Source organism: Salmo trutta, chromosome 4, assembly GCF_901001165.1.
Source record: "Salmo trutta chromosome 4, fSalTru1.1, whole genome shotgun sequence".
NCBI classification, from domain to species: domain Eukaryota; kingdom Metazoa; phylum Chordata; class Actinopteri; order Salmoniformes; family Salmonidae; genus Salmo; species Salmo trutta.
Genome location: NC_042960.1, coordinates 33405197 through 33549375, shown reverse-complemented (window position 1 = coordinate 33549375; position 144179 = coordinate 33405197). Strand labels below are relative to the sequence as shown.

General features: G+C 42.9%; 1 protein-coding gene and 1 long non-coding RNA gene across 3 annotated transcripts in view; one reads left to right on the top strand and one right to left on the bottom strand.

Moving 5' to 3' along the window:
- Positions 1-3448, top strand: part of LOC115192257 (uncharacterized) — a 14645-nt gene extending 11197 nt beyond the window's left edge. Inside the window, exon 2 of the long non-coding RNA XR_003877907.1 lies at positions 2481-3448. This is a non-coding gene — a long non-coding RNA (uncharacterized LOC115192257). The remainder of the gene's footprint in view (positions 1-2480) is intronic.
- A 44736-nt stretch (positions 3449-48184) lies between these two features.
- LOC115192256 (rho GTPase-activating protein SYDE2) lies at positions 48185-139247 on the bottom strand. Of its 2 annotated transcripts, none has more exons than XM_029750553.1 (7): positions 136684-139247; positions 115714-116454; positions 84859-86051; positions 81193-81319; positions 61614-61795; positions 60991-61222; positions 48185-50501 (listed from the first exon to the last, which is right to left on the bottom strand). In XM_029750553.1, exons 1-7 carry the CDS (start codon positions 138890-138892, stop codon positions 49759-49761), a joined length of 5427 nt encoding a protein of 1808 aa, XP_029606413.1. In that variant the 5' UTR covers positions 138893-139247; the 3' UTR covers positions 48185-49758. The 2 variants fall into 2 exon arrangements, with proteins under 2 accessions (XP_029606413.1, XP_029606414.1); XM_029750554.1 differs by having other exon boundaries at positions 138784-139244.
- Positions 139248-144179: the final 4932 nt, after the last annotated feature.

Genomic DNA, 144179 nt, shown 5'->3' with positions numbered 1-144179 from the left:
GCACTGTATTGTTTCTTATTGATGGTGGTTAAGATATCATTTAGGACCTTGAGCGTGGCTGAGGTGCACCCCTGACCAGCTCGGAAACCAGATTGCATAGCGGAGAAGGTGCGGTGGGATTCGAAATGGTCGGTTATCTGTTTGTTGACTTGGCTTTCGAAGACTTTAGAGAGGCAGGGTAGGATAGATATAGGTCTGTAGCAGTTTGGGTCAAGAGTGTCACCCCCTTTGAAGAGGGGGATGACCGCAGCTGCTTTCCAATCTTTGGTAATCTCAGACGACACGAAAGAGAGGTTGAACAGGCTAGTAATAGGAGTTGCAACAATTTCGGCAGATCATTTTAGAAGGAAAGGGTCCAGATTGTCTAGCCCGGCTGATTTGTAGGGGTCCAGATTTTGCAGCTCTTTCAGAACATCAGCTTACTGGATTCGGGAGAAGGAGAAATGGGGAAGGCTTGGGCGAGTTGCTGTGGGGGGTGCAGTGCTGTTGACCGGGGTAGCCAGGTGGAAAATGCTTATTGAAATTTTCAATTATAGTGGATTTATCGGTGGTGACAGAGTTTCCTATCCTCGGTGCAGTAAGCAGCTGGGAGAAGGTGCTCTTATTCTCCAAGGACGTTACAGTGTCCCAGAACTTTTTTTAGTTTGTGTTGCAGGAAGCAAATTTCTGCTTGAAAAAGCTAGCTTTGGCTTTTCTAACTGCCTGTGTATATTGGTTTCTAACTTCCCTGAAAAGTTGCATATCACGGGGGCTGTTCGATGCTAATGCAGAACGCCACAGGATGTTTTTGTGTTGGTTAAGGGCAGATGATAATGACAATGTCTTACCTAATTTAAATAAGTACTTCCAACATCTGAGAAGTACTGAAATGGAAATTAACCTTCATCAAGCATTGATGGTTTCCAGCCAATTGTATAGAAAATAGATGAACTACTCAAGGTTTTAAAAGTTTTAGTTCAGTTTATTCATTTTACCATTTTAAAAAACAAGCACACATAAAACTTAAAAAAGCCATACATGCACATGAATAAAATCATTGAGGATAACACACAAAGTCTGGGACTTATTTCCATTGTGGTCCTCTTGAGACAAGATGGCTAGACAAGATTGAACACAGTATGGCAGTGAAATAATAAAACAGAGAAGAAGAACATCTATCTCATCATTCCAGTTACATCATAGGGGTTATTCATATGGGCACAGAAGACATCAAACATATTTTTACTTCATTTTTAAAGCTGCCCAGAGAGGATGTTGTTTTTATGGGCAGAGACAACTCATTCCATTCTGAGGCTCCAGTATACACGAAAGTACTTTTCCCAGCATTACTCCTGAACCTGTATAAGCACACATCAGCAACACCTGATCTGGTGCTGTGATTGTGTGCATCCCTTACACGAGGAAAGTAATCACTTAGATATCTGGGCGCAGGACCATAAATACTCCTGTAAACCAAACCTAGTCTAATCTGGGACACCCTAGCCTCAACAGGCAGCCAGTTTAGTTCCTGGAAGCAGCTCCTGCCTATGTGAGTATGTGGACTCACCTTCAATACTACCCTGATCAGCTTATTCTGGGCTATCTGGAGCTTCCCCTTCATAAATTTAGATAAGCCCCCAAACCAGGAAGTACTAGCATAGTCAAAATGGCATTGAATGAGGGCACTGGCTAGCACTTTCACTCCTTATCCTTATCAAGCAGCTTGGACATTCTAGCCAAAAACTTAGTCCTGGCATTAACCTTCCCTAGCACCTTATTGGCCATGCTCACACCTTCCAAGCTTCCATCAAGGATACATCCCAAGTAGCTAACAGAGGTTTTAGTAGTCAGCACCTCACCCCCTAACTACACTCTGATTTCAGACAACCTACACAATTTAGGTCTGGATCCAAAAATAATTGCTTCAGTTTTCCCTAAGTGCAGAGATGGCTTACCAAGCCATTTGCGACACTATTTATCCAAGGCAAAGATACCTATATGTCTCTCCTTTCATCTGTGTCTGGTGTTAGCTAGTTACTGACTAGCTAGGTCTTCAGCCAGCATGGAACAAAAGGGGGGAAAGGGTCGTTTAAAACTCTGACGCAGTTGTCATGTCAACGCATCCATCATTGCGTCTGTGAACCGCTGAACAAGAGCCATGCCAAACGGGAAATGCATAAAAAAAAAAATTGTTATCATTGATGCAATGTTGCTTGAGGTGATTTTACTGCAACTATGCTCACCACATCCATTATTCTTGTCATAGGCATTTCAAAGAGCTGTCAGTCGAGGTGAGCTGATGAATATAAGGTCCCCACCCACTCAGCCTGTCTTTTCAAACTTCCTGGTAGTTAGCCATGAGAGAAAAATAAATGTTCTCATATGTTTTGACATTTTGCATGTGAATCAGAATGACTGTTTAAACTAAACTGAACATTTTTGTGTTCCTCTCTCTACACGCTTTTCTCTCTCTTTGATTTTATTTTCTTTCGACCGACTAGGGGACAGTGCTAGTAACAGTGACTTGACTGCGGCTGGTGCTGTTCCCCTAGTCCATGGACCTCTCCGACACCTGAAGGACTGGGGACGAAGGAAAGGTAACAGTCTAGTCCCCCCGGACCCTCTGAGCAGCCTTCACCACTCATATCACCCTCAATCCCTCCACCAAGACAGTTCAGGGGGCCACCAGGCAGTCAATGGTGAGGCATGCCAAGACCTGTGAACAGCCAAGAACCACCGAATAACATAAACTACCCGCCAGAAGCCCTCAACCCCAGTAACCCATCACCATGACCCTGAAAATACCATCAGAACAGAAAGACACACTCCAGATGGCTGTTCATGTTTACATCCCCACTAGGGAATCCATCCATAGACACCACAAGGTACGTAGAGAGAACTGCCCCCACGGATGCACTCACACTGAACACCCTTCCCACCTGTTTGTGAGTGCTCCGTGGCCAGGTGGGTCTAGGCCCTGTTTATTCCCTCTGTCCTCCAGCGTCCAGCCTTTGCACTTCCTCCAGCACCAGTCCCAGCATCAACTCAGTTCCCGGTTTCCAGTACCAGACCACGAAACGAGACACAGACCTTCACTTCACAGATTGTTCTTCCTCCCCTCTACAGACCCGGTACCCAGCCATGGTTACCAGCCCCTTCGTCAACCCTGGACACAGCATTGGCCACCACAACTGCTACCTCCACCCAGCCACTGAATATACATTTTTCTATGGTGTTCATCATTTTTTTCAGCATACCTTTTGATGAGCAGTTGATTAGATTTTGCTGCTATGATTTCATGACTTATTGATGTAATTCCTTATTATTTATTGAACTGTTTATTTACTGAATTATTGATTATCTTTTAACTTGATTGAAATGTGTACATGGTTTAACTTAATATACAGTATAATATAAATAATATTAACATTGCTGTTTACATATAGTAATAAAGTGGTAACACCTCCAACATTGGAATTTTCATAGGCTTTTGAGGAACACATACACCTCTATAAACATCACTGGAACTACAAATCTTTGTATCCAGCCTTAGCATGTACTTGACAGTACAACAAAACTGATGAACAGGAATTACATTTAATCTACTGGGTAGCCAAAAAAGATCTACAGTGCCTTGCAAAAGTATTCACCCCCTTGGTGATTTTCCTATTTTGGATTTTTATTTGGATTTCATGTAATGGACATACACAAAATAGTCCAAATTGGTGAAGTGAAATGAAAAAAAATTACTTTTTTTCAAAAAGATTATATAAAATAAAAAATGGAAAAGTAGTGCATGCATATGTATTCACCCCCTTTGCTATGAAGCCCCTAAATAAGATCTGGTGCAACCAATTACCTTCAGAAGTCACATAATTAGTTAAATAAAGTCCACCTGTGTGCAATCTAAGTGTCACATGATCTTAGTATACATACACCTGTTCTGAAAGGCCCCAGAGTCTGCAACACCACTAAGCAAGGGGCACCACTAAGCAAGAGGCACTATGAAGGCCAAGGAGCTATCCAAACAGGTCAGGGACAAAGTTGTGGAGAAGTACAGATCAGGGTTGGGTTATAAAAACTATCAGAAGCTTTGAACATCCCACAGAGCACCATTAATCCATTATTAAATAATGGAAAGAATATTGCACCACAACAAACCTGCCAATAGAGGGCCGCCCACCAAAACTCATGAACCAGGCAAGGAAGGCATTAATCAGAGAGGCAACAAAGAGACCAAAGATAACCCTGAAGAAGATGCAAAGCTCCACAGTGGAGATTGGAGTATCTGTCCATAGGACCACTTTAAGCCATACACTCCACAGAGCTGGGCTTTACGGAAGAGTGGCCAGAAAAAAATAAGCAAACATGTTTGGTGTTCACCAAAAGGTATGTGGGAGACTCCCCAAACATATGGAAGAAGATACTCTGGTTAGATGAGACTAAAATTTAGCTTTTTGGCCATCAAGGAAAAAACTCTGTCTGGCGCAAACCCAACACCTCTCATCACCCAGAGAACACCATCCCCACAGTGAAGCATGGTGGTGGCAGCATCATGCTGTGGGGGATGTTTTTAATCGGCAGGGACTGAGAAACTGGTCAGAATTGAAGGAATGATGGGTGGCGCTAAATACAGGGAAATTCTTGCGGGAAACCTGTTTCAGTCTTCCAGAGATTTGAGACTGGGACGGAGGTTCACCTTCCAGCAGGACAATGACCCTAAGCCTACTGCTAAAGCAACACTTGAGTGGTTTAAGGGGAAACATTTAAATGTCTTGGAATGGCCTAGTCAAAGCCCAGACCTCAATCCAATTGAGAATCTGTGGTATGACTTAAAGATTGCTGTACACCAGCAGAACCCATCCAACTTGAAGGAGCTGGAGCAGTTTTGAGTTGAAGAATGGGCAAAAATCCCAGCGGCTAGATGTGCCATGCTTATAGAGACATACCCCAAGAGACTTGCAGCTGTAATTGCTTCAAAAGGTGGCTCTACAAAGTATTGACTTTGGAGTGGTGAATAGTTATGCACGCTCAAGTTTTCAGTTTTTTGTCTTATTTCTTGTTTGTTTCACAATAAAACAATGAAACACCATTGATCAAGTGCTTTGAAGTACACTGCTCAGCGATTTCAACGCATGCATCTCAGCTCAGGAATCAAACTTAACAGCACTAGGATTTACACATCCTTTGCAAGCCAACATAATGTGACTTTTAGGCCTGATGTGTTTGGTAAACTATGAGCTTCAGGGCACTGTATCAGGGTAAAAAAAATGTGTCACTGGGCTACACACAATACCCCATAATGTCAAAGTGTAATTAAGGTTTTTTGAAATTTTTACAAATTAATAAATAATTAAAAGCTGAAATGTCTAAGTCAATAAGTATTCAGGAGTAAACATTTGCTTAACAAGTCACATAATAAGTTGTATATACTCATTCTGTATGCAATAATAGTGTTTCACATGATTTTTGAATGACTACCTTATTTCTGTACTCCACACGTATGTGTGGAGTACAGAGATAAGGATGGATCAACAATGTTGATAAGGATGGATCAACAATGTTGTGGTCCCGTGCGGCTCAGTTGGTTGGGCATGGCACTTGCAACGCCAGGGTTTAATTTCCCCCGGGGACCAGTACGAATGAAAATGTATGTACTCACTACCGTACGTCGCTCTGGATATGAGTCTGCTAAATGACTAAAATGTAAAATTCCACAATACTAACCTAAATGACAGAGTGAAAAGAAAGAAGTCTGTACAGAATAAAAACATTCCAAAACATGCATCCTGTTTTTCTAGAAGGCACTAAAGTAATACTACAAAAAAAATGGCAAAAGAATTAACTTTTTGTCCTGAATACAAAGTGTTCTGTTTGGGGCAAATCCAATAAAACACATTACCGAGTACCACTCTCCATATTTTCAAGCATAGTGGTGGCTGCATCATGTTATGGTTTTTCAGGATAAAAAAGAAACGGAATGGAGCTAATCACAGGCAAAATCCTAGAGGAAAACCTGGTTCAGTCTGCTTTCCACCAGACACTGGGAGATGAATTCACCTTTCAGCAGGACAATAACCAAAACCACTAGGCCAAATCTACACTGGAGTTGCTTACCAAGAAGGCAGTCAATGTTCCTGAGTGGCCGAGTTACAGTTTTGACTTAAATCTACTTGAAAGTGTACGGCAAAACCTGAAATGTGTTGCCTAGCAATGATCAACAACCAATTTGACAGAGCTTGAAGGATTTTGAAAAATATAATAAGCAAATGGGGGCGGCAGGGTAGCCTAGTGGTTAGAGCGTTGGACTAGTAAATGAAAGGTTGCAAGTTCAAATCCCTGTGCTGACAAGGTACAAATATGTTGTTCTGCCCCTAAACAAGGCAGTTAACCCACTGTTCCTAGGCTGTCAATGAAAATAAGAATTTGATCTTAACTGACTTGCCTAGTTAAATAAAGATAAAATAAAAATGTTGTGCAATCCAGGTGTGGAAAGCTCTTAGAGACTTACCCAGAAAGAATCACAGCTGTAATCACTACCAAAGGTGCTTCTGCAAAGTATTGACTCAGGGGTTTGAATACTTATGTAAATTAGATATTTCTGTATTTCATTTTCAATACATTTGTAAATATTTATAAAAACATGTTTTCACTTTGTCATTATAGGGCATTGTGTGTAGATGAGTGAGGGGAAAAAAATGATTTAACCCATTTTGAATTCAGGCTGCAACACAACAAAATGTGGAATAAGTCAAAGGGTATGAATACTTTCTGAAAACACTGTATGTATAGTGTTGGGGAAGCTACTTCATGATAAATGATATCTACATTTGAAATGCCATAGACTACTGATTGCAAGAACAGTTCACTCTAGAGTCAGACGTTAGCAGAATGTGTAATTTAGACTATTAACCACAAAAACTATGTTTTAGGTGATAATTAGGCAGGTCTAATGCCCCAAAAAAATTACATTCTTGCCCACTTTTAGCAAAAAGCGCTATAGTACATACTGCCAGTATTGAGCTACTCTGCTACATGGCAAAAAAGTAGTTAACTACTGAAAACACTACCAAGATTTTGTATTTAAATGTATTTAAATTACTAGCTGAACTACATATATTCACCTCGGATATCTCTTGGTGAAGGCCACAGGACTGAAAATAAATGCATGTAACCACCATAAGGCTAAAACCCTTCAGCAGGGCTATTCAATTCAATGCCTGCATCTTCTCTCCCTTCATTCACTGTGGCTCTGTTTGCTCCAGTCAACATCCAGTATTCAGAGTCAACAACACTCACACACACCACACTCCAGCTCTTAACTAAGCGTTGTATGTAGGCCCCTGATAGATCTGTTACAGCCGATACCACACACACATACACAAACACATGGCTGACATAAAACACACATCTGATTACATTTCCCCCTATGTGTTGACAGAACGAACAGTGTTAGTTCTATCAGCTAAAGGCCAATTAACGATGAGTGCTTTGAAATGTATGCTCTTACTAGCATCTGTTACTAACTTATCAAACATAGGGCACAGTATAGGGAATAGGGTGCCATTTGGGATGAATCCAGTGACATACATCAAGGCCCATCCAGTAGACATACAGTAATATATACAGCATCTCCAAGCATGCAGCTATACTGTTTAGTCTAGATCTCTTTCCAATAATCCAGTGATCTCAGCCCTCATGAGAAACAGAGCCAACGACTGTGGTCGCCAAAGTAAAAAGTTTAATCGCATGCTCTGCTTTAGGCAGTACGTACAGTAATATAAACCACGTTCTGGTTTAATTTACACTGTTAACAAAGCAACTAACTACAGTGTTTGATTTCTGTCTTTGGTGGAATATAATAGAATAGAAATGATCATTCTGTTACAATAAAGTATTTATAAATATCTATTCTAAAGAGAGAATTCAATACTGTACATTTAGTTGTTTTGTTACGAGTGGAAATTCAAACCAGAATGTGGCTTATATTATAGTTATAACTCTGTATCTTCCATAGTATTATTATGTTACGGAGACTATTGATTGACCTTTTCAGTGTGTATGACATCCTGCAGTTTGCTGTTTGTTCTCTGCTGTTTTGTATAACTACCACACTATAAAGCCCAAGGCATGTTTAACTCAAATACTTATAGTAAGTTGAACTCAAAGTCAATGAACAGTAATTATTACTTAAAATGTTTATATGGTACTGACTCAAAACTAAATGAGAAGTCCCATCAAGTACATTTTTTAAGTCAGGATAACAACATTTATTTTTATCCAGCATGCTCTACTGTAGGTTCATTTTTTTGGGAATAGTTTTTAATATCTGTGTTTTTGCAAGTACATTGAGTGATTGATTGAATAATCCTATGCTACACAAAGATAAATAACATACATTTTTCTAAACAGAGCCACTCGTTTTGTTGGATTTTTTGCACCCGTTACTGAAATGGTTGTTCTAGTTTTAATGGCTTAGCTAGTCTCCTCACACTGTCCCTGTCTCTGGCATTATGAAGATAAATTGCAGGTCAATAAAAATTCCAACTGTTGGATATCCTAACTCTGGCTGGTTTCCAATTGGAATTACATGGTTTCAATTATGTTTCTAGAGACAATATCTCTCTCATAATCACTAAATGCCTAGGTTTACCTCCTCTGTACTCACATCCCACCATACCTTTGTCTGTACATTATACCTTGAAGCTATTTTATCGGCCCCAGAAACCTGCTCCTTTTTCTCTCTATTCTGGACGTCACAGACGACCAATTCTTATCGCTTTTAGCCGTACCCTCATACTTATTCTTCTCTGCTCCTCTGGGGATGTAGAGGTGAATCCAGGCCCTGCAGTGCCTGGCTCCACTCCTACTCCCCAGGCGCTCTCTTTTGATGACTTCTGTAACCGTAATAACCTTGATTTCATGCATGTTAACATTAGAAGCCTCCTCCCTAAGTTTGTTTTATTCACTGCTTTAGCACACTCTGCCAACCCGGATGTCCTAGCTGTGTCTGAATCTTGGCTTAGGAAGTCCACCAAAAACTCTGAAATCTTCATCCCTAACTACAACGTTTTCAGACAAGATAGAACGACCAAAGGGGGCGGTGTTGCAATCTACTGCAGAGATAGCCTGCAGAGTTCTGTCCTGCTATCCAGGTCTGTACACAAACAATTTGAACTTCTACTTTTAAAAATCCACCTCTCCAAAAACAAGTCTCTCACCGTTGCCGCCTGCTATAGACCCCCCTCGGCCCCTAGCTGTGCTCTGGACACCATATGTGAACTGATTGCCCCCCATCTATCTTCAGAACTCGTGCTACTAGGTGACCTACACTGGGACATGCTTAACACCCCAGCCATCCTACAATCCAAGCTTGATGCCCTCAATCTCACACAAATTATTAATGAACCCACCAGGTACAACCCCAAAGCCGCAAACACTGGCACCCTCATAGATATCATCCTAACCAACGTGCCCTCTAAATACACCTCTGCTGTTTTCAACCAAGATCTCAGCGATCACTGCCTCATTGCCTGCACCCGTAATGGGTCAGCGATCAAACGACCTCCACTCATCACTGTCAAACGCTCCCTGAAACATTTCAACGAGCAAGCCTTTCTAATCGACCTGGCCCTGGTATCCTGGAAGGCTATTGACCTCATCCCGTCAGTAGAGGATGCCTGGTTATTTTTTTTAAATGCCTTCCTCACCATCTTAAATAAGCATGCCCCTTTCAAGAAATTTAGAACCAGGAACAGATATAGCCCTTGGTCCTCCCCAGACCTGACTGCCCTTAACCAACACAAAAATATCCTGTGGCGTTCTGCATTAGCATCGAACTGCCCCCGCGATATGCAACTTTTCAGGGAAGTTAGAAACCAATACACACAGGCAGTTAGAAACGCCAAGGCTAGCTTTTTCAAACAGAAATTTGCTTCCTGCAACTCAAACTCTAAAAAGTTCTGGGACATTGTAAAGTCCATGGAGAATAAGAACACCTCCTCCCAACTGCCCACTGCACTGAGGATAGGAAACTCTGTCACCACCGATAAGCCCACTATAATTGAGAATTTCAATAAGCATTTTTCTACGGCTGGCCATGCTTTCCACTTAACTACCCCTACTGCATTCAACAGCACTGCACCCCCCACAGCTACTCGCCCAAGCCTCTCCCATTTCTCCTTCTCCCAAATCCATTCAGCTGATGTTCTGAAAGAGCTGCAAAATCTGGACCCCTACAAATCAGCTGGGCTTGACAATCTGGACCCTTTCTTTCTAAAATTATCTGCCAAAATTATTGCAACCCCTATTACTAGCCTGTTCAATCTCTCTTTCGTGTCGTCTGAGATTCCCATAGATTGGAAAGCAGCTGCTGTAATCCCCCTCTTCAAAGGAGGTGACACTCTTGACCCAAATTGCTACAGACCTATATCCATCCTACCCTGCCTTTCTAAGGTCTTCGAAAGCCAAGTCAACAAACAGATTACCGACCATTTCGAATCCCACCGCACCCTCTCCGCTATGCAATCTGGTTTCCGAGCTGGTCATGGGTGCACCTCAGCCACGCTCAAGGTCCTAAACGACATCGTAACCGCCATCGATAAGAAACAATACTGTGCTGCCGTATTCATTGACCTGGCCAAAGCTTTTGACTCTGTTAATCACCACATCCTCATCGGCAGACTCAGTAGCCTTGGTTTCTCAAACGATTGCGTCACCTGGTTCACCAACTACTTCTCTGACAGAGTTCAGTGTGTCAAATCGGAGGGCCTGCTGTCCGGACCTCTGGCAGTCTCTATGGGGGTACCACAGGGTTCAATTCTTGGGCCAACTCTTTTCTCTGTATACATCAATGATGTCGCTCTTGCTGCTGGTGAATCTCTGATCCACCTCTACGCAGACGACACCATTCTGTATACTTCTGGCCCTTCTTTGGACACTGTGTTAACAACCCTCCAGACGAGCTTCAATGCCATTCAACTCTCCTTCCGTGGTCTCCAACTGCTCCTAAACACAAGTAAAACTAAATGCATGCTCTTCAACCGATCGCTGCCTGCACCTGCCCGCCTGTCCAGCATCACTTCTCTGGACGGTTCTAACTTAGAATTTGTGGACAACCACAAATACCTAGGTGTCTGGTTAGACTGTAAACTCTCCTTCCAGACTCACATCAATCATCTCCAATCCAAAGTTAAATCTAGAATTGGCTTCCTATTTCGCAACAAAGCATCCTTCACTCATGCTGCCAAACATACCCTCGTAAAACTGACCATCCTACCGATCCTCGACTTCGGCGATGTCATTTACAAAATAGCCTCCAATAGCCTACTCAACAAGCTGGATGCAGTCTATCACAGTGCCATCCGTTTTGTCACCAAAGCCCCATATACTACCCACCACTGCGACCTGTACGCTCTCGTTGGCTGGCCTTCGCTTCATAATCGTCGCCAAACACATTGGCTCCAGGTCATCTACAAGACCCTGCTAGGAAAAGTCCCCCCTTATCTCCGCTCACTGGTCACCATAGCAGCACCCACCTGTAGCACGCGCTCCAGCAGGTATATCTCTCTGGTCACCCCTAAAGCCAACTCCTCCTTTGGTCGTCTCTCCTTCCAGTTCTCTGCTGCCAATGACTGGAACGAACTACAAAAATCTCTGAAACTGGAAACACTTATCTCCCTCACTAGCTTTAAGCACCAGCTATCAGAGCAGCTCCCAGATCACTGCACCTGTACATAGCCCATCTATAATTTAGCCCAAACTACTACCTCTTCCCCTACTGTATTTATTTATTTTATTTATTTTGCTCCTTTGCACCATATTATTTATATTTGAACTTTGAACTTTCTTCAAACTACAAATCTACCATTCCAGTGTTTTACTTGCTATACTTTATTTACTTTGCCACCATGGCCTTTTTTGCCTTTACCTCCCTTATCTCATATAATTTGCTCACATTGTATATAGTCTTATTTTTTTCTACTGCATCATTGATTGTATGTTGTTTTACTCCATGTGTAACTCTGTGTTTTTGTATGTTGTGGAACTGCTTTGCTTTATCTTGGCCAGGTCGCAATTGTAAATGAGAACTTGTTCTCAACTTGCCTACCTGGTTAAATAAAGGTGAAATAAAAATAAATAAATAAAAAACATGTTCCTTTGCAAGCCAGCATAATATGACTTGCAGGTACAATTGTGGAATTCTGGTGAATTTCCCAGGTTTTCCATAAATACCTGATGGAAGATTAAAATCTGGGAATTTTGGTTAAAGTTACTGGAATTCTGCAACCCGACTTGCATGCTTAATGTGGCCTATGAACCAGAAATGTTATGGCACTGTACTAGAGTAAAGCTAGGCCTCAACAAGGCCTTACGAGTTATGTATTGTCATAAAGAGTTCAACGATAATTTTCACCTTGGATGAAGGCCACAGAACCATATCTCTGTCACTAACAAATACAGTCATGGGTAGTAACTCTACAATTCACTTGAAAAGGCAAGGCATACTGGGAAATTATATTGGAGCTGTGGCTTGGTGGGAGCGTTACATTTTTGTTGATACAACTCAAATTTGGACACCCTATAGGGTCACAGTGACTCTATCGGTTTGAGTAAAGAATACAAAATCACTTTAAGTAACTGTACTCAGATATATTAAGTACAACGGGTTTCCTCAAAAGTATTGAGTAATGACAGCCATTGTGGTTTACAGTTTGACAGGATGCTGCTTCCACTGTAGAATACAAATCTTCTATTAGATCATGTAAAAACATATATCATTTTTGTTGGTTCTTACCATGGGAAAAGACTAATGTCCTTTGAGCTTGGCTATTTGACTTAGATGTGTTTTTTTCTACTTCTAAATGAAACATTCTTGAAAGTTTTCCTGATTTCAAACTCACTCGGTTCCCACCTTATCAGATCTAAACACTTACACTAACAAAGTGCCCAAAATACCAGAGAATGGGAGAACTACTCAACTCAACACAAAGCCGACCCTTTAAAGCTTTCACCCCTAATTTACGCACTGATATTCAAACACTTACGTTAAAAGGGTCAACTAGGCCCTCTTACCGACCTAATGATTTCTGAGTCTAATTTTGGAATGATGAGACGGTATAAATTACAATCCAATCGGACTTAAAAGCACTTTGACCGTTATACAATTCATTTTAGCAGGATCTGAGATAGTGGATCAGTGAAAGCAGCTATAGCAGAGAAGGGCTATAGTAAGAGGTTTATAGGAGAGGTCAAGGGTGAATGTCACAATTGGCTTTTAGACATATTACTGTGGTCCATCTACATCAGGGGTCCTGTCAACACGAGCCTCCCTAACAGGTCAGAGCATATAATACCAGGTGACACATCTTCAAGTAACTTGTCATGATAACTTTATAGTGCTGTTGTCTAATGATATCACTAGCTACATGCCTTTCACACAGCTTCATTTACCAAGGAAGAGAAGAGGTGTTAGGCAAGATTTTGAAACACAATGTACTGTATGTGCATTAATAATAGCAATGGAGACTTACAAGGTAACCCTTTCTTCATGCTCTATGCTTGCATGGAGTGAACATTAGTTCATTAGGCAAGTATTTTCTACTACCTAATTAAGTGTGGCTCTTGTTTTGTGTTAAGTGTGTATGTGGTAAAACGCTTCATTAATATCCACGGACGCTCAGTGGTTTAAGTAAAACCAGGCAGTCATTAAAGTGTCCCTAGGGAACTAGCCCTATAAAAAGCACATAAGCAATAACATCTGAAAAATATGTGTATGCGACCAATAACATTTGATTTGATTTAAAACTATGGAGGGATGGATAGCATTACTCTAGAACAAAAATAGATCCACACACTATTCTATGCTCCCAAGTGCTCTGTTATTAGAACGATGATTCAACCCTAACTGAGAAAGCATTACTCACCATGACAAGGACTGAAATAGCTAATCTGTGCTGTGATGTAGTAGATATTTATTCATTTTCTTTCTCTCTGTGATAAGGTCTCCAGAATGGGGGTACCGATGGAGAACAATGATGGAATATATATTCAGAGGGTCAGTGGTGTATAGTACTTAAGTAATACAACTTTAAAGTACTACTTAAGTTGTTTTTTGTGGTATCTGTACTTTGCTTTACCATTTATATTTTTGCCAACTTTTACTTCACTACATTCCTAAAGATTCCTAAAGAAAATAATGTACATTTTACTCCATACATTTTCCCTGACACCCAAAAGTACTCGTTACATTTTGACAGGAAAATGGTCCAATTGACGCACGAGAGAACATCCCTGGTCATCCCTACTGCCTCTGATCTGGCGGACCCACTAAACACAAATGTAAATTATGTGTTGGAGTGTGCCCCTGGCTATCCGTCAATAAAAAAAGAAAGAAAATTGTGCTGTCTGGTTTGCCTTACCCAATTGGATTAATAAATATTGTAAGACTCCAACCATCTGCATCTGGGTCTCGCCTTGTGTCATGATAATGACTGGTACAGTATATGCTCAAAGTGACATAAGCATAAAATATCTGACTAAATACAATCATCCTATTTAAAATAAATACTGAATTACCCTCTGTCTGTCTCTGTCTGTGTCTGTGTCTCTCTGTCTGTCTCTCTGTCTCTCTCTGACACCAGCAGTGTGATGTTTTGGGACATCTGTGCTCCGAGGGTGGCGACCCAGACCATGGCCGACCAGAGGAAGGAAGAGGAGAAACCCCTGGAGAATCATCACAGAGTTCCCAACACCTTCAAACACCTCGACCTGGAAACCACTATTCAGGGTACAGCATAACATACTGTAGCATTACTGGTTTCTAACAAACCCTGTTGTTTAGTGGCAACACTCCTGGCACATATAATGTGAACCCAGAGACCAGGGTTCAATCCCCATGTTAACCATTCTTACCTTCTCATTTACCTTCCCCTCCACTTCTAATCTGTCTGAGTTACAAATACAGTAGAACATAATGAAAGATAGTAGTGTTTCACTCTTTTTTCAAATATATATGAAATAAGCCTGATTTAGTAATGTACTGTGTGTTTGACAGTTCTCTAAAGGTATTAGATAGATGTCAAAGCTATTCTCTCTGTTATGTCAGGTTTCCCTGCCTGAGATCAAAACCGACGCAGAGTACAACCCTTTGAAATTCAACCTGCGAGACAACACCTGTGACAACCATACAGGTAGAAATGCAGGTGAGCATCTCTCTTCCCTCTGTTTATTTCTCTTGCTGTTAGTCTTCTTTTCCTCTTCTCATGTCCACCCTTTTTTCTATCACCTTGAAGCAACATAGGTGAGCAGAACACGGAACTGTGAAGCCAAGAAGCCCCCCAAAAATCTGTCTTTAAATCAGGAATCTTAGGAGAAAGATATAAAAGATATAACAGATACGAGACTGGTTACTCTTTGTAATGGACCGTGCAGGGCACACACTATTTTGGGATTGTGTTTTCCAGTGTGTGTGAGTGTGTGTCTGTACATTGCGTATGACCTGCTTGTGTATGATGTGTGTGAGTGTGCACTGTCTCAGATTCTACTTTGGATCAGGGAGCGCCGTGATCAGTGGGGCATGGCCGCCCACACCGTCTCGGCTATCTCTTATCTGGTTTCACACTGTTTTTAACGATCCGTCACAGAACCAAACAAGGCTCTGATAGTGAAGGGGCAATAGCTTTGTTGACTGTCAGCTGTTTGCAATATGCTGCCAAGCCCCTGGGGCCAAAAGATGTTCCTTTGTCTTGGGTGATACATCAACAAGAAAACCAGCTTTGATGAAGGTTATGGAATTAATACACTTTAAGTTACTGAGCCCAAGGTCAGTTTACCTTGTGTTATTCCTTTGAATGACTTTCCTTTATCTGTCCAGCCCTTATATTTAGCCTCACAACACAGTGTTTTACCATTATATTTTCAGGACATCCAGGGCTACAAGTAGAACACAAACAATTTGACATAAACAGTTGCCTTCATGAGTTTTATTGACAAATGTCAGGTTGTCAATAAAACAAATAAGGTCTGCCAAAGCAAAAACCTGAGTAAAATGAATTTATATGAATACTGTACGTTCAGACATTGTTTGCTCAGTGGGAAATTAATTAAGAAAAGACAGAAAGAAATTAAGAAAAGACAGAAATGCCAAAGGTGGAGGTGTGGCTGTTTATATTCAGATCCACATTCCTGTAAAGCTTAGAGAGGATCTCATGTTAAATACTGTTGAATTAATATGGCTACAGGTTCATCTGCCTCACCTAAAGCCCATTCTGGTGGGAAGCTGCTACAGACCACCAAGTGCTAACAGTCAGTATCTGGATAACATGTGTGAAATACTTGACAATGTATGTGATATCAATGGAGAGGTATATTTTCTGGGTGATTGAAATATTGACCGGCTTTCATCAGGCTGCCCACTCAAGAAAAAGCTTCAAACTGTAACTAGTGCCTGCAACCTGGTTGTAAGGGGGTGCGTAACTGGTGGCAGGGAAGTCAGACGCAGGAGAGCAGAACTAGGTAATAGCCGGAGCAGTTCAATCGAAAAAAAACAACGGCATAAAGAATAACAAACATGGGTACAAAACCCGTCGCGCACCAGTAAGCATGTGCACAAGCACTTACAACAAACAATTCCACACAAAGACATGGGGGGGAACAGAGGGTTAAATTCACAACACTTAATGAGGGAAATAAGAACCAAGACAAAACAAATGGAAAATGAAAAGTGGATCGACGATGGCTAGAAGACCGGTGACGCCGACCACAGAACGCCGCCCGAACAAGGAGAGGAACCGACTTCGGTGGAAGTTGTGACACTGGTTCAGGTTATCAATCAACCTACCAGGGTAATTACAAACAGCACAGGAATGAAATCATCGACATGTATTGATCACATCTTTACTAATGCTGCAGAAATTTGTTTGAAAGCAGTATCCAAATCCATCGGACGTAGTGATCACAATATAGTAGCCATATACAGGAAAACCAAAGTTCCAAAGGCTGGGCCTAATATAGTGTATAAGACATCATATAAGAACTTTTGTAGAAATTCCTAAATTGTTGAGGTAAAGAATATTTGTTGGTCCGTGGTGTGTAATGAGGAGCAACCAGACGCTGCACTTGACACATTTATAAAATTGCTTATCCCAGTTACTAATAAGCATGCACCCATTAAGAAAATGACTGTAAAAACTGAAATCCCTGTGTATTGATGAGGAATTAAAAAATGGTATGGTTGAGAGGGATGAGGCAAAAGAAATGGAAAATAAAATACAATTGTATTTGTCACATGCGCAGAATACAACAGGTGTAGACCTTACAGTGAAATGCATACTTACAAGCCCTTAACCAACAATGCAGTTTTAACAAAAATACCAACAACAAAACATCTGAAATAAAAGTAACAAATAATTAAGAGCAGCAGTAAAATAACAATAGTGAGGCTATATACAAGGGGTACTGGTACAGAATCAATATGCTGCAAATTGAGAAATCCTGTGACTAAACTGAATAAAAAGAAGAAGAAACTACAATAAGAAACAAAGATAAATTACATAAAGAATGACAGTAAAAAGTTTTGGAGCACCTTAACCTTTTCACACATGAGTTTCAAATATCTCTAACGGTCACCCCAGCGTGAGTTATTTTATGCATGTGATATCAGAATGAACTCACTGTTCCAAAATGTGATTGTTATGCAACAGAACCGTTAACACTCGCTGCCTGCTAAATATCTATAGGCTATGTTTCAACTTGTCAATTTAAAATGATTTTTGAACAAGTTGTATTTTCAAACAACAGTTTGAATTGCGGTGTGTTCCGCTTCCTCATTAATTCACATAGAAGTAGCCAATTTCAGTGTCCCTTTTCAAGGAGAGCCCTTCCCCATTTTTTCTGCACATCACGTATGCAGACATTTGCGCAGTCTTGCAGGAACTGGCACATTTTCTGGCTGGCGCTAGCATTGTTGTTTTCCTTACAAATAATAACTTTGGACATGTGTGCGTTCCTATCAAAGTAAGTGCCTTATTTTCTGTATATCGTGTTGTCGTTTCTATTGTACCATACAGTAAGTATGTATGTATGGATCATAATGTATTTACAGTTTTATTCACATGTTTTCAAGTACCGGTGACAAATAATGCATTCCGATTATTGCATAGATTGCAATGGACACCTATGATTTGTGTAAAATATTTTTGGGGTATTTTGTTGTACTGATTATAATGAGCTAATGCTAAGCTATTTTCCAGCTATATGTGGCACCATGTTTGTTGGCATTATACAATGCATTCTGTGTGTCACGTAAATGTCTGTCAGACCAAAGATGTTATAATGAGGTGCAGGAATGGTTCACTTATTTTTCGAGTAAACCTCCAGAAGTGAATGAAGGGAAGCGAATGATTGTAGACGACACACCCCCTTCAACATGCATACTGCAAACAGACCAAACTCATCTTGTCTCCTCTTATTGTCTTTGGTTGACACGAAAAAACAAACATGGCAGTGCGCACAAACTACCCATCGTCATATTACTTTTGATTTCTAGAAATTGTTTTACTCAATTATTTCGATCAATGTTGAGCTCACCTGTGACGTGATGAATTAAAAAAATTAAAAAATAGTAATTGCTATTAGCTAATTCATATTGTGGTTTCTGTCAGCCGAGAGTTCTCTAAATATGACCGCTTGTGTTATGTCAATCTTTCCTTAGTTGGCGCTAGGACTAATGTAGCCTACATTTTTCGGTTTAGATGATTGTGTATACTGTTGCTACTTCTGTGAATGTCTGAACATTGCATCCAAAAATAAATTGGTCACATTTAGGACATACTTTGTAAGGACTGTGTTTGTGCAAAATGTTTGTGTGAAAAAAACAGTGTGGCTAGCTCAAATGCTGACTGTTGCGTCGATTGAAACTGGGCATTTTAAATAAGCATTCTAATCACACCGGTATGAACGTTCGCTGCAGGGACCACTGTAGAATGGTCGCACCTGTTTGTTGGTATGTGTGAAAAGGTTGAGGCAAACTCTGCTCCATCATTAATTGAATCAGATGGCTCATTCATCACAAAACCCACTGATATTGCCAACTACTTTAATACTTTTTTTCATTGGCAAGATTAGCAAACTTAGACATGACATACCAGCAACAGACGCTGACATTACACATCCAAGTGTATCTGACCAAATTATGAAAGACAAGCATTGTAATTTTTAACTCCATAAAGTATTTATTTTATTTTATTTAACCAAGTAAGTTGACTGAGAACACATTCTCATTTACAGAAAAGACCTGGGGAATAGTTACATGGGAGAGGAGGGGGGATGAATGAGCCAATTGTAAGCTGGGGATGATAAGGTGGCCATCAAATCCAATCAAACTTTATTTAACACATGCGCCGAATACAACAAGTGTAGACTTTACCGTAAAATGCGTATGTACAAGTCCTTATCCAACAGTGCAGTTCAAGAAGAAGAAAATATTTACCAAGTAGGCTAAAATAAAAAGTTAGAATAAAAAGTAACAGCATAAGAATAGCAATATGAGACTATATACAGGGGGCACTGGGACCGAGTCAGTGTGCAGGGGTACAGGCTAGTTGAGGTAATCGGTACATGTAGGTGGGGGAGAAGTGACTATGCATAGGTAACAAACAAACAGTGAGTAGCAGCAGTGTAAAAAAGGGGGAATTGTCTGGTGGCGATTTTTATGAATTGTTTAGCAGTCTTATGGCTTGGGGGTAGAATCCTTTTGGTCCTAGAAGGGTAGGAGCCTTTTGGTCCTAGACTTGGCGCCGCTTGCCGTGCGGTAGCAGATAAAACAGTCTATTACTTGGGTGACTGGAGTCTCTGACAATTTTATGGGCTTTCCTCTGACACCGCCTATTATATAGGTCCTGGACGGCAGGAAGCTTGACCCCAGTGATGTACTGGGCCATTCGCACTACCCTCTGTAGCGCCTTACAGTCAGATGCCGAGCAGTTGCCATACCAGGCGGTGATGCAACCGGTCAGGATGCTCTCGATGGTGCAGCTGTAGAACCTTTTCAGGATCTGGGGACCCATGCCAAATCTTTTCAGTCTCCTGAGGGGGAATAGGTTTTGTCGTGGTGTTTTCACGACTGTCTTGGTGTGTTTGGACCATGGTAGTTCGTTGGTGATGTGGACACCAAGGAACTTGAAACTCTCGACCTGCTCCACTACAGCCCGTCAATGTTAATGGGGGCCACAATCAGCTCCTTTGTCTTGCTCACATTGAGGGAGAGGTTGTTGTCCTGGCACCACACTGACAGTTCTTTGACCTCCTCCCTATAGGCCGTCTCATCACTGTCGGTTATCAGGCCTACCACTGTTGTGTCGTCAGCAAACTTAATGATGGTGTTGGAGTCGTGTTTGGCCACGCAGTCATGGGTGAACAAGGAATATAGGAGAGAACTAAGTACACACCCCTGTGGGTCCCCAGTGTTAAGGATCAGCGTGGCAGATGTGTTGTTGCCTAATCTTACCACCTGGGTCGGCCCGATCCAGTTGCAGAGGGAGGTGTTTCATCCCAGAGTCCTTAGCTTAGTGATGAGCTTTGTGGGCACTATGGTATTGAATGCTGAGCTGTAGTCAATGAACAGCATTCTCACATAGGTGTTCCTTTTGTCCAGGTGAGAAAGGGCAGTGTGGAGTGCGATTGAGATTGCGTCATCTGTGGATCTGTTGGGGCGGTATGCAAATTGGATTGGGTCTAGGGTGTCCGGGAGGATGCTGTTGATGTGAGCCATGACTAGCCTTTCAAAGCACTTCATGGCTACCGACGTGAGAGCCACGGGGCGGTAATCATTTAGGCAGGTTACCTTCGCTTCCTTGGGCACAGGAACTATGGTGGTCTGCTTAAAAGGCATTTAGCTCGTCTGGTAGGCTCGCGTCACTGAGCAGCTCGCTTCTGGGTTTCGAGCATCAGAACTGGTGTAGTAGGATTCAATCTTAATCCTGTATTGACACTTTGCTTGTTTGATGGTTCTTCTGAGGGCATAGCGGGATTTCTTATAAGCGTCCGGATTAGTCTCCCGCTCCTTGAAAGCAGCAGCTCTAGCCTTTGGTTGGTAGCAACCTTATTATATTAAACCTACAATGCAATGCTCTCTCTGGGCTGGCTGGTGAGCTAACTAGCAAACATAGCTATACACAATAATACAAAAGTCAATATCAGCATGTGAAGTAGCTAGTCAGCTGTGAAATCACCTAAACAAACTGCACTATCAATTTAGGAGTCTACAATCTCACCATGTTCAACCTGCAGATCGATGTGCCTCACAGAGTGGAGTCTGACATTGGCAACGGCCATGTAACGGCACCACGCAATGCACTCTGGACTGAAGAGGCAGACAAATAGGAGAAATGTGGTGGACCCTGTTAAATTATACATTTCTCCAGGTAGGAATATCGCAAAAATATGATCAATGGCTCATTCGAGAAGAGACAGTATTGAAATCTGACATGTATGATAGACGTTTTCGCAATCTCAAAGTCATATTCCTATTAACTTCCAGTGTAGTGAGAGCAGCTTTATCTCAATACTACATTATATCAGAACATTGTTTGCCTGCTTGAACAGAAATAGCTCAGATACACATGAAAACATGAAATGGCACCGGGAATCGATAGAACAGAACATCGCTCAGAAATGCACAAAAACAATACAACATTCAAAATGGGTGAATCTTTCCATTAACATTAACACCTTACTTTAGCTGTAAAAACACAGTAACTTGTTGTAGATTTATTGTATTTTTTACAGCAACTAGACAAAAACCTCCAGGAGACCATGACATAACGTTCTAAGAACATCCTAAAAATGTTATTGGGGACGTCCCAGGAACAAATCAGGAACTATTTCACATTAGATCATGTTTTCACATGTGCTCAAATGTTGTCTCGTGTAGTTTCATGGTATCACATGTTAACATTTTGCATCCCCATGTGTCACATTTATTTCACATTCGTTTCACGAGATCATGTTTTCACATGTGCTCACATGTTGTCACATTAACTTCACATGAAATCACATGTGAAATTCATGTTTTTTTCTGTAAGGGTTCTCTGTGGAGTCTCAAACAATACCTACAGTATCTCCTATTACTGTATCTTCCTAATCATACTGTAGTTTGTTTAAGCACAGGTGAGGTCAGTCAAGAAATAAAACAAGCCATAGACTGTCTTGGGAATAGATGGCTGCTATACAACAATAGTCTCACTACTAAAGTATTGAGCCATTCAGCAATTTATAGCCAATTACAGGAGATTGGTTCCCTCATCTCGTTTTGGCAGGGCACAGTAATGTGATTACTTAATAATAAATTGTGTCTCGTGTCACTATAGCTTCAGGGTCGACAGAGGTTATTTGTTTGTACATTAATGGAAATATGCTCCCTATACAGCACGTTGCTCTCAGCATGTTTAAATTATTAGTTAATAAAGATGACAATCTGCTTCACACTGTACGTCTTGCAAAAATATTTTCTCGACCCAAAGTCAGATGTGCTTAGCTACTCCAATTGTGCAAAGTCAAGCAGAGTGTGAGAGAAGCAGGAATCTGTTCTCTCTCACGACTAATTCATTGTTGGGTATTTCATTCTCAGTGGCAGCGAGCTGGAGAGATATACAGTGTGTAATATTGACATCCACCTAATAGTCTATCAGAGGGAGATTGATTGCTTTGGACTGAAGCAAAGCAGTGGTTTTCAGACCAAGGAAAGCAGTCCTTTCCAAACTAACTGGTTTCACATAGCCACCAGATACATTATCTGATGCTTGCGTGGGAAACTTTGAGAACTGTGCAAACTGAAAGGCAGGCAAATGGCTGTGATTTCAACAAAGGTCACTGGATAACATACATAGATTTCACCTTTTGTACCCGCAAAAAAGATCTTGCCAGTTTTTTAAACAACCTGTCTAGAGAGCATAGTTGTTGTTGAGCAACCTTTGCTGTTTGAGGTTTGTTATATTCCCCTGTAAATCACTCGTTCTCATTAAACAGTACTTAGTCTGTAACCATTTCAAATCAAATCAAAGTAGATTTTTTTCACCTACACAGATTAGCAGATGTTAAAGCATGTGCAGAGAAATGTTAGTGTTTCTAGCTCCAGCAGTGCAGTAAATGTCTACATTTCTTGTTTCTTCTTCTTTTTTGTTGTTGTGTATTACTATTGTACTGTTCAACTGCACTGCTGGAGCTAGGAACACAAGCATTTAAAATAGTAAGAAAAAAAAGAAGAAACATTTGACAGTGCATGTCAGAGCAAAAACCAAGCCATGAGGTCGAAGGAATTGTCCATTGTGTTGAGGCAAAGATCTGGGGAAGGGTACCATAAAAAATTCTGCAGCATTGAAGGTCCCCAAGAACACAGTGGCCTCCATCATTCTTAAATGGAAGATGTTTGGAACCACCAAGACTCTTCCTATAGCTGGCCTCCAAACTGAGCAATTGGGGGAGAAGGGCCTTGGTCAGAGAGGTAACCAAGAAACCAATGGTCACTCTGACAGAGCTCCAGAGGTTCTCTGTGGAGATGGGAGAATCTTCCAGAAGGACAACCATCTCTGCAGCACTCCACCAATCAGGCTTTTATGGTAGAGTGGAGAGATGGAAGCCTCTTGTCAGTAAAAGTCACATGACAGCTCGCTTGGACATTGCCAGAAGGCACCTAAAGACTCTCAGACCATGAGAAACAAGATTCTCTGCTCTGATGTAACCAAGATTGAACTCTTTGGCCTGAATGCAAAGCGTCACGTCTGGAGGAAATATGGCACCATCCCTACAGTGAAGCATGGTGGTGGCAGCATCATGCTGTAGGGATGTTTATCAGCGGCAGGGACTGGGAGACTAGTCAGGATCAACGGACAGATGAAAGGAGCAAAGTATAGAGAGATCCTTGATGAAAACCTGCTCCAGAGCGCTCAGGACCTCAAACTGGGGCGAAGGTTCACCTTCCAACAGGACAACGACCCTAAGCACACAGCCAAGACAACTCAGGAGTGGCTTTGGGACAAGTCTCTGAATGTTCTTGAGTGGCCCAGCCAGAGCACAGACTTCAACCCGATCGAACATCTCTGGAGAGACCTGAAAATAGCTGTGCAGTAACGCTCCCCATCCAACCTGACAGAGTTTGAGAGGATCTGCAGAGAAGAACGGGAGAAACACACTAAATACAGGTGTGCCAAGCTTTTAGTGTCATACACTAGAAAACTCGATGCTGCAACTGCTGCTTCAACAAAGTACTGACTAAAGGATCTGAATGCTTTTGTAAATTAGATTTTTCAGTTGAATTTTTTTTATACATTTGCAAAAATGTCTAAAAAACTGTTTTTTCTTTGTCATTATTGTGTATTGTGTGTAGATTGATGAGGGGAAAAAACGATTTAATCCATTTTAGAATAGGGCTGTAACGTAGCAAAATGTGGAAAAAGTCAAGGGCAGTGGACTGTATAAGTAGGAAAAAGGTATGTACAGTTGTAGCTATATAGGATTAGCTATTTCGAGAATACAGTATGTACATATAAAGTGAGTAATCAATAAGCTTAATTTCTCAGAAATAAAATACAATTTCAACAGAATAATGTTGCAGGAATGCTCATCTTATCTGTATCTAACTACAGAAACTATTTCAGAACAATAACCATTATGTAAACATTATTAACGCGACCAGTGTTAAATGACTCTGTGTACCTATGGCAACAGTCAGTCTCTAAGGCGCAGGGTAGCGTATCGGGTGATAGCCGGCTAGTGACAGTTTCTAAGGTTCAAGGCCAGCTAGTGATGGCTGTTTAACCAGGCAAGTGCCCGTGATACAAGTCAGTATTCGGCGTCCCTCCATGTCTGATGACGACGGGAGATTACGTGGAAACCGGCCACTAGGGGCAACAGTGATTGCTGTTACCTTCAAGTAGGTTTCGGTTTTGCTAGGGTGTTGTGGATGGCCGTAAAATGCTTGCAAGTTCAAGATTTTGTTTTAGGCCTGTCTCAAACCTTAACCCTTACCTTAGCCATTGAAAGTTAATGCCTAACCTTAAGAATTTAGAGTTAATGTCTAAACGTTACCCTAACCTTAAAAACTTGGAGTTAATGCTTAAACAAATCATAAACGCTTTGAGATTTGACGTTTGGAACAACTTCGAAATGTGATTTTTGAGAAACATGGATGAACGTCTAATTCTGACATGAGACTGTGAAATCTGGATGAGTTTAACAGCCTGATGGCCTAGAGATAGAACCTAAACTCATATGAAGGAACACAATTTAAATCATCCCCCAAATTGTACCTTAATGTATCTTTGCCACCCCAAAATGGAATGTCCGCTAATCTTAACCATATACCATTGTAGAGAAATAAGGGAAGATGACAGTGATTATGATTGAAACCTGCGTTTATCCTTTTTGTTCAGAAATTATACCGTATTTGGCTCAGAGATGATGTTCATTTATTCTCTTTCCTCTCAAATAGACAGAACGAAATGACTGTTATGGCATAAATGAATGTCAAGATGATCGAAGACTAGCTTAGGGCTAGAGAATATATTTATTTTCAATTCAAACAAATCTCTCTCATCCACCCATTGTTTTGCGCTCAGTTGGAGACACAACCACACAAATTAAATTCCGACTAGACCAAATACTTTTACGACTAGGCTACATAGACGCCAACCTCAAGAATGTAAAAACAAACACAGTAATTACTGTTTTCAGAAATGTGTTTAGATTTTCTTTCGTCTGTCCCTGATAAGATTGAAATTCAAAATGCTCTTTATTAAAAATAACTCTCTCACTTTCTCACTCACACCACACACTGAATTTGTACTTGCTAGTCCTGGCCTGTTGCTAAGGAGTATGTGGACTGGGATGTGGATATGAAACTAGAGTTAAGGTTAGGGTTGAACCGGGATGTGGGACATGAAGCTATGGTTTGGGCCAAGATTAGGCCTCTTGAAATTCAACCATAGCACTGTTGCGGTGTGAGAAAGAACAGTCTCTTGATGAAAGTATGTCCATGGCAACACTGTGGCATTATGTGACCTCCTGCTGTCCTCCTACCAGAACAGCACAGCGGTCTCCATCTGACTCTGCTTTCATCCGCTCCTATTTGCCTTCCTGTCATGTGAGGTTTCACGCTGCCGCTTTAGTGTTCACATCCACTTCAAGCAGGGGTGTGTGTGCGTGCATGTGTAAAAATAAACGTGTTAAGTGAGTGTATGTTCGTGTGTGAAGATAAACGCGTGTTTGTGTGTCTGGACGTGCAAGTGTTTGCGTTACGTGTGTGGGCTCTTGAAAACATTCTTTAGCCCCTGCAGCTGGGCCTAAGAGCTGAGATGAGCATGTGTGAAATGTGTGGAGTTCGCAGAGAGATTTAGACCTCCCTGTGCAACCCCCAACCCTCTACCCCCCACCCCCTCCCTACCCCTTCCCTGGACCCCCACACCCCCACTAAGAGCAGCTAGCAGCGAGGGCCAGGCCAGCACAATGTCCCAGCCAATGGCTTAATTTGACAGATCAGATTTACAGGCCTCCTGCCCAGCACCTGCTTGCGTTGTTTCCCAGGATTTGGAGGAGAAACCTCAAGAGGCGGCCAGCGGTGATAAAATAGGAATGCAACCCAGGCCAGGCAAGGAAAGCATCCCCCCGTAGTTTCTTCAGATGTCTCGCAGTTACAGATCTCTTATTTTTATGTTTGGGAAATCTCTGTGGCTTAGATGCTTAGATGAAGAAATCAACTGAGGAAAATCTGACAACATGAATACGCTCCTTCTCTGGAGGGGGGGGGGGAATTCTGGCGAGTTCAAAGGGTTTATGAGAGTTGTTGTTTACTGTTCTGTGAGGGCTACAGGGTGACCATCTTGATAGCAGCTACAGCATACTTTCTGTGTTTGACTGTAGGTTTAACAATGTAGTTTGACAATGCATACTTTCTAAAACTACAACCACCAACCCGTGTATGCTTGTATGTCATGCCTTAGTCAAGTATCCCCTCATGAGCTTCTCAAACTATAACTTATGAAACAGTGTCATAACTGCATTCATGCGGATTATAACTGTGTTACAACCACAGATATATGTATGTTGGATAACATTCAATAGCCAGCCTGGGAGTGCAGCAGTCAGATCAGGTCCCAGGGAGAGTTGGGGACAGAGTGGTGGGAATATGAGGGGTCCTTTGTCACCCTTCGCTTGTTGGTGCTCGGGGGACATATGGATGCCTGCCTGCCTGCCCCATCCCTCAGACTCCCCTACACCTGCCTCACTGACCCCTCCTCCTCCCTCTCACCCCTTCCACCTCCTCTCTCTGACAGGTCCGTGTGAGTAAGTCATGGAGAGTGAAGTCCCCTGTGTGGCGTTTCATCTGTCCGACATTCTATCCCTTACATTCTTTACCTTGGTGTTCTCCATGCTTTCTCTCATACTCTGTGTATTTATCTCTCCCTCTCCCTCTCCCTCTCCCTCTCCCTCTCCCTCTCCCTCTCCCTCTTTATGCTCGCTCAGAGATGGTATCGGACCCATGGCGTGACAACCTGGCAAAAGCTAGCTGCCTCCGCATTTTGCAGTATCCCCTCCCCTAATCCATCCATTGCTCTCCCTCCCTCCCTCCCTCCCTCCCTCCCTCCAGTCTCTTTCATGGTAACCACCGCCTGTCACTGGTGACTATGGAGCTGTTTACCCATCTCGACCTCAAATGTAACCCTGTCCCTCTCTTTTCAGTTTCCCTATTTCACCCCCCAGGGAAGAGTGCCCCCATAACAAACCAGACCAAACTCACCCCATTTATTCCCAAAAGCATCACTGTCAATCTCAAACCCAGCCCCTGCATAGGGTAAATTCATAAAAAGTTCAAGCAATTATATATATATTTTTTTGTCCCAAGCTACAGATGGCTATATCGGTCCGCTAATACAGGACTAGTAAAGGCCCAGTGCACTAATTTTGTGAAATACTTTTTATTTATTTATTCTGCATCACCCTCAGCACCCCTAATTCCCGTGGCTATGCAGACATGTGTGTATGTGTGAAAAACTCACTCATTATTTATGAGGAAGCTCTCTCTTCACTGCATGTACCTGCAAGCAAACCAAGATTCACACAGTTTTCTGAACAATTTAATGAAAACAAATCCAGATTTCAATAGTGTACATAGAAAACATAGAGTGTAACAAATGACATTTTCAATCGAATAGACACTTTGTGGCACTGTGTTAAATGAGTGGTGTGGGTGGTGGGCCACTGGTCTCAGAAAGCATCAGATTTCAGACTGAACACTGGACACCAGGATTGGGATCAATTCCATTTCAATTCAGCAAGTAAGCTGAAATTCCAATTAAATGAACTGAAATGGAGTTGACCCCAACCCTGCTGGTCACAGGGTGTCTTATAAGGTGTCAGACTGAACAGTGGGTTAGGGTAGGATGTCAGATGTCAGACCCATGTCCCTCAGTATGACTTTCTCCAAGGACAAGTATTCCTGATAAAAAAGCCCCTGCAGCTGGGCTTAAGAGCTGAGATGAACATGTGTGAAATGTGTGGAGTGACCTTTTGCAGAGAGATTTAGACCTCCCTGTGCAACCCCCATAGCTTTATGTCCCACATCCCGGTTCAACCATAACCTTAACTCTAGTTTCATATCCACATCCCAGTCCACATCTTAGGGTTAGGGTTTGGGTTGTGGTTGGTTAGGGTTGAACCAGGAGGTGGACATTAAGCTAGGGTTAGGGTTGAGGATAGGGTTAGATGTACACCAGGATGTGGGCATGATGATAGGGTTAGGGTTAGGATTTGGGTTGTGGTTAAGGTTAGGCTTAGGGTTGAACCAGGACGTGGAAATCCTAACCCTGGCTTCATGTCCACATCCCGGTTCAACCCTGACGTTAGCCTCAACCACAACCATAACTCTAGTTTAATGTTGACATCCTGGTTCAACTCTAGCCCTAGCGTCAACCACAACCCTAACCCTAACCCTAACTCTACCTTCATGTCCACATCCTGGTTAAACCCTAGCCCTCAGCCAACACTGGTTACATTGTACTGTAATTACACAGTAATAACAACACTGTAATGTAAAGTGTTTAACACTTAAGTTGATTTTACAGACTGATCATGAATCTGCTGCCACACACATAAATCACTCACGTTTCCTCTATAGTCCCCTCAGGGATGGGAGGTAAATTTCATTAGTTGACCTTTGAACCCATAAGAGATCAGGTGGCCAAGGTATTGGAATGGAATGTTACCTCTTGGCTCCTTTCATTTTCTCTTTTCTAAAGTCTAGGCCTACTCTATCCACCATAAAGCTGACAGCTGAGGCACACAATGGGAGGGATTTGAAGGTGTGTGTGTGTGTGTGTGTGTGTGTGTGTGTGTGTGTGTGTGTGTGTGTGTGTGTGTGTGTGTGTGTGTGTGTGTGTGTGTGTGTGTGTGTGTGTGTGTGTGTGTGTGTGTGTGTGTGCGCGCGCCTGCCTTACAGTCCCAGTGCGCTCCGGGAAATCTGATCTGAGACGATTTAAGCAGAACTTTGAGAGGAGACTGGGTGGTGTCATCTAGGCATTCTGGAATAGCAATACCACTGCACTTCCTCCTCTGAGGCTTGAATCATCACCACAACCAATATTGTATCAATCAGGCCAGGGTGAAATGTATGAGAAAGGAATGAAGCCAGAATTTGTGGTGAATAAGTTGGACGCTAGTTGAGATGTTCCGCTTGCAAATTCTAGGGGTCCAAATCTCGATGACAAAGACCAACGCAGCTGTCAAGGGATATTTTAAAGCTTACCGTTCACTTTGCTTTCTCCTTCATCCCCACCGAAGCCAACGCTGATCCTCATCCTGTTCTCACACTGAAAGGAGATTGCTTTCCTGAAGAAGGGAGCGAGGGAGAGAGAGTAAGAGAGGGAGGGGGAGAGAGAGGGAGAGAGAGACATAGAGAGAGATAGGAGGAAAGAAAAATAGAGAGGGATAGAGAGAGGTGATTCCTCTAAGAGGAATTATTAGCCTTATTAAAATGAAATTTTACCCCCTCAGAGGCTAGGGGATAGTTGAGGGGCCAGTTTGGAGACAGCGAGCAGGGCTACTCTATGTTGTGAGGCACCGACCACAGGATCAGAAGCGCAGCTTCTCTGTTTTTTCCTCTCTCCCTTTCCTCTTGTCCTCATCGTCTCCCCATATAACCCTGTCTCCTCTCATCCTTTCTTCTCCCTCTCATCACACCCCTTCTCTGTTCTCCCCTCTCTCCATTCTTCACTTTCAACTCTTTATCTCCTATCTTCTTCATCTTCTCTAATTATACCCCCTCTCCACTCCTCCTCTCTTCCTCCTCTCATCTCACCACCCTGCTCCTGAACACAGCTAGCTACCAGAGGAATCTGTCAGTGATTTATCAGAGATATGCTCTACAGGCTTCAGATGAGCTTCCAAGTAACAGGGCTGCCGCCGGCAGGAAGAAAAGACCAGCAAAAAACATCAGAAGGAAGCAGGACTTTGGGTAAAATGTGATTAATAGGCGTCCTATTGAAGGACACCATGTATGGAATGTCTATCCTGGCTGCAGTTTTTCTAGAATGTTAAGGTTCACATGGAGGCTTAACTCCAACTAGTACATTTTATTCCCTGGCCATGTTCATTACAAAGACATATATTAATTAGTTTGGAACATATTAGCCTGAATCAACAAACAGTAAACTTCTCTGAACAGTGACCAGTGATTATAATATGGTGTTTTTTCTTTGTAATGAATGCAACGATGAATACAATGATGAGACAGCCTATAGGGAGGAGATCAGAGAACTGGCAGTGTGGTGCCAGGACAACAACCTCTCCCTTAATGTGAGCAAGACAAAGGAGCTGATCGTGGACTACAGGAAAAGTCAGGCTGAACAGGTCCCCATTAACATCGATGGGGCTGTAGTGGAGCGGGTCGAGAGTTTCAAGTTCCTTGGTGTCCACATTACCAGCGAACTATCATGGTCCAAACACACCAAGACAGTTGTGAAGACGGCACGACAAAACCTTTTCCCCCCATCAGGAGACTGAAAAGATTTGGCATGGGTCCCCAGATCGTCAAAAAGTACTACAGCTGCACCATCGAGAGCATCCTGACCGGTTGCATCACCGCCTGGTATGGCAACTGCTCGACATCTGACCATAAGGCGCTACAGAGGGTAGTGCGTACTGCCCAGTACATCACTGGTGCCAAGCTTCCTGCCATCCAGGACTTATATAATAGGCGGTGTCAGAGGAAAGCCCATTAAATTGTCAGAGACTCCAGTCACCCAAGTTATAGACTGTTTTCTCTGCTACAGTACGGCAAGCGGTACCGGAGCACCAAATCTAGAACCAAAAGGCTCATTAACAGCTTCTACCCCCAAGCCATAAGACTGCTGAAGAATTAATCAAATGGCCACCGGACTATTTACATTGACACCCCCTCCCACCACCCTCCTACATTTGTTTTATACACTGCTGCTACTCGCTGTTAATTATCTATGCATTGTCACTTCACCCCTACAAATGACCTCAACTAACCTGTACCCCTGCACGCTAACCTGTACCCCGGCACACTGACTCGGTACCGGTACCCCTTGTATATAGCCTCATTATTGTTATTTTATTGTGTTACTTTTTATTATTTTTTACTTTAGTTTATTTTGTAAATATTTTCTTAACTCTTCTTGAACTGCACTGTTGGTTAAGGGCATTTCACGGTAAGGTCTACACTTGTTGTATTCGGTGTATGTGACAAATAAAGTTTGATTCTAAGTTTGATTTAATTTAATACAGCAGATGGGGCCATGGTGGAGAGCATCAGAAGCTTCAAGTTCTTCAGCGTGCGCATTACCAAGGACCTGAAATGGTCCCTTCACACCGACAGCATGGTGAAGTAGGCGCTACAGTGCCTCTTCAACCTCAGGAGGCTGAAGAAGTTTGGCCCCTAAGACCCTCACAATTTTCTACAGATGCACCATTGAGAGGATTCTGCCGGGCTGTATCATCACATGGTATGGGAACTGGTACAGCCCAATGCATCATCGGGGGCACACTGTCTGCCCTCCAGGACTTCGACAGCACCCGGTGTCACAGGAAAGCCAAGAAAATCATCAAGGACCTCAGCCACCTGAGCCACGGTCTGTTCGACCCGCTACCATCTAGAAGGCGGAGACAGTACAGGTGCATCAAAGCTTGGACAGAGAGACTGACAAACAGCTTCTGTCTCCAGACCATCAGACTGATAAACAGTCGTCACTAGCCAGCCTCCGCCCAGTACCCTGCCCTGAACCTTAGACACTTCTGTCACTAACCAGCTACCACCTGGTACACTACACTGAACCTTAGAGACTGCTGCCCTATGGTCATAGAGCCATTGAACACTGGTCACTTTAACAATGTTTACATACTGTTTTACCCACTTAATTTGTACTGTATATATACTGCAATGTGCTGTCATTACTCAAAACTTTTGAGGAAACCTGTTCCACTTAATATATCTGAGTACAATTACTTAAAGTGATTTTGTTGTCTTTACTCAAACCGATAGAGTCACTGTAACCCAGTAGGGGGTCCAGATTTGAGTTGTATAAGCTACACTATCAATATAATTTCCCAGTGAGCCTTGCCTTTTTGAGTGAATTGTAGAATTACCACCCATGTCTGTATTCGTTAGTGATTGAGAGATGGTTGTTGAATAAAAAAAATTCAGTCCTGTGGCCTTCAAGTGAGTTTCTAGGTGCATTTGTTATTGTTTTGATAGTACATTACATTGATAGTACATTACATTGATATTGTTTTGATAGTACATTACATATCTCATACGTCCTTATTTTGACGCCTAATACAGTGGGCTGAAAATCATGGTTTACAGGCCACATCTGGCCTGCAAGTAGTGTTGCAAAATTCTGTTAACTTTCCCAAAACATCCTGCTTGAAGGAGTTCTGGAAAACCGGGGAAATGTACCTCAATTATGCAATTCCACCTGCAAGTCACATTTTAACTGCTTATTCACCTGCAATCTGCATTCATAATGACTGCCAGGGTTGTGAATAGTGTGAGGAGACTACAAAAGCCATTTCAACTAGAGGAACCATTTCTGTATTTATATTTGTGTAGCATAAGATGAATCAATCAACAACTCAATTTACATGCAAAACGCAGATATTAAAAACAATTTTAAAAAATCGACCTGCAGTAGAGCATGCTGGGTAATTTTTTTTTATCATAACTTAAAAAAATAGAGTAGACGTGACTTCATCTTTAGGTTTGAGTCAGTACCACATAAACATTTTAAGTAATGCAAACTTCTCATTGACTTTGTGGTCAACATGCTAGTAACATAAACATTTTGCTGCACACGCTATAGCATCTGCTAAACTGTGTTCGCGACCAATGAACTTTGATTTGATTTAATGCAATCCTATTCTAGACTTCTAAGAATAGACTGAGGTGATCACTGACCGACTTTTGGTAAGCCGAACTGGAACTGCGGGATCACCAGTTCTGCATCTCTGAGCAGTGACCGGTGACAGAGAGGGATTTTAATATGTAAATCATTTTCTTTGTAAATAATACTTTTTTTCTTTGTAAATAATACTTAATGCAATGTATAATAAGCATATTCTAGACTTCTGAGAATATACTTAACTGATCACTGACCCTGTAAATAAAAGTGGCTTGGAGCCGGGCATGGGATGCGAGCCACCTAGCGGGCACTGGCGTACAGTACCGTACACTCCCGCAGCTCTGGGGGATCATGTGCCTGTCATCCGTCTATTTTTTTCAATTGAATAAATCGTTTTGACAGTAACCCTCCAAAACGTCATTCATAAACTTTTTGTACTAGGAAGATACGAGTTTGTTTCTTGGGCTTCAGGAATGTGACAAAAGAAATATGGAACTGATTGAAAGTAAGAGGTTATCGGTGAACAAACGCCGTGGTCAAGACTACGACGGCGGCGCCAGTGTAATGAGTGGAGCTTACTCAGGTCTTCAAAAGTGCATATCAGACCAAGAGCCTAATGCTTCCTAGGTAGTTCTTTAGGAGTTTTATTTTAGGAAATGACAGTTACAGGGATGGTAAAAACACCTTGATTGCCGTAGCAACATCAGGGAAACTGGGCAGAAGGGAGTGGTGCTTTAAATACAGCAGTTCTGTAACATCTTTAGTTGAGCCTGTCATTCTCCTTAATTGACGGCCTCAACACATTATGGAAAGAGATTAACTGTAGGCCTATAGGAAGCTCTGGGGACAGGTCGTCTGGATACTGGACAGCCAATAAACTGGCAGATGCAAACAGCTTATCATCTTTAGTGGACAATTTTGCAATTTTGTTCATATTGGTGAATCGGTGTTTGAGTTGTGTCGTTGCAATATCAACAATCCCTCTGCTATATCTTGACATGCATCATTCAAGACTAAGTTTAAATTGTGTGCAGCGCAATGGACATATAATACACAATGTCTCAGGAAAGACTGTCTAGGTTGTCAATGATCAGTACAGAAAACAGTATGGAAAACAGTAGGGCCCGCAACCTGCACTCTTAAAAAATATTTGTTATTTTTTAACACATCTGTGTATCTAGTTAGGGATGACACTTATTGTGTTACTTTTAACACAACCACTGCATTGGCACAACATGATTTGTGTAAATGTTTTGTGTCAATTCCTGCAATTAATGTGTTAAAAGCTGAATACACCCTAGATGTGTTAGATTATCGACCAATCACATTGCGGATCCGAAGTCTATATGCATCTATGCTGCGGCCCCACACCCTCGCCTTCACGCTCTGAAAAGTGAAGTGACAACTGACAGCCTGGAGTGAGTCTCAGCCAGCCAGCAGGCGGAATACGAAACAAGGTAGATTTACTCGTTATCTGAATGAGGTAACCATTTGAAGCTAATGCGGAGCGGACACGGCAAATTTTTGCCCTGGTTTATAAAAAATATGTCGCAAGAAGACAGGCTGGTTTTACAAGGCACAATTTTACAATAATCATTATAATTTTCACATTTCCCAGCATGCTCTACTGCAGGCAGATTTTGATATATATATATATATATTTTTTTTTTTTTGGGGGTAGATCAGCTTCAATATTGCAGATAGATTGTAGCTTCCAGCAATGTTACTGTCTGCATCATGTCCAATCCCCCATTTATTTTTTGTAAATATATACATTGAGGAAAAAAAGTACTTGATCCCCTGCTCATTTTGTATGTTTGCCCACTGACAAAGAAATTATCAGTCTATAATTTTAATGGTAGGTTTATTTGAACAGTGAGAGACAGAATAACAACAAAAAAATCCAGAAAAACGGATCAAATACTTTTTTCCCTCACTGTACATACATACATACATACATACATACAGTGCATTCAGAAAGGATTCAGACCCCTTGATTTTTTGTTACATTACAGCCTTACTCTAAAATTGATTAAATAGTTTTCCCCCTCATCAATCTACACACAATACTCCATAATGACAAAGCAAAAACACCTTTTACGTACAGTTGAAGTCGGAAGTTTACATACACCTTAGCCAAATACATTTAAACTCAGTTTTTCACAATATTGACATTTAATCCTAGTAAAAATTCCCTGCATGTCACGGTTGTCGTCAGTTAAGGAGGACCAAAACGCAGCAGGTATGTGCAGGCTCATCTTGACTTTTATTAACTACAAAAATGAACGTACAAAAAATAACAAAACACGAACGATCAACAAAAACAGTCTGGTAAGGCACAAGGCGAAACACAGAACAATCACCCACAAATAACAACCACAAACACACCCTAATATATGGGACTCTCAATCAAACGCAGATAGACAACACCTGCCTTCAACTGAGAGTCCCAACCCCAATCAACACAACATAGAAACACACTCACCAGACTACACATAGAAATACATAAACATAGACCATCAACCAAAAACCCGGAAATACTAAATCAAACACCCTTTAAACAAACACACCACCCTGAACCACATAAAACAAATACCCTCTGCCACGTCCTGACCAAACTACAATACTAATTAACCCTTATACTGGCCAGGACGTGACACTGCATTAGGTCAGTTTGGATGACCACTTTATTTTAAGAATGTGAAATGTCAGAATAATAGTAGAGAGAATGATTTATTTCAGCTTTGATTTCTTTCATCACATTCCCAGTGGGTCAGAAGTTTACATACACTCAATTAGTATTTGGTAGCATTGCCTTTAAGTTGGGTGAATTTTGGCCCATCCCTCCTGACAGAGCTGGTGTAACTTAGTCAGGTTTGTAGGCCTCCTTGCTCGCATGCACATTTTCAGTTCTGCCCACACATTTTCTTTAGGTTTGAGGTCAGGGCTTTGTGATGGCCACTCCAATACCTTGACTTTGTTGCCCTTAAGCCATTTTGCCACAAATTTGAAAGTATGCTTGGGGTCATTGTCCATTTGGAAGACCCATTTGCAACCAAGCTTTAACTTCCTGACTGATGTTTTGAGATGTTGCTTCAATATATCCACATCAGTTTCCATCCTCATGATGCCATCTATTTTGTGAAGTGCACCAGTCCCTCATGCAGCAAAGCACCCCCACAACATGATGCTGCCACCCCTGTGCTTCACTGTTGGGATGGTGTTTTTGCAAGCCTCCCCATTTTTCCTCCAAACATAACGAAGGTCCTTATGGCCAAACAGTTTTGTTTTTGTTTCATCATCTTTGTCCCCATGTGCAGTTGCAAACCGTATTCTGTCTTTTTGATGGCGGTATTGGAGTAGTGGCTTCTACCTTGCTGAGAAGCCTTTCAGGTTATTACGATATAAAACTGTGTTTTTACTGTGGATATAGATACTTTTGTACCTGTTTCCTCCAGCATCTTCACAAGGTAATTTGCTGTTGTTCTGGGATTGATTTGCACTTTTCACTCCAAAGTACGTTAATCTATATCTAGGAGACAGAACGCGTCTACTTTCTGAGCGGTATGATGGCTGCGTGGTCCCATGGTGTTTATACTTTCGTTATATTGTTTGTACAGATGAACGTAGTACCTTCAGGTGTTTGGGAATTGCCCTCAAGGATGAACCAGACTTGTGGAGGTCTAGAATTTTTTTCTAAGGTCTTGGCTGATTTCTTTTGATTTTCCCATGATGTCAAGCAAAGAGGCACTGAGTTTGAAGGTAGGCCTTGAAATACATCCACAGGTACACCTCCAATGGACTCAAATGATGTCAATTAGCCTATCAGAAGCTTCTAAGCCATGACATCATTTTCTGGAATTTTCCAAGCTGTTTAAAGGCACAGTCAACTTAGTGTATGTAAACTTCTGACCCACTGGAATTGTGATACAGCGAATTATAAGTGAAATATTCTGTCTGTAGACAATTGTTGGAAAAATTACTTGTGTCACCACAAAGTAGATGTCCTAACCGACTTGCCAAACCTATAGTTTGTTAACAAGAAATTTGTGGAGTGGTTGAAGAACGAATTTTAATGACTCCAACCTAAGTGTATGTAAACTGCCGACTTCAACTGTAGGTATTCAGAACCTTTACTCAGTACTTTGTTGAAGCACCTTTGGCAGTGATTACAGCCTCAAGTCTTCTTGGGTATGACGCTATTAGCGTGGCACGCCTGTATTTGGGGAGTTTCTCCCATTCTTCTCTGCAGATCCTCTCAAGCTCTGTCAGGTTGGATGAGGAGCATCACTACACAGCTATTTTGCGGTCTCCCCAAGTCAGGGCTTGGGCTACTCAAGGACATTCAGAGACTTTTCCACTCCTGCGTTGTCTTGGCTGTGTGTGTCTTGGCTGTGTGCTTAGGGTTGTTGTGCTGTTGGAAGGTGAACCTTCACCCCAATCTGAGGTCCTGAGAGCTCTGGAGCAGGTTTTAATCAAGGATCTCTCTGTACTTAGCTCTGTTCGTCTTTCCCTAAATCCTGACTAGTCTCCCAGTCCTTGCCACTGAAAAACATCCCCACAGCATGATGCTGCCACCACCGTGCTTCACCCTAGGGATGGTGCCAGGTTTCCTCCAGACGTGATGCTCGGCATTCTCGGTGTCAACAGACTAGTGAATCTTGTTTCTCGTGGTCTGAGAGTCCTTTAGGCGCCTTTTGGAAGCTCCAAGCGGGTTATCATGTGCCTTTTACTGAGGAGTGGCTTCCATCTGGCCACTCTACAATAAAGGCCTGATTGGTGAAGTGCTGCAAAGATGTTTGTCCTTCTGGAAGGTTCTCCCATCTCCACAGAGGAACTCCGGAGCTCTGTCAGAGTGACCATCGGGTTCTGGGTTACCTCCCTGCCCAAGGATCTTCTCCCCCGATTGGTCAGTTTGGCTGGGCGGCCAGCTCTAGGAAGAGTCTTGGTGGTTCCAAACTTCTTCCATTTAAGAGTGATTGAGGCCACTGTGTTCTTGGGGACCTTCAATGCTGCAGATTTGCTTTGGTACCATTCCCCAGATCTGTGCCTCAACACAATCCTGTATCGGTGCTCTAGGGACAATTCCTTCAACCTCATGGCATGGTTTTTGCTCTGACATGCACTCTCAACTGTTGGTCGTTATATGGACAGGTGTGTGCCTTTCCAAATCATGTCCAATGAATTGCATTTACCCAGGTGGAGTCCAATCAAGTTGTAGAAACATCTCAAGGATGACCAATGGGAACAGGATGCTTTGTCATTATGGGGTATTGTGTGTAGATTGATGAGGAAATGTAATCCATTTCGAAATAAGGCTGTAACGTAACAACATGTGGAAAAAGGGAAGGCGTCTGAATACTTTTCAAATGCACTGTACATACATACATACATACATACATACATACATACATACATACATACAGTACCAGTCAAACATTTGGACACACCTACTCATTCCATGGTTTTTCTTTATTTTTTACTATTTTCTACATTGTAGAATAATAATGAAGACTTCAACACTATGAAATAACCCAAGTAAAAGTGTTATTTGATATTTAATATTCTTAAAAGTTGTCAACCTTTGCCTTCATGACAGCTTTGCACACTCTTGGCATTCTCTCAACCAGCTTCCACCACCTGGAATGCATTTCAATTAACAGGTGTGCCTTGTTGAAAGTTAATTTGTGGAATTTCTTTCCTTCTTAATTCATTTGAGCCAATCAGTTGTGTTGTGACAAGGTAGGGATGGTATACAGAAAATAGCCCTATTTGGTAAAAGACCAAGTCCATATTATGGCAAGAACAGCTCAAACAAGCAAAGAGAAACGACAGCCCATCATTACTTTAAGATGTGAGGATCAGTCAATCCGGAAAATTTAAAGAACTTTCAAAGTTTCTTCAAGTACAGTCGCTAAAACCATCAAGCACTATGATGGGACTGGCTCTTACGAGGACTGCCACAGGAAAGGAAGAACCATTGTTACTTCTGCTGCAGAGGATAAGTTCATCAGAGTTAACTGCACCTCAGATTGCAGCCCAAATAAATGCGTGAATCAGGTCTTCATGGTCGAATTGCTGCAAAGAAACCTCTACTAAAGGACACCAATAATAAGAAGATACTTGCTTGGGCCAAGAAACAGGAGCAATGGACATTAGACCGGTGGAAACCTGTCCTTTGGTCTAATCAGTCCAAATTTGAGATTTCTGGTACTAACCGCCGTGTCTTTGTGAGACGCAGAGCAGGTAAACGGATGATCTCTGCATGTGTGGTTTTCACCGTGTGTGGTTCTCACCGTTTGTGATTTATTTAGAATTCAAGGCACACTGATCCAGCATGGCTACCAGAGCATTCTGCAGCGATACGCCATCCCATCTGGTTTGCGCTTAGTGGGACTATCATTTGCTTTTCAACAGGACAATGACCCAACACACCTCCAGGCTGTGTAAGGGCTATTTGACCAAGAAGGAAAGTGATGGAGTGCTGCATCAGATGACCTGCCTTCTAACAATCACTCGACCTTAACCCAATTGAGATGGTTTGGGATGAGTTGGACCGCAGAGTGAAGGAAAAGCAGCCAACAAGAACTCCTACACGACTGTTGGAAAAGCATTCCATGTGAAGCTGGTTGAGAGAATGCCAAAAGTGTGCAAAACTGTCATCAAGGCAAAGGGTGTCTACTTTGAAAAATCTGAAATATAAAATATATTTTGATTTGTTTAACACTTTTTTTTGGTTACTACATGATTCCATATGTGTTATTTCATAGTTTTGATGTCTTCACTATTATTGTACAATGTAGAAAATAGTACAAATAAAGAAAAACTGATTAGAGTAGGTGTGTCCAAACTTCTGACTTGTACTGTACATACACATATATACATAAATATACATACATATACACATACATGTACATACATGCATATAAATACACATACATATATATATATATACATATATTTTTCAAATATATTTTCCTTTATTATTTTCCACTAACCATATCATCCCTTCCCTAATTGGAGTAATCTAATGAACAACAACACTTAGGCTTCTACTTCCAGCTTATACATACTATTTCCATTTTACGGACACATTCTATTTTACAATAGTTATATTTTGCTTGTTTTTAGTCCTGTCTTTCCTCTACCCTCAATCTCTCCCATCTATTTCTGATGTCCATCCAGTTTGATTTCTGTATGCCACATATTTTTAACTGTGCTGTTTCACAAACATTCTGAACCTATAGACATTTTACAGACACAGTATATTTTACATTAGTTATCTTGTTATTGGTCCCACCTTCCAGCTCCATTCAACCCCTCCCATCTATCTCTTAACACCATCCATATTGGATTTCTATTTGCCATATATTTGTCAACTGTGCTGTGATGTTTCACAAAAGTTCTAAACCTTTCTATTCTCATAGTTTCTACAGATTGTAAATTAAAGATAAATATTTTTGCTAAAAGTATTATTATATTATTGATCGATTGACTATGACTTTTCAAATCACCCGGTAGTGCTCTCTGCAGAGTTAGCTCCAGATAAATCTTGCTATTCGTCAGGTATTCCTGGACATGTTGCCAAAAATAAGCTACATATGGACAGTACCAAAATAAATGATCTAATAACTCTGTCTCTTCGCAGCAAAATCTGCAGAACTGGGAAGGTTGTATCCCTCAGATATTTAACATTATATTGGTTGCAATAATTTTGAATAATAATTCAAAGTTTTGAATCCAGCATCGTTTTGCGTGTCAATTCATAAACCATGTGCCATGGAATTAGTGCATCAAGACATTATAGTTCTTCCTCTGTAATTTGGCCTTCACATGAGTCTTTCCCCACTATTCCACCAACTAAAACCCCTCCCCATTCCAAGTTCGGTTGTCATCCCAGACCACCCACATCCCCCCGGATCCCAGGGCCCCCAATAAACTGGGTCCCATCCTTCGAAAAGAGCACACAGTGCCATTCACAGAACAGAAGCAGATCAATCGCCCTCACCTTGATTTGCATTATATATGGGTCATTCTTGGGCTCGGGTAATATTTCAGTCCCTTTTTATATTATATTTCAAGTTTTGGGTCACCAAAATGAAATGTTAAAAGATTTTATATATAAATTGAAATGTCCAGTATAATGAATTGAAATAGATATAGCATTAATTTAAACTTTATTATAAAAAAATCCATTTTTTAACCGACACTAAGAATTGTGTCATGTCCCCCAGGCCTTTCACTTAATTTTTACTTGGGGAATTAATATTAAAATGTACACATAATTCATAACTTTTTCCATTAATGCAAACATATGTTTGTGTTCTTTTGTTGAGAAAGTATTTTTATCAAATAAATGCATGATTATTGATTAAAATCACACAATTTAGCTCTGTCCCTTTTTTAAGTTCATTAACTGTCCTTTTCAATCTTATTGACTGTCCCTTAAGGCTTGTTTGTTTCTTTGAGGTTTGCCTTCAACTCCTTTATATCTTTACTGACTACTGTAATTTCCGGACTATAAGCCGCTACTTTTTTCCCACGCTTTGAACCTCGCGGCTTAAACAATGAGGCGGCTAATATATGGATTTTTCCCGCTTTCAAATAAATTTTTTTTTTAAAAAACACATTCTGTGACGTGCTCAGTTTTTTGGCGGCATGAAGCTTTCATTAGACCAATGAAATTGCCGAACGGGTTAAGGTCAAACAACTTTTTTGTTTACTGTTTAGATTAAATCGAGCACGCTCAAACTTCATCATTCTGATTACGGTAGTCATTTTGTCACCCTCATCATGGCAAAGACACGGAGAAATGCATATGATGCAGCTTTCAAGTTGAAGGCTATTGATCTGGCTGTTGGAAAAGGAAATAGAGCTGCTGCACGGGAGCTTGGTCTGGAGCAATGACTTTCTTGGTAGGCTACTGTTTACTGCAAATTTTTTATTTTTTGTTACAAGCCGTGTTTCGTTAAAGCCTATTTATTTTTGTTACAAGCCGTGTTTCGTTAAAGCCTATTTATTTTTGTTACAAGCCGTGTTTCGTTAAAGTCTATTTATTTTTGTTACAAGCCGTGTTTCGTTAAAGCCTGTGTAAAGTTAATTTGTTTCAATGTACCGGTAGACACCTGCGGCTTATAGAAATGTGCGGCTTATTTATGTTCAAAATAATATTTTTTTTAAAATTCAGTGGGTGCGGATTATATTCAGGTGCGCTTAATAGTCCGGAAATTACGGTAATTCAAGGATGCCCCGTTTGTCATTTATCAATTTTAACAGATCTTTTTCCACCATTACCATTCCCGATGGTGAAAGCATACATTGTCTGTGTTCATCGAGGAGTAGGGTTTTCTTTTGGAGATTGGTTCTCCTTGTTTACTCTCCGTCATGTTTGGGTATTACTTGTTTTCGTAATATTTGTTGATACATTTTTATAGCCTTGTGTGTGTTGTTATCCATATTGAAATGTTATTACCCATGAGTGTGTAAAGTGCTAATATTTCTGCACCGCTGTGTTCAATCCACCATCTTACCTATCTTGGGGGTACTGTTTGTTACTTCACACCTATGTCATTAGGTCACCTCAACTCATCCTCTTCAGTCTGTGCTTTTGCAAGTACATTGATTGATTGATTTATTAATATTATGCTACACAAAGATAAATAACATACATGTATCTAAACTAATCCAATCAGTCAGATTTCTTGAACCTGTTACTGAAATGGTTGCCCTGTTTAAATGGCTTAAGTAGTTTCCTCACAATTTTCCAAACCCCGACAGTCATTCTGAATGCAGGTTGCGTTTGAATAAAAATGTACTGTTGGATATCATAACACTGGCTGGATTCTAATAGGAATTACACTTCACTTCACTTTGCAAGCCAGCAAAATGTGACTTGCAGGTATGGTTGCAAAATGTTAATATGTTTTCCAAATTTCCTAGGATTTCCAGAAATCCCAATTGGAAGGGAATAAGCAGGAAATCTGGGAAAGTCACACGATGTGATGTGGCCTGTAACTCTACAATTCACTCGACAAAGGCAAGGCACACTGGGTGATTATATTGGAGGTGTGGCTTAGTGGATTTCAGTTAGTTAATTTTGGCCACCCATGAGTGGAATTGTTGTTCCAGTTTAACTGGTCTATGATAGAGGCGCATTATATTTGAGGCATGGCTTAAATATAATATAATATAGTCACTATTTGAGGCATGGCCTTAGTGGGAGGGTGGCTTTCAGTACTTATTTTTGGCCACCCATGAGTAGAAGTGTTGTTCCATTTTAAATGGTCTATGGTAGACATACAATTTTACCTCTGACAAGGAATAATTAGCTAGCCTATCCAACGACAGTCCGTTCTCCTGTATCAAAGGTACAACATTGTCTGAGTTGGTTATCTAGCTAGCACTAACGTGTATGTAATCTTTCAACAGTAATATTTTCCATGTACAGAATTTGTTTCATGTAAGATTTTGTATATGGAGCACTGTATTAAAGGTCCTGAACAGTCATTCTGATTCCCATGTAAAATAGCTGTTTGAGTGACTGAAATATCACCCATAATGTTTTGGGAGAATTATTTTGGGGCATCGGGCGACGATATGGTATGTGCTCCTCCCACTACGACTTGGGAAACCATGCAGTTTATTAGGCTACAGATGAAATAAGTTACGCTGAACTTCAAAGGATGGTGAAAGTGCACAGTATGAGCTTGATGCTCCTTTCCAATAAATGTTGAGGGTCTTATTGTGGTGACATGATGATCGATGCTTGACTGCCATTTGAAAAATGTAAATATTCCATAATAATGTCATCATGTAGACTAACCTACCCGCACTGTATCTACGAGCTGTTGGCTAGAGTACGTGTCAAGACCAGACTAGGCACATTTACTATTTAACACAACAGTTTTTGTGACAAAACTATCAGTAGAGTTGAAAAAGCGATGGAACATTATTAGACTTTTATTCGGTACATGAAAACTTAAGCAAAAAAGTTCTACGTCATCACTTACTGATTATTATTAGTTATGTGGATTATAGAACATTCACATGAAAATCTGTCACCATTTGGATGGAAACATAGCTATTGATATCAATTTTTTTTATACATCTCCCGTTTGGCATGTCTCTAGTGATGCATTTTACATCATCACTGACGGATGTGTTGACATGACAACTGTGTCAGAGTTTTGAATGATCTTTTCCCCCTTTTGTTCCATGCTGGCTGAAGACCTAGCTAGCCCGTAACTAGCTAACACCAGACAAAGATCAAAGGGAGAGCATAGAAGTGTTTGCCATATATGAATAGTGTAAACTTTTATTTGCTGACACCCACAGTCAAATTTTGGCACCAGTAGAGTAGCTATCTAGCTATATAAACCATGCCCCTCCTCAAACATGGCTTCTCCGATGTTGGTTACAAGGCTGTACTTGTTTAAATTAGGTAAGAGAATATCATGTTACCATTGGTGTATTAAAATGAGAGAGGGTGATGTCACCCTATCCCCTTAATAATCCCGCCTCCTGAATGCAAGTATTTGACATGGGGGAAGGGACTAGTAACTTTATGATCAAACTTTATCAACGGAGAAGCAAAAAAAAAAAAATCATACTTTGGTCATCATACTTTGATCTGGTTTCATCCAAATATCATCACATTTCATGAAAATGTTTTTCATGAAATTGGATGATATTTTAGGGAGGCAAACTTTGTCCTTTTGGCGGTCCAGAGAAACTACGTTATGCCGCTGCTAGTAGGCCACTTTTGGTAAGCAGAACTGTTGCTGGGGTTCATCCCCACTGTTCATCCCGCAGCGCCAGTTCTGCTTCTCTGAACGGTGACCAGAGAGATTTTTTTATGCTGTGTTTTTTTTCTAATTAATACTTGATGTAATGTATAATAATCCTATTCTAGACTTCTGAGAATATACTTAACTGAAGTTAATGTGTTTTTTTCTCTCCTCTCCTCCTTGAGAGAGAGGGTTGCTTAAGCAACACACGCAGAGGCTGAGTTTACACAGGCAGCACAATTCTGATCTTAAAGTCAGTAATTGGTCTTTTGATAAACCAGATCAGCTCTGAAAAAGATCTGCCGTGGAAAGAGTTGAAGTAAAAAAGACTAATTAGTGGAAAACATATCAGAATTGGGCTGCCTATCTAAATGTAGCCACTGATGCTTATCTAAGGAGGGTTTAGGGAGGTTGAGGGACACGGATGGAGTAGGTCTAGTTTCAAAGAGACCTATATCGCTCTCTCTCCCTCTCCCTCCAGAAAATGATCAAAAGATAGATGAGTTCACTCCAACAGACGGGCTGATATCAAGTGACGGCTGCGGCCCTCACTGACAAAACAAACTAGAGTTATGTCTACCTGGTCTTTGTCTCCTCATATGGAGTTTCAATTTGCTTATTTCATTAAGATGACAGAGAAAACTACTTCAAAGGGGAAGCGATCAAACGTTATAAGTTTAGGAAATAGTTTTAAAATAGAATTTTGATGTTTGATTATGGGTCTGCCAACTGTAGCCTACTGTACCTAAATAAAAGTGGAAGATATCAGTAAATTGTTCTGTGTACAGGACAGTGTCAGCCAGGTCAACCGTGATACAAGTCCGTATTCAACATCCATCTATGTCTGAGGACGTCAGGAGATGACATGGAAAGTGGCCCCTATGGGCAACAATGAGCATTGTTACTTTCAAGTAGGTCTTGCATCTGCCTCCGATTCCAAAGGTTGCAAGTTCAAATCCAGTGATAGAAAGTCATTTTTGATATTTTAGTTTTAAGCCTATCCCAAACCTTAACACTTACCTTAACCATTCTGAGTTAATGTCTAACCTTAAGAATTTGGAGTTAATGCCTGAACTTAATCCAAACCTTAAAAATGTTGAGGTAATGCCTAAATTTAACCTTAAACATTTTTAAATTTGACGTTTCAGAAACATGGATGAACATCAAATTCTGATGTGAGACTGTGAGAGCTGGTAGACAGTGTACCTTTACAATACTTTATAACACTTACCTGCTTATTCATATGGGTTACATCATAGTTTTATATCTTGAAATAACAGCTTTAAAACTTTCTTAAGGGCATGGAGACAAACTGTTGTCTACTTGACACTCTCAGACAAGCACGTAATACAGTATAACCTGAAATGATATACAACTTGAAATTCTCTATGAAAACTTTGGCTTGCTCTAAAATGTCAATCTAGATTTAGACTGAATCAAAAGCGCTGGGAGAATTATAGATTTTTTTCACAGGGTGATAAAAAGCATACCCACAGGCTACAGTAGTACTACAGTCACCAGAAGTACTGGTGTGGTAAACTCTGTACCCTGAAGCTTCACTGTAATGAACCTACTAGTTCATAACAAAAATGCCACACGAACGCCCATCACATCAAAAAAGTTACAAAACCATTTACAGCTCAAATTTCACTGGATCATCTGGAATTCTATGTTCACTCACTGCTGAAGGTGTTTATAATTGTAATGTTACCACTTGGGATGGGCCACTCAACAGGGCTACTATGATGAGGGCTGTCTTTTGGGAATGTCCCCGAAGCAGTGCTGTGCACCGGGAGATTCCCACAGAGTACAGGGGCAATTCCCAAAATCATTTGGAAGAAGCCAGGAACTTTTCTCTTCTTTCTTGTGATTTACTGCTTTGCTCCAACTGTTAGCGAAAATAGATTAACCAAAATTCCTGCAGAACTCAACATCTAAATCACTAATTAAAATAAAACAGGAAATCACAATAGATTTCCGGGAAGCAACACAGTAGAAACTAAAATGCAATATTTACTGTTGTTTTAGTGTTATGACATTGTAATAAATGGTCAAAAGTGAATAGCAAAATGGCGTATAACAGACACATGCATCTCAAAATGGAATGCTTCACTGTTTTACTTGGGACGTTTCACTTTACTCTCAACAGGGCAATCATTTGGCCTCAGAAAATGATTGATATCAAATGGAATAAATGTTGTAACCAGAAAGACGCAAAGACACGTGAAATATATAATTTAATATGACCATACATTTCTCACGATTAGTACAAAGTAATATTCTGTTTAGTGACGCTTTCATCATAGCTCTCTATTTCCAAGAGACAGACAGGACAAAGATGAAACAAGAAGAGTACAGTACACACAGACGATTATGTATGTGTGCACTTTGCATGTGGACATCTGGTACAAGATCGAGAGAGGAAGGAATGCATTGATAGAGACGGAGAAAAGGAAGCTCATAGAGAGTGAAAAGAGACAGAGATGATACTTGACTAGCTTAGTCGCCTGTGACTGTGTGTGTGTGTCTTCCCTGTGAGTGTGTGTGTGTCTTCCCTGTGAGTGATAAACAGCTGTTAGACTCTACTGGCACTCTGCTGAACCTTTCAAACTGAACCTCCAGTCTACACGCCATCCATGCCTGGAGGTAAGGAACCAGTGCCAGACCAGAATTTCAACCAGAAAAACATACTTATGTAATGGCATGTAGGGCTTTGTTCAAAAGTAGTGCACTATGTAGGGAATATGGTGTCATTTCGGACACAGACACAGCTTGACACTGGATAGTTTTCCCATAACCATCAGAAACAACTGCACTGCACTGCCATAGCCTCAGGGATTAGCTAGCTAACTGAATGATTTTCCTTTGTTTTATTATTTGAATTTAATGTCAGTTTGAACAACCTTGTTGTTAGTATGTGTGCTCGAGCAGCTGCCAAAGGGATGACAAAAGAGTGTGATAGGAACACATTTTAAATAATAATGTACACAAAAATATGATACGATAATCTCAGGAGATGGGAAATATACTTGTTTATGTCAGTTTAAAGCTTTTGACCATGCAACAATGCTCATCAGTACCTTTAAAACACAAATATGTACACAGCTCAGACTAACCAGCGACAAAAACAGATGGCAAATATGTACAAAAAAATATAACAAAAATAGCAATATCTCTTATCCTGCAAGAACATATTTCTATCTAATTTATTTTACAGCTTAAAATTGTACCATTAGTCCAGCACGTTTAAGATGTGTACAGGTAGCTTGAGGGGGAGGAAACAAAGCAACGCAACATATAGTCTGAGACAGTTACTATCTATAGATCCATACTACAAGGTAATGGAGAGCATTTAAATATGCCTGTATGGAAATATATATTAGCTGTAAAAAAAAGAATATACTCCAAAAACATTGATATATACATATATTTGTTAAATACTGGTCATTCTAAATCCCTGGATTGCTGAGAACTTGCTTATATCTATGTATTTAGGTAGAGGACTCTCATAGCCCTCGCTGTAGCCCTCTTCAAACTAACTGTTTCTATGAAACATGGGAACTGCTGTTCTTCAGGCAGTACGTACCGAAACATAAGTTTCCCATATTTGGCTTTTACCTCTTTAACCCCGCAAGTGATCACTGTCTGTTTCTAGATCATGTAGGAGGTTGGGGAGAAGGTAATGAAAGAAAAACAGACAGCAATGGTTTTCATCAATGTCATCATATTCACAGATAATTTTTTTCAAATACATTAAATCATTTTTCTATCTGTCTTTTATTTGCTTTAGATTAGCTACTCTGCGTGTTCCAGCGAGTAGAGAGAAACACTTAACACCTGTATCTCCTAATTTATATGTGTATCTCCATCGTATTCAAGCAGCTATGTCTGTGACTTTGTATATGATGGAGCCTGGGATAGACCCACAGACCCTATCTGCCCATTCGACAGAGCCCAGCAGCGTTGTCCTTGTGCCCCAGGAGGAGGGTTCAGTGGGCTAGCCGCTAGCTGGTGGCTTTTCTCCCAGTACATAGCCAGCCATACTGCATGTATCATATACTGTACCTAAACCTCATCTACTATACAATAAAGCCTGCCTCATAAGTGCATTGTTGTACATCATAATCGTACCTCAATAGAAAAGCTGTCCCCTGCCTTAAAGTCCAACCTTCACACAATTAAGGCACTGTTTACACCCCTGGGGGTCAATGGGTTCTTCTAATAAGAAGAGAAGCAACAACAACAACAAACACACAACCGGACAAGAACAAACAGAAACAAGTCAACAAAAACAAAACATTAATGAAACATCCCGTAATGTATTGCGAGTAGGTGCTAAATGAAGTGTCCAGCCAATCACACACCAGAGTTCTAAACACCAGAGTTCTGCAGGAACGCACAATACTGTTGGTGCACATGCCACTGCGTCGTCATGGATTCACCACGGCAACCCTGGGGCCCAATTCCTGAACCTCAACAACTCAAGTCTTGAGCTCCTAGAATAGTTAAGCCCCCCCCCCCCCCCCCCGCCATTGGAGGCGCGTGTTTGAGTCAGTAGCCTGTTGAGCTGTGTGTGTGTTGAGTCAGTAGCCGACGTTGAGCTTGTTCTTGTTGAGTTCTCTCTCCAGGTTGCCTATAAGCGTGTCGATGCTCTCCTGCAGGTCTCGCAGGTTGACCTTGTTGCTGAGCACGGGGCTGATGTCCTGGATCTTCATGTAGGCCTGGTACGTGTGCTCTTTGGGGAGATGGAGGGGCAGGATGCGCTTATCATCATCATCATCATCACACACCCTGTCGTCTGACGGTTGACTGCCACTGGAGCCATCGCTCTCCTCCACTCTCTTCTCTGCTTCGCTCTCCTCCTCTGCTTCCCTCTCCTCTGTCTCCACGTCTACAGGTCCTTCCATCACCTCCTCGGGTAGCGGGGGCTCCTGTTCGACTGTGGCTGGCTCTGCCTGTCCCCTGTCCAGTAACCATTCATGTCTCTGCTCCTCTCCTCCTTCCTGTCCCTTGTCCTCTACCCCCTCCAGTTCCTCTTCAGTGACCTCCATATCCTCAGAAGGAACATCAGCATAGTCATTCTCCTCCCGGGACAGAGGAGGGGGGAAGTAGCTCTCTCCACAGCGGCTCCAGTCCCCGGCGTAACGGTTGCTAGGGCTGTCCAGTCGGCCCGGCCTGGGCCGCAGCACCCCGGCCATCTCTGCATTGCTCAAGTTCAGCACCTGGGGGCGGTCCTTCCTCCGACGCAGGGGGGGAATGGCCGGCTGGTCGGCTGGGCCGGGGGGCTCCAGGATGGGGGACGAGGTCTTGTCATGTGGGTCCACCACTGGAAGGAGAGATAGAAAGACAGGGAGAAAGAGTTAAAGAGTAAACTGGAAGCTATTCAGTCAGTGCCATAGTCCTAGCTGTGTTAACTCCTTGTGTATGGCACATGCTCTTCAAGCAATGTTGGTGTAAACCAATTACTGAAATCCAATATTCTTATTTAAAATGTTTACTTGTAAAAAATGTATATGCCCCAATTTTGTAGTATCCAATTGGTAGTTACAGTCTTGTCTCATCTCTGCAACTCCCATATGGACTCAGGGGAGGCAAAGGTTGAGAGCCATGCGTCCCCCGAAACACGACCCAACCAAGCCACACTGCTTCTTGACACAATGCCTGCTTAACCCGGAAAACACCAATGTGTCCCTGAAAACACCGTAAACCTGGCGACCGTGTATGCGCTCGGTCCGCCACAGGAGTCGCTAGAGCGTGATGGGACAAGGACATCCCTGCCGGCCGAACCCTCCCCTAACGAAGCTGGGCATATTGGGCGCCGCCCCATTGGTCTCCCGGTCGCGGCCGGCTGTCGACGGAGCTTGGACTCGAACCAGGATCTCTAGTGGCACAGCTAGCACTGCGATGTAGTTCCTTAGACCACTGCGCCACTCGGGAGGCCCTCATTTGAAATGTTTTAAGCACACTGTACACACAAGGTCCTCCTGGAGTTAAATTCAGGATCTAAAAGTGGTATTTCCGACATCAACCCATGCCATGTTGCAACGACATGCTAAATCCATTCCAACACACTCTACTACTTCACTTCTACATCTAGTACCTTTTAACTTAGTCTTCAAATACTAGGTACAAATCACGTCTAACTTAACACACATCCCTGCTTTGGGGTGAAGAAGGAGGGTGAGGGGGGGGGAAATCACATGATATGAGCATGTCTGATCTAAGGAGAAGAACACTAAGCACTCCAACCACCACTTCCCAGTTACCTGTCCTCCTGTAGGTCTCTCTGTGTACCTAGTACACTGTGTCCCCGACAGTACATCTTTAGATACCTCCTACAGTCAGTGGCGGAATAAAACAAAAAAACAAAAAAAAACATTTCAGAGGTAAAACAGACAATGTCCACTCACTGCAACAACAGCAACCTGTCAGTCAGACAGTTTACAGGAAAACACCTTTGCATTTGACTTGACTTTTACATCTCCTTTATGCTGAAGGAGGAAGAAAGTAAAGTACACAAACCCCACAGTGGTACAGTAGAGCCAACCGTTGGTTCTGATATCATACCGTATGAATAATACTTTGAATCATTGTAAACCCACTGAGAAACTGTTGATGGACAAATAATGCTTGTGCATCTCCCATTGATCCAAAGATAAGGAAATAACCCTGAACTCCCCTCCATCCCATCCTGCCACACACCTTCCTGGATACTTCCACATCCAGGGCTGCTCCCACTGTACTGGGATCAGCTAAAAAAGATCCAGAGCCTCAGACACCCTTCCTCTCTCCTCCCTCTCCTACTCCCTCCCCTACACGCCACTACTCTGCCATAGCGTGATCTCTCTCTGACCACAAAATAAACACCACAGCATGCACCAAAGCCAATGAGTCACACGCACATTTTCACCTCCTCATGAAATACACCAAAACCAAGGCCCGGCAATCACATACAGTAATACACATAAACATATCAGCCCACACGCACACACGCATACTCTGGCAACCCATCATTCAGGGCAGGTGGCGCAGGTCATTGACAACAGATAAAATGACGTCAAATCACGTTATATCTACAGTAGCTTTGATTGGACTGATTATGTCAACCTGTTTTGAGTCCCACCTTTTAAGCTAAGGTGTGGCGCCTGTTTCACATGTTATTTTGACATTAATACGTGTCACATATCAGTTTGCAAGCAATGTAAAAAAAATAATCATTGAGTTAATAAAGCTGCATACAAACTTGGTCTATTTTTGCTTTCTTGAGTAAGGCAGCTCCAAAATGCAGGTGTTTCAGCCTAGCGCTTTCTGTGGTGGTGGGGCAGCCAGCAAAAATACGGAGCGTAGGGGTTGGTAATATTCTCTAGCTGTGCCGTGATTGGCTCAGTGCTCTGTCACTCATGGGGACACTACGTCACCGCCAAATCTAAGGGTAGAGCTTGAAAATTCAAGCCCCTTGGGTGCTGCCATAGAGTTTCATAAGAAGTGCCCATCCAAGAAGGCTCAAGGTCATTGACAACAGATAAAATGACGTCAAATCACGTTATATCTACAGTAGCTTTGATTGGACTGATCATGTCAACGTCATACTTTCAAAATCTTAGCTAATAAGCTAGCAGTCATCATTTATCAAGTCGACAATCTACTGGTAAATGCTTTTTAATCCTTGTCATATGAAGATAAAGAATTAAGAGAAATTATAGATAAAACGTATCGGTGCTCATAGGCCATTGGACATAAACATTACACAACAAGTTGGAAATCGCAAATTCAACAATGAGTGGTTTGGAAGGAATTGGTGGCTAACGGCAAGCATTGCAAAGCACTCACTAGCCTTCTATTCAGTGGAGTTGGTGTGTGGTTCCAATTCTGGGTTTAAGGGTCTCTTTCCAAGTTTAAAAGGATAAACATTCAACATTGACAATGCTGTCAATCCAGCATGACTTCTGCCGCACTCAAAACAAATGGAAACTCAGAACTGGGAAATCTGAATCCTGTGAGTTCAAGACAACTGGGAACTCTGAAAAAATGAGCTCTGACTGGGAAAATACGTTTTGAACGGTCATCCAACTCGGAATTGCAAGTCGGAAACTTGGGTCTCATTCTCGAGCTCCGAACTGAAGATCACTGATGTCATCATGATTCGACCTTGTTTTTTTCCGAGTTCCCAGTTGTCTTGAAAGCACCGTAAATCCAGAGAATGCCAGACTTTGATTACAAATTTTGTCCACGAAGGACCGCTGCACCACCTTCCTGTTCAAGTGAGCACAGCACAACAAGGTGAGTCCAAAAATGTATTGTATGCTGCTGCATAAATTATTTATTTTTTATTTCACCTTTATTTAACCAGGTAGGCCAGTTGAGAACATGTTTTCATTTACAACTGCGACCTGGCCAAGATAAAGCAAAGCAGTGCGACACAAACAACAACACAGAGTTACACATGGAATAAACAAACATACAGTTAATAACACAATAGAAAAATCTATATACAGTGTGTGCTAATGAGGTAAGAAAAGGGAGGTAAGGCAATAAATAGGCCATAGTGGCGAAATAATTACAATTTAGCAATTAAACACTGGAGTGATAGATGTGCAGAAGATGAATGTACAAGTAGAGATACTGGGGTGCAAGAGAACAAAAAAATAAATAACAGTATGGGGATGAGGTAGTTGGATGGGCAGTTTACAGATGGGCTATGTACAGGTGCAGTGATCTGTGAGCTGCTCTGACAGCTGGTGCTTAAAGTTAGAGAGGGAGATATGAGTCTCCAGCTTCAGTGATTTTTGCAATTCGTGATGCTGGACGGACAGGCAGGTTGTGGGCAGCGATCGGTTGAAGAGCATGCATTTAGTTTTACTTGCATTTAAGAGCAGTTTGAGGTCACGGAAGGAGAGTTGTATGGCATTGAAGCTCATCTGAAGGTTAGTTAGCACAGTGTCCAAAGAAGGGCCAGAAGTATACAGAATGGTGTCGTCTGCGTAGAGGTGGATTAGAGAATCACCAGCAGCAAGAGCGACATCATTGATGTATACAGAGAAAAGAGTCGGCCCGAGAATTGAACACTGTGGCACCCCCATAGAGACTCCCAGAGGTCCGGGCAACAGGCCCTCTGATTTGACACACTGAACTCTGTCTGAGAAGTAGTTGGTGAACCAGGCGAGGCAGTCATTTGAGAAACCAAGGCTGTTGAGTCTACTGATAAGAATGTGGTGATTGACAGAGTCGAAAGCCTTGGCCAGGTCAATGAATACAGCTGCACAGTATTGTCTCTTATCGATGGCGGTTATGATATAATTTAGGACCTTGAGCGTGGCTGAGGTGCACCCATGACCAGCTCGGAAATCAGATTGCATAGCGGAGAAGGTACAGTGGGATTCAAAATGGTTGGTGATCTGTTTGTTAACTTGGCTTTCGAAGACCTTAGAAAGGCAGGGTAGGATAGATATAGGTCTGTAACAGTTTGGGTCTAGAGTGTCTCCCCCTTTGAAGAAGGGGATGACCGCGGCAGCTTTCCAATCTTTGGGGATCTCAGATGATACGAAAGAGGTTGAACAGGTTAGTAATAGAGGTTGCAACAATTGCGGCGGATAATTTTAGAAAGAGAGGCTACAGATTGTCTAGCCCGGTTGATTTGTAGGGGTCCAGATTTTGCAGCTCTTTAAGAACATCGGCTATCTGGATTTGAGTGAAGGAAAAATGGGGGAGGCTTGGGCAAGTTGCTGAGGGGGGTGCAGGGCTGTTGACCGGGGTAGGGGTAGCCAGGTGGAAAGCATGGCCTGCTGTAGAAAATTGCTTATTAAAATTCTCAATTATCGTGGATTTATCGGTGGTGACAGTGTTTCCTAGCCTCAGTGCAGTGGGCAGATGGGAGGAGGTGCTCTTATTCTCCATGGACTTTAAAGTGTCCCAGAACTTTTTGGAGTTTGTGCTACAGGATGCGAATTTCTGTTTGAAAAAGCTAGCCTTTGCTTTCCTAACTGCCTGTGTATATTGGTTCCTAACTTCCCTGAAAAGTTGCATATCGCGGGGGCTATTCGATGCTAATGCAGTAAGCCACAGGATGTTTTTGTGCTGGTCAAGGGCAGTCAGGTCTGGAGTGAACCAAGGGCTATATCTGTTCCTGGTTCTACATTTTTTGAATGGGGCATGCTTATTTAAGATGGTGAGGAAAGCACTTTTAAAGAATAACCAGGCATCCTCTACTGATGGAATAAGGTCAATATCCTTACAGGATACCCGGGCCAGGTCGATTAGAAAGGCCTGCTCGCTGAAGTGTTTTAGGGAGCGTTTGACAGTGAGAAGGGGTGGTCGTTTGACCGCAGACCTATTACGGACGAAGGCAATGAGGCAGTGATCGCTGAGATCCTGTTTGAAGACAGCAGAGGTGTATTTGGAGGGCAGGTTGGTTAGGATGATATCTATGAGGGTGCCCGTGTTTACAGATTTGGGGTTGTACCTGGTAGGTTCATTGATCATTTGTGTGAGATTGAGGGCATCTAGCTTAGATTGTAGGACGGCCAGGGTATTAAGCATGTCCCAGTTTAGGTCACCTAACAGTATGAACTCTGCCGATAGATGGGGGGCAATCAATTCACATATGATGTCCAAGGCACACCTGGGGGCAAGCGGCAACCGTGAGAGACTTGTTTCTGGAAAGGTGAATATTTAAAAGTAGAAGCTCAAATTGTTTTGGCACAGACCTGGATAGTACGACAGGGAGATATGTATACCGTAGCTAAGAAAGTAATACTAAGTGTATGTTGTGTAGTAAGCTGTTAATAGCCCATGTGTCTCACCCTAATAATTTGGTCCCTTTTCCCCTCTTAATTTCGACTACTGTTATGACTTGGTGGTGCACATGTAGCCTCGCCTGTTTTAGAGAAATGTAATCGAATATTGTAAGATCTTTCATTGTCTGCTTATATGCCCCCTTTATTTATCATATGGTTCTGACTTGGTGTACAGGGAGAATACTGTAAGAACGACCCATGTTCTGAATTATATTTCAAAAGTGCTGAACAAATAGTTATATTGACTACGTCCATCCTAGCTCGCTCATTTATGTCTAAAACGAAATGATGGATTTTCTCTTATCAGCTCGTCGTCCCCTTATGTCATAGTTTGTACATCTCAATTGTCAATAGAAACCACATTTGTTTAAGCAAGTCAGCCATATCAGCTATGTTTTTTAAAAAGGGCAGTAAATGAGGCTGAATTAACTGTTTCGCTGCCAGACAAGGCTCAGCTGATAGCCAGGTGTAGCAGTGGTAAGGTGTTGTGACTGCTGTTGGGACTCTGCTGTTGGGACAGCTTTACTTTTGTCACCGTCATAGTGCAATTCATGTATTGTTTAGTTTTGTGTTGTGTAGTGGCTCTGCTGGCATGCATCAACAAAAAAAAATTGTTTGCCCCACAAGATTTACATGCTAAAATTGCCACTGCACACACATACAGTACATTAACACTCTCCTCCCCGACACAAAACAAAGCACGTACAGAGGCCAAGCCAAGCATTCTCCCACTCATACACTCCCAGACACACACTCCAGGCCTATGCAACAATGCATTGGAAGGTGTGGACCTTGTGAAGAAGCTGAAAATATCCTATAATGGTTTTTAAATGTTAGAGTAAAGCTGGGAGAGCTATGGGCTAAGGTTAGGACTGGAATGTCCTTAATTATAGACTGGCCACATTACACACTGAGCTGAGGAAGTGGGCATAAAGGACAGGAGGTATATATATGTGTGTGTGTGTGTGTGTGTGTGTGTGTGTGTGTGTGTGTGTGTGTGCGCGTGTGTGTGTGTGTGTGTGTGCGTGTATAAACATAGGGTTGCAGGCCAGCCAAGACTTAAATTTCAGCTTGGTCAAGGTTAGAGTTACTCACTCAGGACACACCTCTAGGCTCTAGCCAGGGATGGAAACTACACTGTGACCCCCAAATATTTTTTACTCAAATACTTCTAGTAAGTTGAACTCAAAGTAAATGAAAAGTGATTATTACTTAAAATGTTTATATGGTACTGACCCAAACTAAATGAGAAGTCGCATATACTACATTTTTTAAAAGTTATGATAACAAATAAACTTTTTACCCAGCATGCTCTACTTCAGGTAGATTTTTTGGAATTGTTTTTAATATCTGTGTTTTTGCATGTACATTGAGTGATTGGTTGATTCATATTATGCTACACAAAGATAAATAACATACAATTTCCTAAACTGATCCAATCATTTGTTAGATTTTTGGCACCCATACTGAAATGGTTGTTCCAGTTTTAATTAATGGCTTAGATAGTATCTGCACATTATTCCTAATCCCGGCAGTCATTATGAAATAAGGTTGCGGGTGAATAAAAATGCCAACTGTTGGATTTCCAAACTCCAATTCCAACAAAAATTACACTTTGCAAGCCAGCATAATGTGATTTACAAGCTTCCAGAAATCCCAGATGGAAGATTAAAATCTGGGAATTTGGGGAAAGTTACTGGAATTTTGCAACCCTACTAACAGGCCTGACGTGGCCCGTAAACCATGAGTTTCAGGCCACTGTATTAGGGTAATGCTAGGCCTCAAAATAAGGCCTTATGAGATATGTAATGTATCATCATAAAGAGCTTAATTATAATGATAATATTAGCCAAGGAACTCACTTGAAGGCCACAGGTTCAAAAATGTATGAATTAAAGAACCATGTCTCTGTCACTAACAAATACATTCATGGGGGGTAAGTCTACAATTCGCTCGAAAAAGGCAAGGCACACTGAGAAATTATATTGGCGGCATGGCTTAATGTTGGCGAGGCTTCCAATTTATTATTTTTGGCCACCCGTGAGTAGAAGTGTTGTAACTGGTCTATGGTAGAGGTACATTATATTAGAGGTGTGGATTACTGGGGGTGTGCTTTCAGTTAGTTATTTTTGGCAACCCGTGAGTGGAAGTGTTGTACCAGTTTAACTGGTCTATGGTAGAGGTAGATCTTTGCAGCTGACAAATTAATGGGTACAATATTCAACAGCAGTCTGTTCTCTCAGGTACAAAATTATCTGAGATGGTTTCCTTGGATTGAATATCTAACTAGCACTAACATGTTTACAATCTTTAAATAAGGATATTTTCCATGTACAGAATTTGTTTCATGTAAGATTTTGTATATGGAGCACTGAAAGTATTCATACCCTTTGACTTATTCCACATTTTGTTGTGTAACAGCCTGACTTCAAAATGGATTCAATAGATTTTTTTCTCACCCATCCACACACAATACCCCATATTGACAAAGTGAAAACATTATGTGACTTGTTAAGCAAATGTTTTACTCCTGTACTTATGTAGGCTTGCCATAACAAAGGGGGTGAATACTTATTGACTCAAGACATTTCAGCTTTCATTTTTTATTAATTGGTAAAAATGTTGAAAAACATAATTCCACTTTAACATGATCAGGTATTGTGTGTAAGCCAGTGACAAAAAAAGTCAAGGGGTGTAAATACTTTCTAAAGGCACTGTATACAGTTGAAGTCGGCAGTTTACATACATTTAGGTTGGAGTCAATTAAACTCGTTTTTCAACCACTCCACAAATTTCTTGTTAACAAACTATAGTTTTGGCAAGTTGGTTAGGACATCTACTTTGTGCATGACACAAGGCATTTTTCCAACAATTGTTTATAGGCAGATTACTTCACTTATAATTCACTGTATCGCAATTCCAGTGGGTCAGAAGTTTACATACACTAAGTTGACTGTGCCTTTAAACAGCTTGGAAAATTCCAGAAAATGATGTCATGGCTTCAGAAGCTTCTGATAGGCTAATTGACATAATTTGAGTAAATTGGAGGTGTACCTGTGGATGTATTTCAAGGCCTACCTCAGTGCCTCTTTGCTTGACATCATGGGAAAAATCAAAAGAAATCAGCCAAGACCTCAGAAAAAAAATTGTAGACCTCCACAAGTCTGGTTCATCCTTGTGAGCAATTTCCAAACGCCTGAAGGTACCACGTTCATCTGTACAAACAATAGTACGCAAGTATAAACACTATGGGACCACGCAGCTGTCATACCGCTCAGGAAGGAGACGCGTTCTGTCTCCTAGAGATTAATGTACTTTGGTGTGAAAAGTGCAAATCAATCCCAGAACAACAGCAAAGGACCTTGTGAAGATGCTGGAGGAAACAGGTACAAAAGTATCTATATCCTCAGTAAAACAAGTCCTATATCGACATAACCTGAAAGGTCGCTCAGCAAGGAAGAAGCCACTGCTCCAAAACCGCCACAAAAAAGCCAGACTACGGGCTAACACAACAAAATGTGGAATACGTCAAAGGGTATGAATACTTTCAGTGCTCCATATACAAAATCTTACATGAAACAAATTCTGTACATGGAAAGGAGGAATGGGCCAAAATTCACCCAACTTATTGTGGGAAGCTTGTGGAAGGCTACCCAAAACGTTTGACCCAAGTTAAACAATTTAAAGGCAATGCTACCAAATACTAATTGAGTGTATGTAAACTTCTGACCCACTGGGAATGTGACGAAAGAAATAAAAGCTTAAATAAATCATTCTCTCTACTATTATTCCGACATTTCACATTCTTAAAATTAAGTGGTGATCCTAACTGACCTAAGACAGGGAATTTTTTTACCAGGATTAAATGTCAGGAACAGTGAAAAACTGAGTTTAAATATATTTGGCTAAGGTGTATGTAAACTTCCGACTTCAACTGTATACACAACACTATGAAGTTAAATTGGTTAGAGAGAATGTTAGAGATCTGAGGGGATTAGACAGTTACTGTATAGTCTTACAGTATTCTCTTCCCCATCCTCCTTAAGAGGCAGCACATCCATCGGCACAGGATTTGACAACCAAACCCCCTAGCAACCCTACGCTCATCTTTCTTTCATATCCCTATATCCCAGTTATACTCAACAGTCTGTCTCTCGTATCACCGTGCACACAAAGAAGACAGCTGCTGAGAGCAGAACAGAGACACATTACCAACCATAGAGCCACAGTTGGTCCAGGATGTCTTCGGATGCATCCCAAATGGCACCCTATTCGCTTTTACAGTGCACTTCTTTTGACCAGGTCCCATAGGGCTCTGAACAAAAGTAGTGCACTATATAAGGAATAGGGTGCCATTTTAGACACATACTTCTCTGGACGGTGATTTATATAAAAGCGTCCCTTTTCCCCCTTGCTTGGTTTACAGTAAGGCTTTGGCCCTCCCGTCATGATGAAGCACTCTGTGGAGCATTTAATCTACGATGAATGAACAGATGTGGCGAATGGCTATCTGCTGGGGTGTGTGTGTGTGCGTGCGTGCGTGCGTATGTATGTGTCAGCCAAAGCGCCATCCCAGCCTTTTAAAGTCATGTTTGGAACAGAACCACAGCACAGTGCTGGGAACAATTTGCACTAGAAAGCATCCAGGGGAACATAGTGTCCTTCTAAGAAATGGCTTGTCTGATTTTGGGTGAATGCTTAAGTCTGTTATTACTTGCTTATTAAGTTGTTGGTTTAGTAATTCAGAATGCCGATGTGCTGTAGACACACTACTCAACGGCCTGATCTAAAAGGCTGATACATTCACTGCAGGAGTAATGAGCCAGTAATTAAGATAGTCATTTAGTAAATATAAAAGTCCTCTAGATCCAGTGGTACTGCATGGTACTACACCATGAAGTATACTGGTTTAGAATGTATCCCTGACCAAGATGGCTGCCATTATCACCTCATTCTAGAGTTATGAAGGTTAATTTCAAACACCACTCTAGTATTGTAGTGTATATCTATGGTGGAGGTTACCTGGCCATAGCTGCAGCAGGTAGTGTAGCACTTCAATATGTTTCTTGAAGTGCAGGGCGCTGGCCAGCTCCTCCGAGTCGATGAAGACCCGGTTGCTATGACAGCTGGCCTCCTGGCGTTGGCTGAGCAGCACGGGGCCGAAGCATACCGCTAGGTTCTGACACGTCATCTTGTTGACCTCATGGTGTGACGCCACCAGCTTCAGATGGTCCAGCAGCCTCCGCAGGGTCAACTGGGGTAACAGAGACAGAGAGCATGCTGGGTAAGGGTGGATTAACACTGACCAATGACACGGCTCATTTTAGAAGCACAAACACACTAAGGGAAAGGGAATACCTAGTCGGTTGCACAAAAATGCATTCAACCGAAATGTGTCGGTTATTGGGTCTTTATTTATGTTATTGTTATTTCCCTCAGCTACTGTTATTTCCCAACATCAAGAGGGTTTGAAACTGTGCACTGTGAACGCTGCACAGTACTAATGAACATTACTGAAGGAACTTGGTGAATGTAGAGAACCAAGAGCACTGTGAACCCAAAAAGGCAACTGCAAAAGCACTTTGTGACAAATGTTGATTCATGAATAAACTTGATTGATCGATTGAAGACGAACTGTCCCTTACCCTCTCCACCTCTGGCAGGTTCTCCAGGAGACTGACGGTGTGTTCTGTGTCTGCCGGGTCATTTTCACATCCTCCTGCTCCGATACGCAGAGGTCTCTGAGCCATAGAGTCCAACACAGTCTCATACAAGTGCTTAGTGATAAGGGGGTAGGGCAACTCACGCAGGTAGTCCTTCAGAACACCTGGAGAGAGAGAGAGAGAGAGAGAGGAGAGAGGAATAGGGAGAGAGGGCAAGAGAAGGGTGAATGAGAGGGAGTGGGAGAGAGAGAGGGAGGAGATGGCGAGAGAAGAAGTAGGGGAAGGGAGGAGAGAGAGAGTATGAGAAACCCTTCAGTGAGTTAACAGAAAAATAATCTCTGATCATAACAACTCTGATAATGATGATGACAGCTGCCAGATGTTACTTAAGAGGACAGCAAAGATTTTCACCAGAAAGAAGACAATGAACAACACCACTGTCTGTTTGTGCTCTGTGGACCTAATCAGCTGGGCTTCATACATTGTTTTTTTTGTTGTTTTTTTTACACGGCTCAATGAAGTGAAATACCTCTTATGTACTACTTCACAAGACAGCTTAAAATACCTGACAAATCCTTAACAATATTAGCTTTTCTCAATAACGACTCTTCATAAAGATAAGTGTTTTCTTCTCCCCTTTTATTACAGCAGGCCAGACCTGGCACACACTGCTGGCTGCCAAGGCTTTTAAGACTCTTTGTTGTGGTGGGCTCTGTTCTGATTGAAATCGGGTGTGACATGGCTGCCTCAGAATGTCGGAGAAGGTGGTGGGGCGAAGAGGGTGGGGGGGGGGACTCGGTTCTGTGATGGCGTGGGCGTTCACACCTGTAACTCCAGCCACATTCAGCCTTCACCAGGCTCAGACAAAAGAGACGAACAAACATAAAGCCCACACTGTCTATATACACTAAGCCCCTTGCCTTTTCTTTTCATGAAGGGGGAGGACAAAAAATTACAGACAAATACAGAAATAAAGAAAGAAGAAAAAAGTATTGACAGCGTGTCAATTCTTTGAGGTGGACTGGATTATTTTCTTTCTTTTGTGCCTAAGTACCCAGCTAGCACATTTGGTTCATTGGAAGTTGTGGGAATGTATAATCTTTTGTGTTTACGTTCTGAGAACAAATGTTCTGGGAATGTTATTCTACCCCTAAGACATAAGACTGCTAAATATTTAGTAAAAAAAATTGAGAACAAACTTTGAGGGCGTTCTTCTACTCCCTAGCCAGAAGACTGCTAAATAGTTAACCAATTAGATACCCGGACTATCTGCATTGACCCTTTTTGCGCTAACTTTTTTAAACTCATCACATATGCTGCTGCTACTGTTTATTATCGGTCACTTTATTCCTAGTTATATGTACATATGTAACTCAATTACTCTGTACCCCTGCACATTGACTCGGTACTGGTACCCCGTGTATATATCGTTACTCATTGTGTATTTATTATTACGTGTTTTACTTTAGTATTATTTCTACAGTTGAAGTCGGAAGTTTACATACACTTAGGTTAGAGTCATTCAAACTCGTTTTTCAACCACTCCACAAATTTCTTGTTAACAAACTATAGTTTTGGCAAGTTGGTTAGGACATCTACTTTGTGCATGACACAAGTCATTTTTCCAACAATTGTTTACAGACAGATTATTTCACTTATAATTCCCTGTATCACAATTCCAGTGGGTCAGAAGTTTACATACACTAAGTTGACTGTGCCTTTAAACAGCTTGGAAAATTCCAGAAAATGATGTCATGGCTTTAGAAACTTCTGATAGGCTAATTGACATCATTTGAGTCAATTGGAGGTGTACCTGGGGATGTATTTCAAGGCCTACCTTCAAACTCAGTGCCTCTTCGCTTGACATCATGGGAAAATCAAAAGAAATCAGCCAAGACATCATAAAAATAATTGTAGACCTCCACAAGTCTGGTTCCTCCTTGGGAGCAATTTCCAAACGCCTGAAGGTACCACGTTCATCTGTACAAACAATAGTACACAGGTATAAACACCATGGGACCACGCAGTCGTCATACCGCTCAGGAAGGAGACGCGTTCTGTCTCCTAGAGATGAACGTACTTTGGTGCAAAAAGTGCAAATCAATCCCAGAACAACAGCAAAGGACCTTGTGAGGATGCTGGAGGAAACAGGTACAAAAGTATCTATATCCACAGTAAAACGAGTCCTATATCAACATCGACGCTCAGCAAGGAAGAAGCCACTGCTCCAAAACCGCCATAAAAAACTTTCACTGAATGTTTTACTAAGACGTTTAATTACATTGCTAGCTTATTTGGGGTTAACTTTTTTGAAATCCAAGCACAGATAGGACACATAGAAATTCATTACCTTAGGCATTAATCGTGCAAACACATTTCTTTTTTATTGTGACATTGGGGAAAAAACTATTTAATCAATTCTAGAATATGGCTGTAACGTAACAAAATGTGGAAATAATCAAGGGGTCTGAATACTGAATCAAAATGTTCTATCTTATAACAATAAGCATTTGTGCCAATTTGAATTAAAAATGGTTCAGTGGGTTCTGACGGAACACAGGGCTGAGGGAACATAGGGCATAGGGAACATAGGAAGAGTTTAATGTACATTTTTACCAATATTTTATTTCTAACATTCTACATTACAACTCACCGTCTAGTAGTTTCATAGTGACAATGTTCCCTAACAGATTTAGAGGAGCAAAGAGAGCAGGAATCAATCTTCACTTTGTAATCCTGTCCATTCCCATTGTCCACATAAGGAAGAGAATCATTAACTTAATGCTGTCCCGTCTATTTCAGACTGCCTGGCATAATCACCATCCCTGCTACCCACTAATCCAGCCAGAGACAGGAAACAAAGAGCAGATTGACCATTAAGTGGGAATCTGGGATTAGGCTGCTTTTTAGTGGTGGAATAAACAGCATTTCCTCCCCAGAGATGGAATAATAAAGTACTGTTCCATTCTATTCTCATTCCAGTGCATGAAGTCTGGCAGGAATGCAGTAGGTGGACTCCTGTTGACATAGTGATGTACAGTGCATTCAGAAAGTATTTAGACCTCGACTTTTTCCACATTTTGTTACGTTACAGCCTTATTCTAAAATTGATTAAATAATAAACAAATCCTCATCAATCTACACACAATACACCATAATGACAAAGTGAAAACATTTTTTGTATACATTTTAGCAAATGTTTCAAAATAAAAAACAGAAATAACTTATTTACATAAGTATTCAGAACCTTTGCTATGAGACTCAATATTGAGCTCAGGTGCATCCTGTTTCCATTAATCATCCTTGAGATGTTTCTACAACTTCATTTGAGTCCATCTGTGGTAAATACAATTGATTGGATATGATTTGGAAAGACAGACATGTTTATATAAGGTCCCACAGTTGAAAGTGTATGGCAGAGCAAAAACCAAGCCATGAGGTCGAAGGAATTGTCCGTAGAGCTCCGAGACAGGATTGTGTCGAGGCACAGATCTGGAGAATGGTACCAAAACATTTCTGCAGCATTAAAGGTCCCCAAAAACACAGTGGCCTCCATCATTCTTAAATGGAAGAAGAATAGAACTGCCAAGACTCTTCCTTGAGCTGTCTGCCCAGCCAAACTGAGCAATCTGGGAGAAGGGCCTTGGTCAGGGAAGTCACCAAGAACCTGATGGTCACTCTGACAGAGCTCTAGTGGTCCTCTGTGGAGATGGGAGAACCTTTCAGAAGGACAACCATCTCTGCACACTCCACCTATCAGGCCTTTATGGTAGAGTGGCCAGATGGAAACCACTCTTCAGTAAAAGGCCCATGACAGCCCGCTTGGAGTTTGCCAAAAGGCACCTAAAGGACTCTCAGACCATAAGAAACAAGATTCTCTTGTCTGCTGAAACCAAGATTGAACTCTTTGGCCTGAATGCCAAGCGTCACATTTGGAGGAAACCTGGCACTATCCCTACGGTGAAGAATGGTGGTGGCAGCATCATGCTGTGGAAATGTTTTTCAGCGGCAGGGACTGGGAGACTAGTCAGGATCGAGGGAAAGATGAACGGAGCAAAGTACAGAGTGATCCTTGATGAAAACCTTCTCCAGAGCGCTCAGGACCTCAGACTGGGGCGAAGGATCCCCTTCCAACAGGACAAGGACCCTAAGCACACAGCCAAGACAATGCAGGAATGGCTTCGGGACAAGTCTCTGAATGTCCTTGAGTGGCCCAGCCAGAGTCCGGACTTGAATCCGAACGAACATCTCTGGAGAGACCTGAAAATAGCTGTGCAGCGACGCTCCCCAATCCAACATGACAGAGCTTGAGAGGATCTGCAGAGAAGAATGGGAGAAACCTCCCAAATAAAGGTACGTCAAGCTTGTAGCATCATACCAAACAAGACTCAATGCTGTAATCACTGTCAAAGGTGCTTCAACAAAGTACTGAGTAAAGGGTCTGAATATTTACTGTACCAGTCAACATTTGACACCGCTACTCATTCAAGGGTTTTTCTTAATTTTTTACTATTTTCTACATTGTTGAATAATATTCATGTAGGAACCAAAAAAGTGTTAAACATCTAAATATATTTTATATTTGAGATTCTTCAAAGTAGCCACCCTTTGCCTTGATGATAGCTTTGCACACTCTTTTCCAACAGTCCAATTTGCTTACCGCCCCAATAGGTCCACAGACGACGGAATCGCAATCACACTGCCCTAACCCATCTGGACAAGAGGAATACCTATGTGAGAATGCTGTTCATCGACTACAGCTCAGCATTTAACACCATAGTACCCTCAAATCGTCATCAAGCTCGAGACCCTGGGTCTCGACCCCACCCTGTGCAACTGGGTCCTGGACTTCCTGACGGGCCTTTCCCAGGTGGTGAAGGTAGGTAACAACATCTCCACCCCGCTGATCCTCAACACTGGGGCCCCACAAGGGTGCGTTCTCAGCCTTCTCCTGTACTCCCTGTTCACCCACGACTGTGTGGCCATGCACGCCTCCAACTCAATCATCAAGTTTGCAGACTACACTACAGTGGTAGGCTTGATTATCAACAACGACGAGACGGCCTACCGGGAGGAGGTGAGGGCCCTCGGAGTGTGGTGTCAGGAAAATAACCTCACCCTCAACGTCAACAAAACAAAGGAGATGATGGTGGACTTCAGGAAACAGCAGAGGGAGCAGCCCCCTATCCACATTGACGGGACAGTAGCGGAGAGGGTAGAAAGTTTTAAGTTCCTCGGCGTACACATCACGGACAAACTGAAATGGTCCAACCACACAGACAGCGTGGTGAAGAAGGCGCAGCAGTCCCTCTTCAACCTCAGGAGGCTGAAGAAATTCGGCTTGTCACCAAAAACACTCACAAACTTTTACATATGCACAATCGAGAGCATCCTGTTGGGCTGTATCACCGCCTGGTATGGCAACTGCTCCGCCCACAACCTTAAGGCTCTCCAGAGGGTAGTGAGATCTGCACAACGCATCACCGGGGGCAAACTACCTGCCCTCCAGGACACCTACACCACCCGAGCCACTGCCTGTTCACCCCGCTATCATCCAGATGGCAAGGTCAGTACAGGTGCATCAAAGCGGGGACCGAGAGAATGAAAAACAGCTTCTATCTCAAGGCCATCAGACTGTTAAACAGCCATCACTAACATTGAGTGGCTGCTGCCAACATACTGACTCAACTCCAGCCATTTTAATAATGGAAAAATTGATGTAATAAATGTATCACTAGCCACTTTAAACAATGCCACTTCATATAATGTTTACATACCCTACATTACTCATCTCATATGTATACACTGTACTCTATACCATCCACTGCATCTTGCCTATGCCGTTCTATACCATCACTCATTCATAAACACTGCTCAAAAAAATAAAGGGAACACTTAAACAACACATCCTATATCTGAATGAAAGAAATAATCTTATTAAATACTTTTTTCTTTACATAGTTAAATGTGCTGACAACAAAATCACACAAAAATAATCAATGGAAATCCAATTTATCAACCCATGGAGGTCTGGATATGGAGTCACACTCAAAATTAAAGTGGAAAACCACACTACAGGCTGATCCAACTTTGATGTAATGTCCTTAAAACAAGTCAAAATGAGGCTCAGTAGTGTGTGTGGCCTCCACGTGCCTGTATGACCTCCCTACAACGCCTGGGCATGCTCCTGATGAGGTGGCGGATGGTCTCCTGAGGGATCTCCTCCCAGACCTGGACTAAAGCATCCGCCAACTCCTGGACAGTCTGTGGTGCAACTTGGCGTTGGTGGATGGAGCGAGACATGATGTCAACGAAACGACTTGATTAGTTTAGTGTTAGTTAGCTAGCTACATAGCTGTCTTTGCTGTCTTTGTATCTAAGATAATTGTGTAGTTTAGAGTAATTATCGAGATTAGCTAGCCAGCCGCGACGCGACGCCGTTGTCCGTTGTCCAGACTCCAGACTTAGTCATCATCAAACCCACTGCTAGCTAGCCAACCGCTACCGACTAGCAGCGCTGTAGATACTAATACATTACAACGGAACGATTTGACTAGTGCCGTGTTAGTTAGCTAGCTACATAGCTGTCTTTGCTGTCTTTGTATCTAAGATAATTGTGTAGTTTAGAGTAATTATCGAGGTTAGCTAGCCAGCCGCGACGCCGTTGTCCGTTGTCCAGACTCCAGACCTAGTCATCATCAAACCCACTGCTAGCTAGCCAACCGCTACCGACTAGCAGCGCTGTAGATACTAATACATTACAATGGAACGATTTGACTAGTGCAGTGTTAGCTAGCTAGCTACATAGCTGTCTTTGTCATAGCTTGATAATTGTGTAGTTTAGTAATTATCGAGGTTAGCTAGCCAGCTATTTCCGTCCCCCGCGACGCCATTTTTCCAAAAGTAGCCAACTATTACCGACGAGCAGCACTGTAGAAACTAAATACATTACAAAGGAACGTCTTGATTAGTGTTATGTTAGCTAGCTACAAAGTTGCTTTTGTATCATGACAAGGTGTAGTACTGAAACTATCGAGGTTACCTAGCCAGCTACACGTTCAAAGTCAACAACGCAGCCACTGCTAGCTAGCCTACTCCACCAGCCAGCAGTACTGTATCATTTTCGTCATTTTAGTCAATAAGATTTTTGCAACGTAAGCTTAACTTTCTGAACATTCGAGACGTGTAGTCCACTTGTCATTCCAATCTCCTTTGCATTAGCGTAGCCTCTTCTGTAGCTTGTCAACTATGTGTCTGTCTATCCCTGTTCTCTCCCCTCTGCACAGGCCATACAAACGCTTCACACCGCGTGGCCGCTGCCACTCTAACCTGGTGGTCCCAGCGCGCACGACCCACGTGGAGTTCCAGGTCTCCGGCAGCCTCTGGAACTGCCGGTCTGCGGCCAACAAGGCTGAGTTCATCTCAGCCTATGCTACCCTCCAGTCCCTAGACTTCCTGGCGCTGACGGAAACATGGATTACCACAGATAACACTGCTACTCCTACTGCTCTCTCCTCGTCTGCCCACGTGTTCTCGCATACCCCTAGAGCATCGAGCCAGCGGGGTGGTGGCACTGGAATCCTCATCTCTCCCAAGTGGACATTCTCTCTTTCTCCCCTGACCCATCTGTCTATCGCCTCCTTTGAATTCCATGCTGTCACAGTTACCAGCCCTTTCAAGCTTAACATCCTTATCATTTATCGCCCTCCAGGTTCCCTTGGAGAGTTCATCAATGAGCTTGACATGTTCCTTTCCTGAGGATGGCTCACCTCTCACAGTTCTGGGTGACTTTAACCTCCCCACGTCTACCTTTGACTCATTCCTCTCTGCCTCCTTCTTTCCACTCCTCTCCTCTTTTGACCTCACCCTCTCACCTTCCCCCCCTACTCACAAGGCAGGCAATACGCTTGACCTCATCTTTACTAGATGCTGTTCTTCCACTAATCTCATTGCAACTCCCCTCCAAGTCTCCGACCACTACCTTGTATCCTTTTCCCTCTCGCTCTCATCCAACACTTCTCACTCTGCCCCTACTCGGATGGGCCGTCCCAACCTTCGCTCTCTCTCTCCCGCTACTCTCTCCTCTTCCATCCTATCTCTTCCCTCTGCTCAAACCTTCTCCAACCTATCTCCTGATTCTGCCTCCTCAACCCTCCTCTCCTCCCTTTCTGCATCCTTTGATTTTCTCTGTCCCCTATCCTCCAGGCCGGCTCGGTCCTCCCCTCCTGCTCCGTGGCTCGACGACTCACTGCGAGCTCACAGAACAGGGCTCCAGGCAGCCGTGCGGAAATGGAGGAAAACTCGCCTCCCTGCGGACCTGGCATCCTTTCAATCCCTCCTCTCTACATTCTCCTCTTCTGTCTCTGCTGCTAAAGCCACTTTCTACCACTCTAAATTCCAAGCATCTGCCTCTAACCCTAGGAAGCTCTTTGCTACCTTCTCCTCCCTCCTGAATCCTCCTCCCCCTCCCCCCCCTCCTTCCTCTCTGCAGATAACTTCGTCACCCATTTTGAAAAGAAGGTTGACGATATCCGATCCTCGTTTGCTAAGTCAAACGACACCGCTGGTCCTGCTCACACTGCCCTACCCTGTGCTTTGACCTCTTTCTCCCCTCTCTCTCCAGATGAAATCTCGCGTCTTGTGACGGCCGGCCGCCCAACAACCTGCCCACTTGACCCTATCCCCTCCTCTCTTCTCCAGACCATTTCCGGAGACCTTCTCCCCTACCTCACCTCGCTCATCAACTCATCCTTGACCGCTGGCTACGTCCCTTCCGTCTTCAAGAGAGCGAGAGTTGCACCCCTTCTGAAAAAACCTACACTCGATCCCTCCCATGTCAACAACTACAGACCAGTATCCCTTCTTTCTTTTCTCTCCAAAACTCTTGAACGTGCCGTCCTTGGCCAGCTCTCCTGCTATCTCTCTCAGAATTACCTTCTTGATCCTAATCAGTCAGGTTTCAAGACTGGGCATTCAACTGAGACTGCTCTTCTCTGTGTGTCACGCTCTCCGCACTGCTAAAGCTAACTCTCTCTCCTCTGCTCTCATCCTTCTAGACCTATCTGCTGCCTTTGATACTGTGAACCATCAGATCCTCCTCTCCACCCTCTCCGAGTTGGGCATCTCCGGCGCGGCCCACGCTTGGATTGCGTCCTACCTGACAGGTCGCTCCTTCCAGGTGGCGTGGCGAGAATCTGTCTCCGCACCACGCGCTCTCACCACTGGTGTCCCCCAGGGCTCTGTTCTAGGCCCTCTCCTATTCTCGCTATACACCAAGTCACTTGGCTCTGTCATATCCTCACATGGTCTCTCCTATCATTGCTATGCAGACGACACACAATTAATCTTCTCCTTTCCCCCTTCTGATAACCAGGCGGCGAATCGCATCTCTGCATGTCTGGCAGACATATCAGTGTGGATGACGGATCACCACCTCAAGCTGAACCTCGGCAAGACGGAGCTGCTCTTCCTCCCGGGGAAGGACTGCCCGTTCCATGATCTCGCCATCACGGTTGACAACTCCCTTGTGTCCTCCTTCCAGAGTGCTAAGAAGCTTGGCGTGATCCTGGACAACACCCTGTCGTTCTCCACTAACATCAAGGCGGTGACCCGATCCTGTAGGTTCATGCTCTACAACATTCGCAGAGTACGACCCTGCCTCACACAGGAAGCGGCGCAGGTCCTAATCCAGGCACTTGTCATCTCCCGTTTGGACTACTGCAACTCGCTGTTGGCTGGGCTCCCTGCCTGTGCCATTAAACCCCTACAACTCATCCAGAACGCCGCAGCCCGTCTGGTGTTCAACCTTCCCAAGTTCTCTCACGTCACCCCGCTCCTCCGCTCTCTCCACTGGCTTCCAGTTGAAGCTCGCATCCGCTACAATGGCATTATTTTCAATTAATTCTGCAACTCTTCCAACTACTGACTTTTACTCACAACTGCCACCAGATTGGCGTCAATATTTACAACAAAGACATTGACATTATGTATTTTACAAAGTGTGTAAAAAATATATAAAGGACATTACATGCTGAAACACTTATATTAAACACCAATGGTATTCACTAAGTTGACGGTATATATTTAGGGGTCCCTGCTCATCTGCGTGAACGTGCCTTAGGCATACTGCAAGGAGGCATGAGGACTGTAGATGTGGCCAGGGCAATAAATTGCAATGTCCGTACTGTGAGAGGCCGAAGACAGCGCTACAGGGAGACAGGACGGACAGCTGATCGTCCTCGCAGTGGCAGACCACGTGTAACACCTGCACAGGATCGGTACATCCGAACATCACACCTGCGGAACAGGTACAGGATGGCAACAACAACTGCCCGAGATACACCAGGAACGCACAATGCCTCCATCAGTGCTCAGACTGTCCGCAATAGGCTGAGAGAGGCTGGACTGAGGGCTTGTAGGCCTGTTGTAAGGCAAGTCCTCACCAGACATCACCGGCAACAACGTCGCCTTTGGGCACAAACCCACCATCGTTGGACCAGAAGGACTGGCAAAATGTTCTCTTCACTGAAGAGTTGCGGTTTTGTCTCACCAGGGGTGATGGTCGGATTCGCGTTTATCGTCAAAGGAGTGAGCGTTACACCGAGGCCTGTATTCTGGAGCAGGATCAATTTGGAGGTGGAGGGTCCGTCATGGTCTGGGGTGGGGTGTCACAGCATCATCGGACTGAGCTTGTTGTCATTGCAGGCAATCTCAACGCTGTGCGTTACAGGGAAGACATCCTCCTCCCTCATGTGGTACCCATCCTGCAGGCTCATCCTGACATGACCCTCCTGCATGACAATGCCACCAGTCATACTGCTCGTTCTGTGCAGGATTCCCTGCAAGACAGGAATGTCAGTGTTCTGCCATGGCCAGCGAAGAACCCGGATCTCAATCCCATTGAGCACGTCTGGGACCTGTTGGATCAGAGGGTGAGGGCTAGGGCCATTCCCCCCCAGAAATGTCTGGGAATTTGCAGGTGCCTTGGTGGGAGAGTGGGGTAACATCTCACAGCAAGAACTGACAAATCTGGTGCAGTCCATGAGAAGGAGATGGACTGAAGTACTTAATGCAGCTGGTGGCCACACCAGATACTGACTGCTACTTTTGATTTTGCCCCCCCCTTTTGTTCAGGGACATATTATTCAATTTCTGTTAGTCACATGTCTGTGGAACTTGTTCCGTTTATGTCGCAGTTGTTGAATCTAATGTTCATACAAATATTTACACGTTAAGTTTTCTGAAAATAAACGCAGTTGACAGTGAGAGGACCTTTCTTTTTTTGCTGAGTTTATAAGACCACACAGAGGCCCAAAGATAATTACAGACACCTGTGATAATCTCAAGTACCCAAAAAGGCCACTAGATGTCATGTGATAAAATCCTTGAAAGTTACCCAAATTCTGGTAGTTTACAGGTAAACATAGAATGTTAGCAGTAATATAATACCCTCCCTTTGCAACCCTATAACAAACTAACAAGTGAAAAAGGAGTCTCCACTTTCGGTTTCTTCTTTGGAGCAACTGGCACCCCAAAACACTGGCCTACCTTTCACTGTTCTGTTCATTTTAGAACACATCACTGAGGCTTCTTGTTAGCTTCCTGCCAAGCAGAAAGTTGCTTGAAAGGGCTGATAGGGCTATCCTCTCAGATAACTGTCAAATGTCCTTGCATTAGCTACCAGGTGGAGCAACAACATCAGTTAACCCTTGTGTGGTGTTCGGGTCTGTAAGGACCCATATTCAATGTTTACTAAAATAAAAATGATACAATGATTGAACCTGAGACTCATTGGCCTTGGCTCATTTTCTGTGAAGAACATGTAAAATAACACATTTTCATTGAGTGCGTAAAATAACACATTTTCATTGAGTGCACACTGCACCCCCCTACACATGTATATTACATATGTGGTGTTTCGGTCCACTTGAACCGAGGGTAATAATAGTGTGGAAAAGTGTGTGTGTGTGTGTATATGTGTAGGTGAAAACAAGTACAAATTAAACAAAAAGGTTTGCTGTGTGCCTTCACTCTGTCCTCCTCCTCCCTGGCCTAGCACCAAGAACCTGTCTGTCTGTCTCCCTGCCTGTCTCCTGCTTTTCTCGCACTCTTTACCCTTTGTAGTGTGTGAAGATGAAGAATTTTCAGAATATGAAGACCATATCTCTGTCAATTCGGTGTCTGACAGGGAGTTGGAAGAAGAGGATGAGATTGACCCCCAGCCAGTCCCAGGACCAGCCCGTCAGCAGCCAGCTCATCAGCAGCTTGAAGGAGGAGAAATATGGATGTCATTTTTTTTTTATTGAGCGGTCTTCTTGCCCAAGGAATGAGCCACCCCGCATGGCTGCCAATGTGATAAGGATGCAACCAGGGCCGACGCAGATGGCGGTTACTCATGTGCAGGACATAAAGTCTTCTTTTGAACTGTTCATCCCAGACACCATTCAGAAAATTATTCTGGACTGCACTAATTTGGAGGGAAGGTGTGTTTTTGGAGAAAGACGGAAGGAGATGGACCAAACTCATTGACATGCATACTTTGGGGTTCTTATCCTTGCTGGTGTTTTCAGATCCAAATGGGGAATCCACAGAATCCTTGTGGGATGCAGAAACTGGCAGACAACGTTTCTGTGCAACAATGTATCTGGAAAACTTCCACATTATTTCCAGGATTATCCACTCCGATAACCGAGACACCAGACCAGTTCGGCGGCAGAGAGACAAGCTAGCTGCAATCAGGTCAGTGTGTGGGACAAGTGGGTGGACCGCCTTCCCCTGTTTTACAACCCTGGGCCCAACGTTACTGTTGATGAGCAGCTTTTACCATTTAGGTGCTGCTGCCCCTTCAGGCAGTACATATCATCTTAACCCGCAAAATATGGAATCAAGATCTGGGCTGACTGCGATGCTGCTTCATCATATGTGTGGAACTTGCAAGTGTATACGGGGGCACTAGGGGAGGAGCCCCTGAGAAGAACCAAGGGATACAGGTTGTCTTGGACGTGACAGGGACTCCGTGGCCGCAACATCACATGTGATAAGTAAAACAGCGCCGGAGAAAAAGGCAGTTTTATGTGCCCCCAACCGATTGCGTTTTTTTGTTCGTAACTTATTTTTTTACTTATTTTGTACATAATGTTGCCGCTACCGTCTCTTATGACCGGAAATAACTTCTGGACATCAGGACTGCGATTACTCACCACGGACTAGCAGAATCCTTTTTTCTTTTGACGAGTCTGACGAGCCCGACGCGAACGATATACTGCTTTCTCGGGAACAGGCCCAGATCTGCCTTATGAGAATTCGTAGGCGATCGAATAAACCCCCACTTCCTTCCATTCAGCTAGCAAACGTGCATTCTTTGGAGAATAAAATACCTTCGCGGAAGATTAAACTACCAACGGGACATTCAAAACAGTAATATCTTATGCTTCACAGAGTCGTGGCTGAACGACGACACTATCAACATACAGCTGGTTGGTTATACGTTGCACCGGCAGGATAGAACAGCAGCGTCTGGTAAGACAAGGGGCAACGGACAAAGTGTTTTTGTAAATAACCGCTGGTGCACGATATCTAAGGGAGTCTCGAGCTATTGCTCGTCTGAGGTAGAGTATCTCAGGATAAGCTGTAGACCACACTATCTACCCAGAGAGTTTTCATCTCTATTTTTCGTAGCTGTTTACATAGCACCACAGTCAGAGGCTGGCACTAAGACAGCACTGAATGAGCTGTATTCCGCTATAAGCAAACAAGAAAATGCTCACCCAGAGGCGGCCCTCCTAGTAGCCATGGACTTTAATGCAGGGAAACTTAAATCCATTTTACCAAATTTCTATCAGCATGTTAAATGTGCAACCAGAGGGGAAAAAACTCTGGACCACCTTTACTCCACACACAGAGACACATACAAAGCTCTCCCTCGCCCTCCATTTCGCAAATCTGACCATAATTCTATTCTCCTGATTCCTGCTTACAAGCTCAAATTAAAGCAGGAAGCACCAGTGACTAGATCAATAAAAAAGTAGTCAGATGAAGCAGATGCTAAGCTACAGGACTCTTTTGCTAGCACAGACTGGAATATGTTACGGGATTCCTCCGATGGCATTGAGGAGTACACCACATCAGTCATTGGCTTCATCAATAAGTGCGTCGATGACATCATCCCCACAGTGTCTTCACTGACATTTTCAACCTCTCCCTGTCCGAGTCTGTAAAACCAATATGTTTCAAGCAGACCACCATAGTGCCTGTGCCCAAGAACTCTAAATTGACCTGCCTAAATGACTACCGACCCATAGCACTCATCTGTAGCCATGAAGTGCTTTGAAAGGCTGGTCATGGCTCAACACCCAACCCTAGACCCACTTGAATTTGTATACCGCCCCAACAGATCCCCAGATGATGCAATCTCTATTGCACTCCACACTTCCCTTTCCAACCTGGACAAAAGGAACACCTATGTGAGAATGCTATTCATTGACTACAGCTCAGCGTTCAATACCATAGTGCCCTCAAAGCAAATCAATAAGCTAAGGACCCTGGGACTAAACACCTGCCTCTGCAACTGGATCCTGGACTTCCGACGGGCCGCACCCAGGTGGTAAGGGTAGGTAATAACACATTCGCCACGCTGATCCTCAACTCAGGGGCCCCTCAGGGGAGCGTGCTCAGTCCCCTCCTGTACCCCTGTTCACTCATGACTGCACGGCCAGTCACGACTCCAACACCATCATTAAGTTTGCTAATGACACAACAGTGGTAGGCCTGATCACCGACAAGACAGCCTATAGGGAGGAGGTCCGAGACCTGGCCGTGTGGTGCCTTGACAACATCCTCTCCCTCAATGTGATCAAGACAAAGGAGATGATTGTGAACTGCAGGAAAAAGAGGACCGAGCACACCCCATTCTCATCGACGGGGCTGCAGTGGAGCAGGTTGAGAGCTTCAAGTTCCTTGGTGTCCACATCACCAACAAACTAACATGGTCCAAACACACCAAGACAGTCGTGAAGAGGGCACGATAAAACCTATTCCCCCTCAGGAGACTGAAAAGATTTGGCATGGGTCCTCAGATCCTCAAAAGTTTCTACAACTGCACCATCAAGAGCATCCTGACTGGTTGCATCACTGCCTGGTATGGCAACTGCTCGGCCTCCGACTGCAAGGCATTACAGAGCGTAGTGCGAACGGCCCAGTACATCACTGGGGCCAAGCCTTCTGCCATCCAGGACCTCTATACCAGGTGGTGACAGAGGAAAGACTCCTGAACACCTAATCAAATGGCTACCCAGACTATTTGCATTGCCCCCCCCCCTTTTACACCGCTGCTACTCTCTGTTGTTATCATCTATGCATAGTCACTTTAATAACTCTACCTACATGTACATATTACCACCTCAACTAACCGGTGCCCCCGCACATCGACTCTGTATCATTTACATTTACATTTAAGTCATTTAGCAGACGCTCTTATCCAGAGCGACTTACAAATTGGTGCATTCACCTTATGATATCCAGTGGAACAACCACTTTACAATAGTGCATCTAAATCTTTTGGGGGGGGGGGGGGGGGTTAGAAGGATTACTTTATCCTATCCCAGGTATTCCTTAAAGAGGTGGGGTTTCAGGTGTCTCCGGAAGGTGGTGATTGACTCCGCTGTCCTGGCGTCGTGAGGGAGCTTGTTCCACCATTGGGGTGCCAGAGCAGCGAACAGTTTTGACTGGGCTGAGCGGGAACTGTGCTTCCTCAGAGGTAGGGAGGCGAGCAGGCCAGAGGTGGATGAACGCAGTGCCCTTGTTTGGGTGTAGGGCCTGATCAGAGCCTGAAGGTACGGAGGTGCCGTTCCCCTCACAGCTCCGTAGGCAAGCACCAAGGACTTGTAGCGGATGCGAGCTTCAACTGGAAGCCAGTGGAGAGAGCGGAGGAGCGGGGTGACGTGAGAGAACTTGGGAAGGTTGAACACCAGACGGGCTGCGGCGTTCTGGATGAGTTGTAGGGGTTTAATGGCACAGGCAGGGAGCCCAGCCAACAGCGAGTTGCAGTAATCCAGACGGGAGATGACAAGTGCCTGGACTAGGACCTGCGCCGCTTCCTGTATCGGTACCCCCCTGTATATAGTCTCGCTATTGTTATTTACTGCTGCTCTTTAATGACTTTTATTTCTTATCTTATCTTATCTGTATTTCTTTTTAAACTGCATTGTTGGTTAGGGGCTCGTAAGTAAGCATTTCACTGTAAGGTCTACTACACCTGTTGTATTCGGCGCATGTGACTAATACAATTTGATTTGATAAGCTGGGACAGGAGCTCCTCAAGAGGAAGCTGACGATGGTAAGAACAGTACGAAAAAACAAGCCAGAGCTCCCACGTCAGCTGTCAAATACAGGGAACAGGCCTATTAATTCCTCTGAGTTTGTGTTCACGGCTGACACGTCCCTAGTGTACTATGTGCCAAAGAAAGGCAAAAATGTGGTACTCATGAGTACGCTGCATAGGGATGGGCGAGTCTGTGTGGCCGGGAAACCAGAAATCATAATGGATTACAATGCCACAAAAGGAGGGGTGGACAATTTAGACAAGCTGGTGACTGGCTACAGCTGCAAAAGAAGAACCCTACGCTGGCCACTTGTGATATTCTTCAACATCTTGGACATCTCAGCTTACAACGCGGTTGTCATCTGAATGGCGTTGAACACAGATTGGAACAGAGGGAAGCTCCAGAGGAGACGGCTCTTTGTCGAGGAGCTGGGCAAGTCATTGGTACGACCTCAAATCCAGAGGAGGCAACATATCCCAAGGACCCCAGCTTCTGCAGCCATAGTGAGGAGGATTCAGGAGGAGGATGCTGGTGTGAGTGATGTTGTGTGTGTGAGTGAGAGACTCTCCTACCTTGACCTGCTGTAACTATATATGTGAGTGAGATGTTAATAAAATTCCTGAACTCTGTGTTTTCATCATTGTAGATTGCAGCCGGTAGCAACAAGAAGAAGCGCTGCGGTGTGTTGGGACCCAAGAAGGACAGGAAGACAGTACACATGCATCAAGTGCAAGAAATACATTTGCAACCACACACAGTAAAACTCTGTCCCTCTTGTGGTGTGTAGACCAGCCTTAATTTGTGTTCAATGGGGCTCATTTATCATTTCCATAAAATAGCGTATGTAAAATTTGTCCTTCCAATTTGTTCAGCTCCAAGCAATAAACATCAATAGTGATGAAAACCTTGTTTCATTTATATTTGTTCAAGATAAACATGATTTATTCCACCCATGTTTTGATTATATTCAAAAAAACAGCGCTTTTATTGATAAATGTGATCTAGCAGAGGTAAATGGCAAATATGAACCATGTATGCTGTCTATACTGCTTGTAATTGATATAGGTCAACATCTAAGTATTAAGTATTTTTTACGTAAATTGTTATGGCCGTATTGGGTCCATCAGACCTGTGAACATTGGGCGAATAACAAAAACATGAACACCACACAAGGGATCCTTGTATAGGCTCCTAGCTATGTTACATGGGCTAAAAATAAATGATACTTCAAGAAGAACTGTTACTGACCCTGTTACTGACCCAGTAGGCCTCTCAACTGCCTCCCTTGGTTAAGCATTACGGATTCTACAAGCAGGACCAGAGGAGTCCGAGGTAATCTCTGCCCGGTGGACTGAAACACACAACCGTGACTAAAAGTAAATCGAGTAGCTTGTCCCTCCATCTGTGCTCCTGTCTAAAGGGGCTGTGGGACTGGAGGGCTGTGGGACTGGAGGGCTGTGGGACTGGAGGGCTGTGGGACTGGAGGGCTGTGGGACTGGAGGGCTGTGGGACTGGAGGGCTGTGGGACTGGAGGGCTGTGGGACTGGAGGGCTGGGGGACTGGAGGGTGGCTCTGTGGACACTGGATCCTGGGGGAATGTCCCCTAGTCAAAGGGGGCTGAGAGAGAGAGAGAGAGAGAGAGCGCTTCTGGCCCCCTCCACCTCCCTCCCTGATTTAAGCCACATCCCAGCTGTTAACACAGACTCTGATTCAATTACAGTACAGATCTGCAAAGTCTAGACTCCTGCTGTCTGTCTACTGACTCCGTGTTAACCTACAATAAAACGTCTGAATGTACATAGCAAAAACTTTATGGGGTTAAACTGAAAGTGCAAGGAAAATCTAACCCCAGAAAATCTGCTGATACAAAAACAGAGTTAGCTAAATAAATTCAGTTCATTTATGTCAGCTACTGTTCTGTAATCAGAGCATGACAACCATGATGAGGCTGTTTAGTGAAGTTGGTAACTTTGTCTGGGATCAAGGTTTGAAACAAAGGAAGGCCAGGCAGTGCACATGTTTTGCAAGCTTTGGATTGAACTTTGACTTGGTCTTCCTTTTCACTACCTCTGCCTTTTAAATTAGCCGTGTGACAAGCCAGCGCTCACCGACTCCTCTTAGCTCATACGTTTGGCATGCTTATTAGCTAGCCTCTCTCTCTCTCTCTCTGGCTGGCCTGACTCCACTTAAACCACCAACCCCCATACCCCCATACCCCAAGCCCTTCTATCTACCACCGCTCTCTACCCAGCCTAACCCAGCCCTGCCCAGCCCAGGACAACCACCCTTCCTCTCTTTCTTTCTCTCTCTCCCTCACTCCACTTCATCAGCCCATCTGTAACAGCCGCATGCTCGGCAGAGCAAATTTAGGCAGCAAGCAAAAAACAACAATCCACACTGGTGTTGGCCCTTTTTTTATTACCCGTTCAACTATTAACTGTGTTCTTTGCTCTGCCATGCAAATGCATTCAGATCAAAGCAGGCATCATACGAGGACACCTATATGGGCCTCTTCCCAATCCCACAATGCAGAGGGCTTCCATGGTCTTCCTCTTTTTTTGGTGTGAGAAATCCATGAGCAAGTATTTTTCTATTAACTGTCTATTCCCGGAATCTGTATTCATTGGTTGACTGAAGGTGACATGGCAGGCAGACTCTAGAAGTGAACAGATAATTGGTGTTTGTTAATTCAGCCATTTTGATCAGGCTAATATCCTTCTGCAGGGGAAAGGGGAAAATTGGACATTCACGCCAGTCCCCACATGTTCAGGCAGAACAAATAATATTTAGTCAATGAAATAGTTTGTCCTAGTTTGTCACTGACACTGATAGAAACCAGTGAGGAATTACAGTACTTTAAGCAGAGTGAAACTGGGATATTGTCTCCTCTTGTGTAGATAATGGCAAAACTGTGTGTGTGTGTGTGTGTGTGTGTGTGTGGGCGTGTTCCGGAGGTGGTCAGAGAGAGTGGTGTGTCAGAACCAGGAAGAGAGGAATGAAGGATTGACCTAAATGCACATTGGCCTGGATGGTTGGCTGGTTCGTGTGAGGACTCTCCCCTCAGGCACACTCACATACCGGTGGTATGCTGACTGGAATGCTTTTACTATAAAACACGCACGCACGCACGCACAAGCACACACACAGACTCGTATGCCATGTGTATACGTCACACACACAGCAAGGGTTTTAATATATGTTAGGGGACAGAGGTTGTGATGCGGTTGGCAGTGTAATGTTACCTGTGATGACGTTGATGTCAGGGTAGGTGTTTTCACAGAGCTCCACTCCTAGGCTGTCCCTCTCAAAGGCCTCCCGCAGCTCCTTCTTTACTGATGCTGAGCCACACAGACGGTAGAGGCCCACAACCTGCAGAAACACACACAACCAGGTTGAATACACACACACAACTTGCAAAAACACACACCAATGTTAAATATTTTCCCAAATATAACCAGGTCATTCACAACCCATTCACCCACATACACAACCCAGTCTCAATTGGTTCAAGGCTTAAAAATTCTCCTTTAACTTGTCTCCTCCCCTTCATATATATTGATTGAAGTGGATTTAACAAATGACATCAATAAGGGAGCATAGCTTTCACCTGGATTCATCTGGTCAGTCTATGTTATGGAAAGAGCAGGTGTGGAGCAATGTTTTGTGTATATTCAGCATGACATTCATGTGAGCATTATAATATCACTACAACCCAAAATGAATGTGAAATGCACTCATAACTTAGCTATGACAGCAATTTATTTAGACTACTTTGCATTTGTCTGGGCTTGCTATCAGTAGCCAGCCATCAGCCGTGGGTGGAGCATTGCACTCTGGGAGTTGAAATGCTCTCTGGGAATCGTAGTATGCTGTGTAAAATCCATTGTATTTCTATGGTGTGTAGACTATATTGCAATATAGAAGCTTCAGAAATGAGCTTAAAAGTGTTTTTTTATGTCATTTTGGATGCTCTGAGTCTCATATGGTTTTGCATAAGGAAAATGTATGTTTTATTTTTTGAAAGAAATTGAATATAGAAGATATTCTACTTGTTATTTTAGTTCTACCGGTTATTAACATATTGTTTAATGTTTAAAAAAAGAAAGCCCAGTGGTTACTCTGGGACTTTAGCTAATCAGTTTTTTTTTGGTTTGCTGTGGTATCGCTTCGGTATCGAGTATCGTTTTGGTATTGAGTAATGTTTCAGTATCGACTATTGTGATACTAAACCTGGTATCGAAGTCAAAATTCTGGTATCGTGACAACACTAAGCTGGACACAATATCTATAGTTTTTACAGACCTACAGGCTCCAACCACATGTCTATACAGGCTACTAGCCACACTGTTTGTGCCTGAGATGTCTCAGTTCTGTATAGCATTTCTAAACATCCCTCCCTCACACGAGAGGGAGAAAAATGGGCAGATTAGGCAAGGATTTAGCTTTGTGCAAAAGTAAACAGAAGTCACTGGGCACAATGAGCAAGTCCATTGAGAGAAAGCTCTACCTTTAGTTTAGGGTCAGTAGAAGCTCTGCTGAGCAACATACACACACACACACACACACACACACACACACACACACACACACACACACACACACACACACACACACACACACACACACACACACACACACACACACACACACACACACAAATAAATAGGAAATACTGGTCTGTCCTCATCTTAATTAAAAACAACAGAATGGTTTACTGTGGTGAGTCAAGGACTTTCTGATTGAACCCTGAATGAGCGAGCATACACACACACAGGTTGGACCCCTAACTAAGCCAATCAGTAGGGAGTGGAGCTTCACAGTGTCACGTCATGACCAGTGAAAGAGGTCATTTGCCATAGTAGTATGGTCAGGGCGTGGCAGGGGGGTTTGTTTTGTATGTATTTTGGGTTTTCTGTTTCTATGTGGGTTTGTTCTAGTTGTCTATTTCTATGTGTTGATTTTCATGTTCGGCCGGGTATGGTTTCCAATCAGAGGCAGGTGTCTTTCGTTGTCTCTGATTGGAAGCCATACTTAGGCAGCCTGTTTTTCCTTTGGGGTTGTGGGTAGTTGTTTTCCGTTCTAGTCTGAGTACCTGACGGGACTGTGTTGGTCGTTTTGTTATTTTGTCAAGTGTCGTCATTAAAATATTGAAAATGAGCACTATCCACGCTGTGTCTTGGTCTCAATTTCACGACCCCTGTGACACACAGGTTGAAAAAAGATGGTTGCACCTGCACCATTTACAGACTTCTGACCCCTCATAGCTTCTAGCAAAACAATGCAAGCGCTACAATTCACCAAATCGTATTTTATACTTGGTCAAATGACTTTTTACTTGAGAGAACACAACTAGCGCAGCTGATATCAGCTGGCTATTTTTCTCAATATGTCTGGTAGAGAGATACTGTACTTTCTTAAAGAAATCTGACACTACCAAACACAAAAAAACACGCATTACAGCATCCACACACATTACTCGCTTCTGTGACACCAATCTGCAGTCTTTTCAGAACAGCCACAATCATCCCCCAAGTGCCTTAAAAGCTTCAGAGCCCCTCGGGCCATGCATTGGTGGAGACACTGAAACGAGAGTAGTCTCCATCTAGGGATACACATAATTATGTCTAAAGACATGCTACGCTGTGTGTCTGGCTCTCTCTGCCTGCCTCAGTGACACGTCCTATAAATTCCTGTGTAATCTGGTGTAGATCCCCTCCTAACCCCTCTCAGCATGGGCCCCTGGGGGAACCACGGGGTAAAGATAGCTCCAAACTGCATCTAGTGATACATAGTCATATCCCCTTACATAAGCTCTACTATGTCTCTGACATATGTGTGTCTCTTTAAACAACAGAGAAAGAGAACAGGAGAGAGAAATGGAGAGAGCATGCAGAGAGTGAGAAGGGGAGAGAGAAATAAATGGAGGAGTACAAAGAAAACACAGGTAATAAATGAACTTGGCCAGTGGCTAAAACCATTAGCACAAAACTGATTGGCCCAAATGCATAGCCACCCCAGTTAGGGACCGGCCCATGGCATGCTCAGAATCTAGGCCAGACAGCCCCTTCAGAGTAACACTGATAAATGTCCTCTATAAGAACCTGAAGGAAGGTCTGCCTATGAGCCTGCTGGTAGCCATAGTCCCCGTCCCCTACTGAGGGCGAGCCCATGTAGAGCAGCCAGCCAGAGGACTGATATATGAGCTGTGTGGAGAGGCCTGGAGAAAGGCCCTGGAGAATGGCCCGATGGAGGTTGCCCCACCAAGGACCAGCCACTCAGGGCACCTGCTGCCCGTAGCATCCTCCCTAAGATGGATGGATTTTCTACGGTAGCAGCCAGACACTTTTACGGCTGGATGGCATCCCAACTAATTAGAAGAAACCAGTGCCAAAGGAGAGAGACTAATTAGAGAGTCTCTCTCCTTTGGCACTGGGCTTCAAAGAAGAAGACGGGAAGAAGAGTTATAGGGCAGTTCTCATATGGCACATCTGCAGCCAGCCTCCCAATACCCCTGCTGCCTGTCTCGCTCTGTTCCATCTCTCTCTCTCTCTTTCTGTATCACTTAAAAGGCCACTTGCAACATGAAAACCATGAAAACAAGAAGGCCTGTTATGTGATGCATGGTCTAATGTCTGCCACTCAACCAGAATCATCCAGAACTCGCCTCTGGACATGTTCCTCTCGCACCGAATGCTGAGTAACCAGGCCACTCACTCAGCTTGCTGGCTGTCGCAATATAAAAGCACTGTACCGGCTATTCCTTGCCAAAATCGGTAGTTGGCTAACTAAGAAAGTCCAAGGTCTAAATAAGGGTTCTCTGAAAGTCCAAGGCCCGTGGGCCAAATTTTCATTGTTGGACATAAAAGGCTGTAAAAACATTAAACATTAACACCATGAACTGAACTCACCTGGCAGCCTCTCGTCTCGATCTCCGTGATGCACTTCTCGATGAGCAGGGGCAGCATGAGTCCCGTGTTTTCCCTCACCACCACCCTCCAGGCCTCCACCCCAAACATCTGTGGCTCCCGGTCCCCATTGTAGCCTCCATCCAGGGAGTTCTGCCACTGCTCCATCAGGTTCAGCTTCACGTAGATCAGGCCTCGAGGCTCCAGCTTCACCGCCAGCTGATGACTCCTGCTCACCCTGAAGAGTGCCGGTAACACCACTGTGCCGTAACAGCACACCCGGTTCTTCTTGGATGTGGGGTCCCAGCTGAACACCACTAGCTTCAGGTGCTGGGCGTTCTCCAGCTCAATGTTGAAGGTGTGGTCCATGTCTAGGAAGGTGGTTCGACAGGTGAGCAGGGCAGTGCGCGCCTTGTTGACCGAGTCCACCTGGATGGCACAGTAGACGTCTCGGGAGTCGAAGCGTGGTGGCTTGAGGTCCTCGGCGCCGTAGAAGTGCAGGCTCATCAGGCCCGAGATGTATTGGGTGCACTTAGGCTGTTCTGTGAAGGCGTAGTGGCGGAACGCGTCAATGTCTAGTTCTGTGCCGTGCAGCTTGGGGCTGCCACTTCCTCTGGTTACTCCTCCAGCTCCTGTTTTCTCTCCTCCTCCAGTGGCTGGGTCTTTCTCCTTCCCATTGCCTCCCTTGGCCTCTGAGGACCCGTGCTTCCCAGACTTGGCCACCAGTTCTGGGGAGTCCCCGTCACTGAGGTAGCCCCCCTTGCTAGCCGACTTGGAGGTCCCGCTGCTCTTCTTCTTGCTGTAGCTTTGTTGCGTCGACACACTGCTGTCCAGGTGATACCTCGAGATCACATTATGGCTAGCCGCCGCCCCCTGTCCACCCCTTGGGGACAACCTGGGAGGAGCCGGGCCTGGTTCTGAACCGTAATTGGTTTTGGGATACTGGGTCCTTGTCTCTAAGTTGCTGCTCGCTCTGGCTCCGTTGCAGCTACTGTTGTTGTTGTTGCTAGGGGTCCCTTTTACGCTGAGCTTGCGGCTGAGTTCCGGAAGCTTCTTCATCTTCATTGAGAGTTTCCTGACAGTGCGTGGGGACTTGATCTTGTCCGGGAATGACCAGTTGAGGGAGCTTCCCTTTTTGGCAGGGTTGAGGCTGGAGGGCGGCGGGAAGCCAGAGATGGCCAGGTCAGGGGCTTCTGCTGCAGGGAAACAACCAGGACAGAGAGAGGGGTAGACATCATTTTAAACTGTGAAAATACACCAAGATAATAGATTACCAAGATAATAAACCAAGATAACACTCAACCTCGTGGCACTAAAGAAGGGCACAGGAAAGATTTCTTAAATGCATTTTTTGCCATGTACTTACTGTATACAGTTGAAGTCAGAAGTTTACATACACTTAGGTTGGAGTCAATAAAACTCGTTTTTCAACAACTCCACAAATATCTTGTTAACAAACTATAGTTTTGGCAAGTCGGTTAGGACATCTACTTTGTGCATGACACAAGTAATTGTCCAACAATTGTTTACAGAGAGATTATTTCACTTATAATTCACTGTATCACAATTCCAGTCGGTCAGAAGTTTACATACACTAAGTTAACTGTGCCTTTAAACAGCTTGGAAAATTCCAGAAAATGATGTCATGGCTTTAGAAGCTTCTGATAGGCTAATTGACATAATTTGAGTAAATTGGAGGTGCACCTGTGGATGTATTTCAAGGCCTACCTTCCAACTTAGTGCCTCTTTGCTTGACATCATGGGAAAATCAAAAGAAATCAGGCAAAAATTGTAGACCTCCACAAGTCTGGTTCATCCTTGGGAGCAATTTCCAAACGCCTGAAGGTACCACGTTCATCTGTACAAACAATTGTACGTAAGTATAAACACCATGGGACGACACAGCCGTCATACCGCTCAGGAAGGAGACGTGTTCTGTCTCTTAGAAATGAACGTACTTTGGTGCGAAATGTGCAAATCAATCCCAGAACAACATCAAAGGACCTTGTGAAGATGCTGGAGGAAAGAGGTACAAAAGTATCTATATCCACAATAAAACGACTCCTAATATTGACATAACCTGAAAGGCCGCTCAGCAAGGAAGTAGCCACTGCTCCAAAACCACCATAAAAAAGCCAGACTACGGTTTGCAACTGCACATGAGGACAAATATCCTACTTTTTGGAGAAATGTTCTCTGGTCTGATGAAACAAAAATAGAACTGTTTGGCCATAATGACCGTCGTTATGTTTGGAGGAAAAAGGGGTAGGCTTGCAAGCCGAAGAACACCATCCCAACCATGAAGCACAGGGTTGGAAGCATCATGTTGTGGGGGTGTTTTGCTGCAGGAGGGACTGGTGCACTTCACAAAATAGATGGCATCATGAGGGAGGTAAATTATGTGGATATATTGAAGCAACATCTCAAGATATCAGTCACGAAGTTAAAGCTTGGTCGCAAATGGGTCTTCCAAATGGACAATGACCCCAAGCATACTTCCAAAGTTGTGGCAAAATGGCTTAAAGACAACAAAGTCAAGGTATTGGAGTGGCCATCACAAAGCCCTGACCTCAATCCCATAGAACATTTGTGGGCAGAACTGAAAAAGCATGTGTGAGCAAGGAGGCCTACAAACCTGACTCAGTTACACCAGCTCTGTCAGGAGGAATGGGCCAAAATTCACCCAACTTATTGTGGGAATCTTGTGGAAGGCTACCCAAAACGTTTGACCCAAGTTAAACAATTTAAAGGCAATGCTACCAAATACTAATTGAGTGTATGTAAACTTCTGACCCACTGGGAATGTGATGAAAGAAATAAAAGCTGAAATAAATCACTCTACTATTATTCTGACATTTCACATTCTTAAAATAAAGTGGTGATCCTAGCTGACCTAAGACAGGGAATTTTAACTAGGATTAAATGTCAGGAATTGTGAAAAACTGAGTTTAAATGTATTTGGCTAAGGTGTATGTAAACTTCCGACTTCAACTGTATGTCAGTGTTTAGCTTATCACTTTGTGCCAAGATTAGACGTCTGACAGTTGGACAGGGGTTGAAATTAGACTAATATGGGACTAAATTCCATTGCTTTACACTGTTGGCAACCACTTACATGCCAGGTCAGACCATGACAAACTTCACCATTGGAAAAAAATAGGTCAGCCCTTAGCTAATAATTCATTCTAGTGTTGTGTTTAATTGAATTAAATGCTGGGGAAATTCAAATTAGATTACGCCAGATCTTATTAGCAAAGGTGCAAGCAAGCCACATCTGAAACAAACTGCTTTACAAAGAGGAATGCTTCACGGTGCAAGGCTAACATTACTGAAGGCAGTCTGTTACTCTAGGTATAGATACTGTATGTCTGGTATGCATCTACAACTTGCCTAACAGGGATATGAACTTGCATTCAGGAATGTTAGTCAGAGACAGAAGCTCTGTGGCCAGAGTGAGAGTCTAGTGGGAAGCGTCTGAAGTAGGACTGTCACTGGCCTTCAGCGGCCTCAGCCTGCTTCCTACAAACCATCCAGGCATACAAACTCTTTCTACGACAACAACAACCCCTCTTGTGCAATGCAATTCTATTATTTTGTTTCAGGAGAAGTTTGTCAGGTTAAAATAATCTCTGGTCCAGCAGCCAGCCAGCGCTGAGCAGGGTGTACAGCGAGGACATGGACCGGGAAATCCTCATCCCTCAGCCTCATGCCAGGCTAGCTACAGCTTAGATCAGGGATGGGCAACTTTGGAGCTAGTTTGCTGCAATTCTACACATTTTGCAATGGGGCGGAGAGAAATGTTTGCAGTTTTAATTATCATATCAGAGTGAGACTGACTTACAAAATCAATGGGAGCCGCCCGGCCGGTAATTTGACCATGATAACAAGTTTAGATAGCTGGCTGATGATCTAATTTAGCAATCTAAAAATGTTGACTGACATAACAAAAGAGAAAAACTGCTGATGCACAACCACATTTCGAAATGGCACCTTGTGTATTCTACTATTCTTCTATGTTATATTGGCGATCACACAATTTCAATGTGCATCCTGCCACCTACTATACGAGATAGAAACAGGATTCCCCAATAAATGGAAATATTTTTTTAAAAACGTACAAAAAATAAATAAATCAAACAACTTTCTGTTAAAAATAAATAAAACAGATCTGATCCCTACACAAGCTCAAGAGGAACCTGGGAGGGCGGGTCTTCTGGCGCCAGTACCCCCTGCAAGTCTTTCATTGAGTCCCAAAAACTTTTCTGCTGCAGCCACAATGATGTCTAGTATCTTTTGTCTGGCAGCAAACAAACTACAGGCTGTGGTGTATTAAATTCTACTATTATAACTCGCAACAGTAAGTTCAGACCCTGACTGAGTTCAAAACAATTGGGGGGGGATTGATCGGAGGTCCTTCAAAAGTGGGGTCGCGGGCCGCATGCCGGCAGTTGCCCATTCCTGGACCGGATGCTTGAGCCCGTTTCAAACGTAAAACAGTGCTTTTCCATTCGCTTTCTTAATAGGATTTCTTCCCTTTTCAATCCTTTCCCTTTCCACACACTACAGGGAAAATACCATCAGCTTCAAGGGAGAAGATGCCCAAAACATGTAACATGGCTGACGTAACTCATTTATACAGTGCCTTCGGAAAGTATTCAGACCCTTTGACTTTTTCCACATTTTGTTAGCCTTATTCTAAAATGGATTAAACAAAACAAAATCTTCAGTAATCTACACACAATACCCCATAATGACAAAATGAACAGGTTTTTATACATTTTTGCAAATGTATTAAAAATAAAAAACAGAAATACCTTATTTACATAACTATTCAGACCCTTCGCTATGAGACTCGAAATTGAGCTCACGTGCATTCTGTTTCCATTGATCATCCTTGAGATGTTTCAACAACTTGGAGTCCACCTGTGGTAAATTCAATTGATTGGACATGATTTGAAAAGGAACACCCCTGTCTGTATAAGGTCCCACAGTTGATGTCAAAGCAAAAACCAAGCCATGAGGTCGAAGGAATTGTCCGTAGAGGTCCGAGACAGGAGTGTCGAGGCACAGATCTGGGGAAGTGTACAAAAAAAAAAATCTGCAGCATTGAAGGTCCCCAAGAACAGTGGCCTCCATCATTCTTAAATGGATAACGTTTGGAACCACCAAGACTCTTCCTAGACCTGGCCTCCCTGCCAAACTGAGCAATCTTGGGAGAAGGGCCTTGGTCAGGGATGTGACCAAGAACCCGATGGTCACTCTGACAGAGCTCTAGAGTTCCTCTGTGAAGATGGGAGAACCTTCCAGAAGGACAACCATCTCTACAGCACTCCACCAATCAGGCCTTTATGGTAAAGTGGTCCGATGGAAGCCACTCCTCAGTAAAAGGCACATGACAGCCCGCTTGGAGTTTGCCAAAAAACACCTAAAAACTCTCAGACCATGAGAAACAAGATTCTCTGGTCTAATGAAACTACGATTGAACTCTTTGGCATGATTGCCAAGCGTCACGCCTGGAGTAAACCTGGCACCATACCACAGCATCATGTTGTGGGGATGTTTTTCGGCAGCAGGGACTGGGAGACTAGTCAGGATGGAGGGAAAGATGAACGGAGCAAAGTATAGAGAGATCCTAGATGAAAACCTGCACCAGAGTGCTCAGGACCTCAGACTGGGGTGAAGGTTCATCTTCCAACAGGACAACGACCCTAAGCACAGAGCCAAGACAACGCAGGAGTGGCTTCGGGACAAGTCTCTGAATGTCCTTGAGTGGCCCAGCGAGAGCCCGGCTTCATTACCCTCTTCCCTAGAACCCGATCGAACATCTAAACCTGACAGAGCTTAAGAGGATCTGCAGAAAAGAATGGAAGAAACTCCCCAAATAAGGTTGTGCCAAGATTGTAGCGTCATACCCAAGAAGACTCAATGCTGTAATTGCTGCCAAATGTGCTTCAACAAAGTACTGAGAAAGGGTCTGAATACTTATGTAAATGTGATATTTCAGTTTTTATAAATTAGCAACATTTCTAAAACCTGTTTTTGCTTTGTCATTACAGGGTATTGTGTGTAGATTGATGAGGGAAAAAACTATTTAAAACATTTTAGAATAAAGCTGTAAAGTAACAAAATGTGAAAAAAGTCAAGGTATCTGAATACTTTCCGAAGGCAATGTATATTGTACAGAACCTAAAACACTCACCAGTGTATGATTTGGTGCACTGCAGTACTAGTATCTACATTCATGGCCTCCGAAGACAGTCAATAACTAGTACAAGTAAAACAAAAACTTTAGTTAATTTCTTCAACATTGCATTACTTTCTGGGCACAATTCTTTTACAGTTGAATATAAGACATTAAATCACTCGAAAACAGGCTACAATGTGCCTATTCTCTCTTTACAGTTCTCGCTTGTGTATCATTCTATTTTTCTGTTTTTGTTTTCAAACTGCAAGTTCCTCCACGGTGCTGAGACAAAGGAGTCATTCTGTTGGCTAATCACTGAAGAGAGCAAAGCAGAGGGAAAGAGAGGGAGTCAAAAAGAGGGCGAGAATGGAGAGGGAGAGAAAAAGAGAGGCAAGATAAAGTAGAAGAGAGCAATATAGATAGAGAGGGAATAGGAGTAAAAGAGAGTAAGAGAGATGAGTAAAAAAAAATAGTAGAGAAGAGCATGACAACATCCCCTGCTCTATTTTCAGAGAGGCCTGCTGTGCTATTCTGGTGAGGGATAAAAGCTTTGCATGCTTTGGTTCGGCTGGCGCCTAGCTGAACTCGGTTAGGCGAACCGAACAGGTTTGCTCCATACTCCCTTAAAAGACCTCTACTTGAAAAAAGAGAAAAAGCAGCAATAGTACTGTTTGTCCATCATGAGACTCCGCAGCATGGATACTCTTCCTCAAAATAGTCCGAATTAATCTAAGATACTGTAACTCAAGAAATCTGTCATTCATTTTGACGTTTTTGGCAATTTTATATCTGACTAAAATGTTTGGTACAGTATTTCTCAAGTGAAAAAATGTGCATGAAAACGAGTCATCTATTGTTGAATGACAACAAATACTTCATTGAAGAACCCCTACTGTTGACCGATGAAAGGGCGTAGACTTCGGCTCCGAAATTCCGCTTGCCTTGAGAAAAAAATGTTGCGTGCAGCCGAAAAAACCCTTGCCGAAGACCAAAATTAAGAAAAGAAAACCTCACAAAATGGCGTCATTATATATGCACAGAATTTTTCGAACTGTTTCGGATGGGAATCATGCGGACGCCTTAAGAGGGAGGCAGGGAATGGGGCAGAGGAGGGGTAAGAGGGAGGCAAGGAGGGGCCAGAGGAGGTGTCAGAGGCTGTAGAAAAGGGGTAACATGGGGGAAAGAATAGTACAGGGTGGGTTGCTGCATGCATGGAGAGGTGCAAAGGAGGAGGTATGGGGGGACAAAGGCACCCCTTGTCCTGAGAATCAGAGGCCTGGCCAGTGAAAGGGGGTGTTCTCTGACATTCCATAATAAACCATGTTTAGGCTCCCTTCCTTTTCCTCTGGCTGCTAAACATACTTCCCTGTCAGCTAGTGCTTCATCACAATAACAAACACCAACACAGAGAGTGGGAAAAAGCCTCTGGAAGAAGTGCCAAAAACATCTATGGTTGGGCCATGTCCCAGATATTGTCCCAGATATTGAGGTTTAGGTTTGGCCGAACTCACGACTCACACTGAAATCACAGGAACACACGTTTGACCAATCAGATTGCGTACCCGAAACAAACCGTTTCATAATCCCCCATAATAAAAAAACGTGTTAAGTGTCTGTTCAAAATCATTGTCTTATTTGAAATCTGTTTTCAGATTAGTACATGATGTGGAAATGTCTTCGGCAATTATCCAAAATCGAATGGTATAAACAGAACCCTCATCCACAACAGCCAACCGGGTCAAATCCGGTGGATATAACATTTACCAAGTATAATAATATTACCTAAAAAACTATTTCCAATGACTACTGTGCTGTTTTCCATAGTTCCCTCACAGCTCTCTTCTGTAGCCATTCACCCTCTGGCAACAGCAACAGCAGCGGCAGAGAGAGGGAAAGACACCCGACACCCTCTACCTGATATTCAGGGGCACTGTTTGATACTTAACCTCGGGGGGCCATGTTCATAAGGTCAAAGGGTGAAGGGTTGCATTCCACCCGCTGGAACCGGCGCTGGGTGACTAGTGTCACCCCCCCTCCGTACCCCTCGCCCCCGTACCCTCTGTGACCCCCAGGTCGACCCCAGGCAGCCTGCCACTGACACCTCTCACAAAGAGCAGGAATTTATGGCCCTTGGCTTGATTGCCTTTAATAACGTTCTGGGCCCAGACAGCTGCTAAGCGAGGGAACGGTCTGTTTGTTTCGAAGGACTGTGTGTGTGCGTGCAGGTTTTTTTCTAGAATACAAATGGGGCTTAAGTGGTGGGCGTGGCCATAGGTGTGGCCAATGGTGCAGTCGCCAACCTAACATTTTAGAGGCCCTCCTGTTGGCTGCAGTAACAATATCAACCTGTTTTATTTCCTGCAATTCTACACATTTTGCCATGTGGTGGAGATACCATGATACAGTTTTAAGCAAATTTCCTGCAATTCTACATGCTGCAATCAAAATATACATTGTATTCATAACCCCCATAACCTTTTTCCACATTTTCTTGTGTTACAGCCTAAATTTCAAATGGATGAAATGAAGATTGTGTGTCACTGGCCTACGCACAATACCCCATAATGTCAAAGTGGAAACAGCTCAGGGTTTTCACCATGACTCCAATGGTGACTTTAAAACAGTTACAGAGTTTAATGGCTGTGATAGGAGAAAACTGAGGGTGGATCAACAACATTATAGTTACTCCACAATACTAACCTAAATGACAGAGTGAAAAGAAGGAAGCCTGTACAGAATAAAAATATTCCAAAACATGCATCCTGTTTGCAATAAGGCACTAAAGTAAAACTGAAAGAAATGAACTTTATGTCCTAAACTGCAAAAATGTGGCAAAGAAATGTACTTAATGTCCTGAATACAAAGCGTTATGTTTGGGGCAAATCCAACAAAACACATCAATGAGTACCACTTCATATTTTCAAGCATGGTGGTGGCTGCATCATGTTATGGGTATGCTTGTTATTGGCAAGGACTAGGGAGTTTCTTAGGATAAAAATAAATGGAATAGCGCTAAGCTCAGGTAAAACCCTAGAAGCAAACCGGGTTCAGTATGCTTTCCAACCGACACTGGGAGACAAATTCACCTTTCAGCAGGACAATAACCTAAAACACGAGACCAAATCTGCACTGGAGTTGCTTACCAAGACGACATTGAATGTTCCTGAGTGGCCTAGTTACAGTTTTGACTTATATCGTCTTGAAAAATCTATGGAAAATGGCTGTCTAGCAATGATCAACAACAACAACAGCTTGACATTTTTTTAAAGAAAAATGTGCAAATATTGTACAATCCAGGTGTACAAAGCTCTTAAAAACTTACCCAGAAAGACTCATTTTAGGGAAATTATGTATTTAGATATATTTATGTATTTCATTTTCACAAATGTGCTAAAAACATGTTTTCCCTTTGTCATTAAGGGGTATTGTGTGTAACACAACAACATGTGGAATAAGTCAAGGGGTATGAATACTTCCTGAAGGCACAGTATACACTGAACAAAAACTAATGCAACATGCAACAATTTGAAAGATTTTACTGAGTTACAGTTCAAATTAGGTAATCAGTCAACTGAAATGAATTCATTAAGGCCTAATCTATGGATTTCACCAGATTGGGAATAAAGATATGCATCTGTTGATCACAGATAACTGAAAAAAAAGGTAGGAGTGTGGATCAGAAACCAGTCAGTATCTGATGTGACCACAATTCTTCTCATGCAGCGTGACACATCTCCTTTGCATTGAGTTGATCAGGCTGTTGATTGTGGTCTGTGGAATGTTTTCCCACTCCTCTTCTATGGCTGTGCGAAGTTGCTGGATATTGGTGGGAAATGGAGCACACTGTCGTACACGTCAATCAAGAGTATCCGAAACATGCTCAGAGGGTGACATGTCTGGTGAGTATGCAGGCCATGGAAGAACTGGGACATTTTCAGCTACAAGGAATTGTTTACAGATCCTTGCAACATGGGGCCATGCATTATCATGCTGAAACGAGGTGATGGTGGCAGACGAATGGCACGACAATGGGCCTCCGGATCTCTGTCCATTCAAATTACCATCAATAAAATACAATTGTGTTCGTTGTCCGTAGCTTATGCTGGCCCATACCATAACCCCACCATGGGGTACTCTGTTCACAATGTTAACATCAGCAAACCTCTCACACAACGCCATACACGCTGTCTGCCATCTGCCCTGTACAGTTGGAAACGGGAATCATCCGTGAAGAGCACAATTCTCCAACATGCCAGCGGCCATCAAAGGTGAGCATTTTCCTACTGAAGTCGGTTTACGATGCCAAACTGCAGTCAAGGCAAGACCCTGGTAAGGACGACGAGCACGCAGATGAGCTTCCCTGAGACAGTTTCTGACAGTTTATGGGGAAATTATTTGGTTGTGCAAACCCACAGTTTCATCAGCTGTCTGGGTGGCTGGTCTCAGATGATCCCGCAGGTGAAGAAGCAGGATGTGGAGGTTCTGGGCTGGAGTGATTACACGTGGTCTAGATTTGTGAGACTGGTTGGACATACTGCCTAATTCCCTAAAATTACGATGGAGGAGGCTTATGGTAGATAAATGAACATTACATTTTCTGGCAACAGCTCTGGTGGACATTCCTGCAGTCATTATGCAAATTGCGGCATCTGTGGCATTGTGTTGTATGACAAAACCGCACATTTTAGAGTGGCCTTTTATTGTTCCCAGCACAAGGTGCACCTGTGTAATGATCATGCTGTTAAATCAGCTTCTTGATATGCTACACATGTCATGTGGATGGATTACCTTGGCAAAGGAGAAATGCACACTAACAGGGATATAAACAAATTTGTGTACAACATTTTAGAGAAATAAGCATTTTGTGCGTATGGAAAATTTCTGATGTTTTATTTCAGCTCATAAAACACTTTACATGTTGCATTTATATTTTTGTTCAGTATATATATATATATATATACATATACATACACACATACACACACACACACTTGAAGTCGGAAGTTTACATACACTTAGGTTGGAGTCATTCAAAGTACTTTTTCAACCACTCCACAAATGTATTGTTAACAAACTATAGTTTTGCCAAGTCGGTTAGGACATCTACTTTGTGCGTGACACAAGTAATTTTTACAACAATTGTTTACAGACAGATTATTTCACTTATAATTCACTGTATCACATATGCCAAGCATCACGTCTGGAGGAAACATGGTGGCAGCATCATGCTGTGGGGATGTTTTTCAGTGGCAGGGAGTGCGAGACTAGTCAGGATCAAGGCAAAGATGAATGGAGCAGAAAGATCCTTGATGAAACCCTGCTCCAGAGGGCTCAGGACCTCAGACTGGGGTGAATGTTCACCTTTCAACAGGACAACAACCCTAAGCACACAGCTAAGACAACACAGGAGTGGCTTCGGGACAAGTCTCTGAATGTCCTTGAGTGGTTCAGCCAGTCCAGACTTGAACCCGGTCGAACATCTCTGGAGAGACCTGAAAATAACTGTGCAGCAACGCTCCCCATCCAACCTGACAGAGCTTGAGAGGATCTGCAGAGAATAATTGGAGAAACTCCAATTAGGTAAATAATAGTTTGCAGGAAAACTAATCGTTTGCCACAGCAGGAAAATAATCCTACAGCAAGATGTGAATTACTATGTGGATTATAGTTAAATGGACGTTTTTTGTAGGGGTTGATACATTTTCCATTAGGGCAAATCAATTCTGACATTTTTAAGTGGAAATTTCAAACTTTAGAAGCCTTTTTAAACCTTGAATACACTACAAGTTTGCATTTCCGGCTGTGCATGAAAATTCTCAGCAACAAAAGAGTGAACAAATTAAGATCCGACATCTGTATATAAGGAATAGGATGCCATTTGGGATGCAGCAAGATATTACTGTATTGGTGGCTCTCCTTGTGCTCTAAATCATTCAGTGCTGGATTCCTTTCAGGAGCCCAGAGGCGTTTCATTACAATGGTGACCAAACCCCTGCTAATATAGACTGCATCCGAAATGCCACAATATTCCCTATATATTGCACTACTTTTGACCAAAGGGTGCCATTTGGGATGCAACAATAGCCAGGCATGCAAGCAGTCTCTTCCCGGTCTCATTAGCACAACAACATGGCTACCTGTCAACGCAGCTTGTCCTGCTTTCTATGTAGGCTAAGGAAGCTACTGCAACAGGAATTTAATCTCAGCCCAGACCTCCTCTGTATCTCCAGCAACAGTGTGTGTGTGTGTGTGTGTGTGTGTGTGCATGCGCGCAAGTGCATACGTGCACGCACAACTGTATTTGTGTGTGTGTTTGTCTATTTTCAAAATTCATGAAATAATCATTAATTTACTACAGTACTGCACTTTTGCTGACTGATCCAATCAAAACAACCATAAAAATAGCGCTGACCACATATGACCCCATCGGTCCAACTACCAGATTCCCGTCCAGGCGCTGAGGGAACACTATGAAACACTTTGCCTCTAAATGCGCTCTATAGTCCATCAATCATTATCCTCTATACAAACACAGAATTCAGCAAGGAGTCTAAGGGTGTATCCGGTTAGGAAAAAGAACCAACCAGCTGGACAGACAGAGAGATAGAGGGTCTTGTGTTGGAGTGGGTCATTCTAATCTAACATGTGCACAAATTCATTATTATTCAACAGACACTGTTATTATTTAGAGCCAATACAAAGTGTTATCCATTTTTAGCCACTTGTAATAAAGTAGCTTCTGTCCTCTTCATAGGTTTGGCACAAAGTGAAGAAGGGATAGTGAGACTGTATAGGAGAAGAGGAGGAAGAGGAGGGTGAAAGGATGTAGGCATCACAAAAACCTGGAAGAGGAGGACATCACGGTTCCTCTCCCCGTTCTATCCCTCTTTTATTCTAATCTAGGCCTTCTTTTACAGGCTGCATGGGACGAATCTGGCATTACTGAAAGCAGTGACCCTACTACTCCACTCCCCTGTCTTTCCCTGCTCCTCTGTCTACATAGCCTGCGACCTGTGGTAGATTGAGTGACAGGTCTCCATTACTCCCTGTGGGGAGAGGAGTGGAAACATTACATGACCAAATAGTCCAGTCAGTCAATCACAGATAGGAGGCCAAGAACACAGCACATTAGACATTTGTCTTTTTAAATTAAGTCCTCAACCTCCCCCCATCCCCCACCAACCAGCTAGTAGCACACCCTGCTTAAATCAGGGACATGTCTGATGCATTGTCCTCCTGCAAACCCAAAACACAACCTATCACCCTGCTAATCCCCTCTGTCACAGTGTCACATTTAGATGGAGCAGTCAGCTCCAGTTACATCCCAAAGGATTATGGGAGTATCTTTACCACTTTACAGAGACCTGGCCATGTTAATCAGAGCTAGGGTTGCAAAGCTACCAGTAATTTACCAAAGTTACTGGAATCTTCAGTAATTTTGGCAATTAACAGGAAATATATGGCAATCTATGGTAACTTTGTTCATTTACACTTGAATAACTTTTTTAAAAATGTATTCATACAGTGCCTTCATAAAGCATTCACACCCCTTGACTTTTTATTGTGTTACAAAGTGGGATTAAAATTGATTTATTTGTAATTTTTCATCAAAACTGTAACTCGGCCACTGAGGAAAATTCACTGTCTTCTTGGTAAGCAACCAGTGTACATTTGGCCTAGTGTTTTAGGTTATTGTCCTGCTGAAAGGTGAATTAATCTCCCAGTGTTTGGTGGAAAGCAGACTGAACCAGATTTTCCTCATGAATTTTTCCTGTTCTTATCTTCATTCTGTTTCTTTTTATCCTGAAAAACTCCCCAGTCCGTCACGAATACCAATAACATGATGCAGCTACCACTATGCTTGAAAATATGAGGAGTGGTGCTCAGCAATGTGTTGCATTAGATTTGCCCCAAACATAACACTTTGATTTCAGGACTAAAAATGAATTGCTTTGCCAGATTTTTTGCTGTATAAATTGAGTGCCTTGTTGCAAACAGGATGCGTGTTTTGGAATATGTTTATTCTGTACAGGCTTCCTTCTTTTCACTCTGTCATTTAGGTAAGTATTGTGGAGTAACTACAATGGTGTTCATCCATCCTCAGGTTTCTCCTATCACAGCCATTAAACTGTGTAACTGTTTTAAAGTCACCATTGGTCTTATGGTGAAATCACTGGGCGGTTTCCTTCCTCTCCGGCAAATGAGTTAGGATAGACGAAAGTACCTTTCTATTGACAGGGTGTATTGATACACCATTCAAAGAGTAATTAATAACTTCACCATGCTCAAAGGGATATTCAATGTCTACTGTTTTCTTTTTTTTACCCATCTACCAATAGTTGTCCTTTACGAGGCATTGGAAACCTCCTTGGTCTTTGTGGTTAAATCTGTGTTTGAAATTCACTGCTTGTCTAAGGGACCTTACAGACAATTGTATGCGTGGTGTACAGAGGTGAGGTAGTCATTCAAAAATCATGATAAACACTATTATTGCAGAGACAGTGAGTCCATGCAACTTATTGTGTCTTGTTGAGCAAATGTTTACTCCTAAAACGTATTTAGGCTTGCCATAACAGAGGTTGAATAATTGACAAGTGATTTTAGCTTTTCATTTTTATTAATTTGTACAAATTTCAAAAAACATAATTCCACCTTGACATTATGGGATATTGTGTGTAGGCCAGTGACAAAAATCGCAATTTAATACATTTTAAATTCAGGCTGTAACAACTAAATGTGAAAAAAAGTCAAGTGGTGTGAATACTTTCTGAAGGCACTGTATATAGTAGTCATGATTTATATCATATTGTCCATGAGTTTCTAGTGGATAGACCATTTGGTTCAAGAGAAAATAGCCAAATTAATGGCTTTATTTTCAATTAACTCTAAAACTCTTCCAACTATAGATTTTCTCTAGATTGTTCCGGAGTTCCGAGATCCGAATTGAGCAGCAGCTGCTGAAAAATTGAGCTCCTACAAATATTGAAATTTACATGGTTTTTAGAGTGAAGTACTTCGGAAAAAAGCAAAAGAAAACTGCAAGACTGAATAGGAGAAAAAACAAGCAACAAACAAAGATAGGCTTTTGAAAAAAGTTACTATTTTTCATAAAATTGTAGTTATCTTAGCTAGCTGAATTGTTTACCAGTTGCTAAGCAGTTGCTAGGGACTCTTTTGGAAGAAGCTAGCTAGCTAATGAAGAATAACAAAGAATATCTAGTTAACAGAAGAAAAGAAAGAGAAAATCAGGACAGAAGAAAAAGGATATTAAAGTGAAACAGTTCTCTAAAGACACAAGAGACAATAATACAAGAAACAACACTTCTGTAGCTTGTCAACTATGTGTCTGTCTATCCCTGTTCTCTCCCCTCTGCACAGGCCATACAAACGCTTCACACCGCGTGGCCGCTGCCACTCTAACCTGGTGGTCCCAGCGCGCACGACCCACGTGGAGTTCCAGGTCTCCGGCAGCCTCTGGAACTGCCGGTCTGCGGCCAACAAGGCTGAGTTCATCTCAGCCTATGCTACCCTCCAGTCCCTAGACTTCCTGGCGCTGACGGAAACATGATTTACCACAGATAACACTGCTACTCCTACTGCACTCTCCTCGTCTGCCCACGTGTTCTCGCATACCCCTAGAGCATCGAGCCAGCGGGGTGGTGGCACTGGAATCCTCATCTCTCCCAAGTGGACATTCTCTCTTTCTCCCCTGAACCATCTGTCTATCGCCTCCTTTGAATTCCATGCTGTCACAGTTACCAGCCCTTTCAAGCTTAACATCCTTATCATTTATCGCCCTCCAGGTTCCCTTGGAGAGTTCATCAATGAGCTTGACGCCTTGATAAGTTCCTTTCCTGAGGATGGCTCACCTCTCACAGTTCTGGGTGACTTTAACCTCCCCATGTCTACCTTTGACTCATTCCTCTCTGCCTCCTTCTTTCCACTCCTCTCCTCTTTTGACCTCACCCTCTCACCTTCCCCCCCTACTCACAAGGCAGGCAATACGCTTGACCTCATCTTTACTAGATGCTGTTCTTCCACTAATCTCATTGCAACTCCCCTCCAAGTCTCCGACCACTACCTTGTATCCTTTTCCCTCTCGCTCTCATCCAACACTTCTCACTCTGCCCCTACTCGGATGGTATTGCGCCGTCCCAACCTTCGCTCTCTCTCTCCCGCTACTCTCTCCTCTTCCATCCTATCTCTTCCCTCTGCTCAAACCTTCTCCAACCTATCTCCTGATTCTGCCTCCTCAACCCTCCTCTCCTCCCTTTCTGCATCCTTTGATTTTCTCTGTCCCCTATCCTCCAGGCCGGCTCGGTCCTCCCCTCCTGCTCCGTGGCTCGACGACTCACTGCGAGCTCACAGAACAGGGCTCCAGGCAGCCGAGCGGAAATGGAGGAAAACTCGCCTCCCTGCGGACCTGGCATCCTTTCACTCCCTCTTCTCTACATTCTCCTCTTCTGTCTCTGCTGCTAAAGCCACTTTCTACCACTCTAAATTCCAAGCATCTGCCTCTAACCCTAGGAAGCTCTTTGCTACCTTCTCCTCCCTCCTGAATCCTCCTCCCCCTCCCCCCCTCCTCCCTCTCTGCAGATGACTTCGTCACCCATTTTGAAAAGAAGGTTGACGATATCCGATCCTCGTTTGCTAAGTCAAACGACACCGCTGGTCCTGCTCACACTGCCCTACCCTGTGCTTTGACCTCTTTCTCCCCTCTCTCTCCAGATGAAATCTCGCGTCTTGTGACGGCCGGCCGCCCAACAACCTGCCCACTTGACCCTATCCCCTCCTCTCTTCTCCAGACCATTTCCGGAGACCTTCTCCCCTACCTCACCTCGCTCATCAACTCATCCTTGACCGCTGGCTACGTCCCTTCCGTCTTCAAGAGAGCGAGAGTTGCACCCCTTCTGAAAAAACCTACACTCGATCCCTCCCATGTCAACAACTACAGACCAGTATCCCTTCTTTCTTTTCTCTCCAAAACTCTTGAACGTGCCGTCCTTGGCCAGCTCTCCTGCTATCTCTCTCAGAATTACCTTCTTGATCCTAATCAGTCAGGTTTCAAGACTGGGCATTCAACTGAGACTGCTCTTCTCTGTGTGTCACGCTCTCCGCACTGCTAAAGCTAACTCTCTCTCCTCTGCTCTCATCCTTCTAGACCTATCTGCTGCCTTTGATACTGTGAACCATCAGATCCTCCTCTCCACCCTCTCCGAGTTGGGCATCTCCGGCGCGGCCCACGCTTGGATTGCGTCCTACCTGACAGGTCGCTCCTACCAGGTGGCGTGGCGAGAATCTGTCTCCGCACCACGCGCTCTCACCACTGGTGTCCCCCAGGGCTCTGTTCTAGGCCCTCTCCTATTCTCGCTATACACCAAGTCACTTGGCTCTGTCATATCCTCACATGGTCTCTCCTATCATTGCTATGCAGACGACACACAATTAATCTTCTCCTTTCCCCCTTCTGATAACCAGGCGGCGAATCGCATCTCTGCATGTCTGGCAGACATATCAGTGTGGATGACGGATCACCACCTCAGGCTGAACCTCGGCAAGACGGAGCTGCTCTTCCTCCCGGGGAAGGACTGCCCGTTCCATGATCTCGCCATCACGGTTGACAACTCCCTTGTGTCCTCCTCCCAGAGTGCTAAGAACCTTGGCGTGATCCTGGACAACACCCTGTCGTTCTCCACTAACATCAAGGCGGTGACCCGATCCTGTAGGTTCATGCTCTACAACATTCGCAAAGTACGACCCTGCCTCACACAGGAAGCGACGCAGGTCCTAATCCAGGCACTTGTCATCTCCCGTCTGGATTACTGCAACTCGCTGTTGGCTGGGCTCCCTGCCTGTGCCATTAAACCCCTACAACTCATCCAGAACGCCGCAGCCCGTCTGGTGTTCAACCTTCCCAAGTTCTCTCCGCTCTCTCCACTCTCTCCACTGGCTTCCAGTTGAAGCTCGCATCCGCTACAAGACCATGGTGCTTGCCTACGGAGCTGTGAGGGGAACGGCACCTCCGTACCTTCAGGCTCTGATCAGGCCCTACACCCAAACAAGGGCACTGCGTTCATCCACCTCTGGCCTGCTGGCCCCCTTACCTCTGAGGAAGCACGGTTCCCGCTCAGCCCAGTCCAAACTGTTCGCTGCTCTGGCACCCCAATGGTGGAACAAGCTCCCTCACGACGCCAGGACAGCGGAGTCAATCACCACCTTCCGGAGACACCTGAAACCCCACCTCTTTAAGGAATACCTGGGATAGGATAAAGTAATCCTTCTAACCCCCCCCCCCCCTTAAAAGATTTAGATGCACTATTGTAAAGTGGTTGTTCCACTGAATATCATAAGATGAATGCACCAATTTGTAAGTCGCTCTGGATAAGAGCGTCTGCTAAATGACTTAAATGTAAATGTAAATGTAAATTTTCTCCCCCCCACATCTGCCACCAGTTTGATGCCAAAACATTGACAACATACACACACACACACACACACACACAGTCATATATATCATGCTGAAACCCTCATATTTAGAATAATGTTTTACAGCTTTGCAATTCTGTTTTAATAACTGCATAAATTGTACATGCGATATCACACAGAGGGCCAGAGATCATTACAGACAACTGTGATAATCTGAAGTACCCCAGAAGGTCATCACGTGATGTCACTGAGAGCAGGGATTTTGCTGTTGTCCCATTGGCTGAGCTGGTTGCCATCCGCCAGACAAGCCATGTGTGGTGTCACTCACTCTCACAAAGAAAGGTTCAGAGAGAATGCCCACTCAGAACACTGTTTTGGAAGGAATGTCACAAAGACTATTGTCTTGTAAACGTTGGAGATGTAGGCTGAGGGAGGTTCCAAAACATTTGCTGTTTTCACTCAGACAAATGTAAAAAGTGCTTTAAAACCTGTTAGGGCTAGGGGGCAGTATTTGCACGGCCGGATAAAAAAACGTACCCGATTTAATCTGGTTATTACTACTGCCCAGAAACTAAAATATGCATATAATTATTGGCTTTGGATAGAAAACACCCTAAAGTTTCTAAAACTGTTTGAATGGTGTCTGTGAGTATAACAGAACTCATATGGCAGTCAAAACCCTGAGACAAATCCTGACAGGAAACTGAAATCTGATGTGTGGATATCACTTCAAACATTTGCCATTGAAACACAGTGGCTTGCCATCAAAATTGACTGAAAGAGAGGATGTTTACCTTGGTCACAGGAAATGGTCCATTACCATTGTGACGTCGGCGCCCATGGGTACTCTCCCTTTTCGAAACGTTTTGAAAGACAATGCAACCATCCCAATGGAATATTATTGAAGCCCTGGTTGAAAAAGCCCCTAAAGATTTGTTATACAACATTTGACATGTTTGAACGAACTTAAATATATATTTTTTGCTCATTCCTGACGACAAGTCAGACGCAGACGGTACATTTTCACTAGCCTTCGGAACGTGCTAACGCTATTGGGACATAAATTATTAACTTTTTTGAACAAAACTACATTTGTTATGGACCTGGGATACCTAGAAGTGCCTTCTGATAAAGATAATCAAAGGTAAGGGATTATTTACAATAGTATTTTTGATGGTTGATCGTTCCAAGATGGCTCAAAACATGTATAGCCTAGACTATTTTTCTGGGCATACCACGTCGTTTATTGCAAAGTGTGATTTCCCAGTAAAGTTATTTTTAAATCTGGCAAAGAGATGGCATTCAAGACATGTTAATCTATAAGTCTTTGAATGACAATATTACATTTTAACAATGTTTTCGAATAGTAATTTTGTAAATTGTAGCGCTAATAAACCGGAAGCATTTGAGGCAAAAGATTTTCTGAACGTCATGCGCCGATGTAAAATGCTGTTTTTATATATAAATATGAACTTTATCGAACAAAAAATGCATGTGTTGTGTAACATGATGTCCTAGGAGTGTCATCTGATGAAGGTTGTCAAAGGTTAGTGCTGCATTTAGCTGTGTTTTGGGTATTTGTGATGCATGCTAGTTGCTTTGAAAATGGCTGTGTGATTATTTCTGGCTGGGTACTCTGCTGACATAATCTAATGTTTTGCTTTTGCTGTAAAGTCTTTTTGAAATCGGACAACGTGGTTCGATTCAGGAGAGGTGTATCTATAAAACGGTGTAAAATAGTCATATGTTTGAGAAATTGAAGTTATAGCATTTATGAGGTTTTGCATTTAGCGTGACGCGATTCCACTGGCCCAGAGAGGTTAATACTTTAAAATGTCTAATCAACTAGTATTTCCAAAAGATATTGGGTAGTTTGCTCTACTCACATTTAGTAAAAGAGAAGTGAGCAACACATTGCACTTGTCTGGCATATTATGGCTTTCATAAATAAGTTATGTTGCTATGACTGGAGGAGATTAGAACAGTTTAAGATAGAAGTTTACAAACACCTTAGCCAAATACATTTAGACTGTTTCACAATTCCTGACATTTAATCCTAATACAAATTCCCTGTCTTGGGTTAGTTAGGATCACCACTATTTAAAAAAAATATGAAATGTCAGACTAAAAGTAGAGAATTATTTATTTCAGCTTTTATTTCTTTCATCACATTCGCAGTGGGTCAGAAGTTTACATACACTCAATTAGTATTCGGTAGCATTGCCTTTAAATTGTTTAACTTGGGTCAAACGTTTTGGGTAGCCTTCCACAAGCTTCCCACAAGAAGATGGGTGAATTTTGGCCCATTCCTCCTGACAGAGCCACTCCAATACCTTGACTTTGTTGTACTTAAGCCATTTTGCCACAACTTTGGAAGTATGCTTGGGGTCATTGTCCATTTGGAGACCCATTTGCGACCAAGCTTTAACTTCCTGACTGATGTCTTGAGATGTTGCTTCAATATATCCACATAATTTACCTCCCTCATGATGCCATCTATTTTGTGAAGTGCACCAGTCCCTCCTGCAGCAAAGCACCCCCACAACATGATTTGCAAGCCTCCCCCTTTTTCCTCCAAGCAATATGGCCAAACAGTTCTCTGGTCTGATGAAACAAAAATAGGACATTTCGCCAAAAAGTACGATCTTTGTCCCCATGTGCAATTGCAAACCGTAGTCTGGCTTTTTTATGGCGGTTTTGGAGCAGTGGCTTCTTCCTTGCTGAGCGGCCTTTCAGGTTATGTCGATATAGGATTCGTTTTACTGTGGATATAGATACTTTTGTACCGGTTTCCTCCAGCATCTTCACAAGGTCGGTCCTTTGCTGTTGTTCTGGGATTGATTTGCACTTTTCACACCAAAGTACATTAATCTCCAGGAGACAGAACGCGTCTCCTTCCTGAGCGGTATGACGGCTGCGTGGTCTCATAGTGTTTATACTTGCGTACTATTGTTAGTACAGATGAACTTGGTACCTTCAGGCGTTTGGAAATCGCTCCCAAGGATGAACCAGACTTGTGGAGGTCTACAATTTTTTTTCTGAGGTCTTGGCTGATTTCTTTTGATTTTCCCATGATGTCAAGCAAAGAGGCACTGAGTTTGAAGGTAGGCCTTGAAATACATCCACAGGTACACCTCCAATTGACTCAAATGATGTCAATTAGCCCATCAGAAGCCATGACATCATTTTCTGTAATTTTCCAAGCTGTTTAAAAAGGCACAGTCAACTTAGTGCATGTAAACTTCTGACCCACTGTAATTGTGATAGTGAATTCTAAGTGAAACAATCTGTCTAAACAATTGTTGGAAAAATTACTTGTGTCATACACAAAGTAGATGTCCTAACCGACTTGGAAAAACTATAGCTTGTTAACAAGAAATTTGTGGAGTGGTTGAAAAATGAGTTTTAATGACTCCAACCTAAGTGTATGTAAACTTCTGACTTAACCTGAATAACAAGGACATACAGTTGTTCTTAGTGTTAAACAACCAGAAAGATGTTTTGCGTTCCACAGAAGACAGTTGTTAAAAGTCCTAATTATGGGTTACTTCAAGATTTGTCAAAATGTCCAAACTACTGTGTTGCCACAGTAAAAAACAAACAAAAAATACATATTAAAAGAGATAGCTGTGCGCTCAGGCTGGTCACTTGAAATAGACGTCAATTTCGGAAATCGATATGCCTTCTTCGGCGCTCACACCCCCAAAAGAAAGATCACCCAGCAATTGGCGAGGACTCATGAGGCTGCTTACGTCACTGCGCTATGGCAGCTCTAGCAAGCCATGAGAATATTATGAATACTGATGTTACCTTTTAAATATTTTGGTTTTAATGCCTAAAAACTGTTAACCTTTTGAGTCGTTTGTTTTAACCCTGTAACCACACAGAATTAACCTTGTAACCATACAGAATGAATGTGTGAACAACAAAAAACGTTCATCAAAATGTCAAATTTCGAGGGGAAACTTTGATCTTGTTGATGTGATAGCTGTCATCACTATAGATGAAGTCACACTGTCCAGTCCCAACAACACACACTGCTGGACAACTAATGTCCACCCTTACAAAAATGAATTTGTTGCAGCAAACATCCCGCAAGTTTGCAGCAAATTTGCTGGAAACTAAATAGTATGCCACAAAATGTTGCCAGAAGTTTTCAAATGTTTGCCATTAGTGGTGAATCTGAGGAAAACCTGTGGCAACAACTTCCAAGACCTGTAACCATTGATGACCAATCAGAAGGATTAGAAACATCTGTTGGAAAATGGAAACCAAGCTATCTAGCTTGCGACCTACCAAAGTTGTCCAGTGAGTTTCTAACTTATTAAACGTGACATTTTATTTGCTAAATTATGCCTAGTTTGCAATGTCATGTTTTATGGGATAGAGTGAAAGGCTGGGAGGATGCATCAACACCCTGGAAATGTGTTTGTGGTGCAATCACTCGTAACACTCATTTTTTGAGTGATAAATGAGTGTATTGTCTTCAAGATTGATAAGGTAAGCAAATACAAGTATTCTCAAATGTAGCCCATACATAAATTATTTGTAACAATTAGATCTTTCATTGCTTTAAAACTAGTAGTAGCCAACTCATCTTGATCATGTTGTTCCCTCTCTCATTCTAGAAGCAATCAGTTACAAGGCAAACATACAGATTGAGGCCTACAATCAAATTGAGGACAGAGAAATGTGTGTGCACCAGACAGGTCAAGGCTTCATGCATGCATGGATTTGAGATGTAAGTTACACTCTCCAAAAAAATGCTGGGTTGTCTGAATGACTCAAATTGCAGGCATTGGGTCTATAGTTGGGTTGTTTTCTGTAAAAACAGGAAGGGCAAACTCAACCAATTTTTTTTAGATGCATGCCAGCAAAGCCACTACACTAAACAAGTCCACCATAACATGAGCAAGTGTCACGATGTGGCAACTTACAAGTCTTCTAGAGCGACTTTGACTGACTGGAAAACAGGCCCAGACAGAATGGCACAAATGTATGATTAAGATACAGTATCAGTCATATGTATGGACACAAATATTCATTCCATGGTTAAAAAAATCAATTTTCTACATTGTAGAAAAGTAATGAAGACATCAAAACTATGAAATAACACATCATGTAGTAACCCCCCCCCAAAAAAAGTGTTAAACAAATACGAGATTCTTCGAAGTAGCCACCCTTTGCCTTGATGACAGCTTTGCACACTCTTGGCATTCTCTCAACCAGCTTCATAAGATAGTCATCTGGAATGCATTTCATTTAACAGGTTTGCCTTGTTAATTTGTGGAATTTCTTCCCTTCTTAATGCGTTTGAGACAAGTCAGTTGTGTTATGACAAAGTAGGGGTGGTATACAGAAGATAGCCCTATTTGGTAAAAAGACCAAGTCAATATTATGGCAAGAACAGCTCAAATAAGAAAAGAGAAACAACAGTCCATCATTACGTTAAGACATTGTCAGTCACTCTGGAAAATTTCAAGTAATTTGAAAGTTTCTTCAAGTGCAGTCGCAAAAAACATCAAGCACTATGATGAAACTGGCTCTCATGAGGACCGCCACAGGAAAGGAAGACCCAGAGTTACCTCTGCTGCAGAGGATAAGTTCATTAGAGTTACCAGCCTCAGAAATTGCAGCCCAAATAAATTCTTCAGAGTTGAAGTAACATCAACTGTTCAGAGGAGACTGCGTGAATCAGGCCTTCGTGGTCGAATTGCTGCAAAGAAACCACTACTAAATGACACCAATAAGAAGAGAGAAACACGAGCAATGGTGGAAATCTTTGGTCTGATGAGTCCAAGTTTGAGATTTTTTGGTTCCTAACGCCGTGTCTTTGTGAGACGCAGAGTAGGTGAACGGAAGATATCAGTGTGTGTGGTTCCCACCATGAAGCATGGAGGAGGTGTGATGGTGTGCTTTGCTGGTGATACTGTCTGTGATTTATTTAGAATTCAAGGCACACTTAACCAGCATGGCTACCACAGCATTCTGCAGCGATACACCATCTCATCTGGTTTGTGCTTAGTGGGACTATCATACGTTTTTCAACAGGACAATGACCCAACACACCTTCAGGCTGTGTAAGGGCTATTTGACCAAGAAGGAGAGTGATGGAGTGCTGCATCAGATGACCTGGCCTCCCCAATCAAACCAACTTCAACCCAATTGAGATGGTTTGGGATGAGTTGGACCACAGAGTGAAGGAAAAGCAGCCAACAAGTGCTCAGCGAGTTGAAAACAGCAGTTCTGGGAAACAGGTCAGGGTTCAAAAGCATTCCAGGTGACAACCTCATGAAGCTAGTTGAGAGAATGCCAAGAGTGTGCAAAGTTGACATCAAGACAAAGGGTGGCTACATTGAAGAATCTAATATATTGTATCCAAGACGTCTTGGTGGCGACCGGCAAGTTCGGCATGGTGGCAGCACTTTTACTTTGTGTTCGTTTTAAATGTTACTGGAAATAATTGCATCTGCTATTTAGATGAAAGAATAGTACATTCTCAGCAACTTCTCAGTCATGCAAACACTTTTGATGGCATCCAGCACTTCGGATTTGGAAGGAATGTTATATACCAAACTTTCATAGCACCTTGGCACAAACCAAAACGATCATCAAAATCCAGTCTGAAATCGCAAATTAATGGTGGAGAACTTGTAATAACTCTATACCTTCTCTTATCGGGTGATATCCATCAATTCCCTGGACCTCACTTTATCACGAACCCCATCAAACGGCCTATGCACCCATGCTCCTCTTGCGAACGGTGGATAAAGAGTAACAGCAAAGCTTTGGTATGTTTGGAACGCGCGCAGTAGATTCATCTAAAATGCAGCGATTCTAGCTTTGGACACAGGGTCAATGAAGCTTACCGTTGCTGTCGGTGTGCTGTACCCGCGGGGTGTGTGAGCATTGAAGGTGGAGTGGGACCAGAGGACTTACCGAGAGTGGAGAGTGCACCGGAGGAGGGGGGGTTCCACAGCGGAGCGGAGGCAATCAGAGTCGAGTGACGGGGGACGCGGTGGTGAGGACGATGGAGTGGCACCTGGGTAGGGGTGCTCCATGGCGACAGAGGCCACCGGAGGCAGGGCAGTGGGAAGATGGCAGCGCAGTGGGAGGCGAGTTACAAGTGGATCGGGAATTCAATGAGGCCTTTGGGAAGAAGGGCTTACATTTTGTGCACTTAAACGTCCAAAGCCTTCTACCGAAGATCGATGAGATACACCTGTTGGTTTGCAAATCAGAGGTGGGTGTCTTATGTTTTACTGAGACATTGTTGGATTCATCTGTTTGTGACTCAGAAATTGAGATGGGTAATTACTTTGTCAGGAAGGATTGGAACGGTGCGGGGAATATGTGCGTTTGTAAGATCTGACATTGCTTTTAACGTCAGATCGGATTTAAACGCCGATCTGGAGATTGTCTGGCTGGATATCTGCCTTCCCAAAACCAAGCCGATTTTGTTGGGGGTGTGTTATATTGGCCGCCCAAGCAGAAGGCATTCTATGAAGGTCTTGAAATTGTGTTGTCAAACTGCAATGATTCGCTGTTGAAGGAAATCATTTTGTTAGGGGATTTCAATACTGATGTCTGCAAAAAGAATAGCCCAACCCACAATGTATTTATGCACTTTTGTAGATCACTTGCTCTGACCCAAATGATAAAAGATCCCACCAGGATATCTGAAACAGTGCAAAGTACAATTTACTTAATATTGGTGTCTGATAAATCTAAAATATCGCAGAGTGGAGTAATAGTCTATGGAATCAGTGATCATTTTATTACATTTTGCACAGGGAGGATTTTTAAAGATATATTTAAATGTCACAAAACCGTTAGAATCAGAGCCCTCAAAAAGTACTGTGTAGAAAAGTTTAGGGAGGAAGTGGGTAAAATTGACTGGTCACCTGTGCTAGATAGTGTAGGGGTAGACAGGGACATGAAACAAGCTAAAGTTATACCTCTGTATAAGAAGGGGATAAAGTCTGACCCTGGGAATTATAGGCCTGTATCTATCCTCTGTGTAACATCAAAGATCCTGGAGAGAATTGTACATGAGCAAATGTATGAATGTTAACAAACAGGGTCTAATGTATGATTTTCAGTCGGGTTTTAGAAAAACATACTCCACTGATTCATGTCTCCTGACATGACTGACTTCAAAGAGATTGATGAGTGAAATCTGTGTGGAATGGTCCTGCTTGACCTACAGAAGGCCTTTGATATAGTTAACCACTGTCTCCTAATCTCCAAACTGGAGGCAGTGGGGTTAAGCAATATCCCTCTAGGCTGGGTAGAGTCCTATTTATCAGGAAGGGAGCAAGTAGTAGAGGTTAATGGTTCACTGTCTCAGGCAAAACCAATGAGTTGTGGCGTTCCGCAGGGGAGCGTACTTGGGCCTCTGCTGTTTTTATTGTATATTAATATGAAAGATGCTTGTTCTTGCCGTCTTTTTCTTTTTGCGGATGACTCTACACTTCTGGTGTCTCACAAAAGTAAAACTATGTTGGAGCGCATACTTAGCACAGAGCTTACTAACACTAGCAAATGGCTTGGAGATAATAAGCTATCTCTGCACTTAGGGAAAACTGAAGCAATTATTTTTGGATCCAGACCTAAATTGTGTAGGTCGTCTGAAATCAGAGTGGAGTTAGGGAGTGAGGTGCTGACTACTAAAACCTCTGTTAGCTACTTGGGATGTATCCTTGATGGAAGCTTGGGAGGTGTGAGCATGGCCAATAAGGTGCTAGGGAAGGTTAATGCCAGGACTAAGTTTTTGGCTAGAAAGTCCAGGCTGCTTGATAAGGACTCCATGAAAGTGCTAGCTACTGCCCTCATTCAATGCCATTTTGACTATGCTAGTACTTCCTGGTTTGGGGGCTTATCTAAACTTATAAAAGGGGAAGCTCCAGATAGCCCAGAATAAGTTGATCAGGGTAGTATTGAAGGCGAGTCCACGTACTCACATAGGCAGGAGCTGCTTCCAGGAACTAAACTGGCTGCCTGTTGAGGCTAGGGTGTCCCAGATTAGACTAGGTTTGGTTTACAGGAGTATTTATGGTCCTGCGCCCAGATATCTAAGTGATTACTTTCCTCGTGTTAGGGATGCACACAATCACAGCACCAGATCAGGTGTTGCTGATGTGTGCTTATACAGGTTCAGGAGTAATGCAGGGAAAGGTACTTTCTTGTATACTGGAGCCTCAGAATGGAATGAGTTGCCTCTGCCTATAAAAACAACGTCCTCTCTGGACAGATTTAAAAATAAAATAAAAATATGTTTGTCTTCTGTGCCAATATGAATAACCCCTATGATGTAACTGGAATGATGAGATAAAACAAAAACATAGATGTTCTTCTATTATTTCACTGCCATACTGTGTTCGATCTTGTCTAGCCGTCTTGTCTCAAGAGGACCACAATGGAAATAAGTCCCAGACTTTGTGTTATCCTCAATGATTTTATTCATGTGCATGTATGGCTTTAAGTTTTATGTGTGCTTGTTTTTTTTAAATGGTCGAATTAATTAACTAAACTAAATTTGATGAACACTTTTTTTGGTTACTACATGATTCCATATGTGTTATTACAATGTAGAAAATAGTAAAAAATAAATAACCTTTGAATGAGTAGGTGAGTCCAAACTTTTGACTGGTACTGTACATCATTATTTCACATGGGTTGGGTCACAAGAATTTTCAGATATCAAAATGGTGTCGTGTCAAAAAGTTCGGGAACCCCTACTTTAACATATATGATCGGGAAACGCGTAAACTCAGATTTTTTTCACAATTGCTAATTTTGTAGCTTAGACTCTACTTTACATCTGAGGTTTTTGTGTTGTTCCCGCCATTGGATGACACAACATGCTCTTGAATACAGGGTCGGTGTCATTTTAATCAGAAATATAATTCATAGAATGGACCTATCCCTTCAGACCACTGCAATTTAGCTGGTACACCATTGAAATGTAAATTGAATTGAAATTGTAACTTCTAATTACTACCACAAAGATGGCCGCCAGCCACTCACCGTTAAATGTCAACTTAAAATGGTCATTTCTATGAATTATATTGATTAATTTCAATAGATTTCCTATGGAGGATTGACAATATAATTTAAAACAAATCAATATTCCCATTCAAGTTAACATTCTCTGATGTGTGGACCTCCAACCATCCTGGTGGTACCATTTGAAAGTAGAAATGTACATTTTATTCCCATTTTAATAAATGTATCAGCCAAAACATGACATGTACCCTGTAATCAAGAGCATGTTGTGTCTCAACCGATGGCGTGCACAACACAGAAACCTCAGATGGTGTAAAATAGGGTCTAAGCTACATATGTGACCCGATTCAGGAAACTAGGCGTACGTCACAAGTCACGACTTCACAGGAGAACCGTTTGAATGTAAAATATATGATCAAAATCAGTTTTTTTTTTGACAGAAATGCTTTCTCAAACAAGTGAACTTTCATGTGCCTTAAACGTGTATGCCATCTGTAAATACGAATGCAATTGTTAAATTACGAGCATAGTTGGTTTAGCCACAGAAAAAGTCAGCAACCTTCCCGCTAGCCATGATTGGCTGAGATAATGAGTGGGCTGGACATGCCGAGAGATGAGTTTGAACAGATTGATCTGTGGTGTAGCATCTTGTGTCTATAAAATGAGCTGCTCGTTATGTGTAGATAATCCTTTCTACTGCAGTTTTTTCTAAACATATAACATCAGCCATGGAGAACTGCAAATATGTTGCTACTGCTCTCAATAACATTGCTGCCCTGAATTTATCAGGCACTATCGACAAAGGTCAGAGGGAAAAGTTGTGATGGACTACTTTCTGGAGGACGATCGTGCCATGAGGACTCTGACTGAAAATGAATCAGATGATGAGGAAATCCCTGATTTAGGTAAAAACATTTTTTAGTGATGTTCTCAGAATGCCATTTCGCATTGCTAGTTATAGCCTAATGTTAGCTAGCTAACTAGGTAACATTGAACCTATTTGGCTAACTTTAGCTAGCTATGACAATCGGTTTGCATTGCAAATTAAATATTGCTGTTAGCTAGCCAGCTGAAGTTTGATGGCTGGCTTGCTAGCTAACATTGTGTATGAACTATCTATTGTATAATAATGCAAAAATATTTGTATCTGGAGTTTGTCTTTCAGCATCAGTAGAACACGCCTGACTCTCCTCCACCAGTCATACAAGGAGAATGGTCTAATGCCTCCCATCAAAAAGCGACCTGGCCCAAGCAAGCACTGATTACAACTGAAGCATGAGGCCTTGTAGCAAGTGGTGAACTTCAACAACTACGCAGAGGATAATGCAATTGTATTGCCAGAGGTATGTGTAGTTGGGCTCTCTTCCTTCAGGAATCTGTGGAGAAAAGTGCTGCCCCACATCTCAAGCACTAAGCCCAGGACAGACCTGTGCTTGCAGTGCCAGAAGCTGTTAAGTCAGCCAAGCTGTGGAAGCAAGAGCAGCATCTCCTGCTTGTTCAGAGTGAGCGGTCTGTCTACCAAGAAGATGGTCGTTGACTGCAAGACCACCTGTCAAGACCTGCAGTTGTCTCTGGAGCCCCTACTGAACCAGCATACAAAGACATCAGGATGCATTACAGCTTTGATTTTGCTCAACAAGTAACATTTCCTCCTTTATACTGATTAAGGACATAGATGGGTATACAGTAAAAAAATATATGTATGGGAGGCAGGCAAATACCTTTGAGCTGTGTAAAGACAGATTAATAAGGGTGAGACAATTAATTATAATTGATCTTAATGTTCTTTTGTTGTTTGCAGGTGCACTATCCTTCTGACACTATGCAGCCAGATCCCATCTACTTTTTAACTCCTTGCAAGTGGGGCTTGTTTGGTGTCTTCTTTGAAGAAAAACCACAACAAGCCAACTACTTGATTGATAAAGGCATGGTCATCCAGCAAAGGCAGCAGCGCAGTCATCAACTACATGAACCATTTCTTCACCAACTATGGAGTTGGGGAAACACGTGTGGACCTGAATTGTGATCACTGCAGTGGCCAAAACAATAACAAGTGTGTGCTCTATAAAATATTTTAATCTGGACACTTTCTGTTCACCAGGAACGTTTCCCTTATTGTAGTCTACTACCACTGTTTAGCACATGACCTTACATTTGAATCCTTAAAGAGATGGGTGGGGCTGGCTTAAGAGGGTGTGAACAATAGGTAGACCTAGAATTCTAGAGAGCATGTTCTTTACCTGTAGCTGTGGCTCTGCTGGAACTGGATGGGCACTCCTGAGGTTTGCACGCGAGCAGCATCTGTCTTTGCAGATGTAGAGACGGCCCCATGCAACGTATGGCAATCCCCTGCTGACTCCGCTCTCCACCTCCGCCACCCATGCTCTCCCCCACACCCTCCAGGTTAGGGCTGCATCCCTCCAGGGCCCACCTGACCCCGGCCTCCACTTCCCTGCTGGGCCTCCTCTGGGTCTGGGGGACGTGAGGATCCTGGGGCCGTGTCTGGACCATCAGCCTGACCTGGGGGGTGGGAGTGGGTCTGTGGCTGTGATGCAGCTCTAGTTCCTCATCCTCAGGGATGGGGTTGTACCAGATCTCCCCCTCATCGTCCGCATCATTCTCCTCAGTCGGTTCCACACACCCGGAACGAGGCGCCACACGGGCGTGGCCCATTCTAATGAGGGGCAGGTGTAGGCAGAGGGGGTGGGATAGGGTTGGCCCAGGAGGGTTTAGGTTCTCTGGGGAGGGGCTAAGAGTGGAGAGTGGAGCTTGTCCGTGTCCATTGTATTCCTCTGCTCCCAGACGGTACCGGGGGTCGTCCGTGGCGTGATGCGGCCTCCCAGAGCTCTGCTGGAGCCAGTTACGTTTCTTGGAGACGGTGATGGTGTTGAGCGGGGGTCTCCATAGCGACGTCTCGACGGCCTTGCCCCCGCCCACATCAAGGCCGTTGGAGAAGGAGGAGTGGTCATTTTCTATCAGAGCTGCAGGAGAGAGAGAGAGACGTGTCAGACTGTAGAGCAGGAGAGACTGAGGCTGCATCTGAAATGGCATCCCATTGTCTGGTCAAAAGTAGTGCACTATGTAGTGAAAAGGGTGCCGTTTTGGACGCCTTCTAATACTAGTATCTCACGCGACCATCTGCTTACCTGTGCCCCTTCATACAGGAGCCCTAACACACAAAGAGATATCCAGGCAACTATCACTGTGGAAATTGTGGTGGCTGTTTTATAACCCTTATCGCCACCTGTTGAATCATAGTCTCCCACTTGTTTTCTCAACCCAACATTTGATTAAATGATTCTATTTACCTTGGGAGGATAACATTGTGTCTTTGCTACTTTCTCTTTCACACTCAACCACAAATACACTATTCGAAAACCGAACACGCCATCTCTCCTCACAGCTGTATTTCACTTCTGACAGTCAGAATGAAATGGGTGTTTTGTCAATTTCCTCTTATGCTCTGCTATATTTTGACCAAACAGACTTTTTAATTACTATGCTACAGGCCCTGTACCGTACTAGCACATTACGCTCCAATGACTTCCCATGTCGGAAATGTCAGCTTGGGGAATGTACGAGCTCAAACCGATCAGGCGATAACAAAGAGACGGGATAGAGTCAGAGCACCTCAAACACTCTACACTCCTCAAACAGAGCGGAAAGAAAATCAGAAAAACCCCCGCCGCCATGACAGCTGTGAAAATAGAAGAGCGAGGGATAAAGAGGAGGGGATGAAAGGATGAGAATCATGGTTGGGGCGGTTGAAATATACTGAACAAATATATAAGCGCAACATACAACAATTTCAAAGATTTTACCGAGTTACAGTTCATCTGTTGATCACAGACGTTGGAGGCGGCGTATGGTAGAGAAATTAACATTTAATTATCTGGCAACAGCTCTGGTGGACATTCCTGCAGTAAGCATGCCAATTTCATGCTTCCTCAAAACTTGAGACATTTGTGGCATTGCATTTTAGAGGGATCTTTTATTGTCCCCAGCACAAGGTGTTCAATCAGCCGCTTGATATGCCACACCTGTCATGTGGATGGATTATCTTGGCAAAGGAGTAATGGTCACCAACAGGGATGTAAACAAGTTTGTGCACCAAATTTGAGAGAAATAAGCTGTGTGTGTATGAAACATTACTGGGATCCTTTATTTCAGCTCATGAAACATGGGACCAACACTTTACATTATATTTTTGTTCAGTGTAAGTACAGCCAGTGGCAATATGAACATGAATAGGGACTGATAAATGGTGGCGATGTGGTGGCTTCTGGCTTGATATTCAAAGGGTTCAGAGAGTTACATCCCCATTCAACACAACAAGAGAAGGGGTGTCTGTGTGTCTGTACAGCTCGCAGCTCTGTGTGTACAGTTTACCTAGCAGATAGTAAAAAGACTCTTACAAGTCGCAAAGTAATTGACCCTGCAAATCATGCAAAGATTGTCTGTCTGACAGGTCCTGTTTTTCTGCTGGGAGTGTTGACAAGCCATGGGCTGATGAGCAGATGCTGCCTGCTGGGAGAGAAAGAGAAAAACCGACAAGCTGGATCTGAGTGAGCTGGATCCTGCTGCAATGCGCATGGCATGGCAGTCTTCTCTCTGTAAAGACTGTTTTGATACATGTCTTCTCCTCTCTCAGCCTAGATGAGCTCTCCACAGGACACGCTAATGACAAGTTCTCGTTTCCTCAAGGAAACAGATTTCATGTCAGCCAGTCTACAACCACTAAATTACAGACTGGCTGCTGAGAATATTTTCATACATACACTACCGTTCAAAAGTTTGGGGTCACTTGTTTCTGGCCTGTAATCGAACCTACAAATGCTGATGCTCCAGATGCTCAACTAGTCTAAAGAAGGCTAGTTTTATTGCTTCTTTAATCAGAACAACATTTTTCAGCTGTGCTAACATAATTGTAAAAGGGTTTTCTAATGATCAATTAGCCTTTTAAAATTATAAACTTGTATTAGCTAACACAATGTGCCATTGGAACACAGGAGTGATGGTTGCCGATAATGGACCTCTGTACGCCTATGTAGATATTCCATAAAAAAATTTTACAATAAAAGCCGTTTCCAACTACAATAGTCAATTACAACATTAACAAAATCTACACTGTATTTCTGATAAATGTTATGTTATTTTAGTGGACATAAAAATGCTTTTCTTTCAAAAACAAGGACATTTCTAAGTGACCCCAAACTTTTGAATGGTAGTGTAGGGTCCAGGGTTGGGTGTTGGTATGTGTGGACACGTCTGTGTCAGAATAAATTGCTTTCCATTTCTTTTTAACCAGTACAATCAGGAATTTAAGAGAACAGATATCACATGGCCTGTAAAGTTGCGTAAATTGGCAAGCTATTCTGAGTTCTCTAGATTGAGACTAAGATGCTTTTGTGAGTATGTTACTGTGTGTGCGCGTGCATGGACTTCATGGTGAGAGACTAGAGCTCCACTGGGATAAGTCCCCTGAAAAAAAAAAAAAACTCTTGGGTTTCCTCTTCTCACATCGACTGACTGCATTTTATTAACTCTTAAAGAAAGCAACAGTTGACTTTGGAATAATTGCTGCCATCTACACTACCCAAACCCCTTCAACCGAGCCTTAAAGTGTAAAGTTCCTCTCACCATAACAGATGTTTTTTTGGAGTTAAGGAATCATTTCATGCTTCCTGAGAAAAAAATATTCCTGTGATTCTATTCCTGTGATTCTCAGTCCCCCCACTGAGGCCTACAAAGCAGGTGGTCGGCCCTATGCTGACCCTATTTAGTCGACTGTTTGGTCAATAGGCTGCTGATCGACCGAGATTTCTTTAGTCGAGCAGTAGCAAAAAAAAAAAAAAAAAAAAGTGTGTCAAAATTTCATATCTTTGCATTTCCCACTGTGTAAACACATTGCAAATAGGCTTGCAATAACTCCTGATAAAGTTGGGTAGCTGATATTCAGTGCTTAACAGCCAAATTGATTAGTCACAGGAATCAAGATTAACAAAGCCAATGCAATGGCATATTTTACAAAAGGTGGACCTACCACATGGATGGGCTACACCCTAGTAAGCACGAGCAGAATTATTTTGGATGTCTTTTTTTATCCTGTCTGCACATAGTTTTTTGGTGTTTTATAAAACGGTAGGCTTACCGCATACATAAAACTCAATTTCAGGCAACACTGTAGGCTACACCTTAGTAAGCACGGACCGACACCTTTTAGACATCTTTTTTTGGTACAGTTCCGGACCGGCCTTGATTTCCACATCCACAGACATCACTTTTTGGTCCGACCAAATCTGAACTAATCATTCATGTCTATGTTTGGTTCAGATTTGGTGCGGTCCAGACAGGCCCTGATTTCAATGTCCACCGACATGGATTTTTGGTCCGGTCCAGACCAGACAAAATCTGAACCATCATAGATGTTTAGTTCAGATTTTGTCCAGTCTGGACAAGACTTGATTTGGTCCAAACATAGACGTCTATAAATGACTTCTTTTCAACTTTCATTCAGAACCAAAAATAAGCCTGATTTCAACACCTGGAAATACGTATTTTTCAACATTCGGAAAATATACCTTTTCAGCTTCCTGGAAAATATATATTTAAAACATATGGAAAATACCATTTCACCTTTCATCCAGAAGCTAAATTGGATCCAACTTCAACGTCTGGAAATTATGTATTTTAGACGTCTTTTCAACGTCATTTTGCTTACATTTTTTGGTCTCACCTATGGCGGCAGAACGGCAAAGACCAGCCCTGGATATAGGTCAGGCACTATTGTGCCCTATTCAGACGGGATTTGTTTTTCTGGGGGAGGTTGGGTAATGTAATTATGTGCACGAGCATAAAACACTACATTTGTCATTTTTGTTGCATCCGAATCTGCCACATCAGTAATTTGATAAACACTTTGATGTTCTGTGGTGGTCGCTGCAGCAGTGAGACAATGGGTGCTAGTCACAATCACTGGCTATCTTTATTTTTTTTTTAACACAGCGTAGCAAGTCTGAGCCTGGCCCAGCACAATCAAATCAATTGCTGGTCGTACTCCCTCAAGTCATTTGTGTGTCTTAATTATTTAATCAAACTGTGTGCTAAAAGCATCAGACAAACTCAGTGAATATAGTTGATTAAAACACATAGGATGTGTCAATATATGGAAAAATACATGTTCAAAAATTTCGACCAATCAAATGAACAGACGACTGTTTTGTCAGGGACAGCCCTACTTCATAATACACTCTGATCTCCATACGGGAACACGCATACATTAAAGAGGGTACCACTTTAGTTCAAAAAGTCTGACTCTGCACACTTCAAGGCTACCAAAAACCTTAGAAAGTGCTTCGCCACAGTATATTTACTACGACTAAGCAAGAGGCACGTCAGGAATCTGTTTACAGTGAGCGAGCCAGCAGTCTGTTTGCATTAGCTCGGCTTAAGCTCATGTCCTCTTGGAAGGGATGGTATGTTTACTTTAGCTTATGCTAAGTTCAGGGACTGGCCTGTTAGCTTTAGCAGGTGCTGAGTAGAGGAGATGTCCTGTTAGCTTTAGCATGTGCTGACTAAAGTTACACGAAATGAGTGCATGTAGTGTCTCATTCATATTTAAAATGTTTTATATGAATAAAGACTTGCTAAAGTGTCAAACTTCTGAATTTTGACATGTCCCTCTGTGCATCCTGTGACTTCTTTTTTGGCACTGTTACGGTCAACCTGTTACTTTATTAAGGCACTTAATAGGCACTTACTATAGGATGTTTAATTGAACCTTGACAGGAAAAGGTGTTTTTTATTAAGTTGTGCTCTTTATGACAGAATGTTAAAATAGAACAGGTTTTTCTCATCAACAGGATTCTAGACTGCGACTATATAGTCACATTTAGCATCTGTTTGACTTGTCAAAAATAACTGTCATAGAGTCCAGCCACCCAACCAACCCATAGACTGTGCTCTCTGCTACCGCACGGCAGTGGAGTTTTTTTTGAAAGAAGTTCTTTTTTTAATTTCACTTCACCAATTTGGACAATTTTGTGTATGTCCATTATATGAAATCCCCCAAAAATCAATTTAAATTACAGGTTGTAATGCAACAAAATAGGAAAAACGCCAAGGGGGATGAATGCTTTTGCAAGGCACTGTAAACCATTTAATATACACCATCACAATGAATCCATTATTTATTTTAGGCAGGTCCAAAGAAACATTATGATATGGAGAAAATGTATTTCAGAAGAACAGAATAGCATCCCACTGGGCATATACGTCATTTCAACATCTAGTTTTGATTTACATTTGTTTGAGTTGTCAACTGAAGTGAATTCAACATGAACTCAACAAAACATTTCACCATGTAATTTAGGTTGAAAGTTAGGTGAAAAAAAGACAAAATGCCCTTATGTTGATGACTTTTTGCAAATCCAATTAGTTTTCCACATTGATTAAATGTCGTCACATAGATTTTTGGGGTTGAAATGACGTGGAAATAACATTGATTAACCAGATTTTTCCCAGTGGAATATTCAGAGTTGGCCTACTGTATGTTATCTGGCTATGCACCATGCCAATGGCAGCATAGGCTAGTCAATTTAGCAGACAAGATATGTTTATAAATTCCATGCCATTTTTTCATATTATATGATTTTAAAGTAAGAAGAATATAACTGAACATAACTGAATAAAATAGAAAGGATATTGTTCCCTTTCCCGAGTGAGTACGCATAAGAGCTACCATAAAACTTAAATTAAACGCAGTCTCAAATAGCCGCTTGTCCCTTTTAATAGCCCGACAACAACACACATTTCAGCAAATAAACGCCTGTTTAAAATAAACACCGGGTCTAAATGAATTACCATGAATTATTTACGAGGTTTAATGTTTGACATTAAATAATTCAGTAATGATTCAATAAAATGATGGCAATCATCAGTTTTTATCGGCAGTAAGAAACTGATAGCCATTGGCTGCTAACAGCTGAGAACGGTTAGCTAACTGGCAAGCACAAAAACAGTCAAAAAGGAGAATAATTATTGTCAAGGAATTTTTATTTATTTATTTTAATAAAGGGATACTAAGACAAAAGAAATGTGACAGTGTGTAAATGATACCACATTAGTGCAGGAAGAAGAAATGGACTAAAATGCTGGATATGAATGCTGGAATTAAACAATTAACTATGCAAATGAACAAAAGCTGTGTGCATTAAGGAAATAGACAGCTGGCTCAAATAGAAGTCTGGCTCTATTAAGTGCCTGTTTTGTTCAGTGATTTAAGCAAATACAGAACTGAGGTGCCACTACAGCCTGGGGTTCGATCCGGCCATGACCGGGAGCCCCATAGGGCAGTGCACAATTGGCCCAGTGTCGTCCAGGTTAGGGTAGGGCTTGGCCGGGGAGCTTTCCTTGGCTCAACATGCTCTAGCGACTCCTTGTGGTGAGCCGGGTGCCTGCAAGCTGACTCGGTTGTCAGTTGAACCATGTTTTCTCCGAAACAATGGCACGGCTGGCTTCCAGGTTAAGTGAGCAGTGTGTGAAGATGCAGCACAGAGGTAACCAGTCCATCCAGTATGCATATTAATTCAGTCCACACTCAAAGGCGATTACTAGAGTTAACTTAATTTTGCAGTAGCTTCCTCCCGAATGGAGCAGTGGTCTAAGGCACTGCATCGCAGAACTGAGGCGCCACTACAGCCTGGGGTTCGATCCGGCCATGACCGGGAGCCCCATAGAGCAGTGCACAATTGGCCCAGCGCCGTCCAGGTTAGGGTAGGGCTTGGCCGGGGGGCTTTCCTTGGCTCAACATGCTCTAGCGACTCCTTGTGGTGGGCCGGGTGCCTGCAAGCCTACTTCGGTTGTCAGTTGAACGGTGTTTTCTCCGAAACATTGGCACGGCTGGCTTCCAGGTTAAGTGAGCAGTGTGTGAAGAAGCAGCACAGTGCGGCTTGGCAGGTCATAATTTGGAGGACGCTTGTCTCAACCTTCACCTCTCCTGAACCGGTTGGGGATTTGTAGCGATGAGAGAACATAGTAACTACCAATTGGGGAGAAAAATGGGCTGAAATATAAATAATAACAGATCCCCAAAAAAATTTGCAGTGGCCTATAGGCTAGACCAATTATGTATCAAAGACATCTTAAATCTATTTTTATTTTTTTGCTGTGCTTAATATGCGGTGGGCTATTAGGTTATGTATTGTATAATGGCACAATCATTATTTTAATTCAGCTTGGGCTCATAAACTCAACTGCGTGTATTTTCAGCAAACTTAACATGTGTAAATATTTGTATGAACATAACAAGATTCAACAACTGAGACACAAACTGAACAAGTTCCACAGACATGTGACTAACAGAAATGGAATAATGTGTCCCTGAACAAAGGGGGGTCAAAATCAAAAGTAACAGTCAGTATCGGGTGTGGCCACCAGCTGCATTAAGTACTGCAGTGCATCTCCTCCTCAAGGACTGCACCAGATTTGCCAGTTCTTGCTGTGAGATGTTACCCCACTCTTCCACCAAGGCCCTAGCCCTCACCCTCCGATCCAACAGGTCCCAGACATGCTCAAATGGATTGAGATCCGGGCTCTTCGCTGCCCATGGCAGAACACTGACATTCCTGTCTTGCAGGAAATCACACACAGAACGAGCAGTATGTCTGGTGGCATTGTCATGCTGGAGGGTCATGTCAGGATGAGCCTGCAGGAAGGGTACCACATGAGGGAGGAGGATGTCTTCCCTGTAACACACAGCATTGAGATTGCCTGCAATGGCAACAAGCTCAGTCTGATGATGCTGTGACACACCGCCCCAGACCATGATGGCCCCTCCACCTCCAAATCGATCCCGCTCCAGAGTACAGGCCTCTGTGTAACGCTCATTCCTTCGACGATAAACGCGAATCCAACTATCACCCCTGGTGAGACAAAACCGCGAATCTGCCTTACAACAGGCCTACGAGCCCTCAGTCCAGCCTCTCTCAGCCTATTGCGGACAGTCTGAGCACTGATGGAGGGATTGTGTGTTCCTGGTGTAACTCGGGCAGTTGTTGTTGCCATCCTGTACCTGTCCCACAGGTGTGATGTTTGGATGTACCGATCCTGTGCAGGTGTTGTTACACGTGGTCTGCCACTGCGAGGACAATCAGCTGTCCATCCTGTCTCCCTGTAGCGCTGTCTTAGGCGTCTCACAGTACGGACATTGCAATTTATTGCCCTGGCCACATCTGCAGTCATCATGCCTCCTTGCAGCATGCCTAAGGCATGTTCACGCAGATGAGCAGGGACCCTGGGCATCTTTCTTTTGGTGTTTTTCAGAGTCAGCAGAAAGGCTTCTTTAGTGTCCTAAGTTTTCATAACTGTGACCTTAATTGCCTACCGTCTGTAAGCCGTTGGTGTCTTAACGACCGTTGCACAGGTGCATGTTCATTAATTGTTTATGGTTCATTGAGCAAGCATGGGAAACAGTGTTTAAACCCTTTACAATGAAGATCTGTGAAGTTATTTGGATTTTTACAAATTATCTTTGAAAGACAGGTTCCTGAAAAAGGGACGTTTCTTTTTTTGCTGAGTTTATATAGGCCTGTGCATATGCATAAGCTCCAATATATTTATAGATGTTCTACATGAGATGTCTTAAACACTTTTAATTAATCATAACCTTTCAAAGCGGTGCCTATTTCATTGTTTGGCTTTGAAACAACATCCACAACAACTATGTTTTCCACTGAGTTTCAAGCTGTTGTTGAACTTCTTTCTTAAAACTGATCCATCACAGTGAGGTCAAACAATGTAGCCTAACGATACATTTTAAAAGCATGAAACTGTTTTGATGATAAGTGTTTGATGTGATTTTCGAGTGCATTTGTATTATGAGAATAAAGGGACAAGAGCGCTGAGTACCAGACCATTAGTGAGCTGGTGGTCGTTAGCGAATTGGGTACTTCCAAAGCATCAGCGCCATTCATGTACAGAGCGAATAGGAGGAGATTACCATGACTCAACGGTCAAGTTGTCACGCCCTGACCTGAGAGAGACGGTTTATTTCTCTATTTTGTTAGGTCAGGGTGTGGGGTGGGCATTCTATGTTTTGTATTTCTTTGTTTTGGGCCGAGTATGGTTCCTAATCAGAGGCAGCTGTCTATCGTTGTCTCTGATTAGGAATCATACTTAGGCAGCATTTTCCCACCTGTGTTTGTGGGTAGTTGTTTTCTGTTTTGTTATAGGTGACCTGACAGAACTGTTGGCGTTCGTTTTTTTGTTTCTTTGTTCTTGTGTTCTCAGAATTAAATAAATCATGAACACTGCGCTTTGGTCCCCTCTCTAGGACGGTCGTAACACAAGTAGAATTTGACTGCGGTCGTGAGTCATGACTGCCGGTGTGGCAGTAATACGGTAACCCCAACAGCCCTAGCCTTAGCTCAAGTTGAATTAGAGGCAGCAGTCTTACAGGCTAGTGTGAGTTGAGCTGGTCACTGCAGAGCTGTCTCCTTTAAGGGGTCTTTCATAAGAGAGAGGGATCGTGCTCCAACACGTAGAACATTCCAGACCACAGCTCCTCTAGATTTACAGCCTTCTCTTAGACCTCCATCACACACGGCATGGCACCACCTTCCCCTAACACTACTCCTTCCCTTTGCTACTATCTACTGTACCATCACACTGAAACTGTAAACGCATATGCCCTTCATATCAACATACGATGCTTTGAAAATAAAAATACTCTGGTTGTAGGACAACACCTTTGACATGGAGACTCAAGCAGGAAAGAACCAACTGAAAAATAACTTCTGCGTGTTCTAGAAAAGTTACTCCTATCATCCATCAACTCAGTAAGCTGTGTGAGAACTAAAGAACTGGTGAAAAACATTTAAACTGGGTCAACCCCAACCGCAGCGTGTGAGCACAGTATGAGTGTGAGCACGGTGTGTGTGCGCTGTCTGCGTGTGTGTGTATACCCTGACCTGACCCCAAGATAACGGTAGTTATCCTGAGGCTTCCTTCGACCTGGGCTGCTATTTGGCGTGAGAGTCTGGTGACCTTCCCCACCAGTGTCCACCATGGTCTCCACACACACACATACAAACAGACAGACACACAGTGCAGGCCAATTAAAAGTCACGCAGAGTGAGTGCTGTATCCCTGTGTCTCAGAGAGTGTCCTTCCTGCCCAATGAACATTCAAGACCTTAGGGGTAACAGATGGCCTGGTTAAATAACACACTGGTGTGTGTGTGTGTGTGTGTGTGTGTGTGTGTGTGTGTGTGTGTGTGTGTGTGTGTGTGTCAGTCTGTCCTCTTCCATGCAATCACATGACCCTGCCACCCTGTTGCAAGGGTGAGAATTGGAAACAGTTTCACCCTCCTGTTCACATAGAATTCCAAGAGAAAAGAACAAGACTAATTCCATCCACCTCTCCATTGTTCCTATTCTCTCCTGCCTATTCATTCATACAGCTATTTCCTTTTTCTTTGGAATCTTAAACAACAAAAACCCCAAAACAGACAGATAGCTTCCTGACTGAGTCATCAGATGAAAATGAAGATGCTGGTGCTTGACTTTGACTTGGGAGAGTATCGTATGGTTCATAGTCGAGTCATCTTCTACATTAAGACGTCTGGCTCTGCCACCCTGGTGCCTCCTCTACCTCATTCATCACCTGATCTGTCTTTAGCATCACCACCATCCATAAATCTATCCACTTACACAAACAGCAGACAAGAGGAAGCATTGTACCTGGTAACCTGGAACTGGTTCTATGTATGTTTGTGAGAGAAAACCATGCAGCTCAGTAACAAGACTTGGCGTGATACAGACACTGAGAGTGACAGTCTTAACATGACTTAACAGTGGAGGGAAGTAGGCAAAGAGGATCAGATTACATATTTCCTTCCTTTTTGATATTGTAGCCACTTTAATAGATTAACAAGAGCAAGGGAGATCACTTTACCCTGGGTTATGTGTTATGGCAAAAGGGCTATGCCATAATTTTGCAAAGCATCAGCTCTTACGACCGGATATATCACCATTATAAAGTATGTGAAACATCTATTATTTGTGAAACGTCTATGTCAACCTTTTAAAGGGTTTATGAAGCCTTTACGCATTATAAGTTATGTAGTGTGACCACGGACAAATATTACGAGGGGAACAGACTGAGCCACAGACTGAGGCATAACAGGAACTGAGAAAGGGAGAGGCAAGGACACAGAGAAAATCACATTTTCAAAGTTCAAACAGCAGGTGGGTGTTTTACCCTGCTGGCTAGCATGGCTATACAGTGCATTCGGAAAGTATTCAGACTGCTTGACTTTTCCCACATTTTGTTACATTACAGCCTTATTCTAAATGTGATGAAATTGTTAATTTCCCCCTCATCAATCTACACAAAATACCGCATAATGACAAAGCAAAAACAGGTTTTTAGACATTTTTGCAAATCTATATTAAAAATATTTTACAAAAAATCACATTTACATCTGCATTCAGACCTTTTAATCAGTACTTTGTTGAAGCACCTTTGGAAGCAATTACAGTCTTCTTGGGTATGACGCTAGAAGCTTGGCACACCTGTATTTGGGGAGTTTCTCACATTCTTCTCTGCAGATCCTCTCAAGCTGTCAGGTTGGATGGGGCGTGTCACTGCACAACTAATTTCAGGTCTCTCCAGAGATGTTCGATCGGGTTTAAGTCCGGGCTCTGTCTGGGCCACTCAAGGACATTCAGAGACTTGTCCCGAACCCACTCCTGCGTTGTTGTAGCTGTGTGCTTAGGGTTGTTGTTCTGTTGGAAGGTGAACCTTCGCCACAGTCTGAGGTCCTGAGCACTGGAGGAGGTTTTCATCAAGGAGCTCTCTGTACTTGGCACACTTTCTTCTTTCCCTCGATCCTGACTAGTCTCCCAGTCCCTGCCTCTGAAAAACATCCCCACAGCATGATGCTGCCACCACCAACATGCTTCAACATAGGGATGGTGCAAGGTTCCCTCCAGACGTGACACTTAGCATTCAGGGCAAAGAGTTCAATCTTGAGTTCATCAGACCAGAGAATCTTGTTTCTCATGGTCTGAGAGTCCTTTAAGTGCCTTTTGGCAAACTCCAAGTGGGCTGTCATGTGAATTAGGGATGGCACGATATATCGGTGAACATATCGGAATTGGACGATATTAGCTAAAAATGACAACATCCTATCAGCCTGATGTCTAGCTTAACGCCGATGTGCAAAACCGATGTCAAAGCTGACGTGCATACCTATATAACGTAGGTACATGAAGTAATGACGCTATGTAAAATTTTGCGCTACACGTGCAACACAGCATTCCTAACCTAGCCCACAATGTCTGCTGTGTGGATCGAGCAGTCAACAAGCCGTGCAGTCATTTGAAAGAGTAAGAACATTTCAGTGAGACAACTCAAAGGCGAAATCCATTAACGCCAAGATAATGGAATTCATTGTCCTTGACAATCAACCATTCTCTGTCGTGGGTGATGTTGGCTTTCACCGACTGGTCGAGCACTGGTACACACTACCATGTGCGCTATTTTTCAGATGTTGCCCTACCGGAGTTACACAGTAATAGCGTCACTGCTATTAGCTTCACGACATACTATGGAATGCAGTTTGGGTCATTGCTGGTCAAAAAGGATACACGTCAAATAACACGATTTGACCCATTACATAAGCTTATAGAATGTTGTGTGTTCTGAATTTGCACGTGCAAGCCAAGCACCACCACTGCTATCACTAGCACTGTCAAAGCTGTTCAAAAAAGTCTGCAAACAAGCAAACACTGGCCACGAACGATGTGTTTACAATAACGCGTTAGTAATAAAGCATTATTTGTTCGACCGCAACTTCTGGGGTAGCTAGCTAACTTTAGCTTGGTACCTAGCTAGCACCAATACAACCAACCTGAAAACAATGACCAGTGGAAACTGCAGTCATTTTCATTATTCTTAGCAATGATTTAGGAATCCTTGTGAATAAGTATTAGCTAGGTAGCCACTTGTTGTTCGCCTATTGAAATTGAACTTCAGTTCATGAAAATAAATATCTAGCCAGCTACTTAACCCTGCTGCCCAAAGCTAATGTTATAAGCAGCCAGCTAGCTTCATCTGGCTAGTGACGCTCGACCGGACCAGGTTATGTGTTGTGAAGCTAGAAACAATAAGGATTTGGCACAATAGTGGAATTTGCGGTTTGCCTTCAAAATAAAAGTACCTCTTTGAAAGTGATGCAGAAGGTTACAATTAGTGGAATCATGCCATATTTAGACTAGATAATGTTAAACAAGGTTGGAATTGGAAGCAATGAAATGGGGTATCAGTCTACCCAATGTCACCCACAGAACACAACTGTGAAGAGTTCACGCAAATATTAGTGTTGTAGCTCGTATCGCGGGACTGTGACTGTGTGAAATCACCTCCCCAGTCAGCCTATTGTGTGTATTGACATTTATATTGCACTGTACAGCTTTACCTAAGGTTTGGGGATCAATGCAACGGGGTATCAGTCTACTACATACCTAAAATATTTTTCCCAACATCCTCCTCGGAGTTATCAGACTCCAAAACATCCACGCAGTATTGTTTTTCCTCGGGAATAGTGTTCAATACACATAGATTGACAATAAATGTGGCTCAATTCAGTTGTTTCAGAGTGCCGCAATAAGAGCTACGACGCTAATGTTCTCTGGGCGTCACTGAGTAAACTGATACCCCATGTCATTGATCCACAATCCATAGGTAAGGCTGTACAGTGAAATAAGTATGCCCCCAATGCAATTCTAAAGTATAATACATTCAGTGTGATTTCAACAGATTTTTGTCAAATGAAGAAATTATTGTCTTTTGTTGATTTTATATAACAACATTACAACCTTGTTTAGCATGATCTATTCAATTATGGCACAATTCTACTATTTGTATTCATTTGCATCACTGTCAAAGATATAATTTTATTTTGAAGACTAACCGCAAAGTCCACTATTGTGGCTAATCTTTATTGTGGCTAGCTTCACATAGATGGGTCCGACCACCATTTAATCAAATAAGAACTGTCTTATAAATTAGGGTTATTTTAGATGATGACAGCTAGCATTATAGTTAGCTAGCTAACCATAGCTACTGAAACAGATTATGTCGTTTTGCTATGTTTTTGGGGAATATAATTTTTTTCATCCATGAGCTAGCTAGCTTTTTTATTGACCAGCACTGTAGGTGCGCAAGACAACTTCACCAGCATCATAGTATACGTATCGATGAATCGTTGTGACATATGAAATACGAGTGATAGTGTAATCAATGTGTAATAACTACGTAAAAAATGTATGAACGTGTTAAATTATTATGTGACGTGCAGTCATATTCAGGTCCTAATTGGTCAACAAGCTTATTTGACACGTCAAATAGTGTTATTTGACACATCAAATAGTGTTATTTGACACTCATACAGTGTTATTTGATGTGTATCTTTTTTGACACGCAAAGACCCAAACGGCGTTCCATAGAAATCTAGGTTGAGAATGAAACGACTGAACAAATGAACAATGAAACAGCACAGCAAGTAAGTGAAAGAAATAGGTTTTGATTATGTTTTACTGGTAATGGGACATACGTACATGGCAACAAAATAACTTTTTGGTCAGTGTGGTGTGTGTAACTTTTATTTAACTAGGCAAGTCAGTTAAGAACAAATTCCTACTTACAATGACAGCCTACCCCGGCCAAACCCGGATGACGCTGGGCCAATTGTGTGCCGCCCTATGTGAGCCCAATCACGGCCTGGATTCGAACCAGGGACTGTAGTGAAACGTCTTGCACTGAAATACAATGCCTTAGACTACTGTGTCCATGAGTGTGTGTTAACTATTTAACTGTACTAGAATGCTTAAAAGGCCGCTAAAATTGTAAATATCGGTTATAGGTATAATTTTTGGGGGCAAGGAAAATATCAGATATCGGTATCGGCACATTACTAGTCTGAATACTTTCCGAATGCACTGTATACAGCCAAGTTATCATTACTCATTTAATTTTTTCCTCATGTTATTTTTTTCTATTATTTTTCTATTTTTCTCTCTGCCTTGTTGGGAAGCTAAGGAAGCATTTCACTATTAGTCTACACCAGGGGTTTACAAAGCATGTGACAACTGTTTTGCAAAAGTAGTTGACTGCAAGTGTTACTCAAGGTTGAAAATGCATGGCACTACGTCAGACAGCAACTGGCTGTCAGTTTGTAGGTGCTCAGTGTGGATTGCGAATGGCTCTAGCAACTTCACAAGCTGCTCTAGCTTGGCCCAGTCGCGGGTCAGCAAGTTGGTCGGTGTGGGTTGCGAACGGGTCCAGCAACTTCACAAGCTGTTCTAGCTTGGTCCAGTCATGCTCCGTGCTCGCCCTCTGATTTCTTCCCTGTTAGCTAGTGATAGCTAGTGATAGTGATGCGCAAGCTACCCACTGGGCAAAAACTGGTTTAATCAACGTTGTGTCCATGTCATTTCAGCAACAGAAAATCTATGTGAAGACGTTGAATCAACTTGGAAAACTGATTGGATATGCAAAATAAACTAAAACCTAAACCTAACCTAAATCCAATGACATTTGGCATTTGTTGTTGATTTCACGTTGAATTAACGTTAGTTGACAACTCCACCATGTCATAAGCGTCGTAGTGATCGGACCAAACTGGGATGTGAATCATCTTCTTGATTTATTAAAGAAATGAACACTGACGAAAAACAGTCCTGTAAGGTACTAAGACTATGCATGGAACAACCACCCACAAACACAAGAGAAAATAAACCCACTTAAATATGGCCTCCAATTAGAAGCAACGATAACCAGCTGCTTCTAATTGGAGGTCGTTCCCAAAACTAACATAGAAATAGACAAACTAGAAAACCCACATAGAAATAGAAAACATAGAACATATACCAAAAACCCCGAAACACACTAAACAAACACACCCCTGCCACGTCCTGACCAAACTACAATAACAAATAACCCCTTTTACTGGTCAGGACGTGACACACCAAATGTAAATCAAAACTAGATGCTGAACTGACGCCTGTGCCCAGTGGGTAGGCCTATTTGAAACATCGGCATCTACTAGCAACATTTACCCACCAGATTCAGAAGCTCGAAAACCCCACTAGAAAAGAAAGCTTGAAAACCCTATTTGATGTCGGCCCAAAGTTTAGAAGAAAAAAACACACACGCGTACGCACACACGCACGCACACACACACGCACACACACACACACACACACACACACACGATAAGACATCTGACAACTTCTCACTAGTCTATTTTAACCTACTTCCCTAGACACTCAGACTCACATCACTGTGAATAGCAAGTACAGTGTAGGTGATGAATCTACAGGGGATTTTCACACTAGACTTTAAAATGACTGTAGTAAAATATAATTTACACTCCAAATCGAATGAATGATTTTCCTGACTTCAAAGTGAATTCTAATTTCCAATTAAAAAACCAGGAGGGGGATAAACAGGGATCACTGTTATTGTCAGCCCAGACACATATAAATATCTGCATAAATTAAGAGAGCCCATAAAAGGAGAGTTTATAGTCTGGGTCACGTTTTGAGAGGTTTGTGCATTTCTTTTTTAAAGTGAGAGAGAGAGAGAAAGGTGAGAGAGCGAGAGCGAGAGCGAGAGCGAGAGCGAGAGCGAGAGCGAGAGCGAGAGAGAGAGAGAGACCCACAGGGGTAGGATACGCTTTAGGGCTGACCTTGGTATATACTTTATCACTCCCCATTTTGTTCATTCATACTGAGGAATTAAGTAACAGGGTGCAAACATGTTAAACAACATGAATGGCATTCAAAATATTCACTCCTAGGTCCTTTTAAAACGCAAGTTACCATGGAGATGTGGGTTGGGTAAAGTTCTGAAGTAAGGAGGGGGGACATGACAGCCCAATCCCCCCCACTTTCTTCTTTCCTATCCCCAACAACAACCTACAGAGAGAGGAGGAAGGAGGTGGAAACGGAGCTGCACTTCCTAACCTCCTGCCAAATGTATGACCATATTAGAGACACATATTTCCCTCAGATTACACAGATCCACAAAGAATTTGAAAACAAACCCAATTTTAATAAACTCCCATATCTACTGGGTGAAATCCCACAGTGTGCCATCACAGCAGCAATACTTGTGACCTGTTGCCACAAGAAAAGGGCAACCAGTGAAGAACAAACACCATTGTAAATACAGCCCATATTTATGTTTATTTATTTTCCCTTTTATACTTTAACTATTTGCACATCATTACAACACTGTATATAGACATAATATAATATTTGAAATGTCTTTATTCTTTTGGAACTTCTGTGAGTGTAATGTTCACTGTTAATTGTTATGGTTTATTTCACTTTTGTTTATTATCTACTTCACTTGCTTTGACAATGTAAACATTTGTTTCCCATGCCAATAAAGCACCTTGAATTGAATTGAGAGACACCTTCCCTTCCCAGGTTCCCGAGCTAGTCTTTTCTACACGTCCCTTTTCATACACAGCAGAAATAGCCTAGATGCTTGTATGTCTCTCTCCCCTCGTGTATGTCTCTCTCCCCTCGTGTTTGTCAACTTCAACAACTTGGACAGTGGAAAAGTTCAGAAGTGGTTGAACTTTTCTATGATGACAGAAGAAGAGAGTAGAGTATAAAAAGATGAATAGAGTGACAGAGATGGAAAAAAGAGAGAAAGATGAGGAGAGAGATACAGACGAGAGAGAGTAGAAAAAGAGAGAGTAGAAGGTTAGCAGCACCCGTCCCCTCTCTCACCCCCAACCCCCGGTTGCCCTTTTCTTGTGGCAAAAGGTCACAAATATTGCTGCCGTGTGAATGCACACTGTGGCACACCGTGAGGGAAATATGTGTCTCTAAAGACAAACAGAGGCCTTTCCGCTGCAGTCTGGAGATCACACTATTTCTAGCACTGCACCAGAGAGCGTCAACAACAGCACTCAGCACATGTGGCCTAACGCCCTATTGATTTACCCTGGACCTGACTCTCAACCCAGCACAGTCACACACACACACACACACACCATGGAACACCAACCGGACATGACAGGGATAGGTTTTCTAACATGGTAATATCAAAACAGGACATCCATTTGTGTTTCATTATACAATGTTTTCATCTCAAATTTTGCTGGTAAGCAACATTAAACATTAATACACATTATTACATGTATTGTTGAAGAGACATTTTTTATACATACAGTTGAAGTCGGAAGTTTACATACACCTTAGCCAAATACATTTAAACTCAGTTTTTCACAATTCCTGACATTTAATCCTAGTCAAATTTCCCTATCTTAGGTCAGTTAGGATCACCACTTTATTTTAAGAATGTGAAATGTCAGAATAATAGTATAGAGAATGATTTATTTCAGCTTTAATATCTTTCATCACATTCCCAGTGGGTCAGAAGTTTACATACACTCAATTAGTATTTGGTAGCATTGCCTTTAAGTTGGGTGAATTTTGGCCCATCCCTCCTGACAGAGCTGGTGTAACTGAGTCGGGTTTGTAGGCCTCCATGCTCGCACACGCCTTTTCAGTTCTGCCCACAAATTTTCTATAGGATTGAGGTCAGGGCTTTGTGATGGCCACTCCAATACCTTGACTTTGTTGTCCTTAAGCCATTTTGCCACAACTTTGGAAGTATGCTTGTGGTCATTGTCCATTTGGAAGACCCATTTGCGACCAAGCTTTAACTTCCTGACTGATGTTTTAAGATGTTGCGTCAATATATCCACATAATTTTCATCCCTCAACATGCCATGTATTTTGTGAAGTGCACCAGTCCCTCCTGCAGCAAAGCACCCCCACAACATAATTCTGCCACCCCCATGCTTCACGGTTGGGATGGTGTTCTTCGGCTTGCAAGCCTCCCCCTTTTTCCTCCAAACATAATGATGGTCATTATGGCCAAACAGCCCTATTTTTGTTTCATCAGACCAGAGGACATTTCTCCAAAAAGTAGGATTTTTTTCCCTACGTGCAGTTGCAAACCGTAGTCTGGCTTTGTTATGGCGGTTTTATGAGCGGCCTTTCAGGTTATGTCGATATTGGACTCATTTTACTGTGGATATAGATACTTTTGTACCTGTTTCTTCCAACATCTTCACAAGATCCTTTGCTGTTGTTCTGGGATTGATTTGCACTTTTCGCACCAAAGTACGTTCATCTCTAGGAGACAGAACGCGTCTCCTTCCTGAGCGGTATGACAGCTGCGTGGTCCCATGGTGTTTATACTTGCGTACTATTGTTTGTACAGATGAACGTGGTACCTTCAGGCGTTTGGAAATTGCTCCCAAGGATGAACCAGACTTGTGGAGGTCTTCAATTATTTTCTGAGGTCTTGGCTGATTTCTTTAGATTTTCCCATGATGTCAAGGAAAGAGGCACTGAGTTTGAAGGTAGGCCTTAAAATACATCCACAGGTACACCTCCAATTGACTCAAATGATGTCAATTAGCCTATCAGAAGCTTCTAAAGCCATGACATAATTTTCTGGAATGTTCCAAGCTGTTTAAAGGCACAGTCAGCTTAGTGTATGTAAACTTCTGACCCACTGGAATTGTGATACAGTGAATTATAAGTGAAATAATCTGTCTGTAAACAATTGTTGGAAAAAATTACTTGTGTCATGCACAAAGTAGATGTCCTAACCGACTTGCCAAACTTATAGTTTGTTAACAAGAAATTTGTGGAGTGGTTTAAAAATGAGTTTTAATGACTCCAACCTAAGTGTATGTAAAATTCCGACTTCAACTGTATCCACCACCACCTGTTTCACCGTTATCAAGAGCATGAGACTACAGAGTGAGTTAGTGGTTATTGTTACTATTACAGCGTGACCCTCTATAACCCCGTGACGCGATATTCTGTGTTAAAATGTATCGTAAATTAGTGTGTGAAGGAGAAGAACCAGATCCCGCCACCAGTTAGACTTTAGAGAATCCTACTAAGGAAAGCAAAGAGGCCGGTCAGACAGGCATTCATTCCGTCCCTTTGGTTTGCATCCCGAGGGGGGAGATTGAGACCACCACCACCAGACGAAGTAGTTTAATATGGGTGAAGGAGGTTGGAGGAGGACAACTAGTGGGAGATTCCCTGGATGGGAGAGTGAATCCACTGGGGGGGCCACCACCACCCCAGGAGAGGCCTTCCTACCTGACTTCTGCGTTGCCTGGCCCTGGCATGAGACCACTGCGGCTGGTTTAGCCCTGTCAACTCTGGTCATCAGGGCTTTTGGTTTAGATCCACCTGGCCCCGAGCTGACCTGGCCCTGGCTGGGCCGTGGTGCCCTATCCAGGCCACCGTGAGCACCATAGGGTTGGAGCGTGGACCCTGCGATGCGCTGCTTCATCTCAGATGACAGTAGGCGGCCTTTGTGCATCCACTCCTGCATCTTGTTGACGGTGACACCGTGGGGCTTGCCAGAACCTCCCTGGTCCAGAGCCCAACCACTCATCTCTCTGTCTCGATTGTTGTTACCACCCTGCTGGGGTTCTGCATTGTCGGATGACCCGGTAAGGCTGTTGACCGAGCCTCTACTCTCGTTTAACTTGCCATTGTCACCGGTGTCTTGGAGCAGGTCGTCGCTGCTCGTGCCACCATCGTAGCTAGTCTGTTTCTCAAATGGGTCAGAGGCTCCAACAGCCTTCGGCCTACTTGCTCCATCCCCATCCTCACAGGCCCCAACAACCGAAGGGCTTTGGGAACCGAGGCCCTGGATACAGGGCCCATTGTGCACACCACTGGAGTATTTGATAGTTCCGTCACTAGTGGAACGCAGTAAGGGGGGCCTAATCCTGCTAGCAGATAGGTTCACAAGGCTCTTGCTAATTAAATTATTATTTTCACTCAGTAGGCACAATAGGAGCGAGTCCATGTCAGACACCTGTTGGGCACTGTACTCTCCAGATGACAAAGCATCACTGCCCACGTGCTTGAAGGACGACCATGAGCACATGCTCTTCTGATCTATAAATCCGTTGACACTGACCTGACCTTCAAAACTAATATCATGCATGGCGTTTATAAGCAGGTAATACGCCTCTTTCAACTGGCTATGTAGTCTGTCTGTCTCCTGCACACTGTCACTGATGGCATGTCCTTTTGGAAGATCTATTCCCGACTCTATGCTTTCTACTTTATCAGAGCCTTTTCTGTCATTCGGTCCTACTGACTCCGATATGTAAAAGGGGAGAATTTCGTTATCATAATAATCGTCATCCTCGCTATCTATAGAGTGGTGTCGGAGTGTTCCCTCTCTAGCGCATATGAAATGGGAAGCCACGTTTACGTCGCACATCTCCAATTCAGTTGGGAAGAATGTGGGACTCTGCAAATGTGTCACCCTAATGTTGTCCCCGGTAAATTCAGGCGAGCTCCCGTCACTCTCGATGTTTCTAATAACAATGTTTTCCTCGGTGTAACTACCGGTCGGATGATGTGCACATAGGACATCCAGCGGATACATTTGCATCCAGTTAGTTGTAACGTTTGTTTCCAATATTTGGTTGTGGCCAGGAAGCAAATTTGCCTTGCCTTTTAAATCATTTATTGACCTCTGCGCGTTCTCTGCCTTGTAGTTGTACACAGTTTGATGGCAGGAGTCTGCCTGCCCGTCGCTGACTCGAGTCTTTAGATATGTGTCAAAGCAGCCATTTGTCCCATTGCTCTTTGAAACAGGAGAGTGGCCACCTGTCAGTTTAACTACCTCTCGATCTACAACACCAGGCCGTCTGTGGTATATAATGTTATTATTAGGACTACTGCCACCGAACCCTATGGAGTCCCCTGCGCTGTACTGTCGCGGAATGGGGCCAAAGTGTTTTCTCTGTTCGTGCGGTCTCCCGATGTGTTCTTGTTGTACTTGTCTCGAGAAGTAGCCTGGCACTTGTTTATGGATTCTGCCCATCTCGTATCTATCGTGCCCCCCGTACTGTGTTGCTATTTGAAGTGAGACCCCCAAGAGTTCTCCATTAACTCGACCCCTAAACCCCGAGCCCCCGCTACCCTGATTGTCTCCCGGCCCCCGGCTAGTGTTTATGTGCATGGTAGCTGGAACCTCGTCCTGCTGGGGAAACACACTAGTCTTAACTCCTACCGTGCTCTGCTCCCAAACGGATCCAACCTTGTTTTCTACAATCCCGTTCACATAACTCTCGTTACCTCTCATGATATTGTCTGCCACACAATGCAACTCTGCGAACATTACTACTGGACGAGCTTGTCCGTCTGGGTTTTGAGAAACTTTTTCTTTACCTTCTCTGCCCCCATTAGCTGCAGCGCCGTATCCCCCAGCCGGTGTCCCTTTCTTGGATTTCTTCCCCCGAAGTTTTGCTAGTAAAGTCCTCCGCAGAGGATCAGCCATTCCTTACTTTCCACCCGGTGTTTCTCCAGTTTCAGTACACGCCCCCTGGTCGGTAGAGACCGAGTTTGAGTAGCCTTTCTGTGGACAAAACTCGCCGAGCGTACGGAGTCCTCTCCATTCTCCACTGTCACATCTAATATGCCCCCTTCAGTGTCTATAGCTAATTAGCTTGTTAGCTCACTTGCACCTCTCGTTTTTCACTCTCTCTCTCTCTCCACACTTCGCTATCTGTCTCCCCTCATCTCTGTGCTTGCAGTTAAAATATTTGGAATATTTTCTGGCGGTGATAGGAGCGCGTTGCGCAAACTCGTGCGCAAGCAGTAGGTTCAAAATGTTTAGCTGGCTGCTACGTTGTACAACTTCACCGAATATCTTGTGAATTTGGCTACAAAGTATCCCAACGACACAACGTGTGACATTGTATCCCAGAGGTAACATGTGACAGATTAGTAAATCACTGGTTACTTTCCAGTGAATCTAAACGTATTATGCAAAGTTATATAGGCTTGGTCGTGCACAATAAAATTCCACTACTACTACTACTACTAATATAATAACGGTTTCAAATATGGTTTCCATGCCAATCCACAAACTATAGACAACTCATTTATCACGAACATGTTTGTCAATCTCAATATATTTTATTGGTTTTTACTGACTTGTCAGTGCACGCATTTCCCGGAGGATATGAAGTACAAAGCATCAGTGAACCTGATGACTTCTGTGCATGTCTGCAGAACAGATTTACAAGATGCTCAAGAGTTGTTTTAATGAGTTGAGCATTACAATAAAACCACAAGAAAAGATGATAGACAGAGTGAATAGACTAAGTATTGCTATCTTGTATCTCCCTTCACTACCAGTAAGCTAAAACACTTGATTGAACAGGTTACTGATTACTTATGCATTCAGTTTTCTGTACTTTCTTGGAAAATAAGATAAACGTATGTTACTTTATGTACTGATACAATGTACTTACACAAATTATTCCCCTTTTTGTTCTTCTGGAATATGACCTATGAGATAGTGTTGCTGGGAAATCCTTATTTTTAAGTGAACAGCCTTTATAGTGTTCAAATCCAACAGCACTTTGTCCTTGACCTGCTTAATAAAAGTGCAAGACCATGAGTAGCCTTCTGCTCAAAGGCATCATGTGCCCCCTTAGATGTGTCCTGTTTAAAAATGTTAAATAAAAATCTATATATTTTTTGGTTTGTTACATGTTATGAAGTTGGCATTAGCTAGCCAAGATTGGGAACCTATCTCCCAACTTCATAACTAGCTGCCAAGAAGCCATTTCAGGCTATCAATTAAGTTAGAGTAGCTAGCTTGTCTAAGTATCTTAGCTGCTATGCCTGCTGGCAAGGTTGGTAGACATGAAAAGCAATAAATTACTAAATAAGACACACATACCTTTCAATCTTTTACAGAGATTTTAGCAGTGATGCAGAGAAGATGATGTAGTTTCTTAAATAAAACAATTCAAAATAACACCAGTCAGGGGGTAACAGACGGCTCTAGAGGTGTGCTTAGATATGCAGAAAAATAAACACATTTATTGAATAAACATATAATTAAGCATAATTCTCCAATTTACAGACAGGGGGAGTAGCCACCCTCCAACCATCCTCATGCATTTTGTGCCCCCCTAGATTGTTGGGATGCATGACGCGGTCATAGATGAGCCTATAAAACATGGACACAGTCTAGTTTTATTTCCTTAAGCATAACACCGTGAGTGAAGTCACATGGCAAAGCGACATTAAGTTAAGGTCTCTAGTAGAATGCTAGTTGTGCGACAACTAATGTTGCCAACTAGTGAGAGCATCCTAGCCTGTTCCAAGTGCCTTATACATGTAAGAGCACATTGCAATTTACACTGCAAGCTCCATGATACAACAGGGAAAGAAGAGGATGATTTGTTTCTTTTTTCAATCACTCACTTTCCTCTTTGTCATGGATGGCAGGGGCAGAACATCTGCTTGGCTGGACCCTATACAGACAAACCTGTGGTTGTGTGCTTGTGTGTAGGCTGTGTTTGTGTGTGTGTGTGTGTGAGAGAGAATAGTGGACAGAGGGCTTTGCAGCTGTTGGGGCTCTCGTCCCGATGGCTGGCCATTGTTCCCAGTCTCTCTCCCAGACTGGTTTATGGGCCTTCACATTTTTTCAATGCGCACCGCAACTAAATGTATGGCCATGACATGCAGCCTTTCTCAGGTTATAAATTAGACTGGATCCCTGACTGTCAGAGCTGCAGCATTGCAAAGGGCCTCCTTTATGCTCAAGAGAGTCACTATTCCTTTCACATGCATTCCTCTGTATCCTCTCACCATTTGGAATGATGAGAAAACCATGAAAACAACACAAAACGAACTCTGTTTTCAGTTGAGAACACAGTGTTAAAGGTTCTATTCTCATTTCAAAATGTCTGGGAAAATAGCAGTGAAACTGAGTTTGTGATCTTGTCCCAGGTCCGACTCGCTTAACAACCCCGGCCTTTTGTTATGTCACTCACTAAAATGTTTCAGATTGGTAAATTAGCTGGCTAGACTAACTTAACATGGCTGAATTACTGATCGGCATGTGCCCAGGGGCCCTAACCTCCAGGGGGCCCCCATTGATTTTGTTAGTCACTCTCACTCAGATATTTTAACATGGCAGAAGTTATGACAAAATGTGTACAATTTCAGGAATTAAGTTATAAAACTGCAACAATCTTTCTCAACCCCATTGCAAAATGTGTAGAATTGCAGGAAATGTGCTGTAAAATAAAGTTTTTCTCTCCACCCCATGGCCCTAGCCCCCCAAAAGGCTAAAGCCAGCCCCGATTGTCCCTAAAGTGAATAGTTAGAATTTGTTTATACATTGATATACAGACATTCATCTGTATTCCAACCACTGCCAAACAAAATGTTGTCATCACAACATCTTCCCTAAAATCTTACAAATCCTGACACAGCTTTATAAGTAGTGCACACCGTTAAGCATCAAGACAACACACTCATCAACACGCTGACACTCCCAGGCTAGACCAGGGCAGGGTTATCTTTAAGCCTCCAGTCCAGTGCATGCGTTTGCTACTTGACCTTCTCCGGACACTTAAGCCTCTTCAGGCAGAACATGACGATGACAGAGATGTAGAGAGACACATCTCTAACCGTAAGCCTACTGCTGTCCAGGAAGGCTATCAGGCTATTGCTCTGGCTCAGCGGGTTGGGGTTGGCCCTCTGCTCTGCCTTTGTCTCCACTTGGCTTTATCGACAGACAGCCAATAACATGTTTATCATCACAGAGGTCTCCTCATCTCCCTCCCTGCTACTGTTCACCATCCATCCGCAACCTCTCCTCTCCCTCTTTGGGGTCTGGCTCCATTTTACTGCCACACACCATTGATCTCAGGCATGTCCACATGCTAGAGAGAGGGAGTGTGAGAGCGCGCGAGCGGAATTGAGTCTTTCCTCTATAACACCACCAAAATGCCCAGGGCCCGGTTTCCCAAAAGCATCTTAAGGCTAAGTTCATCTTTAGAACCATCGATGGTTGATCGATGATCCACTATATGTTTAGACATTTTATGATAATTATGTTGTCACCTAAAACACACACACACACACACACACACACACACACACACACACACACACACCGATAACATGTGTTTAATGTACAGCTGGGACAGCAACGTGTTGCCTTACATGAAGCATTTAATGACATATTTAAGAAAGGATTTGTTCCTAGCTGATATCCAGGGTTTTCCCACTCTGCAACATCTGTTTGTCAGAATGGGCCAGCCAGTGGTGTGAAAAGCAACGGTTTGCTTCTAGAAAACATCTGCCCACGGCCCCTGCTGGCGGTGGGAGTGAGAAGAGAGACAACACAAGGCGTGCCTCTCAGCACCCAGCGGACCTGGGTTCAAACACTATTAGAAATCGTTCAAATACTTTGAGCGCTTGCTCTAGCTAGCCTGTCTGGAGTTGTTAAACGGGCAAGTTTTGCAGGTTTTGGACTCTTCTACTGACCAGGCAAGCGCAATCAAGCGCATACAATCACATTTATTTGAAATGATTTCAAATAGTATTTGAATCCAGGTCTGCGCTTCTCAGCAGCACCCACCACCCAGCATTCCCTGCAAGCCTCGCTGACAGCCCTCTTTCCTGGCACTTAGCAGTCCTCTCTCTCAGGGCGTAAATGTAGACCACAGGGCAGTAAAGCAGCAGATAACAGCAGTGGCCAGAGCCATGGGATTATATTATTGGTGATGTTATACCATCATCATTTGGGTTTGATACCACAACTAGCACATGGAAAAAACTAGGAGTATGAAATCAAACAAGGTCTTCATTAATTAAGTATGTCCATATCACTAAGGTATAGGGTCACTGGAAATGAGTAGTTAAGGACTTTTAAGAGCAAAGGTAGCAACAGCCAGAGCTATGGATTAAAGAAGTCTCTTCCCAGAGTGCACTCTGTTTTGCCAGGACATCATCATCATCATCATCAGGGCTTGAATTTACTGGATATGTGACACATAACATACTGTACAGGATGTCATGTCATCATATGATACAATATTACACTTGGGAGTTCACTTATCAGCCATATATAAGGGAAGTTTGACTTACATGACATTTACAGGGGACATATACTTGACCTTACAGTAAGTGTATCATATCATGCCTAGTAAATCACTAAGTGATGTATAAATAAAACAACACTTAGAGGACATAGGCCTGCTTGACCTTACAGTAAACGTGTGGCATGCTGTATCATGTCATGCCTGTTTGTAACATTTCTTTCTACGCTTGGAGTAGTTCACTGCTGATGGATGAATTCATCTGAAGAAAAACAAAAAACAAAAAAAGGTAATTGGTCGAGTACACAGATTTGCAGGTGTTACAGCAGGTAGAGCGAAATGCTCGTGTTACTAACTCCAACAATGCAGTAGAACGTCTAGCAAGTACCATAGAAATAATCACAGAAATCTCAACAAGAAATCAAGAAATGACAGAATGGGTCCAATCAACAACCTAGAGTGAAAATATTAGAGTGAGCTGAGCATGTGTCAGAATCCAGAGTATAAATAGGTGGTGTGTATAGACAGTATATCATTTGGAAAGAAGACAGATTGGCAGTATTTCAATTACTTATGAGTATTTTGTCAATTTTACACTGGGCTGAACTACACGCCAATGTATTTTGTAACAAGATACTTTCGAGAACTGTAATTAGCTTTTTTAAAATAATTTTCAATACCATTTTTAATAGCAGTTCACCATTTTGTGGACCC

Bases quoted from the DNA above. Each gene is read 5' to 3' on its own strand.
- LOC115192256 (XM_029750553.1), bottom strand. From the start codon at position 138,892: ATGGCTGATCCTCTGCGGAGGACTTTACTAGCAAAACTTCGGGGGAAG. The intron at 116,455-136,683 runs GTAGGAAGGCCT...TCTCTCCTGCAG, and splicing joins CCAGGCAACGCAGAAGTCAG to CTCTGATAGAAAATGACCAC. The intron at 86,052-115,713 runs GTAAAGAACATG...GTTTCCCTGCAG, and splicing joins CAGCAGAGCCACAGCTACAG to CAGAAGCCCCTGACCTGGCC.